Source organism: Haliotis rubra, unplaced genomic scaffold (genome assembly GCF_003918875.1).
Source record: "Haliotis rubra isolate DU_JTF1 unplaced genomic scaffold, ASM391887v1 Scf161, whole genome shotgun sequence".
Lineage (NCBI taxonomy): Eukaryota > Metazoa > Mollusca > Gastropoda > Lepetellida > Haliotidae > Haliotis > Haliotis rubra.
The window spans coordinates 768543-890438 of NW_025765570.1; the positions used below are offsets into that span (position 1 = coordinate 768543).

The 121896-nt window shown below is 41.5% G+C and overlaps 3 protein-coding genes across 3 annotated transcripts; 2 read left to right on the plus strand and 1 right to left on the minus strand.

The window, feature by feature from the left end:
* The first annotated feature begins 21749 nt into the window (after positions 1–21749).
* On the plus strand, positions 21750–42237 carry LOC124271525 (photoreceptor-specific nuclear receptor-like). Its single transcript, XM_046706668.1, has 8 exons — positions 21750–21968; positions 35948–36242; positions 36912–37015; positions 38867–39067; positions 39468–39663; positions 40206–40450; positions 40785–40890; positions 41338–42237. The coding sequence occupies exons 1-8, from the start codon at positions 21935–21937 to the stop codon at positions 41468–41470; spliced, it is 1314 nt and encodes a 437-aa protein (XP_046562624.1). The 5' UTR covers positions 21750–21934; the 3' UTR covers positions 41471–42237.
* Positions 42238–54411: 12174 nt separating this feature from the next.
* Positions 54412–87411, minus strand: LOC124271546 (amiloride-sensitive sodium channel subunit gamma-like). The gene is made up of 13 exons (XM_046706688.1): positions 86885–87411; positions 83766–84380; positions 81422–81621; positions 80959–81062; positions 74188–74351; positions 69742–69825; positions 67432–67546; positions 65817–65889; positions 65060–65117; positions 62420–62493; positions 60695–60770; positions 58943–59141; positions 54412–54912 (listed from the first exon to the last, which is right to left on the minus strand). The coding sequence occupies exons 1-12, from the start codon at positions 87086–87088 to the stop codon at positions 58959–58961; spliced, it is 1950 nt and encodes a 649-aa protein (XP_046562644.1). The 5' UTR covers positions 87089–87411; the 3' UTR covers positions 54412–54912; positions 58943–58958.
* A 12485-nt stretch (positions 87412–99896) lies between these two features.
* On the plus strand, positions 99897–121120 carry LOC124271526 (hydroxylysine kinase-like). The gene is made up of 7 exons (XM_046706669.1): positions 99897–100049; positions 105294–105374; positions 115779–116142; positions 116399–116538; positions 117757–117849; positions 119175–119259; positions 120280–121120. Exons 3-7 carry the CDS (start codon positions 115827–115829, stop codon positions 120798–120800), a joined length of 1155 nt encoding a protein of 384 aa, XP_046562625.1. The 5' UTR covers positions 99897–100049; positions 105294–105374; positions 115779–115826; the 3' UTR covers positions 120801–121120.
* Positions 121121–121896: the final 776 nt, after the last annotated feature.

The following is a 121896-nucleotide window of genomic DNA, read 5'->3' on the forward strand; positions in this document are numbered from 1 at the left end:
ACGCCAGCACGCTCCAAGCTTAATGCCCTGGGATATTGAACACATACCTTACACGCCTTGGCCGACTGATCTACTCTTTTATCCATGTCACGTTCACATGTAAGACTAGCTACACTCTTTCATCCCACTTCATTAAACAACGCACCTGATCATAGAGTTCCTCCTGGGAGCAAAAATCTGCTCCAGGAATTGAATCTTCTCACGTTGTTTTGTTGGAATTAGAATACAATGCCATGATTCAATATACTGCATGTTCTATTATTGAACATCGCCTGTAAAAGAAAGTAGAAACAGCACTTGTCGGAAGCAAAATATATACTCATGCTATATATTTTCTTCACCTCGGCATCTGATTAAAGTGGATACCCTTATGATGATTTGAAAAATAAATATTTATTTGTTTCAATAGTGCAATATTGCTCACTGAACTCAGGGGCTGAGCATTTCATGTTGGGGAGGAGGAGTGGAGTTGTTTTGAGTTTACTTTAAGACAGAAAGTACATTTGTAGAGACATTTCCTGACCTGGTGTCATTACTAGTTTTACGCGATCCATTCATATATTGTTCCTATTTTGCCTGGATTTTTGGGGGATGAATTTTCTTCTCAGGAACAAATAGCTGAACACATGAGGATATCCAGCATGTCCAGAGAACTGGTCCTGTTGAAACAGTGAAGCAAAACTATAACGTGTCCAGTATTAACAGAATGACTAACAATGACGATATCCTTTGACGTCACTCATTTTCAATTTCAGTATAAATCAAAAGCGCTGAGTAAGTGTATTTAAAGGTTGGGCACATTAGTTGGGCACGTGATCCGGAACGAAGGCCTATAGCTCGGGGCTTATAAATACATTATCAAATACATATAACAGGTCATTTCTCATATCAGACTGATTAAGTTATATTTATATAAACGTTTAAATAGATCATGGAGCTATATGAAGACATAAAAATGTATCTTAGCAACTTTATCAAACAACGCACCTGATAGAGAGACCCCCGGGATAGTTGATGCCTCTCCTACAGGAACCTCACAGTGAGGACAACATACTGAGTCATTAAAAGAATTAAACGGCAATAGCAACTTTTACTGATGGAAGAATCTATAGGTAATAACACCCAAAGTATCCACGAGAGAGTAGACAGTTCTTGATTTTGCTTCGAAAGGTTTCGTTAAACCAGCAACAGACAGACACCGCATGTGCCTGAGCTTGAAATTTCCAAACAAAACAATTGATGTCTACATTTAAATAACATTCTGGGACAAACGGTTTCCCATAATATATCAGATTTCAGGAATGCAAACAATGTCCTGTTCCTAAAGGAACACAATTTCATCCAGCTTCATTTGGCTGCCAAGACTCATACTGTTACAAATCTGTCGGTAATGTTATCCTTGGTGTCTTCTCCACTCTTGATGATAACCTTCGTCAGCTATTCAAATATATACCAACATGTCATGAAAACCCTATCTTAAATCCATGTACATGTCTTAAAGATTAACCAAAATTCTCGATGCGAAGGACTTTCTCTATATTCACAGAAATTATTTGAGACAAGCGGAAAAAATACAATGTGAATACTCATAACCTCAAACGGACCGTTTTGTTCTGTCAAAACACTTGATTGTTTCAAGGCTGTACATCATTCCTTGATCCACGGTGTACAAAGATAAACTTACGTCTGACAAGAAGCAGGCATTCCAGTGGGCACCAATAGTTATTCAAAAAGACATGCTTTGTCATCGTATCACTGGATTGTCAGATTATTCAGAGATGGTATCACTGGATTGTCAGATTATTTACAGATCGTATCGCTGGATTGTCAGATTATTCACAGATCGTATCACTGGATTGTCAGATTATTTACAGATCGTATCACTGGATTGTCAGATTATTTACAGATGGTACCATTGAATTATCCGATTATTTACAGATTGTATCACTGGATTGTCTGATTATTTACAGATCGTATCATTTGATTGTCAGATTATTTACAGATCGTATCACTGGCTTGTCAGATTATTTACAGATCGTATCACTGGATTGTCAGATTATTTACAGATCGTATCACTGGATTGTTAGACTATTTACAGATCGTATCACTGGATTGTCAGATTATTTACAGACCGATATCATTCAGATGTAATATTCCTGAGTGCAGCGTTAAACAGTGAAACAAACAAACACATGCTCTTAATATAGTCATCATTGCACAATCGACTCTGACAGACTAAATATGCATAGTAGCCTATAAAGTGTCGACGGTCTTAATGCAATATGAAGAAACTAAAACGTTTTTATTAACTTCAGCTTTCCAAAAGTCAACGTTCCGTTTATGTCAAACACTGATCCAACAATTCCGGTCTTTGTATTTTCATCTGGAAACTTTAAAGTGCATTCGAGTCTATCTTTTACAAAGATTACAAAGATGTCAAACGAGTCTATAACGGCCTCAATAAAGCTTAAATGCATATGTGGCGGACAGTTCCAATCTGACGCATCACTCACGAAAAGTGAAGTCAGATGCAACTGCCTATTTTGACATGAACAATATGGTTCTGCCTGTTTTCTCATGGACAAACGTGTTGCCTTTGCATATTTGTGTCGATTGTCAATGTGTGGAAAGAATAGACTCACTATATGTTTTACGAACACCAGGTGTTAAGGCTATTTGATTGGGATTAAGAAACATATGCTTAAGATAAATGCCTATCATACAAAGGACTCCTAATTTGCACAAATATTGTTGGATTATCTAAAAATGTATTCGCTACCTGAATCATTAATAAGCTGTTCAAAATACCGGCATACAGAAACAGTGAGAGTGGTGGTGGTGTATTTTGTCGAGATCTTAGAAGTGAATGGTGTATGGTGTGCATTACTGCAGTGACTGCCATGTTAATGATAAGGCAATGTGATGTTTCCAGTTCTCAACCGTGTTTTTCTCACGCATGAAGGAGTGAGTGAGTTTAGTTTTACGCCGCACTCAGTAATATTCCACTTATATGGCGGCGGTCTGTACATAATCGAGTCTGGACCAGACATTCCAGTGATCAACAGCATGAGCATCCACCTGCGCAATTGGGAACCGATGACATGTGTCAACCAAGCCAGCGAGCCTGAACACCCGATCCTGTTAGTCGCCTCTTACAACAAGCATGGGTTACTGAAGATCAATATTCTAATCCGGACCTTCGCGGGTACGTCAGAAGGACCCAGAAGCATGCGACAATACTGGCATAAAAACAAGCAGCAATGGTCTCTGTGTCACTGTAAACACTAGACTTCAACACAGTCTTTTAAATGATCACTAGTGAATTGTAGGGTCCAGAACGTGTTTACTTGCAGTTACACAGACACAATATGTGTGACTTTGGCGTAAAACAACACTACCTCACTCACTGTCTCAATCGTGCCAATAAACACAGACAAATTTGCCGTGAACCAACACTACCTCACTCTCTGACTCAATCGTGTTAATAAACTATTTCCAAAGTCACTAGCATACATTATTTTGCAATTGCAACTGAAAATATACAACAAAATATTCGTCGCTGGTAGTTTCTGTTTTTTGCATTTCCACCCGGGTACCATATGCTATTGAATGAATAGAGGTAGTTGCGAACGTCCTCCATCTCCCTACTTCTCGCCGACAGCGTCATCACTGCACTATGGATGGAAGCGCATGAATTTCAAAACTCATAGGTCGTACGCGCATGGATGACAAACAAAGAATCTCAATTGTTACTGTATGTTTCAATATGGTCATGCGACTGTCTGGAAGCAGAATACCTTTCACTTGGGGCACGTGGATCACTGGCACCACACCACAAACCTCATATTCGAACCCACGTTAAGCGGATCCTGGCATTGTTGCTAATGGACGCCATATCTTGCTGCATATTTTGATGCCTTACACCATTAATAGGGATCAAATAAACCCTTTTCACGGTACAGTTCTGCAACATCCAAAATGTTTTACCACAAACGTGAATGAGATTTTAAAATCATAAGTAACCGAACGATATTTGAATTTCGAAGTCTACGCAATTTTTCGAAAATGTTTTTTCTCGTGATGAATTGTAACATAACAGTGTTGCAGTAAATAATGACTTCGTGAGCGTTAATTTTCCAAACTCACCAAATGTTCAGCTATGAAAGCAAGTTTCACCTTTCGAAGTGAAATGCTTGTACACGAGGTTTTCGCTTTTTCTATCGTACACATGGTAAGCTGGATTTCGCATGAATCACGGACCGACAAGGTACATTCTCCCAAACTCCTGGGATTGCTTCCACGAAGCAATCTTAACGCTACATTTATCGCTAAGTTAACGTCAGAGCGTTAAAGATTCATACAACAAGGGCCTTGTTGAATGAGGTCTAGCTGGGGTCAACGATTCGATCTGTCACACTGAATGTTCAGTAATTTTCTAAAACAATACTGGAGGTATAATTTATGATATTCGAATCATAATCGTTTATGATGCTCTCGATAATAACCCAAGTGCCTATATCAGCATACGACTTAATCCAATGCAAGATTCGCTCACTTACTTGAGCTAATGGCCGGCAGGCTGAAATGTTGAAATGTTCAGCAGAAACAATTACAAGAAGGTATGTCATTACCGCATCAGGATAATGATTATCTCTAGCTATACAGGGGGGCGGTGGGTAGCCTAGTGGTTAAAGCGTTGGCTCGTCACGCCGAAGACCCGGGTTCGAATCCCCACATGGGTACATTGTGTGAAGCCCTTTTCTGGTGTCCCCCGCCGTGATGTTGCTGGAATATTGCTAAAAGCGGCGTAAAACCAAACTCAGTCAGTCAGTCAGTCTAGCTATACAGGTATTGCATAATCTATTTATTATGCATCTTACACTCCAATCAGATGACGGTGTTGCTTGGATTCCCCCAGCCAAGGAGGTTATTTGCATCAATGTTTGTCAGATGTTAATTGTTTGTTTCAACAGTCGGCAGATGTCAAGTTTTCCAATCACGGTGTATCGGTAGGGGGCTTTTGTTTGGTGTGAGGATCCTCAGTTGACATAGTCGTCAGTCAATAAAACGTTAAACATAGCATGTTGACAACACACACACACGTTATATGAGAATCATCACAAGTGTGTGGACAGGTCTGAAATCGACACGACTCTTGCAACTGTTGAAATCGATTGTTGGTGAAATAGACATCGTATTGTCGATTTCAAGTAACGCGACAGCGAGGAACGTGTTCGATTAACAGGTGTTATCCAGGTGGGCTGCAAAACGGGCAATTATTTACACCGGCTGAAAGCTTTTGTTTGATAATGCCATAGGTAAATTATATCATATGTAGGGATCAATGCTACCCATTTTGCAGACATGTAAGCAATGGTAGACATTCATATCCTCAAGGTTTTAACTGGTTTGCGCTCACAAGGACATGCGCACTGGTATTCATACGACCACAACTGGGAATACAAGCACTCATCAATGTTGAAGGAAAATATAGAGAAGAAGATACACATTGACGGTACACCTCAACAGGGGTGAGTGAGTGAGTGAGTGAGTGAGTGAGGGGAGTGAGTGAGTGAGTGAGTGAGTGAGTGAGTGATGGTGGCCTGTTAATGATCAAGGCCAGACAAATCAGTGTTTAGTAGAATGAACAACGATAGAACACTGAACACTGAACACTGTCGACATAAATGCTATTGATAAGACAGGTAATGACATATTGACAAACAGTGGTGACACCACGTTCAGTCTCCTGGTGTCTCCTCTGCCTACTGACAGTTTAATGCGTTCAGTTAACACATTTTTGAAACAGCAAGGTTGATTTAACAGTGGTATCGATAGCAAACACTCCACGGGGTCGCCCGACTTAATGTCATGTAAAAAGGTATGATTGAAAAGAGTGAGTGAGTGAGTGAGTTGAGTTTTACGCCGAATTCAGCAATATTTCAGCTATATATCGGCGGTCTGTAAAATATCGAGTCTGGACCAGACAATCCAGTGATCAACAGCATGAGCATGGATCTGCGCAATTGGGAACCGATGACATTTGTCAACCAAGTCAGCGAGCCTGACCACCCGTCAGTCGCCTCTTACGACAAGCATGGGTTACTGAAGATCAATATTCTAACCCGGACCTTCACGGGTGTGATTGGAAAGAAATGATGTGATGTCGCTTAAGGTTAATATCGCGGATGTGCAAAAGAATGAGTTGAATGTAGCATAACAAACAAAAATTGAGAAAAAAACTTTAAAATACTTAAATGTTCGTGATCAAATTTGAGATATTCATTGAAGTAATCGTAGCGCCAATATCCAGCTCAGCTGCTCAAAGGCGCTTGTGATTTTACCTCTATCATTGGATGTCAATATCAACGGCACATCGTATCATCAATCTCAATTCCCTGGGGATCATACAACTCTTGCAGCCACTAGGCGCACCGAGTTAATGTGGCTTTCCCATCCTTGCGCACAGTTGGGTGGACTAGAATGAGGACTCAAATGCTCATTATACATTCCGATAGTTAACTCCAAGTCGGTGAAGTAGCTTTTTCTTCGACTTCTTGGTGGGGGTTCCCGTTTTGCCGGACGCTTTTCTTCTAGAAAAAAACCCGATGCCCGATAATCCCTTAAACAATAGGGGATTAACTTACAGTCTGTTTCGGCCTAACAAAGTACACACTATAACTTCATCTCGACATTTTATTTCAGCAATTCAACATTTTGGGTATATTTTTCCTTCATGATAAAATTCATAGATACACATTTTGTTCATTTTCCGAAAATGAGAAAATGGTAACTGAAGACATAAATACTATTAGATATACATAAAAATCATTTTCATAAATATAAATAATTATTCCAAATCAAGGACACCAATCAGGTCTGAGACAAGATCCCCATATGCGTCTGGTGTGTAAGCCCAATTCAAGAGACGCACCTTCAGCACTGCAAGACGATCATTCAGATCAACACTCTCTCTAGTGCATGAAACCAAAAGTTGTCGACATCACACAGACTAACCAAAGGAAGTGCTAATGCACGTCTGACAAATGTATGCACGTTCTCATCATTCTTGTAAGCACCCTTCAGTCAATAGTTTCTTGCATGTTTCAACAGGGATTGTCGTCTGTAGTGGAACATACAGCCCTTAGCCTGAACTGGACTGGAATCACCAAGGACTTTGATCTTCAACGTGGTAAGAAAGGTGTCAAACGATCGTTCCTACAGCCGGAGAACTGGAGGACCGTTACTCTTTATCCGTTAGTATAACATCGACTGTCCGGCAAAGTGGGGTATGACCTTCTTGGTGCATCATGCATTTGGCATGTTTAATGCCCAAAAGATGGGGACATGTACTTTGCGATAGGTTCTGTATGACCTATGAGAGACAATGGAGGATCCATTATTCTCAGTTGTTTGGTTCTTGCAATTAACAAACTTGAAGTATTGTGAACACCCTCTGCAAGTGTTTGTATGAAGGATGTTTCAACTACCCTGAACACTAATTTGTGCGTCAGTGTCCATGTCTCGGCCCTTACCCAACTGTACCCGACCAATACCATAGATGATGTTACCCCATCCCTCACCATTTCATATCTATATGTCACTATTGGGGCTATGGATCGACCCGTTAGAAAGTCTGCCATTGTGGTCTAGCTGTAGGATTTACAGCTCACTTGCTCATTTCCGACTGGCTACAAATCATATGTCTACTGAAAATCTATATACCAGTATATCTTTCTCTGTATACTTTTATCGTCGTATTTAGTTTTGAACAAGGATTCCAGATCGGAAACGAACGCCGGTAACGGTGTAAATGGGAAGTCGTTTCTATTAAATACAAGATACGAGTTGTGGTATTTGATTTGGACTCACACTTAACATTAAAACTTATATTAATATTAAAAATATTACAAAACAGCATATATTTAAGGTTGAATGGTTGTATCTGGCCTGTATCTGTTTAACATTCACACAGGTTTATATCGCAAAATTTACAAGGCTTGATGTTCTATTATCGGACATTTAACAATAGTTTTGCTGTGTGTTTATTTGCTATAATTGTCTTTTTTAATTTATACATAACCTGGAATATCTGCTGTACATGGGGAACATAGTGTGTATACTTGAAAACTGGACTTGACAAAATAATCAAACGTTATCAACAGGCTATTAGGAGGCTGAAACACGACACACTCAACGTCCGAAATACAGATAAGACGTCGGCATTAAATATTAACCATTTCTTATTTGCTGTATGTTAGCCCCAATCAAACCTCGGTGTTTATTTCCATTTACAGTTTGTAAGGCGACTGATTGATTGGCATGTAAATGTGGAACAAGAAAATGGAAAGTTTAGGGGCGTCAATAAACGCCAGCGATTTCCAAATGGTGTCAAGAACACTCCAGAGCACTGTAAAATATAGATCGACGTCTTTACTTGTTGGTTAAGAAGTAGTGTAATAAAACCAGATAGACTTTTCTTCTGATCAAGACATCAAACTGATGACAGAATGAATACAATACACACGTTGTTATGTCTTAACCACACGTTTGCAGTTCGAACTGAACCAAAATCAATTATTTTGCAATAAAATATGTCCACCATGATAAATATGACTTCCGGCTTGCGAAAACCATGTTCGAAAAGTTCAACGAGCCTCATACGACTCTTGCACAAAGGTTGTATGATAGCAGTTACAACATTTCAATATTCAAGGCCTCAGTACTGCTGTTACAATGCACTATGGTGGCGGTGTGGAGGACATCTCCACGTTAGACTCATCAGTGCCCACAGTGATGTTCTATGTCGATCTCTGTTTGGCGTGTACAATATGTCTCCGTGTCTTTTTGGATGAACAATTGATTTGCCTTTGCACGTGTTTGTAACGAGTGAATCAGGTAAACTGAATTATACGCTCTTTGAAATTTTCGAAGAAACACATAGCTCGGTTGTGAAAATCAGACACCAAAGGCCGCAGCTACTTGGGTACTACCTGTAAATAAGGCACAGCTGATGTTGGAAAGTTGAAGTCTTACCCCTTTCATACAGTATTTCGGGTAGTGTGGAGATTTATTTCTTGGTGTTTTTTAAATTTTGTTTGGCTTTTCGGTATGTATCTTTTTGCTATTGTTGTTCTGTCTTTTGTTCGGTTGTTACTTTTGATTTTATGTCCATTTTCATGATTTTTAAAATATTTTGTTAGGGGTGGGTGGAGATATCGATGGGGCTCTGAATGTTCATGCATGAAATCTAATATGAAAAGGTCATCGTGGTTTTCTATTTCCAGTAGGCTGAATCAGCTGATGGCATTCGGCTCCATGTCCATTATTGAACACTGACATATGATTTGTGGTTTTGCCAAAATAAAGCAGAAATTCGTACATCTGTTTGTATGCCCCGGTGCCCATGGGGATACCTACGTCCTGCCAAAATATTATATTCCCAAATTTCATATAGATTTTTGTTGAACATTTTCTATACTGTTCTCTCAGTAGACTCCAAAAGTCATTTGCATTTATTTCTGACAAATTGTCTCGTAAAACTTTGAAGATAGATTTAGACAGATTTAGACAAGTTGGTCATTAGGTTTGTTGTGTGGGATTGTTCGATACAATAAACATCACAGGTGTTGATTTAATTGGGTTTTGTACTTTTCTGAGATTATTAGCTTCAAGGAAATCCTTCGGGTTTTATCTGAGAATAACATAGTGCAGGGGCTTGTGCAATTCCGTGGGAATTACATGTTAATTTTTGGAACCAATACTAATTGTAATCACTGTTGTGTGTGGATTCAGGAAAATCATGGTTCCATTTTTCTGTTCGCTATAAGTGTCATTGTGGGGTGATTGAATATGAGTTCCCAAAATTGCTAGCGATACCATTTTCAGAAAAATATGTTTTCATAAACCTATCACAACATAGTCATGTAGCATATCAAAAGGCAGCTTATGATGTATGACATAGAGATAACCACATAATATGCTTTAATTTCAATTTGGTGACATAAAATACGGCATAATCATATAAATTAATCAAATATTGTCTTTCCTTCATCGGACACCAACATTGTAAGTTTTGGCCTATATCAATGGAAACCATTAATTCAATTAATGTATTCTCCCATTTCATAATATATACTACCATGACACACTTATGTACGTAGTAATAATAGTACCCAGATAAGGTAAATGTGACTATCATATAGTCATGCACAAGTGACACTCGTGTCTGGGTAATTAGATGACAAATGACATAAAGCCAAATCTGCAGTCAATACAAACTGAATATATTAATACAGAAGTGACAAATTATATCACAGTAAACAGATAACTACATGTTACAAGTGGGGTATGCAAGTGCAGTATATAATGTGCACTAGTATATTTATTGTAACTTTCACATTGTTCAGTAACTTACTTAGTCAATGAATCCGTCATTAACCCTGCAAGAACAAAATATGCTATCGAAATACAAGCTTCGACATTATTTGTCATACAAACACAAGCATGAATTATTTTTTTCCTTATTTGGAAACTAGAAGGGCCCTCGTTAGAGAACATGCCTCCGCCTTGCACAGAAAATTCTTTTCACTATTGCATTTTTAAAGCACTACTGTGTAGTTGTACTTTAATGTACTTTCACCAAACCGTCAGCAGATAACCCCTGTGTCATACCTAACATAACCACCAAGATTCATTCAATCCATCCATAACTTTTTGAGTTATTTTTCATATTCTCCATTTATTTAAGATTGCGATTATTTTAACATGCACTCTTCAAAAAAGGAAGAAAAGTAAAGAAACGCAATAAAAAAATTTGAACAAGCATTGTCACTAAGGTGACATAATCCCCGCCGCAAATTATCAAATCAAACTTAAAAAGTAATGAAAGTTTAAGATGAAGTTAAATGTCAACAAAAACATGACCAGTCAACCTCTCTTGATATCTTGTCTTTACCTGTTCAAACACACAAAAGGGGCGGTGGGGTAGCCTAGTGGTTAAAGCGTTGGCTCGTCACGCCGAAGACCCGGGTTCGATTCCCCACATGGGCACAATGTGTTAAGCCCATTTCTGGTGTCCCCCGCCGTGATATTGCTGAAATATTGCTAAAAGCGGCGTAAAACTAAACTCAGTCAGTCAGTCAAACACACAAATATTTTCAAGACTGACTTTGACCTTGACATGAATGTCATAGTGTATGAAATATGTAAAAATGGTACTTAAGAAATTGCTTATTGAAACCATTCAAGGGAAGTCTTGAAAGTCTATGAAGAAAATCCAGTGAATTCAGGTTAACATTCTGAAATCTTCAACGTGTCGCAGTGACCTTGAAAATTATGTGAAGGTCACCAAAATCGACTGTACCTTGCACTTTCTCTAGATGAAGCTTGGTGTTAAATATGAAGAAAGTCCAGTGAATGGTTCTTGAGATATCTCGCTGGCCATCTTAACATGCAGGTTAACACACTGAAATCTTCAAAGTGTCACTGTGACCTTGAAAATTAAGTGAAGGTCGCCAAAATCAACTGGACCCTGCGCCTGCCCTAGATAAAGCTTGGTGTTGAATGTGAACGGTTCTTGAGATATCTCGCTGACAAGGGTAAAACGTAAAAGTCCCCTTGTGACCTTGAAATTAAGGTCAAGGTCACCAAACCTGACTGTGACCTTTTTCATACGGTGATAAACCTAGGCACCAAATATGAAAAGAATCTAGTCAATGGTTCTTAAGATATTCCAATTCGTACGTACGGACGGACGGACTGACGAAGCCTAATACTATATCCCCCGCTTCGTGCTAAACGTGCGGCGGGGGATAGAAAATGAAGGTTGGTACGCAAATGTCAAATTAAGCGTGTTTTGAGGGTTGAATATTGTTGTTGGTATGGTTTAGAAGAACATACGTGAGCGAATGCAACCATAAACGATTTTGAATGGTTTCATCGATCACGAAAAAACATGGTTCCATTTTTTCTGATGATTATAAGTGATGAGCTTGACTGGTATGGAACACAACCAAAAGCCGCAATTATTGCTTTTCGCGTGCCACCTATGACTATAAAAGACCCAAATGCATCTCTCAAATTCATCCAAGACCCTTGCAAATATTGAATGAGATATTGGGACGTCTCAACGGTGCCCACCGAAATATTGCCATTGGACGATTACAAGCTGGCAAATCCAAGAGTGTCGTGGTGAGGAACTTCAGCATTCATCCCAGCACAATAACTCGTTTGTGGGATCGTTTTGTGCATTCCATTTCGACAAATGACCATCCAAGACCAGGAAGACCCTGAGTCACCACAAATCCCAAGATCGCTACATCCGGGTAACCCACCTACGTGACTGCCATCATTCCGCCTCGGGCACAGCACAAGAACGGTTTGGAGCCCGGAGAATGTCTGACCAGACAATCAGGAACCGTCTCCGAGAGGTAGGTATGCGTGCCAGACGTCCACAAGTTGCCCTCTCTCTGACACGATTACATCAACGTCCGTGAGTCAGGTGGTGTAAGGCGGTGCAGCCATGGAGCCATGGAAACTGGAGGCACATATGGTTCAATGATGAATCGCGGTATCCCCTCAAGCGACGTGATGGAAGACAACGTGTCGACAGACCACGCAATGAACGTTTTGCATCCAACTGCATCAGACAAGTGGACAGATTTGGTGGAGTAGGTGTGATGATGTGGGGAGCCATCTCAAACACCTGCAGATCGGAATTGGTCCAAGGCAATCTTATGGCCACGAGATATACCGACCAGATTCTCTGTCCTCACGTTCATCGTCTTGTCGACCGCCAAAGGGAGCTGTACCACCAGGACAACAGCAGACCTCACACAGCACATGCTACAGTGGACTACCTGGACAATAACAACATCAATGTCCTCCCCTGGCCCTCCAGATCCCCAGATCTGAAACCAATTGATTACATGTGGGATCAGATAGATAAACATGTACGTCAACGTCGTAATCCGCCATTGAGGCTTTAACAGTAACTGTTGTTCAACATGCTGCAGGAGGAATGGAGAAGGATTCCACAACGAAACATCCAACAACTGATTCAATCTGTGTCAAGGAGGTGTCGTGCAGTTCTAGCAGTAAGAGGTGGCCATACAAGGAAGTAATGTCAACGTCACCTCGTGGACAGCAGTAATGACTATGATAACTGTCATTCTTGTGAAATGTGCACGAGATACCAATGTATTGCTCTACATAATTTCAATGCTGTACCGTTTATTTTCGTTGATTTACATAATTGCATAAGACCAAATTTTTCAATGATATTTTGCTTTTGCGTTTCTTTTTTTGAAGAGTGTACTTTTTCAACATCTAATTGATTTGTCCTGGGGACATACCCAAGAGATCCAGAAAGTTTAATTGAAATCCATCTAGTTGTATTTGAGTAAAGATGCTAACACATAAATACACACACACACAAACATGGTTGAATGAAAACCCTCTGCAACAAACCTTCGGTTTTGGGAGAAGCAATTATGATAATAGTGATTATTATGCATACATATATTATTGAGATTCATGATAATTAATGGTAGTTGTAAAACACCCATCACAAGGTACATTTTGACATACTACATGCCTATGTTGTGATAGGTTTATAAAAATATGTTTTTCTCACATTGGTGTTGCAGCTCGATTATGGGTGTGTTCAGTTACCCCAAATGACACTTATAATCATCAGAAAAAATGGAACCATGTTTTTTCTGAATCCATATGCAATACTGATCACAATTATCAGTGGTTCCAAAAATTAACATGCACTTCCCACGAGAAGCATTTTTGCTACATAAGCCCCTGCACTAATATGGTACTTATCCCACTTGTCCACCATAGAGTCCACGTATGGTAACATTCCAGTTGAATATCGTTTGAATGATCATGACGCTACGTTACCATTGGTCTTTGGACCAGTGTGCACTAAAATGTACTCTCAGCTTCCTGAAGAATATACAGACCACATTATAAGGCGCCAGATGGTTTACAGGTGTAAATGTGCGCAGTGATATCACACGATGTCAAATAAGCATTCTTTGCGTCTTTCTCTGAAAACCTACTGACATAAAGACTCTTTTAACCACGTTCCAAAGAGGGTCATGCGACTCCTCCTCAGAAGTCGTTTGATCAACATTCAAGAACTTTCAAAACGAAATTTCGAAGACCGTGGAAGGCAATTTCTAAATTTGACGAATCAGTAACAAAAATTGTGCCCAATGCAATTCCCTGTTTTGTACCATGTGTTCATATGTTGTTGTTTTTTTCAGGTGAACATTTGACGATCCCTCACATAAGTTTTGCAGGGTGACTCCGGTGGTGCAGGATACCTTTCAGCCACCACATGAACACATTCATGATACAGTCGGAATCCTACAGTCGACTCTATAGGAGACATCTTGTGGATTGATTTTGTCGTTTTTATCTGACAAATGACTGACGAAAAAATCGAAAATAACGTTTCCTAATATGGTTGATGCATCATCTATCTTCAGAAGCCAGAAGCCTGTAGTTCATTTGACAGAGGTGATACATACAAGTGTGACTATTATTTACTAATGTGGTTCTTGATTACAGTGAGCTGTGTATATATACATACATGGGTATGTTTTGTGTTTCTAATTATCTGTACTGTTTAACAGATGAACATGGACATGTTTTGTGTTTCTATTTATCTATACTGTTTAACAGATGTACATGGACATGTTTTGTGTTTCTATTTATCTGTACGGTTTAACAGATGTGTATCTATATACATGTTTAACAGACATGTACATTTGTGTTTCTATTTATCTGCACGGTTTAACAGATGTACATAAACATGCATGTTTTGTGTTTCTATTTATCTGTACTGTTTAACAGATGTACATGGACATGTTTCTGTACTGTTTTCTACATGGACATGTTTGTGTTTCTGTTTAACAGTACTGTACATGTACATGCATAGGCATGTTTTGTGTTTCTATTTATCTGTACTGTTTAACAGATGTACATACATGGACATGTTTTGTGTTTCTATTTATCTGTACGGTTTAACAGATGTACATGGACATGTTTTGTGTTTCTATTTATCTGTACGGTTTAACAGATGTAAATGGACATGTTTTGTGTTTCTATTTATCTGTACTGTTTAACAGATGTATATACATGGACATGTTTTGTGTTTCTATTTATCTGTACTGTTTAACAGACGTACATGGACATGTTTTGTGTTTCTATTTATCTACATACTGTTTAACAGATGTACATGGACATGTTTTGTGTTTCTATTTATCTGTACTGTTTAACAGATGTACATGGACATGTTTTGTGTTTCTATTTATCTGTACTGTTTAACAGATGTACATGGACATGTTTTGTGTTTCTATTTATCTGTACTGTTTAACAGATGTACATGGACATGTTTTGTGTTTCTATTTATCTGTACTGTTTAACAGATGTACATGGACATGTTTTGTGTTTCTATTTATCTGTACTGTTTAACAGATGTGTACATACATGGACATGTTTTGTGTTTCTATTTATCTGTACTGTTTAACAGATGTACATGGACATGTTTTGTGTTTCTATTTATCTGTACTGTTTAACAGATGTACATGGACATGTTTTGTGTTTCTATTTATGTTTACTATTTATCTGTACTGTTTAACAGATGTACATACATGGACATGTTTTGTGTTTCTATTTATCTGTACTGTTTAACAGATGTACATGGACATGTTTTGTGTTTCTATTTATCTGTACTGTTTAACAGATGTACATACATGGACATGTTTTGTGTTTCTATTTATCTGTACTGTTTAACAGATGTACATGGACATGTTTTGTGTTTCTATTTATCTGTACTGTTTAACATGATGTACATGGACATGTTTTGTGTTTCTATTTATCTGTACTGTTTAACAGATGTGTACATGGACATGTTTTGTGTTTCTATTTATCTGTACTGTTTAACAGATGTACATGGACATGTTTTGTGTTTCTATTTATCTGTACTGTTTAACAGATGTACATGGACATGTTTTGTGTTTCTATTTATCTGTACTGTTTAACAGATGTACATGGACATGTTTTGTGTTTCTATTTATCTGTACTGTTTAACAGATGTACATGGACATGTTTTGTGTTTCTATTTATCTGTACTGTTTAACAGATGTACATGGACATGTTTTGTGTTTCTATTTATCTGTACTGTTTAACAGATGTACATGGACATGTTTTGTGTTTCTATTTATCTGTACTGTTTAACAGATGTACATGGACATGTTTTGTGTTTCTATTTATCTGTACTGTTTAACAGATGTATGTACATGGACATGTTTTGTGTTTCTATTTATCTGTACTGTTTAACAGACGTACATGGACATGTTTTGTGTTTCTATTTATCTGTACTGTTTAACAGATGTACATGGACATGTTTTGTGTTTCTATTTATCTGTACTGTTTAACAGATGTACATGGACATGTTTTGTGTTTCTATTTGTCTGTTGTTTATTGTACATGGACATGTTTGTGTTTCTATTTATCTGTACTGTTTAACAGATGTGTACATGGACATGTTTTGTGTTTCTATTTATCTGTACTGTTTAACAGATGTACATGGACATGTTTTGTGTTTCTATTTATCTGTACTGTTTAACAGATGTATATACATGGACATGTTTTGTGTTTCTATTTATCTGTACTGTTTAACAGATGTACATGGACATGTTTTGTGTTTCTATTTATCTGTACTGTTTAACAGATGTATATACATGGACATGTTTTGTGTTTCTATTTATCTGTACTGTTTAACAGATGTGTACATACATGGACATGTTTTGTGTTTCTATTTATCTGTACTGTTTAACAGATGTACATGGACATGTTTTGTGTTTCTATTTATCTGTACTGTTTAACAGATGTACATGGACATGTTTTGTGTTTCTATTTATCTGCATACTGTTTAACAGATGTACATACATGGACATGTTTTGTTTATCTCTATTTAACAGATGTACATGGACATGTTTTGTGTTTCTATTTATCTGGACTGTTTAACAGATGAACATGGACATGTTTTGTGTTTCTATTTATCTATACTGTTTAACAGATGTACATGGACATGTTTTGTGTTTCTATGTATCTGTACGGTTTAACAGATGTACATGAACATGTTTTGTGTTTCTATTTATCTGTACTGTTTAACAGATGTATATACATGGACATGTTTTGTGTTTCTATTTATCTGCACGGTTTAACAGATGTGTACATACATGGGTATGTTTTGTGTTTCTATTTATCTGTACGGTTTAACAGATGAACATGGACATTTTTTGTGTTTCTATTTATCTGTACGGTTTAACAGATGTAAATGGACATGTTTTGTGTTTCTATATATCTGTATACTGTTTAACAGATGTGTATACATGGACATGTTTTGTGTTTCTATATATCTGTATACTGTTTAACAGATGTGTACATACATGGACATGTTTTGTGTTTCTATTTATCTACATACTGTTTAACAGATGTACATGAACATGTTTTGTGTTTCTATATATCTGTATACTGTTTAACAGATGTGTACATACATGGACATGTTTTGTGTTTCTATTTATCTGCATACTGTTTAACAGATGTACATGGAAATGTTTTGTGTTTCTATTTATCTGTACTGTTTAACAGATGTGTACATACATGGACATGTTTTGTGTTTCTATTTATCTGCATACTGTTTAACAGATGTGTACATACACGGACATGTTTTGTGTTTCTATTTATCTATACTGTTTAATAGATGTGGGAATTTCATAATTTATGGATCATTATAGTGGTATACAGTGGTATGCAAGTGAATATCCATGTTCATCCTCGATAGGATAGAAATATGTTATATAACCTTGACACCAGGTAGGTTCGCATCTCGCCTACTCCAGTGGAAATCTTGCCAACGAATTTCAACATTTTGTCATATTTACAACAAACTGTTCAGTGTATGCATGTTTTCCCAAAATTCGATAATATGAAATGTTGGGGAAATAGATGAATTGTTTCTTGAACGCCAACTTTGGAAACGAACACGCTGATCAGTTAAATCTTCCATATACACAGATGGAAATCTAGAAACATCAAAGTTTTATGAAAAAATATGAAAGAGATCAAAATGAAAACTTCGCACATACGAACTGACAGACGGACGGATACACGGACAAGCTAGTGACATCCATGTTGCCGAGAGAGAGTATCAGATTACAACTTTAATATTGATATGCAGATTAGCTATAAAGGTCCATGCTAATTGTAATACGTTACGAATTTGAAGACAATGGATGAACTTCTCCCCACGTGTTTAATGTCCGTCCAAATAATTCCACGACGTCAAGATTCAGTGAACATGGCTAATTAGAGGAGTTAAAAGTCACATGAAATATGCATGGCTAAGTTGAGGAGAGAAAGAAACTGATGGGGATTTCACATGACAGACAGGTGCGTATTCTCACATTGATATTTCACATTACCGTACTTCACATACAATACGACCCACCTCGCAACTGGTGCTCCACTCACTGTCTCTACTATTAATGTACTTATATACTGTGCGTGCACTGGGAGATTTAATTTCGTAAAACTTACCTGAATTTATCAAGTAACTTGAATGATAAATAATTTTTTTTCATACTGTCATCGGTTTAAAGACTGATTTCAAAAAGTATCTTAAATATTCGCTAATCACATTTATCATTATTCTTTTCTGCATCAAGTGATAAATAGACAGGTCACACCTTTAATCTCCTTTTCAACTACAGACTACAGTTTGGAGAAACGTAAAAAAGGATTACAAAGAATGAAATATTTAAACAGGGCAATTTGCATTGTTGAAATATGCATAGGTTGAATGTAAAGCAGTCTCCCCTTTGTTTGGACTGTAGTGTTGTCACGCGACTGTTGTTGACAAAGTTGCAAAGCTCAGAAAGAACTGTTTGTTTAATATTTCAACACGCATTTAAATGTATTGCTACGACCAGGGCGAAGGGAAATGTACAATAATAATTCATGTTAATTGTCGTATTGAAAGAGGTCGGATGTAAAGACATGTTTGGGTCACAACGTGCATCGTCGTAAGATTGAAAGGAACATACACATGGGTTAATGAGATATCTGGGGTAATTGTGACGTAAACAAATAAGAAATTCAAATTATGTTCAATATCCAAAGAAACACGAATATCCGATTTGACATATACATTTTCCAGCAAAATCATCACCGCTGGATACTAAAGTCACAATTTAATAGGGTTAGTTGCGTTGATTTTCATTACTTGAAAGATTATCATAAAGTTATGATATGCATCGAGCCTTGAGCTCTGACATCCGGAACACAAGAACAGGTTAGGCGTAATTATAAATGACAACACTTAACGTCACCAAAAAACTAATATCAAACACTTGAACAAACTCTCCACGCCACTTCTTCCAATCGACATGAAACACACATATTGACCACAGAGGGTTGTGTTTCAATCAGCCCTGCAAACACATAACCCGCCGAGATATTTGTCTACACCCTCCACCCTCCTCTCTCTATCATAATACCGGCCCACTCATACGAGGTGTGGCGGCACCCGCTCGGCCAGTCTCAGGTGAAAGTCGGAAGGATTCGTGTGTTGAGATTCGCAGCCCCCGTCTATAACAAAGCTTTGCGATGTTGTTCATTTCCTAAAGTTGGCAATTGCCACGGGCCCCAATCAGCTCGTCCACAATTCACGCGCACACGTGCTGTTGTATTAATTGACTTTGTCTTCCCTCGCGGCTGGCGCTTCTTCAATTCTATCGTTTTGTCTGTGACATTTTAATTTGTTTGGGTACCATGATGATTTTTGGGTTCACCTACTACGAGATTTGGTGGTGAGTTCATTAGACCAGCCAACTCATTAACAATAGCCGACCAACTAAACCAGAATATGTGACAAGTTATATTGCAGAGGGCAGATTATTTAAGGGTTTTGTTTTAATCCCTTAAATAGATTTGTGCATTTTAGTTTTGATCTAATAACTACTTGGTGAAATATTTGTATATTAGTTTTGCTGTAGTAGTAGTAATAATAATAATAATAACATAAATCCCATAATATACAGTTGAGTTAGTTTTCTACAGTTATACCACTCTTTGACGATAAGTCAAAGTTAACTGTTCTTTGATTTTGATCAGAAATATTATTCTGCATATATCTCGTGTTTCATCTAACTAACATCTAACTAAAAATACGGTTGTTACAAAAGAGTTATTTTTCTTAACAAAATTATGTTTCGAGACAAAGCAACGTCTCTGGAGGGATTTTTGTGCAAATAATCTAAATATGACATATCTATTTGCACTGCCATGTATATAAAATGTAATAAATTTGATTCATGAAATTAATGTTCAAAGAAACAAACCAGAACGTTAAGACCTTTGTTTAATCTTCAAGGTAAACTATTTCAAATCATCAAAGCTTCAATCGGTTTTAACATAGTGTTATTCCTCCCCTTTAAGAGATGGTTTGACAGATATTTCGACAAGAAGAAAACTTACTAATTACAATTATAACCCTTCCAACACTGCACTATGAGTGGGCCTAACGTTTAAAATAGGACGCTATTACATTGGTCTATGGGGAAAAAGTCTTCAAAGCATTGACCTAAGCTACGCTATTGACATCGAGGACGCCATTAGCAGTCATTACTTTGATTCCAGCATTAAAATACTAATTCACATTTGACAATATGCCTTTGATCTTATATTTCGCGGAGACGGAAAATACACTGTTCGCTTTCTGGAGGAATTTTCTGCACTGTCGTCACAGCCTTTGTTTAACAAAAAGTGAGTTTGTTTATCGAAGAGTGATTCACTCGGACTAAATCCCCCAAAGGTGGGCGCTAAGCTGATACACGCTCGGTCCTTTGAGAATCGCTACCCAAATTCATAAAAAAGTAAAATCAATTAAGAATTTTCCTACAATTGTAACTCAATTAATACGACCAAACATCTTCCTCGCGGGTACAGATAATACAAGACTTAACCTCGCCAAAACGACGTCAAAATTGAATAAAAAATCAAACCGAGTATCTTGCCCTGGATTTACCTAGTATTTGATCGGATTTAGTATCTTGAATGTGTTTGGAACTCGGAACAAAACGCCGTGTCTCACAAAATGAAGGCTGATTAAGAGGGACTTTTGCTCGCCCCTAGTTATTTCTATGTTAATGAGCAGATGAGTTACCGGGTTCGCCAACCCGCCTTCTTGTCGAGAGAGGCTGCGAGGAGAGAGGCCAGTACCACACGGCGGAAATCATCCAATAGGATCTACACCTCACAGGTGAATAACAAATGACACGTGCCCATTAAACGTCGGGCGAGTCCATTTCGGATAAAGGGAATTTGCGGCATCTTCTTTTCGTTCAAACTTGCGAGTTTTCGCGTTTGCTTTATCTAAAAATCTTTTCAGTTTCGTTAGTAATTTATAATTAATAAGCTGATTTTTTAAATAACTAAAACACAGAATATGTCAATTTAAAAATTGTCAAACTTATTTGTTTATATTAGTTAATGAAAATATTTCAAGAAATCAAATTTATGTTCAACTGGGTCGAAATATAGTAATAACAGCAGCCATAGAAAACATTACAGCCGCCCAGTCGAGCATGAATCAGGCAGGTGAAGTTACCCTACAACCCTCCATGGTTAACAATAGACTCGCTCATCAAATAGCATCCTTTGTAGCAGATTCTGATTCAAGTAGCGGGGCTATAACAAGCCACGACTAATTTGATGTCAGCTGATCTCACGGTAGCTCTCACAACAGCTTGTTCATTTCGTCCTCAGACACAGTCGAGACACCCGAGGCACAATTGAAAACGCCCCGTAAAATTGAGAACACCCGTTTTCGACAAGTGTACCGGATAACATGGACCTGAGCGATCCCAGTCGACACCATGGAAGTAAGTTTTTGTAAATGTTCATTAGTATTATTGTCTCTTATTCCAAATTTTGACAATGCCATTTAAAAAAAATATCTCAGGCAAACATTTAGTTTGTCATGTTGATAACAGTTTGAAACGAAAATCTATATCTGGTGCATTTGACTCGTATATCTAATTTTTATTCATTGAAATCTTTGCCTAAATAACTTCCGATTTCGTGGTAGTTATTTGACATGCATTCACTTAATTTTTAAACGATATAAAAGTCGTAATTAATATATATGAAACTAAACAGAACCGGTATTTATAATTATTCAGTGACATTTGTAACATATTGCATCAGTAGTTTTCTAAAATGTCTAGAACTACAGCTTTAGCTTCTATTCTTTGCGGCGTAAAATATGTAATTTAATTTTCATCCGTTCATTTCGCAGAGTTTTGTCATCTCCATTTTGTTCCGACACTGATCTATATTTCGTTAAGCACATTTGAGTTAGCTTCACAAATCTAGAGGTACCGACTTGAAATACGGAAGTCACACAGAGTAGAATATAAGCACAAATATTTTCCTGTATGTAGTTAGACATATATGTGAAATCTTGTCACAAGTATTTCTTCATGTTTGACAACTCCAACATTATTTCAAAATATTGAAATATTAATTTTTTTAATAACAAACACGCGGTAAATCGTCACTCAACACAACTTCGTAATAGGACTGCTTAAGAACTACGATATTTTGATAGTACACATATTCAAACATGACGGCAAACAATTCAGAATGATTTATACTTATCTCCAGCTTGAGAATTGTTGGTTGTCATTCCAAACGTACATGAACATACGAGAAAACATTTTGCATTCTCGTATATTATTAGTAAAATGTATTCAAACAAATATATCACTCCTGTTCAGATTCTGAAAATTTTCAATGTTGATGTACCAGGAATTGTAAGCAACAGTAACATGAATTGTTAAAGTGTATATCAGAATGTCACATTAATCACTTATTTACGAATATATTTGAATACGCAATTAAACTAATGCTGCTGATATAATACACCTTAAGTGTGATGAGAAACAAGGCAGTGTTAGTATCACGTCACTTGTATCCTGAACCAAGGAGTGTTACAGCGTAGAAATAGGAGCTAACCCACTATGATATGTAATTTACAATATTCCGGACTTTAAAATATGTTATTTTCCTCAACACTTGATTAAGGTAACCGGATCTTAACTGAAACACCTTTTTATCATATCAGCAACGGAAAACATAATACGGCAATCGAAGTCGACTTGACCTTTTAAGTTGATCAAATTACGGAAAATATGTTGTTTCACCATGCATACAATGTCATAGATACAGATATGTTGAAGAAAGAGAGACAACAATTATTGTTGGATGAAGACAGGACGTTCATGTGCATCTGATGGTTGATGAGATAACGTATGCAGGAGACTATACACGCCTGTGGTGCCCGGTAGTTGTAGTCATACGCGGTTTTCAAACAGTAAAACTTCGTTGATTGTTTAATGACTTTTCATGGCAAAAGTATAGATTCCTTGAATATTTAAATATGGATCCAGTTGTGATGTTAACATCAGGGTTGGTGAACTTTATGTATTTTCTTTTGTTTATGGTGTTTATGATGTTGACTCAATTAATGTTTGGTATGGAAGTGTGATTGTATGTATGTCTGAGTTGAGTGAGGCCTAAAAAGCACAGACTGTTATTCCAACAATAACCAAATATTCTTAGAACAAATAGAGTTTACAAATCGATAGCGTTTACATATATTAAGAGATGGTTGTTATAACATGTTATAATATACAGATATATCGAACTGGTTTATTGACACATCGTTGATAGAAATAAATACTTTCCGCTTTTATTATTAATTACTATCGATTTATTCAGATTCACTGCAATTACACCAAATTGACGTTTTCCCACTACTAATCAAAGGAAACTTTGTCAGACGGTTCTGTACATGGTTTGCCGGGGCTCTGATGTTGAACCAGGAAGAATAAAGTAATAGATATATACATCTATGTATATAATCGGTTGTTTTAGGCATGGATTGTGTGAAAACACAAGCATCAAACAACGTTAAACCCACTATTCTGGAAGGTTTCGTCAACTGAACCGTAATATAAATATGATGAAATTGTATTTATATATTAGCTTAGTGTTTCGTAATATATAACTAATCTAAATGTTTTAGATATATGTCCTTTGTAAGTATTATTGTTTAGGCACTATCATGACCGACAACAATTTATGAAATGTCTTTTTGGTGTGACGAATTAATAAGTGATTTATTGTGACAATTAAAAAGAGCTAAATCTTCCAAACCTGACCAATACCACGGGACTAACCGCACGATCTCGAGGTTCCTACAACTAACCGCTGTGTCTCTCTATAATTGCCCATTAAGACAAGATACCACATTGTCAGGTTATCTAGCCATCTGCATATCGCAGATTAACAGTTTCCTCGCATATGTGGCGACAGGTCATTCTACTGAATGGGCAGCAAACTGCTAACAGCCCCTAACAAAGAGAAATGATATAAAGGTTGATTATCATTGATAGGAATATGGTTTGGGGATATGGTAGTATTGTTTGGCGACGTGACGCCAACCTGCTTTATATCAGTTGAAACTTGGCTTGAAGATGGAATCTGTCACTAATTGAGTCCCATATTGAAGGATTTCGTCGCACCGCCGGTTGGTAAAATGCCTAGAGTTAGAACGACAATGATAAGGATTTTAATCAAAAGTCGAAATCGAGGCAATATGAAACCGTACAGTATTATCAGATAAGTATTGGGATATATTAATGTGAAGAGATGGGATTGCTGACATCATGCCGCCCGGTTTAGCATCATCATTAGAGATAGGACCGTTAAATAGGTGATAACACAGAATGCTAATTTATAATACGTAAAACAGCTGTTAACAAAATCCTGATTAAAACCTTTTAGTGATCTCTCATGAACAGAATAGCTTCATATATCTTTATTATATTTCTCAGTAAAAAATAAGTGTGTGCCCAAACAACAAAGGCACGTGTTTAGAGCTGGGGGAATAACGATCAAACAAAATTGCATAATAGAAACTTGTGTTGACTGTTAATCTTTAATCGCTATCGATTTTTAACATATTGTATGTCAAATTAACAATAGTTTTATTGCAGCAAAATATGTTGTCATAGATATTGTGTTTCGTATAAATAACGCATTGTTACAAGTTGACATTCGGCTTCTAAAGGGAACTGTAACATAATACCGTGGTATAGATATTCTAACATTTTAGTGATCCTCTTTCAATGACGTGACGGATTATAATTATCGGAATAAGTTCTCCTAGTTCTATTCAGTTCTCTTGTAACCTTCTCAGTTCTCCATTGTCAGGAGCAGGAGGGTGATTCGACAGTGATTGTTGGGTTTGTCGATTTATTTATGACCCTTTCCACCCGTGGTGATACCAGCCAGGTTATTTAAGGGGTGGGTAGAATCTGAGATTCAGATGATTGTTTGTCATGGTACCCAGCTTGGGTACTTGCTCATGCGATCAGTCATTAGTTTGTCGGATTACTTACTGACGGCCTTCATGTTACTAGAATATTTCTGACATTTGCTCAAACACTTTCTTCTTGTTCACTTTTTGTGTGCAAAAATAATAACAACTGCTCATTAGATAAATCGCAGGCATACTGAAGTTTCATTTAAACTTAAATTTCATTCTCAACGTAAATGTATCGAAATTTGTCTATCTACATACTGTATACTGGTTACCGTATTATGCACTACAATTTGTCACCTACAGAGTGTCATGTATTAAAGTGTGTCGCCTTCAAAATCATGCACTACAGTGTGTCGCCAACAAAATCATGCACTACAATGAGTCACCTTCAGAATCATGCACTACAGTGTCACCTACTAAATCACGCACTCCAGTGTGCCACCTACAAAATCATGCACTACAGTATGCCACCTACAAAATCATGCACTGCAGTGCGTCACCTTCAAAATCATGCACTACAGGGTGTCACCTTCAGATTCATGCACTACAGTGTCACCTACTAAATCACGCACTCCAGTGTGCCACCTACAAAATCATGCACTGCAGTGCGTCACCTTCAAAATCATGCACTACAGGGTGTCACCTTCATAATCATGCACTACAGTGTTTCACCTACAAAATCATGCACTACAGGATGTCACCTTCAAAATCATGCACTACAGTGTGTCACCTACAAAATCATGCACAACAGGGTGTCACCTTCAGAATCATGCACTACAGTGTCACTTACTAAGTCATACACTACAGTTTGTCGCCTACAAAATCACGCACTACAATGTGTCACCCTCAAAATCATGCACTACATTGTCACTAAATCATGAACTACAGTGTGTCGCCAACAAAATCATGCACTACAGTGTTTCAACCTCAAAACCATGCACTACAGTGTCACCTTCAAATCATGCACTGCGGTGTGTCACCTACAAAATCATGCACTACAGGGTGTCACCTTCAAAATCATGCACTATAGTGTAACCTACAAAATCATGCACTGCAGTGCGTCACCTTCAAAATCATGCACTACAGGGTGTCACCTTTCAAAATCATGCACTACAGTGTGTCACCCTCAAAATCATGCACAACATTGTCACTTACTAAGTCATATGCACTACAGTGTGTCACCTACAAAATCATGCACAACAGGGTGTCACCCTCAAAATCATGCACAACATTGTCACTTACTAAGTTAAATCATGCACTACAGTGTGTCAACCTACAAAATCATGCACTACAGTGTGTCACCTTCAAAATCATGCACTGCTAGTTTGTCGCCTACAAAATCACGCACTACAATGTGTCACCCTCAAAATCATGCACTACATTGTCACTAAATCATGAACTACAGTGTGTCGCCAACAAAATCATGCACTACAGTGTTTCAACCTCAAAACCATGCACTACAGTGTCACCTTCAAATCATGCACTGCGGTGTGTCACCTACAAAATCATGCACTACAGGGTGTCACCTTCAAAATCATGCACTATAGTGTAACCTACAAAGTCATTCACTTCAATGTCACCTACAGAATGCACTACCAAGTTTCAACTCTTGGGGTACGAAGACCCATGTGTTTGTAATGATCCAATTCTCAGAGGTTGGTCCTTGCGACATGAGGTGTTTGCCGTTTAACGCCGCACATAGCAATATTCAAAGAAATTTTGTTTGTTTATATTTGAACAATATAGGTCAATAATGGCGTCTTACCCAGACAATCCGGTGATTGATATAGTGACCAACGTGTCAGCCGTTCAGGCAGAGTTACATGGTCTACCTGGTTGTGTTACCACCGCGCTAGTGTCGGTGTTTTACTGAACTAGACAGTGTACGTGACGGTGGGTCCTCAGTCCCTACGTGCACCTCAAGTTTGAGTTGGGTCGGTTCATTATATAGATTAACACCTTATCGAATGTAGGAAGGTCGTTCGGTGTGAAGGCTGCAGACACTCTACCACATAGCCTGAGTGCAGGTGTACCGCTATCAAATCTATAGAAAGAGCTAGGATTTCAGAAATCAACAGCTGGTTGCATATTTGGGAATCAATACAAAACATACAGCTGCTGACATATCATCATAAACGTTTACCCGACAGACATAGGTTCACACTGAATTTCCACTTGAAGCATAAAATGACGCCATCCTGCAGACAGAAAAAAACGGTTAAAAACGTTTATAACAGGAACAGGCTAGCTATTCTCGAAACGTTCGTAGCCCTACGAACTTCTTAAGCCTATTCTTAACACGTTGGCTACGATCAAAGTTAAGTATTGTTTGGGCTACGAACGTTTCAAGAATAAAGCCCCTGAAACATTATCATTTGTACATTGTTATTTAGAAACCGAATAATCTATAAAATTGCCCTGTGATTATATTGTTATAAGCGCATACAAGATACGAACGAATGATTAAAACACGTGCCCGTTATAAGTACAACTGAAGTGTGAGAAGGATGGCTAAACAAACGTGATGTTGTAAACATGGGATGAGTTCAGGATGATGAGATCATGGAATGTTCCGTGATTGGAAACAATATAACCTCGCATCACCCAGGTGAAGTAGATATCTACATCCAGCATCAAGGTACCCGGGTAACCCTAGAAGTACCAGATCAACTGATGTTCCCGCCATCTTGATGATACCGCCTCTGACTCTTCGCGCAATGGTTATTAATTAGTAATTTAATAACACGAACATCTGTGTGGTCAAGGGAAAAAATCGTCTTCAGTCCGAAACACCAATTATTTTAGCATTGCATATGCGGTTATGACAATCACTTCAAAATGAAAAAAGCACAAGGTAACATTAGAGTCAATGTGTTACGTTACGGTGTTATGAATTGGTCTGTTAATTAACCTAATTGGGGGAAATTAGTTTATTTTTCTTCCCCTGCCGCCGTCTGATGCCTCACCCCTCGAAGTGTGTGCTCAGAGAATTCCAATGATTTTGTCGTCAATTGCGCCTCAAGTACACCCGGGAGTGCGACAGCGCAGCGATTCCCGACTTCGCCCGTTTCGCGACTGTTAACGTATTTGACAGCAGGGCTAGTCGCTGCCCAAGGGAGCACCAATCACTCCGGTTGAGAAGCATTTCGCTGTGCTTTGAGGCAATGAATAATGATATCAGTTAACTTTATTAAAGCATCATCGAGCAGAACACATTTAAGTCGTTAGTCGAGGAATAGGGAAAGGCAATTAGCGAGCAGTGAGAGAAAGGCTTAAAATAGCAGCGGCGCGCGTTGTACGTCTTGTGCGATAGGGACAAGAAATAGACCTCTCTTGCTACCGCAGCTGCTACAAGCTTGGAAATGACACTTGAAGTCCTTTTGAGTCCTCCTCAGTCAAGCCCTACGACAAGGCTTCCCCTATTGCCATAAATTAAATATAAAAAGCCAGAAGGGACGGGGGTGAATAGTGCTCGGACCAAATGCAATAAAGGTCATGGAAACGAGATGATTCAATTTACTGTCCCTCATCATTTGATTTAGCCCCTTCTCAAGTCCCTATCATACCCTAATCACAGAGTGTCGGACGGGACCTGAAAAACCTCGGCCGTTTTTGATAAGATAGAAATATATTTGACTGCGGTGTGGGAAAATGGGTGGAAATCTTGTTTTTGTGGCTGGTCGAGAGATTTCATAACAATCTTATCAGCGCCTGTGAGGAAAAATTACATCAAGCTCCTATCGCTGGACCATAATTCTGATCTAATGTCATTGCGAGCTGATTTATCTGCAAATACGGCGATGCGCAATTGACGCGAAATTCGACAACTCAATATCACTTCAGACGGACACGTTAATCCCGCGGGATTACGTTTTATCTCGCGAGAACGATGTCGGTGAAAAATGAGCGCTCTTTCAAACTTGTGACAATTTGCTCATGCCATTTTCCTGCTAGTTTGTCTCTCCGCCGCTAATGCATCTCCAGCAAATCGCTCCTAGGAAATTAAAAGCCACCTTTCTCTATTGCTTTTGTAAGAAATTCAATCCGGAATTATTTTAGAAACAGCTTACATAACGCAAAGTTTTAAGAAGAACTTTTCCCAGTCGAATTAGTATAGAGCGATATTGATATACCAGCTGTCTCTTACATATCCACTTAGAAACTCTGATTTGACTTAAAGTGTTCCAGTAAGCCTGTTGATACATCGATTTTTCTGTTGTTTCTTAGAGGGAATCTTTCCACAACACATACATAATGTATGAATCGGCTAAGAGTTTGCATCACAAAGTGTAACACAAGTTACTTGGACCATTACCACAGCTTATGTCCTGTTGTGGTGGTCCTTTTATCTTTGTCCCTAGATTGTGACTTTAGACGTGTATGTGTACATGTAACCTAGTTCTAGTTTAGGTAGACTGTATGATGAGCGCGTGGTGAGTTGAACCATGTATATGGACAAACAATGTAAATTAGTTATATTTTGGTTAGACTGTATAATGAGCGGATGATTACTTAAATAAGTTTATATGTTTCAGTAACAATTGTACTTTAAAGCTATGTGATGTATTCATTAATATTTAAGTTATTCTAATGTATAATTCGTCGGTAAAAGGACTTTGTAAGTGGATAAGTTTGCTCAATACTTTCAATACAAAATGATAGCATTTGTTGTAGTATAATATATCGACATATGTCATCTTGCTCTTAAACGTCCTTATGACTCACAACTATACCAGGAATCTCAATTTTTGATAGATTGTTTATTACAAATCGCTATAATAAACCTCAAATCTATCTCGATCTTCTAATAATTACACAATTAGGAAATATTAGATCCATGAAGGGTTTTAATACGTTTTGTATTATGCCTTGCTGCGTCCAACCACATACCACAGTTTAGATAGATGCGAGAGATGGTATGAGTCACGGCATAAAATCCTCCTCTTTATCCTCTCACCCCTCCCTTATCTCATCAACTTCGTCGACTGTGGAGACAGTGTACTTCATGACTGCCAGCCACATACCAAGGTAGTCTCTGCATTAGCATTCATAGTAAGGATGCGCTATATTCAACACTGCCCGCTTTGATGCTTTGTTAAAACGCTCTACCCTCAGTCGTACGGAGGAGATCAAACGGTTATATCGTTATTCAGTGTCGCGTATTTGTGTAAAATTCTGTAAAAGGGGGCAAGTGAGGTATTACTATCCTGTATACGACGTACGTTTCATCAAGGGGCAAAAGGCAACGGCAGAGTGTATCTCTTAGGCTCAGACCTCGCTCTGTAAACAGGCCCGGCTTGAACAGCCGTCGTTATATGTCCGGCGCGTTCTTGATTTCAATTACATTAAAGGGGGAATCATCGGCTGATTGTGTGACAATAGGATCGGGGGAGATTAGTGCCCAATCTTACTTTTACTGCCATGTCTAATTCCATTATCCTTGCATGGGGAGCGCGATGAATAAAACTGCTCGACGGGACAGTTAATTCAATCAACACACAAGATCGTTCTTGTATACGGGTTTGTTATGAGCTCTATAGCAAATAAGACGAAATCGAGTTGCGAAGGGAAGAAAAGGATAATAAATGATAGGGGTGTGTTCTAAACTTTTCAACCCTTTCATGTGGTGAACTGGGATACCTTGTCAATTTCCAGGTACAAGTTCGAGCCTAGGTACTGTGCTTTTCATCGGATCCGTGACTTGACATTTGACAGCCGAGTGCGACTAGACACTATTTCACAAGGACGAGAATAAACAGCCATGCTCATCTCTTGAATTAGAAATGAACAGGGGACAAGGGATGAAACTCATGCTAATTTTAGTTTTCAATTTGGCTTCAGAGATCACTCTCGTTTGATGTGTCCCCACGGTCGTGCCTGATACGTTCCGAGCTAGATAAACCCTACTGAAGCGTTTGAAAATTACAACCCAAAGACCACACGGCTTATCCCCTCATATGAATATACACACACAAACATGTTTGGAAAATCTATTTGACTTTAATCAAGACATTTCAAAGAGGATATCTCACCTCTGATTTGAACAAGTTACATTACACAAACAAATATTCGCCGCAGAAGCAAATACACCCTGACAATGACGCTTATTGTTCGCAATTGCCGATGTTATTAGCAATCTTGCAGGTCACATTTTACACCTCCCTCCCAGCTCCCTTCAAAAGAGAAACATGACAATAGTGGCTTATCAGAAAGGCAAACATTTTCTTTAGCGAAATAAATTAAATTTTCAAGTGACCACTGGTCGATGCTATACAAAGTGACCGCAGAAAGACGAAAACAGTAATTTCAAAACGAAAATACAGGTGTGTTCGATATGTTCTTGATCCTAACATTTGCCAAACAATAACGTCAATTTCATGCCGATTGCATGTCAATATCGGAGTAAAAAGCCCACCATGGGACTAGTGTGAGACTGGAACACCTGCGGCAAACCGGACTACCATCATATCAGTTGCAGTCTGTTGCCAACACCAGCTATGTGGTTCATACCAAGAAACATTTTTTAACCTGTTCCATTAGACTTTTTAAAAAAATATGGAAGTACTAGAAACTTTTTGGTTGCAGTTGTCACAGCACGTACTTAATCAAATCAGTCAAGTTCAAAACATGTCAGTTTTCTGGTGTAAAAAAGTCACATGAAATATGATTATTTTCCCATTTCAAAGATTTAAAAACTCCTTGATTCAAACTGAAATGAATTTCCTTAGGATATATAAATGGCCATGTATATTAGTTCACCGATAGATGTACGGCCGTTTTTCGATAATTTACAATTTCAAACAATATCTGTATTATGATCAATAACTTTTTCACACCTACTTTACAAAAATCACGCTTTGTTCCTACATTTTCTGGCCGTTAGGTTACTGTAAAACATACGTAATTGGTGCATCGCTGGACGCAGGAAGCTCAACATCATTTCAAGCAGGCAACAATAAACATGTCATCTCATGGCATGACGTTTTTATCAAACATATCCTGTAACCGTCGGAGGTCATAGGCTCTCCCTAGTCGCTGTTGAGCGAGCTGAATTTTATTTCAAAGCCACTTTGATAATGTCATCGTTATAAAAACCATCCCTAAAATGTTAAGATCATTCTGATATTGAAAATATTGTAACTATATATGAGAGAAAGTACTTTCTTAAAACTTTCCTAAGTTTGTTTTCAAGAATGCAGATCTAAAATATGACTAAACAGTGTGCAGTAACTTCTTGTTGGAAGTAGAACATGACGTTATTTTATGAATTCACTTTCTCAAAAATTAAGACGTTTATGGTCCATCATTTTTACAATACTATAACACAATATGACAAGGTTAAAACATTCAAGGTCTCATTAAAGCTTTCAGAAATCAGACTTGCACAACGTTCCTGTTGTTGTTGTTTTTGTTTGTTTTTTAATGGGTTTTGGGTTGATGTTTTGTTTGTTTTCAAGGTGATTAATTGACTTGCCTATACAGGTGGGTTGGGGTTCGTTTGCGAACACCTGGTATCATCACTATTTGTTAATGATTCACAAACACACATTCATGATCAAATCTGAATCGTACTATGGACTTTTAGCAGATATTTCTTTTGAATATGGACAGTGTTTTGCCCCTCAGTGACATTACTTTCTTCCTTACCGTGTCTTCAGAAGCGTGCTGGTGATTGTTTTACCTCTTTTCTAGAGATGAAGCATTCACAAGACACATGAATATAATCACTGAGCTCATCTAAAAAAACATCTTCATCGCAATCATTACATAGAGTTATTAGCTGTGCACATGCACATATTATTTTGAGACAGATGTGTAAAGCGGTGAGCATACTTCACCGCCGTAAGCCTGTAAAGCGATCACTAAACACGTGTGGCCTGGGTAACCGCCATCTTGTTTCGAAGTAATCATGCTGAAAAACAAAATTGCGACAACATTTGTTTCAAATATTGATGAGTGCGATTAGTTGATCCGCAAACTGCTCTGAATAGCAATTCCCTATCTTGCCCTCAGCCAGTTATCGCTCGAATCAAACGATTTCAAAGATTAATTGCTGGCCCAATCTTCACCGACGGGCCTATTAAGAAACAAGGTGATCCCAAACACCGGAAATGATAGGTTCTTTTCATCAAGTCCCCCTAACGACAAGTTCCAATGAACAAATGGCGATGTTTCTAGTAACGCGTGCGTGGAGCACGCGCTCTTTTACCGTGACCTTTCGTTGAGAGCTCGTGGCATTTGTCCTCGCGTTTTGCTCTTGGTTGTACCCGTTTGTTGCAAGAACACAGGTCTCTTTTCATGAAAATTTAATTTTTCGATCAAGAAACGCCAAATTGCAGGTGAACTGATGAAAGGTGTGTGTATCTAGGCTCGCTAAACGAGCATTTTCGATCCCATTTTACTAATTACTTTAGGTCACCTGGTTTGATCTCCAGCGGAGAACGCAATAGAAGAATGGAGGTAATGAAATCTTGAAAGCAGACGGAAATTATATATTGTAACGAGCCAATCCGAAAAGCATAAGCCGATTCATTCCTTATCTGTTAGTAATCTCTTATCTGGTTTGTGCAATCACTGTTAGTGACAAGTGATTGGAGTTTGAATCGCGTGACGTCATTCAATCACGTTTCCTTCAAACAGCACGGAGCAAACGCGTAATAACAAAGATTAATATCAAGACATTTTCTGTTACTGTAAATTTTGTAACATGGTAAAACTAGTTATTTTTAATCTCGAAATGCTCTGATTTCATCGTCTTGGTCTATTCCTGCTTTAACTTGTTTGGTTGTTTTTACATCGCCGGATGTATTGTCATAAAACATGATTATATATCGCTCCCTGACTAGATTACTTTGGATGTTCGTAAAGCTAAAAAACACACAGAAACTGACACAAGTACGCTTATCTCAAGATGTTCAAAATTGAAATTGAAGCCGTGAAAATAGCTTTTCGTCTACACACTTCAACAGTGCTTTCAAATTTAGCGTATTTGGATTGAAATGTTAGACAGAATGTTTTAGCTGTATTTCAACAAGTGCAACACAAACAACACAAGACACGGAACCATCACTTTCCGGAATTGGATCCAAGTAAATTGATCTCTTTCAACCATTTTCAAAACCTAGTCCATCACAAGGGTAATTTATTGAACGCTGTCAGGGAGGTTTTCACTGTTATAATGGTGTTTGATAAATACGCTATATATCTCAAGAAATTGAAAATTATTTTCGCGTAAAAAGGAAAGTTTGAAGCCAATTGTTAAGGAAAAGAAGAGAAGTGATACAGATATATTGCTATCACAAGAAATCTGACAACTTTTTGGGGCGATGCCAACAAAGAATTTGATATGAACGTAATATACGAGCCAATGCTGAACGGCCATTTCTCGCCTTTTGCTTCTTATTCGAATTTGAGCACTTTCTGAGGTCGCGATTTCACACGTCACTTTGGCACTTTCCACAAGCGAACATAAAATCGATTTTGCGTGAAATTGACAATTCGAAGTTGGTGAAAAAGTTTCCGAAAGTGATCTAACAACTAGCCCCTTTGACAGAATTAATGACTCCGAGTTGGAGGGCCGTATGAGTCGAGGAACCTACTACTTGACAACGTAGAGCTGGACTGTGCCGTTTTTTTATTTCCAAAAACAGTACAGAACTTCAGAAGTACTTGTCATTTATACGGAATCAAGATCTGATTTTTTACTGCAAAGTGGCTTTATCAAAATCTGGCTTTTCTTGCAATTATAGAGAAAATATCACTTTTGCTGAAATTTACTGCCCTTTCCAAAAGCGGGGGCTTCAGATATGGTAAATTTGATTTCAGTTGGAGTTGGCTCGGATGTTAACTAATTATGTCGATCAATTTTAAACTGCATCAATCGTTATTTAGAAAGTCATTTTCCCGGATGTCAGTTTCATTCTGGTCAAATCTAAGCCGTTGTCAGTTAACACAAACCACGTCTAGATTGTAGTAAATTAACATGCTGTAGTATTTGTGCACGGACCTTTATATTTACAACACGCCGCATGATATACATTATGTAAATTACTCCAAAACCTACTGAAATATCTATGCTGACCTATGTAATGTCGGACATTCAGGCATAAAAATAACAGTATTTTACCTCGCAATCATTTTCCCCACGCTTTTGTATTTTACAATAATTAATAAGATTATTAAACAAACATACACGGAGTGCCTCCTCATTGTTGGTGTATGAGATTTACATTCAGCAAGTATGTCCTGGTTTCCCAGTTACCTAATTATATGGTTAAAATTAAATGATTAAAAAATAAAGTGTTGTCCTGAAACAATACAATGTTTTTAGCATCACACTTAAACATTCTATAATTACTAGTATATAGCCATAGATGAATTCCAGACCAAATGACCGAAGCGTTATATGTTATGCATGGTTTTGATGCAGGGCTATATATATGCTATATATATGTTGATCTCTATTTCCAGCCCTGAGTCCAGATCTGTCCCCTCGCATCTCCCCCCAAGGGTCTCCTGTGACGGTTTGCGCTACAAAGTCCCCATCCCCCATGCTGAGCCAAGCTATCGACATTTCGGTGGCTTCCCCAGGGTCGGGCAGAAGCTGTTCTCCAAGTCCCGGGGGTGGCCCGGCCAAAAAGCCCTGTCCTGGGCTATTGTGTGTCGTGTGTGGGGACACCTCTAGCGGCAAACACTATGGCATTCTGGCCTGCAATGGCTGCAGTGGCTTCTTCAAGAGAAGTGTTCGAAGAAAACTAATATACAGGTATGCCTGCAACGATGTTAAAATAATATAGATTACACTGCAAGTCGTTTCAAAGCACTTCCGAAAATTAAAAATAATGTCGTTTATAATTTCAATTCAGTATATTATTTTACTTTAAAATATATAAATTATTTCAGTGTTCAGATCAGTATTCGGTACTTTCAAAAACAGTTCGATTTATTAATGTGGATTTGGAGATTGCGATGGGGGCTGGGCAGACAAAAATAACTTCTTAGCTCTAGAAATAGAAAAATCAGAGGGAGGGACTGATATCCCGTCGGCCTTACATCGATAGTTTGACAAAATTATAGCTAATTCTTTAAGCCTGCAAACATGAAGCGCAGGAATGCCGACCAATCACTTAAATATATATACGAGAGTGAAGCAAACTAAGAGCAAGAAAGACTTAGTAATATTCCTTTTGACCATGTTAACCGAAAGGAATAATTAGTTGCAAATCTTGTGACACTTAGATAAACAATTATAGTAACCTTTGTCACAGGAACTATTTTACGATAACCAGACAAACTTGTCGTTATTTTTGTCACACACGATTCAATGTTAAAATGGGGGCATATAAAGTCCGACGCTTCACTGAAATACATCTTTCACGTTTTCCGCATATTTAAATGGGCGTTATTCATGGTTTTGTGGTGCCTCCTGCTGCAGGTGCCAGGCAGGGACGGGTCTGTGTAACGTGGACAAGGCACACCGGAACCAGTGCCAGGCGTGTCGTCTCAAGAAGTGTCTCACCATGGGCATGAACAAGGATGGTACGTATCTGTCATATAGTATATCGTTGTCCCTCACACGGGGAGTTGCTACACTGGATGTCAAGGATGACAACAGGCTGGATCTCAAATCTTACAAATTAATCCTGTGAACAGGACTCAACACTTCTAGCTGAAGACAGTTTATCATGACTGACGCGAGAGCCAATTAAATCACTGCGGCGAATATACTCCATATCTGCAGGCATTGTCTACCATGTAGTATCACCAGGAAAACTTTACTTTAGTTTTAAGTGTATCTAAGTTTAGCTAGCTGTTACTACATTAATTGTTCAGAAATAACAAAAAAAATAAAATAATGTTTACCAAGGTCAATTTGTTAAAGATATGGTTGTCCAACATATGACATGTGTTGATAGTAATTATACGACAAAGAATGGGCACTCCCTATAGTCTCTCCCTGAATCTTCCGGCCAGCGCAAACATTTATGGCGTATTGATCTGATCACGTGACACCGATTAAACTTACAGCAACTTCAACTATCGTCTTTCTACTGGCGAACATCGTTCCTACGCCCGAAGGTAAACGCAATCAAGGGGAAATCACATTAGGAATTAATTTTATTTGCTACAAAACATTAAATCCCTCTTGAAGGAGATCTAATTTGTGACCTGGAGCGGCACGCGTGCAAGTCACGTGACGCGGGAAATTAAAAAGCAGAATCAAAATGATGGAATTACGGACTCATCGTAATGGAAAAATACAAAATAGTTCTATCAGAGCGTTTCCCGATTGTTGTCAATTATGATAATATTGCTAAATGTCAAGTGCTGTTATCGGTTTAATTCCTCGGAAGCGTTTTGTAGTCAGGAAATTTGTTCTTCAGTAAAATAATCCTCCAGAATCAATGGCATATGATAATTGGACTTGGTATTTACATGGCGGCATCGGTGTAAGTGCTCTTGCGATTTGCCACGATGACATCAAGTTCGTTACCTGATAACTTAGCATTGATAACGTTTATTGTTCAGGTTTATGACCAATGCTTGTGACGTTAAGGTTTGTCATCTTCATAAACACACCAGAGAACGCTGTATCTCCGAAATGCTGAAAGTGTCATTTCTTTGCGAGAGTAATTACGTTAATTCTGAAAACACATTAAAGAAGGCTGGACTCTTTATCCCTTTATAATATATAAAAGTGTTGATGGAAAAATGAAAGACATAATTTTTTTCCGTCTGTGCGTTTTACAATTAATTTAATTTACAAACTATTACACATAGCAATACTACGCGATAATTTTTTAACCAATCCCTTTTCGAAACTGCAAAAAATGAAAAATAATTCGGAATAAAGGTTTGAACTTTTTAATTTGAGATTTAGATTTAAAAACAACAGATTTAATCAGAGGAACACACTTGTTAAACATTGTTTTGGTTAATACATGCAAAATATAGGTTAATTATATTGTTTGTTTTTAAAATATTGTAAGTCTTCGCTGTTTAGACTGATGCTGCTTCCGGTTCGAATTTATATATATTATATTTGTAAACGTGTTCGATGTTACCCATATTCACGTGACGCTAACACCTTACTATAACACAACTGCGTATAACAGCTGAAAACATTGTCGTGTTTTTAAAGGGCCACTGGGTTTCCTCACAAATTATTCCTGGTTGACGGTTATGGCATTGGTGTCGTGTGAACAACAGGAATTCCATCGTGACGTAAATAGGTCCCCTGTTACGTTAGGGCTTCAAGCCTTTGGGTATCCCTCGCTGGCTCCCTGTAAAGTACTGTGCTCGTTAAAGAGACTTCCATTTTTGTACTGGCACCGTCGACGATGTTGTTGCCCATCACTTCTCCTCAATCTGAGTTCGTCTGTGTTGCAGCTGTACAGAATGAACGGCAGCCCCGCAATACTGCGCAGGTGCGCGAGGACCAGATAGATCGAGAACTGGAGCACCCCCTCGGGGCCAACAACGCCACGGTGTCCGCCACCCACCCCGCCTTTAGTCCCGGGGCCAACCATCGCTTTATGGCCAGTCTCATGACCGCGGAGACTTGCGCTAAACTCGAGCCAGAAGATTCAGGTAGAGACTATTTTCCAAGAATAAGCACTTTACTGTATACGCAGATCCTGACACGAAACACATTTTATGAAGGTATTTGTCTCGTGAAACGAGGGTAGAGACTGTAACGATGTGACAAGTTGTAGTTGTAGCTTCTGGGCCTCCGCAGTGACACGCCAATTAAGGGCAGACTTATCTCCCCAGTCCGACTGAATCCTTTCTGTTAGCAGTCTGCAAAAGCGAGATTATCGGCTGTTCTGTACTATTGCTTAATACGCTGTCACATTCTATATGTGTTAACATGGTTCCACTTTTCCTTTTCAATCCCAGAATTTGCATGTCCATAAGCTATGTATGAGTAACTAGTCCAATGCAGTTACCCCAACATGCTTGTGTATCACACATCCCATCTCTTCCACAGCCATTCAAGAAGAAAATATCGATGTCACAAGCGTGGAGCAGGAACGAGCGCCCCCTCAACAAACCCACATTTACCCGGAAATCACTCTATATCCGGCCGGGCAGGAAACGATCTACGAGTGTTCTGCAAGACTTCTGTTTATGGCCGTCAAGTGGTCAAAGAATCTGCCTTCCTTTGCCAACCTTCCTTTCAGGAGACCAGGTGAGGATTGTGACTCCATTACCGTAAATCATTCGCAAATATGGATGAAATAAAAATTCTAATATATTGTCTTATCCTAAATGTTATTTTCATGGAATGGACACCACCCTGTCTTTTACTGTCTCTTATATTCAGTACCCGATTGTGATTAGGGGTCAGAGAAGGTCTGATAAAACCAAGTCTCGTCCCTCACAACCTTATTTGTAATATCATTCAGGAAGTGTGTGTTTTGGTTTGTTACTCTTTTTCCGACCACTTACTCCTAAGTGTTGCAAATAAACCACTAAATGTTGTTTAAAGAGGAATAGTAAGCACGTTAAAATATCCAACAGAAATCATAACTGAAAATATGTCTCACTTCTTTCTATACGTCGCTGTTTGGACGAAATATTACCGACGATGACTCACGACAGTTCACCTTCTTACTCATTACTAACATGTATAAACGTAGTCCTAACTTTGGTTACTGATGCAGTTTAGTAGTGTCTGGGTCTCTGTTCCTCGCTTCCTGCAACTACAGAATCCCATTGGTCTGTTCCAGGTCATCCTTCTCGAAGAAGCATGGAGTGAGTTGTTCCTTCTCTGTGCGATCCAGTGGTCAATGCCGATGGAAGCGTGTCCCCTCTTTGTCCTCCCTGACCACGCTCCAAACTCCCAAAACGGAAAAATATCCCCATTCTCTGATATGCGCGTGCTTCAAGAGGTCATGGTCAGATTCAAGGCCATCCAGGTTGACCCCGCAGAGTTCGCCTGTCTCAAGGCCATTGTGCTCTTCAAACCAGGTAAGAATAACCGAACTCCATACCAATTCTCTGTTCCTATTTTTGCGTGGATTCCTACCCAATAGCTAAATACCCTGACATTGGTGCTTTAGTTTAATTACGATTTGCCTTCAGTTGTTCCGGAACACGAACCATTCTATTGAACAAGTTATGAACAATTTTACGTATATATCAATCTGTGTGTACCTTTTGTGAAATAACTTTGCATAAGAATATGCGCAATTGCGTATACATGCATAGTCTTTGTAATAGGTTAGCGTGTACATTTTACTGGAATCAAGGGTATTCCATAACACGAAAATACCGTTACTTATATGGAGTTGTATCCCTTCAGACACGCGCAGCTTGAAGGACCCGCCCCAAGTTGAGAACCTTCAAGACCAGGCTCAGGTCATGCTTGGTCAGCACATCCGGGCACAGCATCCCACTCAGCCCTGCAGGTACGGTCAGGTCATCTGGCAGGTCACTCGGGTGTCTTGCCGTTACCAAATTTATAACTTCCAACCAATATCGACTTTTCGCCGTAATAACGTCATGCATAATAAAACAGCGGCTTGTCGTGGTCGTAATTCCTGTAGTTTAACACAGACTTGACATAGTCGTGATTTCCTTAATATGAAGTAGACTTAACGCTGTCATAAATCCCATAATCTGATATAGACGTACGGCAGTCTTACACTTTAACTGAAACTCACCACAGATATTACTCACCCGGAATTCAACATAAACATGTCACAGGGAACAAGTCAGTTCGGTGGGGCTGAAGTACACATCGATTTATGAGGATAATTCCAGTTCAGATCACCAGTTTGTTACACAGGAAAACTCTTTATTCAAAGATTTGTAACATTCTGTCAGTGAATTTAATTTGGAATATTTTCTTTCAGATTTGGCCGCCTGTTGCTCTTGCTCCCCACGCTGAGATACATCCCGTCAGACCGGATCGAGAGACTGTTTTTTGGCAGAACTATCGGCAACACACCAATGGAGAAGCTGCTTTGTGATATGTTTAAGAGTTGAAGTGTTCATTAAACTTTCAAGGACATTCGCTGGCGCACGTGATTAGTCAGTTAAATCACGTGATCTCGAACATTTTGAAGTACATGAACTTCTTGCAGCAGTAGTTACCTCCCTTTGGTAACACTTTGCGGACTCAGTCACAATCTCATTAATATATCAATTTTCAGAATACTTTGAATTTGTGCACAGTATTTTTGTATGAACGACGTCTTATCGCTAACCTCTTTGACTACGCATTCCCGCATCCATATATATAATACATCCCACCCTACATTTCTCAATTAAAAAAATGCATCACTTCACATGGAACATCAAAATCTATTCATAAACATCATTGTATATTAAGAATATATATTATGGGCACTTGTGCAATATTTCACATTTTGTGACTGTGGAACTTAGAATTTTCCTATACAAAACAAATTCTCTGGTACACACAAAACATAGTCGCGGTCGCCCACCGCAGGGACCCTGTATATAGTGTGTTGTATATAACAGGCATATATATCATAGTGATGTTATTAACGCATTTACCCCCTTTCTATAGTGCTCAATAGTCTTCAACACGAATCGTCTTCCTGCAATGTACATACGTCACTTTATTTATTATCCACTGAAGTTCATGTGATTGTCTTGTGATGCTTAATTGTGTTTATTGTGTACATATACAAATAGTCATATATTGCATTGAAATAGGTCTATGTATATAAGTCCAATACCTGTTCATTGTGTATCTTGTGAGACACAAATAAACCATTCATTCGTCATTAAGCATGTTATTGTCAGTCGTGGATGTTTATAGTGTTTACTAGAAACATTCATTCCATCGCGCCAATGCTTCCATCTCTTCTTTCGTTATTCAGGGGCGGTGGGGTAGCCTAATGGTTAAAGCGTTGGCTCGTCACGCCGAAGACCCGGGTTCGAATCCCCACATGGGCACAATGTGTGAAGCCCATTTCTGGTGTCCCCGCCGTGATGTTGCTGGAATATTGCTAAAAGCGGCGTAAAACCAAACTCAGTCAGGCAGTCAGTCTTTCGTTATTCGAGCGCAACATTTCTGTCGTTCAAGAGAGCAATGTAATTCGACGACTATATGTAACGCGATGACAGTGGGGATCATCATGCCCCGGACAACAGGGGATGGGAGTAGGTATACGCCTGTGTAGTCAGGCGGTGAGCCAGAATGTTGTTGGCAGCAATGTTTCACCTGCATCGCTGTAAAGAATCGTCTCTGAAAAAGGCAAACAGAGGATGAAAGTGTAGGCGATGTCCCACGTCATCGGGATTGATAACATGCAGGCGCTGTCAAAATCACTCGGTTACGTGGGACTTGGATCCGGACGTCCAGCGTACGCTCTCACATGGAGAATGTCATATGTACAGTTCATTTAAGCTGTCAAAGCGGTAGGGTGTCGTCGTCGTACGGTGTCCAAGCGGAAATGTGTCCTGGTGGTAGAGTATTCTCGTCGTAGTGTGTCCTAACGGTAGGGTGTCCTTGTGGTAGGGTGTCTTCGTTGTAGGGTATCCTCGTCGTAGTGTGTCCTAGCGGTAGTGTGTCCTCGTGGTAAGGTATCTTTGTGATAGGGTGTCCTCGTGGTAGTGTGTCCTCGTAGTAAGGTATCTTTGTGGCAGGGTGTCCTCGTGGTAGTGTGTGCTAGCGGCAGTGTGTCCTCGTGGTAAGGTATCTTCGTGGTAGGGTGTCCTCGTTGTAGGGTATCCTCGTGGTAGTATGTCCTCGTTGTAGGGTGTCCTAGCGGTAGGGTGTCCACGTGGTAAGCTGTCCTAGCGGTAGGGTGTCATCGTCGTACGGTGTCCAAGCGGTAATGTGTCCTGGTGTTAGGGTATCCTCGTCGTAGTGTGTCCTTACGGTAGGGTATCCTCGTGGTAGGGTGTCCTTGTGGTAGGGTGTCCTAGCGGTAGTGTGTCCTCGTGGTAGGGTGTCCTAGCGGTAGTGTGTCCTCGTGGTTGGGTGTCCTAGCGGTAGTGTGTCCTCATGGTTGGGTGTCCTGGTGGTAGTGTGTCCTCGTGGTAAGCTGTCCCAGCGGCAGGATGTGCTCGTGGTAGGGTGTCCTAGCGGTAGTATGTCAGCGTGGTAGGGTGTCCCAGCGGTAGTGTGTCCTTATGGTTGGGTGTCCTGGTGGTAGTGTGTCCTCGTGGTAAGGGTGTCCCAGCGGCAGGATGCTCGTGGTAGAGGTGTCCTCGTTAAAGGTCGTCCTAGCGGCGAGTCCCATTGGTAGGGTGTCCTAGCGGTAGTGTGTCCTCGTGGTAGGGTGTCCCTAGCGGTAGTGTGTCCTTATGGTTGCGTCCTGGTGGTAGTGTGTCCTCGTGGTAAGCTGTCCCAGCGGCAGGATGTGCTCGTGGTAGGGGTGTCCTAGCGGTAGTGTGTCAGCGTGGTAGGGTGTCCTAGCGGTAGTGTGTCCCTTATGGTTGGGTGTCCTGGTGGTAGTGTGTCCTCGTGGTAAGCTGTCCCAGCGGCAGGATGTGCTCTCGTGGTAGGGTGTCCTCGTTAAAGGTCGTCCTAGCGGCAGGGGAGTCCTATTGGTAGGGTGTCCTAGCGGTAGTGTGTCCTCGTGGTAGGGTGTCCTAGCGGTAGTGTGTCCTCGTGGTTGGGTGTCCTAGCGGTAGTGTGTCCTCATGGTTGGGTGTCCTGGTGGTAGTGTGTCCTCGTGGTAAGGTGTCCTAGCGGTAGTGTGTCCTCGTGGTAGGGTGTCCTAGCGGTAGTGTGTCCTCGTGGTTGGGTGTCCTAGCGGTAGTGTGTCCTTATGGTTGGGTGTCCTGGTGGTAGTGTGTCCTCGTGGTAAGCTGTCCCAGCGGCAGGATGTGCTCGTGGTAGGGTGTCCTCGTTATAGGACGTCCTAGCGGCAGGGAGTCCTATTGGTAGGGTGTCCTAGAGGTAGGGTGTTCTCGTGGCAGGATGTCCTCGTAGTATCATAGTGATGGAGTATCATAGTGATCCTGGAGGATGGGTATCCTAATGACCGGTGGGGTATCCTCGTGATTGGTGGTCTCCGTGATGGGGTATACTTGTGATTGGTGGTCCCCGCGGTGAGTGTATACTAGTGACTGCGGTCTCTGTGGTAGGAGAATCGTAGTGATTGTGGGTCATCGAGGTGGGGGAATCGTAGTGATTGGTTGTACTCCAGGTGGGGTAATCCTAGTGATTGCTGGTATTCGATGTGGGGTAATCCTAGTGATTGGTGGTACTCGAGATGGCGTATCCTAGTGATTGGTGGTACTCGAGTTGGTGTAATCCTACTGATTGGTGGTACTCGAGGTGGGGTAATGCTACTGATTGGTGGTACTCGAGGTTGGGTAATCCTAGTGATTGGTGGTATTCGATGTGGGGGAATCCTAGTGATTGCTGGTATTTGATGTCGGGTAATCCTAGTGATTGGGGGTACTCGAGGTGGCGTAACCTAGTGATTGGTGGTACTCGAGGTGGGGTAATCCTACTGATTGGTGGTACTCGAGATGGCGTATCCTAGTGATTGGTGGTACTCGAGGTGGGGTAATCCTAGTGATTGGTTGGTGGTACTAGAGATGGTGGTACTCGAGGGTAATCCTAGTGATTGGTGGTACTCGAGGTGGGGTAATCCTAGTGATTGGTGGTACTATTCGAGGTGGCGTAATCCTAGTGATTGGTGGTACTCGAGGTGGGTAATCCTAGTGATTGGTGGTACTCGATGATGGGTAATCCTAGTGATTGGTGGTACTCGAGGTGGGGTAATCCTAGTGATTGGTGGTACTCGAGGTGGGGTAATCCTAGTGATTGGTGGTACTCGAGATGGCGTATCCTAGTGATTGGTGGTACTCGAGGTGGGGTAATCCTAGTGATTGGTGGTACTCGAGGTGGGGTAATCCTAGTGATTGGTGGTACTCGAGGTGGGGTAATCCTAGTGATTGGTGGTATTCGATGTGGGGGAATCCTAGCGTGATTGGCACTCGAGAATCCCTGAGTGATTGGTGGTACTCGAGGTGGGGTAATCCTAGTGATTGGTGGTACTCGAGGTGGGGTAATCCTAGTGATTGGTGGTACTCGAGATGGGGTATCCTAGTGATTGGTGGTACTCGAGGTGGGGTAATCCTAGTGATTGGTGGTACTCGAGGTGGGGTAATCCTACTGATTGGTGGTACTCGAGGTGGGGTAATCCTAGTGATTGGTGGTATTCGATGTGGGGAATCCTAGTGATTGCTGGTAATTGATGTCGGGTAATCCTAGTGATTGGGGGTACTCGAGGTGGCGTAACCTAGTGATTGGTGGTACTCGAGGTGGGGTAATCCTAGTGATTGGTGGTACTCGAGATGGCGTATCCTAGTGATTGGTGGTACTCGATGTGGGGTAATCCTACTGATTGGTGGTACTCGAGATGGCGTAACCTAGTGATTGGTGGTACTCGAGGTGGGGGAATCCTAGTGATTGGTGGTCCCCGTGATATCGTATCCTTGTGATTGGTTGTACTCGAGGTGGGGTGATCCTAGTGATTGGTGGTACTCGAGGTGGGGTAATCCTAGTGATTGGTGGTACTCGAGGTGGGGTAATCCTAGTGATTGGTGGTACACCAGGTGGGGTAATCCTAGTGATTGGTGGTACTCGAGATGGCGAATCCTAGTGATTGGTGGTACTCGAGCTGGGGTAATCCTAGTGATTGGTGGTACTCGAGCTGGGGTAATCCTAGTGATTGGTGGTACTCGAGATGGCGTATCCTAGTGATTGGTGGTACTCGAGGTGGGGTAATCCTAGTGATCGGTGGTACTCGAAGTGGGATAATTCTACTGATTGGTGGTACTCGAGGTGGGGTAATCCTACTGAATGGTGGTATTCGATGTGGGGTAATCCTACTGATTGGTGGTACTCGAGGTGGGGTAATCCTAGTGATTGGTGGTATTCGATGAGTGTGAATCCTAGTGATTGGTGGTCCCCGTGATATCGTATTTTAGTGATTGGTGGTACTCGAGGTGGGGGAATCCTAGTGATTGGTGGTACTCGAGGTGGGGGAATCCTAGTGATTGGTGGTCCCCGTGATATCGTATTTTAGTGATTGGTGGTACTCGAGGTGAGGGAATCCTAGTGATTGGTGGTACTCGAGGTGGGGTAATCCTACTGAATGGTGGTATTCGATGTGGGGTAATCCTAGTGATTGGTGGTACTCGAGGTGGGGTAATCCTAGTGATTGGTGGTATTCGATGAGTGTGAATCCTAGTGATTGGTGGTCCCCGTGATATCGTATTTTAGTGATTGGTGGTACTCGAGGTGGGGAATCCTAGTGATTGGTGGTACTCCAGGTGGGGTAATCCTAGTGATTGGTGGTACTCGAGATGGCGAATCCTAGTGATTGGTGGTACTCGAGGTGGGGTAATCCTAGTGATTGGTGGTACTCGAGGTGGGGTAATCTAGTGATTGGTGGTAGTGATTGGTGGAGATGGGGTAATCCTAGTGATTGGTGGTACTCGAGGTGGGGTAATCCTAGTGATTGGTGGTACTCGAGGTGGGTAATCCTAGTGATTGGTGGTACTCGAGGTGGGGTAATCCTAGTGAATGGTGGTATTCGATGTGGGGTAATCCTACTGATTGGTGGTACTCGAGGGGGGGTAATCCTAGTGATTGGTGGTATTCGATGAGTGTGAATCCTAGTTATTGGTGGTCCCCGTGATATCGTATTTTAGTGATTGGTGGTCCTCTAAGTGGGGGAATCCTTGTGATTGGTGGTACTCGAGGTGGGGTAATCCTAGTGATTGGTGGTACTTGATGTGGGGTAATCCTAGTGATTGGTGGTACTCGATGTAGGGTAATCTTAGTGATTGGTGGTACTCGAGGTGGGGTAATCCTAGTGATTGGTAGTTCTTGAGATGGCGTATCCTAGTGATTGGTAGTACTCGAGGTGGGGTAATCCTAGTGATTGGTGGTACTCGAGCTGGGGTAATCCTAGTGATTGGTGGTACTCGAGATGGCGTATCCTAGTGATTGGTGGTACTCGAGGTGGGGTAATCCTAGTGATTGGTTGTACTCGATGTCGGGTAATCCTAGTGATTGGTGGTACTCGAGGTGGGTGAATCCAAGTGATTGGTGGTATTTTGATGTTGGGTTATCCTAGTGATTGGTGGTCCCCATGATGGCGTATCCTAGTAATTGGTGGTACTCGAGGTGGGGAATCCCAGTGATTGGTGGTTTTCGATGTGGGGGAATCCTACTGATTGGTGGCACTCGAGGTGGGGTAATCCTAGTGATTGGTGGTACTCGAGGTTGGGTAATCCTAGTGATTGGTTGTACTCGAGGTGGGGTAACTCTACTGATTGGTGCTATTCGATGTGGGGTAATCCTAGTGATTGGTGGTACTCCGGGTGGGGTAATCCTATTGATTGGTGGTACACCAGGTGTGGTATCCTAGTGATTGGTGGTACTCCAGGTGGGGTAATCCTAGTGATTGGTGGTATTCGAGGTGGGGTAATCCTGGTGATTGGTGGTACTCGATGTGGGGGAATCCTAGTGATAGATGGTCCCCGTGATTGGGTTTCTAGTGATTGGTGGTCCCCGTGGTGATGTTTTTTAGTGATTGGTGGTAGTGATGCGGTATTCTAGTGATTGGTGGTCCCCGTGGTGGGGTATTCTAGTGATTGGTGGTCCCCGTAATTGAGTATTCTAGTGATAGGTGTCCCCGTAGTGGGGTATTTAGTGATTGGTTGTCCCCGTGGTGAGGTATTCTAGTGATTGGTGGTCCCCGTGATTGGGTACCCTAGTGATAGGTGTCCCCGTGATGGGGTATCTTAGTTATAGGTGGTCCCCGTGGTGAGGTTTCCTAGTGATCGGTGCTAATCGACTTAGGGGTAGGCTACTTATTTGTGGTCCCAATGGTGGGGTATCCTTGTGATTGGTGGTCCCCGTGCCGTGGTAGTGTCTCCTCGTGGTTGTATATTCCCACTACCACCACCAGTGGTACGGAGTGTTACAGAGCTGGTGTCAGTGACGCTACTGTACGTGCTCGCCCACACTGAACGACGGACACAAAAAGTTGAAAATTTATCATGAGAATGCATTCCATCGTGTTGACATCTCTAAACCACAGGTACAAATTTGGGGTAAAACAGATCTGACAGAAACGGAAAGAAATATGATCGGTTAGGTTCGGATTGTTAATGGGGATTTTATGTGCGCGTCTAACAGAAAGAGCACGCGAACGAAAAGAACATGCGAGTTGAGGTTGAATTAGTGAGAGTGTGGTGGGGATTGTAGGGGGTGTGTGTGTGTGTGTGTGTGTGTGTGTGTGTTGTTGTTGTTGTTTAAGACTGTTTCCCTTGCTAATCCACTGACATACCATACGGCAGTTGGTTATATACTTATCGGCAAATAAAACCATGATGGTGTCGGTGGGTATATGTCCATCTGAGTTAAATAGTATGCCAGCAATATCAGGTGAGACGGGACATCGGGTCAAACATTCAAATCATATGAGGAAACGAACAGTGCTACATGTGAACACTTTAACCACCAGAATACCCCACCGCGCCTGTAACATTACAGTAGGACCTGTAACATTACTAGTAGGGCCTGTGACATTACTAGTAGAGCCTGTGACATTACTAGTGACATTACTAGTAGAGCCTGTAACATTACTAGTGGGGGTCACATTACTGTAACATTACTAGTAGGGCCTGTAGTAGGGCATGTAACATTACTAGTAGGTCATGTAACATTACTAGGTCATGTAACATTACTAGTGGGGCCTGTAACATTACTGGTAGCGCATGTAACATTACTAGTAGGTCATGTAACATTACTAGTAGCTCATGTAACATTACTAGTAGGTCATGTAACATTACTAGTAGGTCATGTAACATTACTAGTGGGGCCTCTAACATTACTAGTAGGACATGTACCATTACTAGTAGGGCCTGTAACATTACTAGTAGCGCATGTAACATTACTAGTAGGTCATGTAACATTACTAGTAGGTCATGTAACATTACTAGTAGGGCCTGTAACATTACTAGTAGGGCATGTAACATTACTAGTAGGTCATGTAACATTACTAGTAGGTCATGTAACATTACTAGTAGGGCCTGTAACATTACTAGTAGGTCATGTAACATTACTAGTGGGGCCTGTAACATTACTAGTAGGGCATGTAACATTACTAGTAGGTCATGTAACATTACTAGTAGGTCATGTAACATTACTAGTAGGGCATGTAACATTACTAGTGAGCCCATGTAACATGTAACAAACATTACTAGTGTAGATGTAACATTACTAGTAGGGCCTGTAACATTACTAGTAGGTCATGTAACATTACTAGTAGGGCCTGTAACATTACTAGTAGGGGCCTGTAACATTACTAGTAGGTCATGTAACATTACTAGTAGGTCATGTAACATTACTAGTAGGGCATGTAACATTACTAGTGGGGCATGTAACATTACTAGTAGGGCAATGTAATTACTTTACTAGTAGGGCATGTAACATTACTAGTAGGGCATGTAACAACTACTTGTAGGGCATGTAACATTACTAGTAGGGCATGTAACATTACTAGTATAACATTACTAGTAGGTAAATGTAACATTACTAGTAGGGCATGTAACATTACTAGTAGGGCATGTAACATTACTAGTGGGGCCTGTAACATTACTAGTAGGGCATGTAACATTACTAGTAGGGCATGTAACATTACTAGTAGGGCCTGTAACATTACTAGTAGGGCCTGTAACATTACTAGTGGGGCCTGTAACATTACTAGTAGGGCATGTAACATTACTAGTAGGGCATGTAACATTACTAGTAGGGCCTGTAACATTACTAGTGGGGCATGTAACATTACTAGTAGGGCATGTAACATTACTAGTAGGGCCTGTAACATTACTAGTAGGGCCTGTAACATTACCAGTAGGGCCTGTAACATTGCTAGTAAGGCATGTAACATTACTAGTAGGGCCTGTAACATTACTAGTAGGTCATGTAACATTACTAGTAGGGCCTGTAACATTACTAGTAGGTCATGTAACATTACTAGTGGGGCATGTAACATTACTAGTAGGGCCTGTAACATTACTAGTAGGGCATGTGACATTACTAGTAGGTCATGTAACATTACTAGTGGGGCATGTAACATTACTAGTAGGGTCTGTAACATTACTAGTAGGGCCTGTAACATTACTAGTGGGGCATGTAACATTACTAGTAGGGCCTGTAACATTACTAGTAGGGCCTGTAACATTACTAGTAGGTCATGTTACATTACTAGTAGTTCATGTAACATTTCTAGTGGGGCATGTAACATTACTAGTAGGGCATGTAACATTACTAGTAGGGCCTGTAACATTACTAGTAGGAAACCCGTGATTGGGCTGCGAATTATAGTGCCCCACAGGAGTGTAAATCACGAGTATCTACCATGTGAGTTGCACTCAGATTTGCCTCAATTCAGAAGGCTTCTAGATTAAATGCTGATTTAATTACTTTATCATGTCACCAGTAGCGTCCTGACGTCACGCCCCCAGGGTACTACTATACCAACACGTGTTTCAAATACACAAGCCAAAATATGCAGATTGGTTAAGTGGCGAAACATGGTTATTTTACTGGCGCTTCTGTAAATCTCTTTTGTGATGACTTTAGTACAAAAGTAGTATACTGGTGCTCTCGGACTTGTCTGCCGTCTCCAACACAATCGATTATAATCATAAGTGCATCAGTTGATGACGCATCGGGAAGACTGATGACCCATGGGAACGATTAATGATGATTAGGGACGATTGGTTATGTTTAGGGATGCATGGAAGAAGATTGGTGACTAATGATGATAAGTGACGAGTGACGATGCATGGCGACGTATGGTGACTCATATGGTGTGATGACTCGCATGGAGACCATTGATGATGATAGGTGACGGTTGGTGACGCATGGAGACAAATGATGATGATTAGGAACGATTGATTATGTTTAGGGACGCACTGAGGAAGTTTGATGAAGCATGGAGATCGGAGATGTTTAGGGACGATTGATGGCGCATGGAGACGATTGATGTTGATAAGTGACGATTGACGATGCATGGTGACCGGTGATGACGCATAAGGACGATTGATGAAGATTAGGAATGATTTATGACGCATGGAGACCATTGATAAAGATGAGGGACAAGTGATGGCGCAAGGAGACCATTGATTGATGAAGATAAGGAATGATTTATGACGCATGGAGAGGATTGATGAAGATGGGGGACAAGTGATGGCTCATGGAGACGATTGATGAAGATGAGGGACAAGTGATGACTTATGGAGACGATTGATGAAGATGAGGGACAAGTGATGGCGCATGGAGACGATTGATGAAGCTGAGGGACAAGTGATGGCGCATGGGGACGATTGATGAAGATGAGGGACAAGTGATGGCGCATGGAGACGATTGATGAAGATGAGGGACAAGTGATGGCGCATGGAGACGATTGATGAAGATGAGGGACAAGTGATGACTTATGGGGACGATTGATGAAGATGAGGGACAAGATGAAGATGAGGGATGATGCATGGAGACGATTGATGAAGATGAGGGACAAGTGATGACTTATGGAGACGATTGATGAAGATGAGGGACAAGTGATGGCGCATGGAGACGATTGATGAAGATGAGGGACAAGTGATGACTTATGGAGACGATTGATGAAGATGAGGGACAAGTGATGACTTATGGGGACGATTGATGAAGATGAGGGACAAGTGATGACTTATGATGACGATTGATGAAGATGAGGGACAAGTGATGGCTCATGGAGACGATTGATGAAGATGAGGGACAAGTGATGGCTTATAGAGACGATTGATGAAGATGAGGGACAAGTGATGGCGCATGGAGACGATTGATGAAGATGAGGGACAAGTGATGGCGCATGGAGACGATTGATGAAGATGAGGGACAAGTGATGACTTATGGAGACGATTGATGAAGATGAGGGACAAGTGATGACTTATGGGGACGATTGATGAAGATGAGGGACAAGTGATGACTTATGATGACGATTGATGAAGATGAGGGACAAGTGATGGCGCATGGAGACGATTGATGAAGATGAGGGACAAGTGATGGCTTATGGAGACGATTGATGAAGATGAGGGACAAGTGATGGCGCATGGAGACGATTGATGAAGATGAGGGACAAGTGATGGCGCATGGAGACGATTGATGAAGATGAGGGACAAGTGATGACTTATGGAGACGATTGATGAAGATGAGGGACAAGTGATGACGCATGGAGACGATTGATGAAGATGAGGGACAAATGATGACGCATGGAGACGATTGATGAAGATGAGGGACAAGTGATGACTTATGGAGACGATTGATGAAGATGAGGGACAAGTGATGACTTATGGAGACGATTGATGAAGATGAGGGACAAGTGATGGCGCATGGAGACGATTGATGAAGATGAGGGACAAGTGATGGCGCATGGAGACGATTGATGAAGATGAGGGACAAGTGATGACTTATGGAGACGATTGATGAAGATGAGGGACAAGTGATGACTTATGGAGACGATTGATGAAGATGAGGGACAAGTGATGACTTATGGAGACGATTGATGAAGATGAGGGACAAGTGATGGCGCATGGAGACGATTGATGAATAGAGATGAGGGACAAGTGATGACTTATGGAGACGATTGATGAAGATGAGGGACAAGTGATGACGCATGGAGACGATTGATGAAGATGAGGGACAAGTGATGACTTATGGAGACGATTGATGAAGATGAGGGACAAGTGATGACTTATGGAGACGATTGATGAAGATGAGGGACAAGTGATGGCGCATGGAGACGATTGATGAAGATGAGGGACAAGTGATGACTTATGGAGACGATTGATGAAGATGAGGCACAAATGAAGGACAAGTGATGACGCATGGAGACGATTGATGAAGATCAGGGACAAGTGATGACGCATGGAGACGATTGATGAAGATCAGGGACAAGTGATGACGCATGGAGACCATTGATGAAGATCAGGATAAGTGATAACGCATGGAGACGACTGATGAAGATGAGGGACAAGTGATAACGCATGGAGACCATTGGTGAACATGAGGGACAAGTGATGGCACATGGGGACGAGTGATAAGGGCGGTTGATGATGATTCGGAACAATTGAGGACGCATGAGGGTACCAGACAGAGAAGTTTATTTCTCAACCAACCAACGGTGGTACATGAGAATACATAAATACATAGGTAAACAAATATATACATGGCAAGTGGCTGGACATGATCATTTGAATATTACTTATTAAGCGATTTAAACAATACATTCAGAAATGACTTTAAGTTCTTTAAATGTTTAGTAGTTTTATTACATAATAATTTCTTTAACATTGAATGTTTTTGGAGATCACATATATGTGTCGCGAGATAGGTATTTCGCTGTTGGAGAAGGGTTTCACATCTAAAGAGATAGTGAAACTCATCTCCAACAACGTTAGCGTTACACAGTTTACATATTCTTTCCTCTTTTGGAATAGAATGCCATCGGCCTTTTTCAATTGGTAGGTTATTGTTGCAAGTTCTTAGTTTTAATATAGGAAAATATATATCCCTGGGTAAGTATAAGTAGTTTTCAAAATATAGTTTATATTTAAAACATTTATAAAATTGACCTTTAGAACTAGTTTCTATGGAGCTACGCCAATGTTGTAAAAACTGATCTTTTAGAGTAGCTTCAACTTTTAGGACCAGCCATGACGTGGTGACATTGTAGGGGTTTGAGAAAACCTCTGATAAATCGCAGGTATTAAGTATTCTTGTAACAAAAGATATCCATCGGAGTTGACAACCAAAGTTATTAACAGAGATAAAGTTATACATCAGTGAAGAGAGTTTACAGTGTTGGTTATGTGTTGCTACTTTATGCCAAAAAGAAATAACACGTTTGTATAATTTGATGTATATAGAGCGGTTCTCGGCCAAAGTCGCCATACACCATAAAGTTTGGAGTGGAGCTTCGAAGACCAACAGCAAATTTGACAAATCTGAGATGTACTTTTCTATAATGTTCAGGTTTTCAAATCCCCATACTTCACAACCATGAAGGAGAGTCGGACTTATCATAGTATCAAATGCTTTTAGGGTACAATCAATAGGTAGGTTTATATTTCGGGGTTTTTTTCAAAAGGGCAAACATAGCTTTAGTTGCATTTTCTACTAACGCTTTAATACCTGTCAAGAACCTACCATTTCTATGATGATGATGCGTGGGGACAATTGATGACGCATTGGAACAATTGATGACGTTTTTAACTCCCTTGGTGATGCTTAGAGGCGATTGATGATGCGTGGAAAAGATTCATGACACACTGTGCCTCATTGTCTAAAGAACTCTGCTGGGATGTATGGTCGCTATTTTGTTCAACGAATCGAAAGTTAATGTTTCTGTGCAAATTCTTTGTTCCGTGGTTTAAAGCTGTAAAGATAGAAAGCTACATTTATCATTGATGAACTGTATCAAAAGAAGATCGATCTTAAATAAATCTTATAAATTTTTACATGTTGTTTCTTACCACATCGGAAGAGACATGTCCGAGGGGCGCCCAAGAAACCCCGTGGGACTAAGTGAGGTCTAGCACTATGTTTCCACGCATTACTTATTGAAATCTCTTAACGTAGCTCTGGGATTCAAGGACAATACATAGAAATGTAACAAAGGCCACGCCTTTGTTGTATTATAGTACAGTGATATACCGGTATCTGTAAATACAATGGCGCGGTTATCTTATTTAGCCAATGAGATGGAGCGGCAATAGTTTGAAAGAATCAGAGTTTTGTGCCACATAAAGAATTGTCCTATCATTTACAGCAATGTTATTTACCTTGTATATATGAAATCCGGACTTACTAAATACACGCACAGTTTGAAGGTATATGTGCAAAATGTCGATTGATAGATCAGTAAAAAATGGCACACAACATAAGAATGAGTCTACACATTGTCAAAAGTAAGGTTGTACACAAATATATAAGTGTGTGTGTGTGTGTGTGTGTGTGTGTGTGTGATTACTAGCATAATCATGTGGCACATCCATCATGCGTTTTATTTTATATGTAAAAAAGCAACAAGAGAGAGAGAAATGGGGGTAAAAAGTTAAAGAGAAGACAAACAGATGAATACATGTTTAAACTGTCAAACAACCAACCCATTTTCTCAAAACATTCATTATCTTTACCAAATATATACTTTCCAACATTATAATGAAGCGTTATAATTTTAGGAGATGGTTAAAATTTAAGCATGCATTTACATTTGTAATTTATTTAATGTATTTTTTTTTATGATCATGAATTGGTTATTGACAAGTATGCTTTCATTTGGGTCACCCATACGAAATGAAGAATTGTTAGATCTAACATGATGCGTTTAATCGCGACTATCGAAAAACATATGGTCAGAGGTTTCAAAGTTAGATAACGCATATCTGATTGAAAACAGATGATTCGCATTACAGAGTATGAATGTTACGTCTGCCACAGCTTTAATATCAAATGTTCAAATGGTCGTTTCTCGCACATTTTGTTAGAGCTCAGTGGAGTGAAGTGGGGTTCTTGAGAGAAGAATCCGAATCTTCACGGGAGATTCGTCAAAAGATAAAAATAAAAATCATTTTATTGTATATAATCATACGTATGTATATGAAGATAGTTCTTTTATTCGGTTTCTCAGCAAATACACTGTAAGTCTGTAGATGTTGGCACATGGTGGAGATTATGAGCAAAAGTCTCTTTGTTGAAGTTCTTTCAAATATATGGAAAACTAATGTATTTAGGAAATGTTTGCGGGCTGTGTTTTCAATGCAGAACTGTCTTACATGTAGTCTTAACGCTATATTTAATACCTGTAATCTCCCACAACGAAGGGTTCGACATACATTATGGATACAGTCGAATCTATCTCGTGTCATTTTTATGCAGTTCACCGCCAACGCATATATAGTGTTGTATGAAAAACACATCTAACTACGTAAACACTGACATTCCACTTCAATTCTTTATTTTACTGTTCCATGAATATATACACTTTTAAGAATAATATGCAGGATAATGAAATATACATGTTAATGCCAGGTTAATGCCAAGTAATATAAATCTTAGCGAAACACATCCTGAACAATAACGTTAACACGAGAATATATAATGTGGTCTGGATGTGCGAGAGGTCTACCTGTCATTGTTGGGAATTGGCAGACAACCGATACCTTCAGTGTTTCACAGTTTGTACATTAACAATGAAACAAGTACCAGCAAACGAAAAACTGTTGGCGATCCCTGATCATAGATCACACATCGAAACTTTCAGTGAGGCTACTGGAGTAAGAGTAACAGGTAAGACGGTTAGATGTCGTCTACAAGCAGCTCATTTCCATGTTCAACATCCAAGTGTCGTGCCGCCCTTTACAGATGGCTATGTTGCACGGTGTGCAGATGAGTGGTGGCACGAGGCCCTGTGTATAGACTTCAGGTCACAAATCAGGTTACGTTGAGTGAGTGAGTGAGTATGGTTTTACGCCGCTTTTAGCAATATTCCAGCAATATCACGGCGGGGAACACCAGAAATGGGCTTCACACATTGCACCCATGTGGGGAATAGAACCCGGGTCTTCAGCATGTCGAGCGGACGCTTTAACCATTAGGCTACCCCACCGCCCGTTTACGTTAAGCAACGTTGGGCGCGGAGAGGTGACCGTGTTTGGCAGGTTGACTCCTGAGAGTTTCCAGGACTTCAGTCCTGCCCCTCAAAGAAACACATGTAATACATGTGGTCTCACCTTCATCAAGTGAGTTTGTTCAAAATTACCTCTGTTCACCCAGCAGAAAATGGCTACCCAGTGGGATAACATCATGTGACTATAACCCGCTTTACTGGTAGTTTGGCTATCCGGGGTAATAATAATAAGATCGTTTGGGTGCTTCGAGCATGCATTGTGCATGGAGCATGGAGCATGGAGCATGGAGCATGGAGCATGGAGCAATAAATGGACATGATGCACATGATAAATTTATTCTTATTATTATTCATTATTCCCATACACTTTACACTTTCTTGATAGGCGTGGCCGTGTCTGATGACGCGAAAATGAACGTCAAACCAACCTGAGATCTAACGTACATGCTCACGGTGCACAATTTATTAATGTTCCCCTCCCGCAGCACAACACCTTAAAATGCCACGATCAGCAATGAGACCTGGGCCATTATTCTCGAAACTTTCGTAGCCCTAAGAATTCTTAACTTTGATCGGAGCCAATGTGTTAAGAATGGGCGTAAGAAGTTCGCAATGCAACGAACGTTTCGAGAATAGCTAGCCAGATCTTACTCCAGCTGAACACACCCTGGACATGATAGTTGGACGTGTGCCTCAACGTCAGAGGCCGCTGACGACGTTGGTTGAACTTGGCAGGCGTTGCAAGAGGCGCGTGACAGTCTCCCTCAAATGCCATTCACATACATATCATGCCTCCTCGAGTGATTGAATATTTGACCAATCGTGGCGGTATCACGCACTACAGATCTAAACACGCCAGTTTTGAAGCTTCCTATCTTACCCCTATCACCCCTTGTCCGTCTATTGTCGAACTTCAATACCTATTATGTTCCCTAATTCATTAATGTCGTACAAGTATTTCTGGAAACTAATATCTGACAGTTTGGGAAACCCTAAGTTATTTCCGAGCATACTTTTGTAACAGTACTTATCACATACACGTATGCAGCTGACATGAACGTGTCATATTCATTGGAAGGGAAAACAGTTGACAACTATATTGTTTTTTTTGCAGAAAACTGGATGAAAACAAAAAGAAGTGCAAAAAAAGCATGATAAATATAAAGAGATGATGTGAGCACTTATGTATGATGATGCAAAAAATTTGAAAATTTCAAAATTGGAAACTGAAAATCTTTTAATATTATGAACCTTGATGTGCGAATAGCCTTGGGAATGGTCCGGCAATATCACAGCTGGGGTTCCCAGCATTAGTTCAACGCATGAGCGTGCAATGAACTGGATTATCCATCCGATCCCCATCGGTCGATTCTATTAGCGAGCATACAGGTAGGTGGGCCCCGTGTCTAGTCGTGTTTAATCGTGTCGTGTTTAGTCGTGCCGTGCCGTGCCGTGCCGTAATACCGAAGTTGACGTCCATGACGTTGCCATCTATACATGTTTCACTTCTTAATGCCAATCAGGATTTTATGATTGATGTGCCAAGTTAGTGATGAGAGATATAGCTGGTGGCATTAATTCAGAAGCTAGGATGGCCAATGAGGCCCCTACGTATATGACAATAGATGGGCGATATAATACACTTGATATTGACAGCGATGGTAGTCTGTTCTACAATGCATTAGGACGAAAGGACAAAACAAAAATTAATAATTCTATTTACACTAACTGGCCTGTGTCCAATCTAAAGAAGCGCAAACAGTATCTGATATCACACCGTTGTTCTGAGAAGCTTACTCAGCCGGTGCGACTTTGATGACATTCCCCGATGAATGTGGTCGCTCTCTGGAGACAACCTTGACGATAAGGAGCAGCATCATGTTGCCCAGGAACTCCACAACTTCCACAAGAGTAATCACAGAGCAGCCGACAAACAATCCGGCCTGGCCTCCGATGTCCGCCAACAGGTTCTCAAACTGGAAATACAAAACACAAGTTGAGGACCAGGGAATGGCTTCTTATAAAAACACAGAATATGACATGAAAGTGCGTGTCACTCGATCTCAACGGCTGTGTTTCGGAGCCACAGCGCCACAAGGAACTCGAGCTTGCCATATATTCACTAAGGCTATATCGCCCCTATTATGTTTGGTACTACCCTACCCGTGTCTGTGGTAAACGCTGCCACAGCGCACAAGGAACTCGAGCTTGCCATATATTCCCTAAGGCTATATCGCCCCTATTATGTTTGGTACCACCCTACCTGTGTCTGTGGTAAACGCTGCCACAGCGCACAAGGAAGTCGAGCTTGTCATATATTCCCTAAGGCTATATCGCCCCTATTATGTTTGGTACCACCCTACCGGTGTCTGTGGTAAACGCTGCCACAGCGCACAAGGAAGTCGAGCTTGCCATATATTCCCTAAGGCTATATCGCCCTATTATGTTTGGTACCACCCTACCTGTGTCTGTGGTAAACGCTGCTACAGCGCACAAGGAAGTCGAGCTTGCCATATATTCCCTAAGGCTATATCGCCCCTATTATGTTTGGTACCACCCTACCGGTGTCTGTGGTAAACGCTGCCACAGCGCACAAGGAAGTCGAGCTTGCCATATATTCCCTAAGACTATATCGCCCCTATTATGTTTGGTACCACCCTACCGGTGTCTGTGGTAAACGCTGCCACAGCGCACAAGGAACTCGAGCTTGCCATATATTCCCTAAGGCTATATCGCCCCTATTATGTTTGGTACCACCCTACCGTGTCTGTGGTAAACGCTGCCACAGCGCACAAGGAAGTCGAGCTTGCCATATATTCACTAAGGCTATATCGCCCTATTATGTTTGGTACCACCCTACCGGTGTCTGTGGTAAACGCTGCCACAGCGCACAAGGAAGTCGAGCTTGCCATATATTCCCTAAGACTATATCGCCCCTATTATGTTTGGTACCACCCTACCGGTGTCTGTGGTAAACGCTGCCACAGCGCACAAGGAAGTCGAGCTTGCCATATATTCCCTAAGACTATATCGCCCCTATTATGTTTGGTACCACCCTACCGGTGTCTGTGGTAAACGCTGCCACAGCGCACAAGGAAGTCGAGCTTGCCATATATTCACTAAGGCTATATCGCCCTATTATGTTTGGTACCACCCTACCTGTGTCTGTGGTAAACGCTACCATAGCGCACAAGGAAGTCGAGCTTGCCATGTATTCCCTAAGGCTATATCGCCCTATTATGTTTGGTACTACCCTACCCGTGTCTGTGGTAAACGCTGCCACCTGCATCACTTCGGGCTGTGTTATAACAGCAGTATTGTTCAAGGTGGCGTTAAACACAACTCACTCACCAAATCATCTTGATACGATGACAGGTATGATTCAGTTCACCCCCAACCACCCGGATATTCTCATTGGTAGTCAGGGCTCACGACAATCAGGAAATAGCAGGGAATTGTATTCCCTGGAATCCCCACAAACGAAATTATCTTTGAAACATCGTGATGATCCGCATTTTATGTCACTCACAGCGTAAGCCTGGGTCTCTGTGATCTTCTCATACTGGAGGGTCTCGTAGAACACCTGCACCTGCAGGAGGTTCCTGCTGTAAGTCGAACACAGTGGGATACATTAAGCAGGGTATGGATACACCTACAGAAGGATCATGTTGTAAGTCGAACACAGTGGGATACATTAAGCAGGGTATGGATACACCTACAGAAGGATCATGTTGTAAGTCGAACACAGTGGGATACATTAAGCAGGGTATGGATACACCTACAGAAGGAGGTAAGTCGAACACAGTGGGATACATTAAGCAGGGTATGGATACACCTACAGAAGGATCATGTTGTAAGTCGAACACAGTGGGATACATTAAGCAGGGTATGGATACAACTACAGAAGGATCATGTTGTAAGTCGAACACAGTGGGATACATTAAGCAGGGTATGGATACAACTACAGAAGGATCATGTTGTAAGTCGAACACAGTGGGATACATTAAGCAGGGTATGGATACAACTACAGAAGGATCATGTTGTAAGTCGAACACAGTGGGATACATTAAGCAGGGTATGGATACTACAGAAGGATCATGATCATGTTTGTAAGTCGAACACAGTGGATACATTAAGCAGGGTATGGATCCTACAGAAGGATCATGTTGTAAGTCGAACACGAACACAGTATGGATACATTAAGCAGGGTATGGATACACCTACAGAAGGATCATGTTGTAAGTCGAACACAGTGGGATACATTAAGCAGGGTATGGATACACCTACAGAAGGATCATGTTGTAAGTCGAACACAGTGGGATGCTGTAAGTCGAACACAGTGGGATACATTAACAGGGTATGGATACACCTACAGATACACCTACAGAAGGATCCTGTTGTAAGTCGAACACAGTGGGATACATTAAGCAGGGTATGGATACACCTACAGAAGGATCATGTTGTAAGTCGAACACAGTGGGATACATTAAGCAGGGTATGGATACACCTACAGAAGGATCCTGTTGTAAGTCGAACACAGTGGGATACATTAAGCAGGGTATGGATACACCTACAGAAGGATCATGTTGTAAGTCGAACACAGTGGGTTACATTAAGCAGGGTATGGATACACCTACAGAAGGATCATCATGTTGTAAGTCGAACACAGTGGGTTACATTAAGCAGGGTATGGATACACCTACAGAAGGATCATGTCATGTAAGTCGAACACAGTGGGATACATTAAGCAGGGTATGGATACACCTACAGAAGGATCATGTTGTAGGTCGAACACAGTGGGTTACATTAAGCAGGGTATGGATACACCTACAGAAGGATCCTGTTGTAAGTCGAACACAGTGGGATACACACATGTCGCCTCGGTTAAACAAAAGGTCCCTGTTCTATTCTTTCATACATCGTCGTTTATAATGCCACCATTCTGACAGTATTTCAGACTACGGGTGTAGGAGCCAGTTGTTGACTGAGGTAGTACCTGCTACAGGTGTAGAAGCCAGGTGTTAACTGAGGTAGTGCCTGCTACAGGTGTAGAAGCCAGGTGTTAACTGAGGTAGTACCTGCTACAGGTGTAGAAGCCAGGTGTTAACTGAGGTAGTACCTGCTACAGGTGTAGAAGCCAGGTGTTAACTGAGGTAGTACCTGCTACAGGTGTAGAAGCCAGGTGTTAACTGAAGTAGTACCTGCTACAGGTGTAACAACGCTGCCCAGAGTGATGGTATCTGGTATTACAAACCTGATGTTCTCTTTTGTGTTAAGTATCTCCGACAACCGATCGGTCCTATTGGATATCAGCCTCTGAAGTTCATCCTACAAACAGAAAGTAATTAGAAATTTTCATGAAATGAACACGAAAATTGTAGGTTTCATTCTTATCAAGCCACACGGTAATATGGGCAGAGGGAAACGCACATGCAGAATGTCACAGGGATCACCATGGCAACTGTAGGTCTGGGCAATAGACACCGCAATATGTTTATCTCCTTTACTCAGTCAAAGATGATGACACCTATTGCCCCTATTCCACACAGACCACGAATCGCACGAATCGCCATGAATTGACAAATACGAGGATTCGTAGTTGAATCGTAATCAGTTCGTGAAGTTCTTAACTAATTCGTAATATAGTCGTAGTCAGTTCTTGCAATTCTTGAGCAATCGGGAATTCGTGGCAAAAGTTTTGAACTGTTCAAAATTTTGGACAAGAACTCCCGATAAAATAATCGTAGTTAATTCGTAACAAATTCGTTGTGCATTCTTATTCATCGTAATCGAATCGTAGGTATCCTTAACTCATTCGTAGATTTCGTCAATTCGTGGCTTGACCACGAATCGGCTACGAATCTGTCACGAATCCCACAAGTACAGGCCGAAACAGGTACGAAGCAAGTAAGAACTATCTTAGAATCAGCTACGATTGCCGTCGAATTGGGTATATAAGGAGTTTAATATTGACTTCAGGTCATTAGCTGCTGACGATTGTGCCACGTATCCATAATCAGCAAGAATGTACTTAGCTAAGTATTTCTGTCTTTCAGTTTTATACAATACCAATAAAACGGCAGGATAAAAAAAAAGAAAAAAGTCCAAAGTTTGTTTTGGTTTTCGTTTCCTTTACCACTGCTCGGTCCGAGCAGAAATTTTGACAAATGGATTTGGGCAATGTGAAGATTGAAAAAAAGCAGAAATTGTAACATGTTGTTCTAGGGAGATGTTGTGCCAGGAGTCAGTAAAGCGGTACAAGCCCTCTTGGGCCTCTTGTTTTAATAAACGGAACATTTTATTAGCGCTAACGAACATTAATAAACACTATGAACATAAATAGTAAAACATTTGAACATGAAATATCAACAGTTATCATTCAGTTAACATTCCCTCCTGCTAGTATTTCTTGCCCTCCAGAAATGTTGTTGTGGTCTTCATCCTCCCGGTCCGCTTCTGCATTTCCAGTGACAGGGAACCTGATCCTCAATAAGTTGTGGAGGATGACTCCTGCCTCCACCAGTAACCGCACCACATCAGGTCCTTGTTCCAGGGTGCCCAGGAAGCATTTCCATCTGTTGGCCACAATTCCGAAAGCATTCTCCACCACACGTCTGCCCCTGGATAATCTGTTGTCAAGGCCCCTCCTGCCATATGGTTTTATGAGGAAAGTCCTCAGTGGAAAAGCATCATCCCCCAAATTGTAGTAGGGTGTGTCTCCGTCATCATTGGGTAGGGGATTGCTGTCAGGGAAGTTTATGGTGTTGTCATCAATGCACTCTTTCAGTTCTGAAGCACCAAACAACTGTGCGTCGGATTGGTGACCTTCTCACCTTCACCAGTGTCTATCCAGATAAACTTATAGTCCGCATCCACCAGGGCCAACAGTTGTGTGGTTTCCTGATGACCATGTACTTGCCATCCAAGACCCCAAGGGCACGAGGAGCTGGGACTGCTGGGCAATGGCCTTCCAGTCCTCCTTGGTCCTTGGCAGTGGCATGACGTCATCATTCAGCTCCTGTATGATGGCCTGACAGACTTCCTACACAGTCCATACCACTGCGCTGTAGCCACATCGGAAGTCATACTGGATGATGTGATACCAGTCTCCTGTAGCCAGGTGTCTGAGGGTCATGGCTAGCTTCATTCCGGCATCAAGGGCTGGTTTCATGTGGGTGTCCCTCCTCCTCCTCTGGATGACATGAGCAATCCTGTTGAGTAGCTCATCAAACATGTGGGATGGCATTCTCACATAATTGGCATTTTCATCTTCCATCTTCAGCTCCTGCATCAGTCTGTTGTAGTGACCATACTCTTGCATTCTACCTGGTGTCAGCCACGGTCTAACCCATCACCTGGGTGCTCTATTCTCCTCCTTCGAAGCAGTCTGCTTCTAGCAATCTGCAGCTGGTGTTGATACTCCAGCTCAAGGGCAAATACTACAGGTGCTCTACGTTGAACATCCGTTTTGGAACTGTTACCCAAACAGGGTCTACGACCATTTTATACCTATGTCCCACGAATTGTCAAGAATAGTCACGAATTCATTTTTTCGTACCTGATTCGTACGTGCATTCGGCATATTCTTAACTGATTCGTAAGTGATTCCTAACCTTCGGGAAGTATTCGTAATAGATTCTTGTAAATCGTAGTGACTTCTTGACAATATTCGTGCGATTCCAGCCGAATCCACGAATGTTCGTACCTCTATCGTACCTGTATCGTAACTGAATCACAGTGCGTCCCGAATTGAACCAGAAAATTTGCACAATTCTTCGAATCCGCTTGAATCCTCAAATTTATCAATACGTGACGATTCCTGGGATTCGTGGTCTGTGTGGAATAGGGGCATAAGTCATAATAAGGAATTTAAAAATGATCATGAATATGTTACCCGACTGGCAAATGACGGAAAGTCAGCAGTAGATATAGTTTGCTGGTATATATTCAATCTGAAAAACAAGAGAACAATCTTTAATTAAACCATTATGACATAGTTTTCCTGTCGACAAACCGAAGAAATCACCCTACAGACTGAAAATTATTCCACAGAACATGAAAGAGACAAACCTTTTCCATAGCAAAAAGTCGATTGTATAATTTCGATTGTATCATGAGGATGTGTATACAATACCAGAAAGAGTTCGCGGAAACATGATCATCCTGCTGACGATGGCATCCGTCAGAAACACAAGAGAAGTCATGTATTTTCTTGAAAACAACCCACTGAATGTGTAACAAGGGTCAAACTAGAGACACAAAATTCGGGACAGAATTTTAGTCACAAATTTGACGAAGTCCTTCACAACGTTTGAGGTACAATCGAGCGCGCTCTTTCTACAAGATTTCAAAGCGTTTCATACAACTACACCTTATACGTTGTTTAATGAAGGGTACAGCATTCCAAGTATCAGGAATCAAACATACACCTGGACCGTGTTTCTGAAGCTCCGTCAGCTCCATACATGGGATCGTGTATTTCACAGAAGGGGTACATATCTACCACCTGCATCACTTAAGACTCCCTTGAAGCTGAACCATCGTGATTTAACTGAAATATATTTCGAAGTGGCATTAAACTAATCTCACTTTCTCCTGGTCTGTTGTATAATGTCTTACAACTGTTTGGCTGTGCGACGACTAGTACTTACTCGCATGGCGGTGGGCAGTCACATTTGTCGCCATCCCTGGCATAGTTGTGGTACACGTCGTTGATGCACTTATCTGATAAGGAAAACATTAGTCACATTTCTCATAAAGACACATGGTATAAGCATTTCTCACAAACACACAATGTATTCGCATTTATCATAAAAACACATATTATTCGCATTTCTCATAAAGACACATTGTATTCGCATTTCTCATAAAGACACTGTATTCGCATTTTTCATAAGATTCATTGTATTCGCATTTTTCATAGACATGTTATTCGCATTCTCAGAAAGACATATTGTATTCGCATTCTCATAAAGACACATAGTATTCGCATTCTCATGAAGACACATTGTATTCGCATTTTTTCATAAAGACACATGTTATTCGCATTCTCATAATGACACATTGTATTCGCATTCTCATAAAGACATTGTATTCGCATTTTTCATAAGACACATGTTATTCGCATTTGTCAGAAGACACATTGTATTCGCATTTCTTCTAAGACATGCTATTCGCATTTCTCATAAGACACATTGTATTCGCATTTCTCACAAAGACACATTGTATTCGCATTTCTCATAAAGACACATTGTATTCGCACATCCGAAATCGTCACATGTTCTCAGATATATGATAAAGACACATGTTCATACTCCTTTAACTTCATTGCCTCAATATATCATGTATGACAAGATATTATTCTCAAATAATAGTCCTAATAATACTTAGATGAAGTTTTTATCATGTAAACAAATAACATTTACCCGAGACTGATTTTTTTAAACTGATAACACATGTGTTATTAAAAACATAATTATAGGAAGAGTGAGAGTATGAATGAAATTGGGAACATAAACATGGAAAATTGGAAAATTGGATTTTAACCAAAACTTATAACGATAGAAAAATATATAACAAGAATGCCGGGTACACAACGGAGGAGAAGCGATTGTACTGACTACTGCTATGAGGCAGGGTTATACGTTGGGAAACAATGTCTCAACTGTTATACATTGTATCTGTAGAGAAAGTAGAGGGTAGTGGTGCACTATATATGGAATTCTACAACTTGGGAATCAGCACGTAACGCTACTCTGATGCCTCTTGACGAAATCAAGGTTAATGCCAGAGGAACACAATGCAGACACTGAGTGAACTGAGGTGAAATGGGGTTTCACGTCGTACTTATGATCATTTCACTCATATGACGACGTGCGTGCGTGTGTATGTGTGGCTGCTTGTACTATCCCAGACTTAAGCTGGTTTTATAGGAGATACCATGCCGCAGTTAAGCATGGATACCCCACTCAAACACATTATACCGACTCCGAGCCGACCGGTCCTTGATTTACCCATTAATGTTGAGCGCCAGGCAGGGAACAAAAAGTACCATATTTTAACATATTTTAGTATGATGCGGCCGGGGATCGAACCCGCGACCTTCCGCTCTCGCGGCGGACGCTCTAACCCCTGCACGGTTGCAATGCAGACACTGGAATAGACTGACATCGTATACAGATGGCCAGCCACAGTCGGAATAGGTGAAGCTGGCAAGGATCGCAATGTAATCAGAGTAATCGGAAAAGTTTCATCGGTACAACTCACAGTCCTGGTCGTTGTCACATGGCCGACCGTCGTAAGCATCTGCGTTTGAAAACCGGGTGTCGGTACAGTTGCAGCCTTTCACAATAGAAGTCTGGAGACACGTCTTCCGACATCCCTGTAGAACAATAACCATAGCACAGGAACTTTACCAAACCATCCGTTATTATCTTGATACCTTGAGTGAGTGAGTGAGTTTAGTTTTACACCGCACTCAGCAATATTCCAGCTGTATGGCGGCGGTCTGTAAATAATCGAGTCTGGAGCAGACAATCCAGTGATCAACAACATGAGCATCGATCTGCGCAATTGGGAACCGATGACATGTGTCAACCAAGTCAGCGAGCCTGACCACCCGATCCCGTTAGTCGCCTTTTACGACAAGCACAGTCGCCTTTTGTGGCAAGCATGGGTTGCTGAAGACCTATTCTACCCCGGATCTTCACGGGTCTGGATACATTGACCCTCATAGAAAAATCATGTGGTAAAACAACGACAAATGTAGTTTATTCATAGAAACAAAACATGGCCAAAAAAAATCATTTTGTAATGCCGATAGCTATGGTCGTATGAAATGCAGTTATTTTCAAGATTTTGGTATACAATCCTCACATATCACATAGTTATCTGGTGTAACATCTCCCAACTACAACAACATCTCCGAGCCTCCTCCTCGCTGACTGTATCAAATGCCGAATTTTACGTTGAAGTATTGCGTTCCCTTCTTGAGGAGCGGCTTTTACAATACATCACGGTTTTGTACTGGAAGATCTATCTGGCCTATTTTGCGACCAATAAAGTCCCAAACATGCTATGTGGGATTGAGATCTGGGGCTTCTTTCACGAAGCAACCTTTACTAAGGTTAACCTTAACACCCATTCTTTAATGGTTGCTTCGTGAAAGGAGCCCCTGGTGGGCCAAGGTAGAGTTGCTCATTACGTAAGAAATCTCCACCGGCACGAGCACTATGTGGCCAAGCATTGTCGTCCATAAACACTGGCCTTGTGTTCAAAGAATGTGATACAAGAACCCAATCTAGGAAGTCAATAATATACCCTTAAAAATTGTCCATTCAGATTTGGTTTAATCGCCACAAGGTTACGTTTACAGTCATGTGAGAGATGTCCCCGCAAAATCAATTGACCCCAGCCAAACGGTTATTGCTCCGAGGCATTCCGTTGTGGGCATGCAGTGCTTCTGTCAGTTGCGCCAGACACAATAAATGAACAAAAGAAATTGACTTTGGGCCGATTTGGTGCCTTCTCCATGACATGCAACTTCAGTGACGTCGAGCTTGACACCAAACTAGTCCCGGATGGGACTGAACACAACAAAAGTACCAGAATCAGTACTTTACTAAGACAGTGTACTCCCAAATATAACATATGTTACATTTGGCCACTTTCTAAACGACATTGTGAATTCGTGCTGCTATGTTCTCTCGGGAAAACAACGGGCGTTAGATAGGTCTATACCCGGCCGAGTTTAGGCCATCTGTTGGACAAACGGTGTGAACGCTACTGTCACCAACGTTAATAGGATGCTGGTCTTTCCTTACCAGTCGGCTGATAGTCGACAGATGACAATCAACATCTCTTGCAATAGAACTGAATGACATGACAGCATTCCGCACACCAATAACTTTGAGCAGTTGTCAGTTGTTGAGGCCCCCAGATTTGCTTATCAACAATCAATTAATTTTAGGTTCCAAATATATTGGCTCTGGTGTATAAAAGCCATACTAGTTGAAGAGCTTTCGGAACATGCCACACCATACTTAACAGAACAAAACATTATCAAGAACAAAATGCCGAAACATCCTTTCTGGACAGCTCTTCCCCAAGGAAGTAATAGAGAGGCCAGTATATCCACACATCTTGCAAACCATTCCACCCTCGAAATGAGGCTAGGAAGGTTCAGCCTTCGTCAGGTCCTCCCTTCTCTTCCTTATATTCAAATATGTATTTAATGGGGAAAGGTTTTCGAGGCCATTCTGTCAGGAAAATGTCTTCGGGAAAACCATGTTTCATATTTTTCTTATATCTTTTAAAAATTTGCATTTACCTTATTCATCTAATATACTATTTCTATATGGATATATTTCTATTTGTATAGTACGGAATATAATCGACATATGGGAAATTCTTTTTAGATGAGATCAAAATGTCAAAATATCATTTAAATTCTCTATGACTGCAAACTCCTCATGGCTAGTCAGACATGGTGGAAATGTAAACAGACATAAGTGTCCCTGAAAGTGCTCCACCACAGTTTCTAATCCCCTTTTGTTAGTGGATAGCACAAGTACTTACCTCAACAGAGTACTTCCCCTTGTAAGCGATCTTCCCTCCACGGACACAGTTACTGTATGGCTCACCTTTCTTCTTCACCACTTTCTAAATACGAAACAGAGCATGATATTAACAATAACCCTTAACATCATGAACTAGGTGCTTTCTTTACATTCACAGAGTTTCTGAAACAAATGGGATAAATACTATGTAAATTCTCAAAAACGGCTTTTTTTAATCAGATTCCGAAAGCGCGTTTCAGTTGGGGTTTTTTGGGGGGGTGGGGCGTGTGCTGGTTTGTAAGGTACGGATGCAGTACAGGGGCGGAAACAGCTTTTGAGAAGGGTGGTGCACACTCTTGAGAAAGTGGGGTCGGGGGGCTTCGTTCAGTTGGTTTCGTTCTGAATTTGGTTTACAGGACAACAGGACAACGTCATTGCATATGTCTTCTCACTTATCTGTAGTTTCTTTGTTGTGTTCAGGACGTACTGTTCCACGTTGTTCAATAAACATAGAAAACTAGACATAAAGACACATGAGAAGAGACCCGGGTTAGAATTGATCTTGGACTCCATTATTGACAGACCGCGGCCAGTAGCTGGAATATTGATGTCTGCGGCGTTAAACAACATACAAACGAAACCAAATACGTGAGAGGAACAATTCTGTCAAATCTACAGCGTTACATATTAAAGCAGTTCATTTGAATACCTAGGTTGTAGGATAGTTATCTGATTTGAAAGAGTATTCTGCATAGGCTTTCGCATTTCGAGTACTATTCCCACGTATGCAATGTCTTCTATACTTCTTCTAGATACTATAAAGGGTCTACTTTATTCGTTGTATGTATGTGCCCCTTGGGTGTATCTGCAAGAAACGGGGTTTTTTTTCCAGAAGACCCATGTGAACATCTAAGTGATTTCACGCAGGAACAGGTTGGGCTCAGGACTGACTGACAATCACGCTCATGAAAGTTTCAAGCAGCCCCAGTGTACATCTCTCAGTCAAACGTCTTTACAGAAAGACAGAAATGTATGTTAGGCAAGCGTCATCCTCCAGGTTGTGTCGAGGGATCTGCATCCAAACAAAATTACCTCATGATCTGTAGCGCCTGAATGGGCTGCTACTAAAGACACGTTATTGTTTCTATTAAACATTAATAAGTTCAGTCAAAGGCGATATATCCTTTAGATTGCTTAACAAAAAGAAGCCAAAATGTTTGCAATGCATACAAAATCGCAGACCGTCCATGTGAAACGGATTATCGTTCCTTCTATTTAGGCTCTGCATTCATGCAACGAATACAATTACTTTAAACAAGCAATCTTTGTAGTCGAAATCAGCGATGAATATAAATAGTGAGACAGTATGTAAATATACATGAATGAGTTTGAAAACATACCAGTTCCAAATTACGAATGGGATATATATTCTAGTGAGTTTTTAAGACACCGAGGGACTGAGTATCTGCTAATGTGTCTGGCGAGGAAGGCGGGAGGGGGTAGTTCCAGGGGTAGGAAACTGATATTTGTCACAGAACGGATTGATATTTTGGTCGGTGCTTGAAAGCTGCTGGAAGAACCCCCTTCCTTCCTCCAACCCCCTACACCAGTTCTCAAAATTTCTAAATAATAAAAACTTTGATCCTTGCAGACAAGTGCGTGTTTTAGGGCTCTTAGTTATTACTATTTATGTTAGCTTGCTTCTACCCGATGTAAACAGGCCAGCTTGATGTGGGGAAATGTGGTATGTCATCAAAACACTTTGTCCAAATCTCACACCTGGACATACCCGCATAAGCATAATGACAAAAGTTATAAAAGTATGGGCCAAACAGGCAATGCTAACCTTGCATATTGGAATAAACAAGTAAAGCACATGCTGGACACAATAGCTCAAAAGTTCCGGGTCACATGTTCTCGTGGTGCGAGGACGCCAAGCACATTGGGTTATCATAGATTTATAACAGTATACTGTATTAAATATGTGTGACCGGATTTAAAGGACAACAGTACAAAAACCTTTCATGCAATGGTACCGCGTAGATTTCCAGTAAATACAAGTTATGGACATGTATGACGCAAGGATGTCCTGTCGCAACAGCGGTGCTAACTTGAACATTACCCGCATGGATATTAGATGACCAGTGATGACCCAGTCCTAATTCGTCAGGCACAATACAGTCCAATGACCCATGCCAAAGAACTGCGCCAGCAATGGAGAGCGAAAGCCCGACTCTCTACCGATACCAGCAGAAGATAGCTGTAGGCCGGTCTGAGGCCGTGTCGTCGGATAACACGTCCCTGGGTCAACTGCAACTTGAGGCCATTGGTCTGATAAAAGTCGCCGTTTTCTTCACGTTAACGACAGACGTCGTCGTGTATGGTGATGCCGTAACGAAGCATAACACCAGGGGATGGGCCATGCAGCTGAGCCCTTTGTTGGTGGCTCAAGATGATATGCGGTGGCGTTTTGCATGACTGCAAGCTGGATCTTATTCAGTGCCTGGCACACTCAGTGGTCAACGTTCTCAACAGGAAGTACTCGATACCGCCGCCGTGTCATATAATGATAACCATTCCTTTGCCAGCCGTCCTATATTAAAGGATGACAACGCCAGACCTCACCGTTCTCGAGCCGTCATCGCCCATTTGGAAAACAACGCCACCGAAACATGCGATCGTTCAAAAAATTAAACCGCTATTGAAACGCATAGCATGCCAAGGCTCACGTCTGCACAACGTCATGAGGCCATTGGGATGGTCCGTGGGGGGAATGTCTCAACGACAAGTGGCTGCACATTTCTACTGCCACCGGAACACCATTTCTGCACTGGTGAGACGCTACCAGAACACAAATGACGTCATCGATCGGCCACGTTCTGGACGCCCACGTGTAACAACGCCAAGACAGGACAGATGGATAAGGGTGACCTATCTTCGCCACAGGTTTCAGACTGCAGTGATGACTGCCCGAACCATCCCAGGACTTCGCCGTTTCCACCCCAACACAGTTCGACAACGTTTACGTCATCACGGGATCAGACCACGACGTCCCGCCATACGGCCAATCCTGACACAACGTCATCGACAAGCTCGCCGAATGTGGGGCCGAAATCATGTCCGCAGACCCTTGTTTTGGTGGAGAAATGTTGTTTTTACAGATGAGTCTAGGTTTAACATTTCCCATAGTGATGGACGTCAACGTGCCTATAGACGCGCGGGAGAACGTTATGCACAGGCCTGTGTCTTGGAGAGGAATGGCTTTGGTGGTGGTTCCGTGATGATTTGGGATGGAATAACAGCACGCCAAAGAACTCCTTTGGTGATTGTTCAGGGCAACTTAACTGGTGTGGGCTACAGGGATCAGATTCTTCGACCTGTGGCAATTCCTTTTCTGCAACGTCATGGCCCTGGGTTAACATTCCAACAGGACAATGCCTGCCCTCATACGGCAAGGGTTGCTATGGATTTCTTGCAACACCACGTCACAACGTTGACTTACTGCCTTGGCCTGCAAATTCACCGGATTTCTCCCCGATAGAGCATGTTTGGGACGAGATGGATCGACGTCTAAGCCGTCTTCCTCATCCGCCAGATAACGTCCTTGACCTTGCAACAGAACTTGAGAGAATCTGGCGTAACATCCCACAAGCCTTCCTTGCTCATTTGATAGGCTCTATGCGTCGTCGATGCACTGCTGTTCTCAATGCCGATGGTGGACATACCCGTTATTGAGCTTGTGACATGGTCGTTTGACCCCTGTCCCGCTTGTGGACTCGTGACGTCATTGTGATTGACTTTTCAATTGAAATTCTCCCGACTTGTTATGGTCTCATGATCCCTCCATTAAAGTTTATATGGACCTTTGACATTGTTATCGTACTTATCAACTGGGATAATATTTTGACAATGCACAGTTTCTTTATGTGGCTAGTATATATACTAGTAAACTCATAATGATATGGACAGCATGTTACAGTTGAAACTACTTTCATTGAAACAAGAGAGTTTGGGCTAGACCGCCATAAATACATCTATTTCTGGTTTGTTTGTTTGTGTAACGCCGCAGCCAGCAATATTCCACCAACTATAAATAATAGAGTCTGGACCAGACAATCCATCATGAGCATTGATTTGCGTTTGACATATGTCAAATCAAGTCAGCGAGCCTGATCACCCGCCTCTTTCGGCAATAAATAATCTGGACATAGCATGGCGTTCAGAGTTTCATTACATTCGGACCTTCTTTCCACATATCTCTTAACACAGTGATGAAACAGAATAAAAAATAAAAGATTGCGGTTTTAATTATTAGGGAGCAAACCGAAAGTTGAAGCTTTGAACGTAAGTGAACCCATGAGCACCCGCTGACATACCCAAGGCCGATAAGAATGAATTGTGTTATTGATGGAATAACAGCTTACAACGAGATGCAATGAAATGAATTCCAAAACTTTCAGCTCACCAATCGCAGCCCTACGGATGTGACCTTTCCCGGGGCAAGGTCAATCCCGTTGTCTTCCGGAAATGGAAACTGGAACGGGTCATGGATTGTCAGCCTTGCTCCAGCTGTTCTGGACAGAGACCCTATGTATTCGTCCTGCTCAATCACCAGCTCCAAACTCAACCCTACAAACAAAACAAACGGCTCTGATTTGTGCTAAACATAGGAAGTGAAGCAATTCGTAACGTAGAAGTTGGATGATTCCGCATGACTGGACACATCCGATTGTGATAGATCAGAGGTTTGAAACTGAAAGATGCCTCCTTTTGTGTTATTGAGAATGGGCATATTGTGATTAAAAATTACCACAACTATCAATTAAACATTGAAATACCACTGCTTGTAATTTTACAGTGACACGCTTTGCTTTAATGGCAGTTTGTTTGATGGTAATTCATTCGTCCATGTCGAGCACTCATTATCTTCAGAAACATGTCATGGTAGAATGCATACAGGTCCTTTGTTAGGCAGAGCCACATATGTATCACATGCATAAATGACGAGATGGATATATGTGTCAGATATCGGGCGAATGGAGGTGGAGGTAGATTTAACGAGAGAGATATGGCGCATGATAGGACTGTGATATACAGCAGTCACAACGGGTATTAACATATTTGGTGGGGACAAAGTTCTATAACACTGAGTTGGGACAAAGTTCTGTAACTCGGTTGGGACAAAGCTCTATAACATTGGGCTTGAGAAAGGGCTGTAACATGGGGTTGAGACAAGGTTCTGTAACACTGGGTTGGGACAAAGTTCTGTAACACATGGTTAGGACAAAGGGCTGTAACACTGAGTTGGAACAGTTCTGTAACACAGGGCTGGACAAAGTGCTGTAACTATGGGTTCGACAAAGATCTGTAACACTGGGTTTGGACAAGGTTCTGCAACACTGGGTTGGGACAAAGTTCTGCAACACTGGGTTGGGACAAAGTTCTGCAACACGCGGTCGGGACAAAGTTCTGCAACACGGGGTTGGGACAAAGTTCTGCAACACGGGGTTGGGACAAAGTTCTGCAAAATACGGGGTTGGGACAAAGGGCTGTAACACGGGGTTGGGACAAAGATTTTTGACACGGGTTTTGGACAAAGGACTGTAACACGGGGGTTGTGACAAGGTTCTGTAACATGGGGTTGGGACGAAGTTCTGTAACACGGGGTTGGGACAAAGGGCTGTAACACGGGGTTGGGACAAAGTTTTTTGACACGGGTTTTGGACAAAGGACTGTAACACGGGGGTTGTGACAAGGTTCTGTAACATGGGGTTGGGACAAGATTCTGTAACACGAGGTTTGGACAAAGGACTGTAACACGGGGTTTGGACAAGGTTCTGTAACATGGGGTTGGGACGAAGTTCTGTAACACGGGGTTGGGACAAAGGGCTGTAACACGAGGTTGGGACAAAGGACTGTAACACTGGGTTGGGACATAAGGGCTGTAACCCGGGGTTGGGACAAGGTTCTGTAACAATGAGCTGGACAAAGTTCTGTAACACGGGGTTGGACAAAGTTCTGTAACATGGGGTTGGGACAAGGTTCTGTAACACGGGGTTGGGACAAAGGGTTGAAACACAGGGTTGGGACAAAGTTCTGTAACACGGGGTTGGGACAAGGTTCTGTAACATGGGGTTGGGACGAAGTTCTGTAACACGTGGTTGGGACATAGTTTATGTGACACGTAGTTGGGACGAAGTTCTGTAACACAGGTTTGGGACAAAGTTCTGTAACACGGGGTTGGGACAAAGGGTTGAAACACGGGGTTGGGACAAAGGGTTGTACCATGGGGTTGGGACAAAGGGCTGTAACTTGGGGTTCGGACAAAGATCTGTAACACTTGGTTGGGACAAAGTTCTGTAACACTGGGTTGTGACAAGGTTCTGCAACACGGGGTTGGGACAAAGGGCTGTAACACGGGGTTGGGACAAAGTTCTGTAACATTGGTTTGGGACAAAGTTCTGCAACACGGGGTTGGGACAAAGGGCTGTAACACGGGGTTGGGACAAAGTTCTGTAACATTGGTTTGGGACAAAGTTCTGCAACACGGGGTTGGGACAAAGGGCTGTAACACGGGGTTGGGACAAAGGGCTGTGACAAAGGGCTGTAACACTGGGTTGGGACAAAGTACTGTAACATTGGTTTGGGATAAAGTTCTGCAACACGGGGTTGGGACAAAGGGTTAAAACACGGGGTTGGGACAAAGTTCTGTGACACGGGGTTGGGACAAATTTGTGTGACATGGGGTTGGGACAAATGAATGTAACACGGGGTTGGACAAAGTTCTGTGACACGGGGTTGGGACAAAGGACTGTAACACGGGGTTGGGACAAGGTTCTGTAACATGGGGTTGGGACGAAGTTCTGCAACACGGGGTTGGGACATAGTTCTGTGACACGTAGTTGGGACGAAGTTCTGTAACACGGGGTTGGGACAAGGTTCTATGACACAGGGTTGGGACAAAGGACAGTAACATGGGGTTGGGACAAAGCTCTGTAACACGGGGTTGGGACAAAGGAGTGTAACACGGGGTTAGGGACAAGGTTCTGTAACACGGGGTTGGGACAAAGGGTTGAAACACGGGGTTGGGACAAAGGGTTGTACCATGGGGTTGGGACAAAGGGCTGTAACTTTGGGTTCGGACAAAGATCTGTAACACTCGGTTGGGACAAAGTTCTGTAACACTGGGTTGTGACAAGGTTCTGCAACACGGGGTTGGGACAAAGGGCTGTAACACGGGGTTGGGACAAAGGGCTTTCACACTGGGTTGGGACAAGGTTCTGTAACACGGGGTTGGGACAAAGGGTTAAAACACGGGGTTGGGACAAAGTTCTGTGACACGGGGTTGGGACAAAGTTGTGTGACATGGGGTTGGGACAAATGAATGTAACACGGGGTTGGACAAAGTTCTGTGACACGTAGTTGGGACGAAGTTCTGTAACACGGGGTTGGGACAAGGTTCTATGACACAGGGTTGGGACAAAGGACAGTAACATGGGGTTGGGACAAAGCTCTGTGACACGGGGTTGGGACAAAGGAGTGTAACACGGGGTTAGGGACAAGGTTCTGTAACATGGGGTTGGGACGAAGTTCTGTAACACGTGGTTGGGACATAGTTCTGTGACACGTAGTTTGGACAAAGTTCTGTAACACAGGGTTGGACAAAGTACTGTAACACGGGTTTGGGACAAGGTTCTGTAACACGGGGTTGGGACAAAGGGTTGAAACACGGGGTTGGGACAAAGGACTGTAATATGGGGTTGGGACAAAGGACTGTAACATGGGGTTTGGACACAGATCTGTAACACTCGGTTGGGACAAAGTTCTGTAACACGGGGTTGTGACAAGGTTCTGTAACACTGTACTGGGACAAAGTTCTGCAACACGGGGTTGTGACAAGGTTCTGCAACATTGGTTTGGGACAAAGTTCTGCAACACGGGGTTGGGACAAAGGGCTGTAACACGGGGTTGGGACAAAGGGCTGTAACACGGGGTTTGGACAAGGTTCTGTAACAATGGGTTCGACAAAGTTTTGTAACATTGGGTTGGACAAAGGGCTGTAACACTGGGTTTGGACAAAGTTCTGTAACACGGGGCAGGGACAAAGGGTTAAAACACGGGCTTGGGACAAAGTTCTCTGACACGGGGTTGGGACAAAGGAGTGTAACACGGGGTTAGGGACAAGGTTCTGTAACATGGGGTTGGGACGAAGTTCTGTAACACGTGGTTGGGACATAGTTCTGTGACACGTAGTTTGGTACAAAGTTCTGTAACACAGGGTTGGACAAAGTACTGTAACACGGGGTTGGGACAAGGTTCTGTAACACGGGGTTGGGACAAAGGGTTGAAACACGGGGTTGGGACAAAGGACTGTAATATGGGGTTGGGACAAAGGACTGTAACATGGGGTTTGGACAAAGATCTGTAACACTCGGTTGGGACAAAGTTCTGTAACACGGGGTTGTGACAAGGTTCTGTAACACTGTACTGGGACAAAGTTCTGCAACACGGGGTTGTGACAAGGTTCTGCAACATTGGTTTGGGACAAAGTTCTGCAACACGGGGTTGGGACAAAGGGCTGTAACACGGGGTTGGGACAAAGGGCTGTAACACGGGGTTTGGACAAGGTTCTGTAACAATGGGTTCGACAAAGTTTTGTAACATTGGGTTGGACAAAGGGCTGTAACACTGGGTTTGGACAAAGTTCTGTAACACGGGGCAGGGACAAAGGGTTAAAACACGGGGTTGGGACAAAGTTCTCTGACACGGGGTTGGGACAAACTGGTGACATGGGGTTGGGACAAATGAATGTAACACAGGGTTGGACAAAGTTCTGTGACACGGGGTTGGGACAAAGGACTGTAACACGGGGTTGAGACAAGGTTCTATGACACAGGGTTGGGACAAAGGACAGTAACATGGGGTTGGGACAAAGCTCTGTGACACGGGGTTGGGACAAAGGAGTGTAACACGGGGTTGGGACAAGGTTCTGTAACATGGGGTTGGGACGAAGTTCTGTAACACGTGGTTGGGACATAGTTCTATGACACGTAGTTGGGACGAAGTTCTGTAAGACGGGGTTGGGACGAAGTTCTGTAACACGGGGTTGGGACAAGGTCTGTAACACAGGGTTGGGACAAAGGACAACAGGGGTTGGGACAAAGGGTTGAAACACGGGGTTGGGACAAAGGACTGTAACATGGGGTTGGGACAAAGGGCTGTAACTTGGGGTTTGGACAAAGATCTGTAACACTCGGTTTCGACAAATTTCTGTAACACTGGGTTGTGACAAGGTTCTATATCACTGTACTGGGACAAAGTTCTGCAACACGGGGTTGTGACAAGGTTCTGTAACACGGGGTTGGGACAAAGGGTTGAAACACGGGGTTGGGACAAAGGACTGTAACATGGGGTTTGGACAAAGGGCTGTAACTTGGGGTTTGGACAAAGATCTGTAACACTCGGTTTCGACAAATTTCTGTGGGTTGTGACAAGGTTCTGTGACAAGGTTGGGACAAAGTATGCAACACCGGGTTGGGACAAAGTTCTGCAACACGGGGTTGGGACAAGGTTCTGTAACATTGGTTTGGGACAAAGTTCTGCAACACTGGGTTGGGCAAAGGGCTGTAACACGGGGTTGGGACGAAGGGCTGTAACACGGGGTTGGGACGAAGGGCTGTAACACGGGGTTGGGACAAGGTTCTGTAACTATGGGTTGGACATAGTTCTGTAACACAGGGTTGGACAAAGGTCCATGACACCGGGTTGGGACAAAGGACTGTAACACGGGGTTGGGACAAGGTTCTGTAACATGGGGTTGGGACGAAGTTCTGTAACACGGGGTTGGGACAAAGGGTTGAAACACGGGGTTGGGACAAAGGACTGTAACACAGGGGTTGGGACAAAGGGCTGTAATTTGGGGTTCGGACAAAGATCTGTAGCACTCGGTTGGGACAAAGTTCTGTGACACGGGGTTGGGACAAGGTTCTGCAACATTGGTTTGGGACAAGGTTCTGCAACACGGGGTTGGGACAAAGGGCTGTAACACAGGTTTGGGACAAAGGGCTGTAACACGGGTTGGGACAAGGTTCTGTAACAATGGGTTGGACAAAGTTCTGTAACATTGGGTTGGACAAAGGGCTGTAACACTGGGTTGGGACAAGGTTCTGTAACACGGGGTTGGGACAAAGGGTTAAAACACGGGGTTGGGACAAAGTTCTGTGACACGGGGTTGGGACAAAGGACTGTAACACGGGGTTGGGACAAGGTTCTGTAACACGGGGTTGGGACAAAGGTTTGAAACGCGGGGTTGGGACAAAGGGCTGTAACATGCGGTTGGGACATAAGGGCTGTAACACGTAGTTGGGACGAAGTTCTGTAACACGGGGTTGGGACAAGGTTTCTCTTAACACTGGGTTGGGACAAGGTTCTGTAACACGGGATTGGGACAAAGGGTTAAAACACGGGGTTGGGACAAAGTTCTGTGACACGGGGTTGGGACAAATGAATGTAACACGAGGTCGGACAAAGTTCTTTGACGCGGGGTTGGGACAAAGGACTGTAACACGGGGTTGGGACAAGGTTCCGTAACATGGGTTGGGACGAAGTTCTGTGACACGTAGTTGGGACGAAGTTCTGTAACACGGGGTTGGGACAAGGTTCTGTAACACGGGGTTGGGACAAAGGTTTGAAACGCGGGGTTGGGACAAAGGGCTGTAACATGCGGTTGGGACATAAGGGCTGTAACATGGGGTTCGGACAAAGATCTGTATCACTCGGTTGGGACAAAGTTCTGTAACACTGGGTTGTGACAAGGTTCTGTAAGACTGGATTGGGACAAAGTTCTGCAACACGGGGTTGGGACAAGGTTTTGCATAATTGGTTTGGGACAAAGTTCTGCAACACGGGGTTGGGACAAAGGGCTGTAACACAGGGTTGGGACAAAGGGCTGTAACACTCGGTTGGGACAAGGTTCTGTAACAATGGGTTGGACAAAATTCTGTAACACGGGGTTGGACAAAGTTCTGTAACACGGGGTTGGGACAAAGAGCTTTAATATGGAGTGGGAGTAAAGTTCTGCAATATGGGGTTGAGAAAATGGGCTGGGACAAAGATGTGTGACAGTGGACTGTGATCGGCCGCTGACAAACGGCTGCTTCAAGTGTCTCGGGACTGTGACATAGGGGCTTCTGTTTAGTTTCTCTTTGCTATAATACCCCGTCATATAGTCGCTTACCATACAAAGGTCCTGACTTGTACGAGCGTATTCCCTTGGCCGTCTTGAAACCATTGAATGTGTAACAGTTCCCGTATAAATTATTGTAGAACATCGTGAAGTTCCTGGCAAACACAAAACAACATGTTGCTACTTGCTGTTGTCCCAGCATTGTTGTTATTCACGATAGCTGAAAGACGTTTTATACTTCATTCAATTTAAGGTGAGCATCTTTCAACATGTATCGTCAGTGTTACGAACAATAACTATGGTAATGTGTACAACCACATGTAAACATGGAACCGTTCCATATGTAAACGTTCAAGCATTGAACCAAGCTGGATTTGGGTTTGTATGGATATTGAGTTCTTGTTTCCTGGACTTTTTTTTCTATCGCAGGAACAATGAAGCCAAACCTTTGCAAAAAGCAAATCATCTCAGCAACAGGGGCTCTTGAAATTTAGATCAATTGTATTCTACTCACTTGGCGCCGCAGGTTTCTCCGTTGATGGAGCACGACTGCAGCATCTCACGGAGTTGGTGGCCCATGGTGAGTCTGGTGCTGATGTTCATCTTGACGAGGGCCATGCTGATCTGATGAGCGGCCACGGACTGCCCCGTCTCCTTCCCTTCCTCCAGCCATGGCAGTTCTGGTGAGTCATAGAAGGACCCCACGTTCCTCCTCTGCACAAACATACACACATGGAGTAAAAACACTGCAAGAAGGAGCAAGAGTGTGACTCACTTGGAGGGGGTCTGCGGGGAGGGATCACGATGGAGGGTTGTGTGGGGGTTAAAGGGGAGGAGTCACGATGGAGGGTTGTGTGGGGGTTAACGGAGAGCAGGCACGATGGGGGATGTATGTGGGGATGAAACGGCTTGAGTCACGATGGAGGGTTGTGTGTGGGTTAACGGGAGGAGTCACGATGGAGGGTGTCTGTCCGGATGAAACGGGGTGAGTCACGATGGAGGATGTCTGTGGGGATGAAACGGGGTGAGTCACGATGGACGGTGTCTGTCGGGATGAAACGGGGTGAGTCACGATGGAGGATGTCTGTGGGGATGAAACGGGGAGGAGTCACGATGGAGGGGGTCTATGGGGTTAACGGAGAGCAGGCACGATGTAGGGGGTCTGTGGGGATGAAAGAGGTGGATTTCACTCTACGGCTACCCTTACATCCGTCTCCCAGGACCCGGTGAACTACGCTTGCCGGTTATAAAGTGCCAGCTTACCGAGAAGCTATATAGCCTGTTCACATAGTGCGTACTGACACCGGTTCCATTACATGGCGCCTGGCAATTTGTAACAGAAAAAACATATTTCAAAGAATTTTGGGTTTGACGAGACAGGGGACACGTTCTACCAACTGGGTCTATGTGAATTGTATCAGTGGGCAGAGGCAATAAAGTGTGGGACAGTAACAACACGTCAATCCTGACAACCTGATCCACTGGGACACACACTGATCCGCACGAACCATGTGAGGGTGTGTGTGAGTAAACTAAATGTATACAGCCCAAACAATTACATGATATTGACCAGAGTATATATACAGCGTTGATTACATTGATGTGGCTGAGTGTTCAGCGGAGTGATACCATGAAAGAGAGATCCCTCTAGAGTATATATGTGATGCAGTGCACTTGTTGCAGAGTTGAGGTGATTTTGTAATAATATGTTGTGTAGGTAATACATACAAAATGGTGAAGCGTGTTCCGGGTACTTCGATGTTGTGGTTGCTTTAATGGAAAGTGTAACTGAATTTGGAAACTTCAAAACAGAAAGTCGCCCATTTACGACATATCAATGTCAGTCATTCGCTCTCAGTTGTTTTAACTGGGGTTTTTTTTAGCGATGGTTGATTTGTGCAGTCAGAGAAGGACTTCAGTTCAAGAAACTTTGTGCTTGCTTGGGCTGCAGTACATGCTGACTAATCCCCAGAAGCTACATAGGGATCCCTAGAAGCTACAGAGGAATTCCTAGAAGCTACAGAAGGGATCCCTAGAAGCTACAGAGGAATTCCTAGAAACTACAGAGGAATCCCTAGAAGCTACAGAGGAATTCCTAGAAACTACAGAAGGAATCCCTAGAAGCTACAGAGGAATTCCTAAAAACTACAGAGGAATCCCTAGAATCTACAGAGGGATTCCTGGAAGCTACAGAGGAATTCCTAGAAGCAACAGAGGAATTCCTAGAAGCAACAGAGGGATTCCTAGCAGCTGCTGAAGGATCCCTAGAAGTTCAAGAGGGATTCCATGTAGCTGCTGAATAATCATTACAAACTACAGAGGGATCCCTAGCAGCTGCAGAAGGCTTCCAAGTAGCTGCTGAAGGATCCCTAGAAGTTCCAGAGGGATTCCATGTTGCTGCTGAATAATCATTACAAACTACAGAGGGATCCCTAGTAGCTGCTGAATAATCCCTAGAAGCTACAGAGGAATTCATAGAAGTTGCAGAGGGATTCCTAGAAGCTACAGAGGAATTCATAGAAGTTGCAGAGGGATTCCAAGTAGCTCCTTAGGGATTCCTAATAGCTGCTGAAGGATCCCTAGTAGCTGCTGTCATATCCCTAGTCCCTGCTGCTTAAGGGTCCCATGGAAACCAAAAATTAAAACACAACTCCAACAGGCCAAGCTGCAATGTTTACTAAGCCTGACACGTTGATAATCGTTGGCGAGTCTGGTCTACACAAGTATATATGTGCTGATTTGTACTTAGTGTTTATTTCATATTTGAGTATTTTAGATCACTTAAGTAATACGTTACATAGGAAGCAACGTAAAATAATTGATCGTACTGCTTGTATTACAATCCGAATGATACTCACGTCATAGGGGTCGTTAGTTTGTTGGTCGCCGCTGTAGTCGCCGCTGTAGTCACCGCTGTAGTCGTAATAATTCCCACTGCCGCTCCCACTATAGTCATTGTAACCACTTCCACTACCGGATCCACTGCCGCTTCCACTTCCGGAACCACTGCCACTGTCACTGCCACTTCCGCTACCGGAACCACTGCCGCTGCCATCACCACTGCCACTTCCACTTCCGGAACCACTACCACTTCCACTTCCGGAACCACTGCCGCTGCCATCGCCACTTCCACTTCCGGAACCACTGCCGCTACCATCGCCACTTCCACTTCCGGAACCACTGCCGCTGCCATCGCCACTTCCACTTCCGGAACCACTGCCACTTCCACTTCCGGAACCACTGCCGCTGCTATCACCACTCCCATATCCGGAACCACTGCCGCTGCCATAACCACTTCCATATCCGGAACCACTGCCGCTTTCGTCTGCATAAATCACGCCATTGTGTAACGCTTCCTCCGTTTTATTCACTATGTTCGCCAGGACCGATCCTCCCTCAGAAAGTTTTGATTGTTTTACAATATTCTTGTTGCATATGGTGACAGCAGGAAACTCTAAAGGAGCGTGCAGCACCTAAAATTTGGGAAGTACTGTTACTTGTTTTTGAAACCGTGCAATTATTGCTGGTGAGAATCAATCATGGTTGAATTGATAAATCAAGATATATATGACACATAGTTTGCCTAATCGAATGTCTGCGAAACTCAAGTTTAAACGTTTTTGTTTGTTTGCTGGGTTTCGACCGCTAGAATCAAGGATATTACTAGTTAGATAAACTCCAGCAACCATAGTGTGTTGGGTGGTTGTCAGGTTCAGTAACTTGGATTATTGTGTGTGAGAATACCCCGAAGGAGGGGATCGTTGTTAACAAATATCAATCATTAGATTTTCTGGTCGAGACTCAGTTTACATATACAGGCTGCTGTCAAAAAACGGAAGCGTTTAACAAACGAACACACCAAATGAAGCAAAAGCATACATATATGTTTGTAAGAATGATAACTTGATTCAAACGCATCAGTTTGTGATCGTTATATATAGACTGCTGTCGAGGAAAACGTCTACCGAAATACATTTTGTCTAATTACTCCACACGGTTAAACAAAGAAATAAATTCGTGATGAATGACAAATGAATTCCATTAAGGTGCAAAGCTGTAACCCAAAAAATGTTGAGACAATGCGTTTGGCATAAAAAAAGTAAGGCCTCATTAAAACAGCTACCGAGAGGGAGAGCTGTTAGTATGATCATCGCGGGCGTCACATATGCCCACATGCTGAGAACATTCGGTTTCACCCATGTTTCCATTACGAGGTAGACGCGGCGTTTAAAGCAGAGTGGTCGGTGATGCCCATTGATTACCAACACGTCCGTGGGTCGCGGCAGCAACGCGAGAACATGGTGCTCAAGCATATGTCAACCAAAGCGTGGAATGACATAAACCCCACTTTAGAGTGAGTGAGATCAGTAGTCCCTTCAGCAATATTTCAGCCATATCGTGACCAATATAAACCCCACAATACAACAGGGTGGACACGGTCGGCAGGTGGGAGACTTGGGGCGAGTGCTGTTCTCTGATGTGAGCAGGTTTTGATTGTTTATGAGCTGGTCGTCGGGTGCGTGTGCACAGACGTCAACGCGAACGGGGGCGTTGTCTGGTTATCATTCAAGTTCATCACTTCAAAGATGTGTGTGATGTTTCGTTCTGCTGCCATTTGTCAGTCAATATCCACCTGGAGATACTACTCAGATTGCATAAATGTTTAAACATCCAACATGCTTTTGAATCGTCTCTCCTCGTGTACTTCTGATTCGACGTCAGCTGACGTTACCGTAATGCATTCAGGCCATACAGCATGTTCAACGTATTCGTCTTGGTAACGATCTACAGTTTACTAGAAACGACCAAATCCTTTCACCATCCATAGTGATCTACCTTCAGTTGTTGGCGATCTATATCACGTTTTTTAAATTGTATTGTCTTTCATAGTTAAGATATTTTAGATTTTCATGCTAGTTTTACAATTATATCTGTGATATTCTAGTTATTTTTACTGTCCTTTGCCGACAGGTTTTTATAATTTACCAAGATTTATTATGACAATATAACTTGTTTTAGTCACGATATGGCTGAAATAGTGCCGATGTGACTTAAAATCCTAACTCACTCACTCACTCCACATCCATAAGAAATCTCTGCTAAAAACAGTCAATTGTGAGTGTATCATGAGTATATATACTATCCCAAAAAAGAAACGCATAGGCGTTTTGTATTTTTTAAAAACTATTAATTACCTTTTGTGTTCAAACAATCGTCAAAATATGTAACAAAAGTGTTCATAACATGATTTTACACAATTGCACAAGTAAAAAACCGACTTTACCTGAACATGTTGTATTTGATAACATTTCTTACAAGGATTAAAAAGGCATCGCCACAAGGCAACCGAAATCACCTTCCAATTGAAATTGTGCAGCAAAGAGCATGCACTGTCTGGCTATAAAAATCCAGATTACTTTCGGAAATCGGCATCGCGCTCAGCGTATCCGTTATCTAAAATTATCCACTTGGTTGTATAGACATTTCCTTCTTCTAAACCGATGTAGAATTCATGTACTGAAGTCTATTTGTGGACGAGCTATACATGTTTGAAAATACAACATTTTCGCAACAGATTTCTGGCCTATGCGTTTCTTTTTTGGGATAGTATATTTGTTTCAGCAGTATTACAGCTGTACGACGTTGTTTGTAAACAAAAGGAAATCTCTGGTAAAGGCAGAGTGTACAGTCTGACTATATCATGAGTATGGATATGTTTCAGCAGTATTACAGCTGTACGATGATGTTTGTAAACAAGTCGAAATCTCCGGTAAAGGCAGAGTGTACAGTCTGACTATATCATGAGTATGGATTTGTTTGACGCCACATTCATCAGTATCACAGCCATCGGACGGGGTCTGTAAACAATTGAATCGGAAAAGTCATAAAACAGTTTGAAAGATTTACTGAATCCTTGAATGTTGTAAAGCTTGTTCTAGGAAATCTATACTGCTGGAAAAGTGGAAACTGCACTTACCTCTATCATTGTGTTGACGGGGTAGGAGTAGTATTTGGTGAACAACGCTCGTATCTGATAGCCACATAGCACAGCACACGTGAGAAAAACAGCTGTATAGAACACTTTCTTAATGATGTTATTGGATATAGCGATGCGATTGACGCCATGCCCTGACCAGTTGTTCGAAAAGTGCTTAGCTTCTTCCTTGAAGCTGTCCTTCATGATGATCAGTCCCAAGTTCTTCCTGATTTGATGTTCTGGAGATGATCACCCAAATATAACACCCAATTTCCACCCACACACACTGGATTCAAGGTACATGGGGACTGATCAATAATAATCACAACACTTCATAAAAGCAAATTCGTGATACACAAAGTCCGGGTGGGTCACCAATTCATCCACTTCTGGATGAAAGCAAGGTTGTTGAAGACGTTCAACAGCGATGTCGGTGTTCTGTTGTTGGAGATCAGAATGTCCCGACCAGAGATCCACGTGATAGCACACTGTCGATTGTCCTGTCATCAATGTGATCTGTGACTCGACTTTCTCGTGTGTTCAAGTTATCGATTACTGTGATCACTGGTCGGTGTCAGTGCCACCAGAATATTGACGTTCATTAGAGATATTTATTTATTTATTCATCCCATGCTAGTCCCATAGGTTCATTGTAGATCTCCTGACGACTCGATAACTACACAAGTGCAACCTTAACTGCATTTGAATATCAGCTCAATAAGCTACTTTCCATTTGCAAGAGAGTATATCATCATCATAAATTGTGTATAAGCACTGTTTGGATGGTTGAAAACAACCTTACACACGGTACATGGTTATAGCAAGAATATTTGAGTATCCCTTACACAACATGCGGGTTGTGCTCTGTTATTCTGGGTGGAATAGTACTACACGATGTCATGGAGTATTGACGACTGCAGGCATTGTAATATATACAGTACAACCAGAAATTATTGAGAATTTAAAGATTGTATTTATATTTTTTTTTCATTCATTACTCACGTATTAAATGTGAATATTAGCAGAACATAACTCTAGATTCAAAGACAGGTGAACAGTTAGTATTTTGTCTAGTCACCATGGGCAGCAATGCAGGAAGCAATGCGGCGGGGCATACTACTGATCAAAGAAGTTAGAAAGTCGTGGCCCATGCTGTCCGAATATCGGACCACCTCTTCTTTCATTTCAGCAATATTTGTCAGATTTTTCGTATTGACACTTTCCTACATAAGTCCCCAAACATTTTCTGTTGCATTTAGGTCAGGGCTATAGCTTGGCCAATCTAAGAATGTCATATTTTGGGTCCGAAACCAGGCCTGTGAATGCTTTGAACGATGTTTGGGGTCGCTGTCCTGCTGGAAAATCCAAACATTTCCATAGAACAAGTGAGCAGATGGAAGTAAATGTCCCTCGAGAATATCTGTGTACCGCTCACTGTTCATATTCCCTTCAAATACACAGAGGGGCGTTGCCCCTAACACAGATATGCCACCCCACAAGTTAAATTTCGGACTGTACTCTGGGCGCTGATACAAAGGTTTTTCAGTTTGTTTGGTCCAGAATTTCAGTGTATTAGGAAACAGCCACACAGAACTTTCATCTGAGAAAATCACATTGTCCCAGTTACAATTTCTATGCTGTAAGGACCAGTTCAACCTTCGCTCCTTTTGTTCAGGTTTCATGATCGGTGATGGAATTCCTCGACTTTTCTGCCAACCCATTGCATGCAGCTCAGTTCCAATTGTCTCCTTACAGACAGCCACAGTTCCTCTATCAATCATATCCAGCCTTAAGTTTTCTAAACTCCTTCGTTTGTTTTTTAGAAACATGAATACCAAGCCGCCTCCTGTCACCGACAGTCAATTTTCTGGGCCTACCTGCGCCTCCCTGGTGCTCAATGCCATATCCATTTGCACTAGTTTTCAAAACACGATAAACAGTGGACATAGGGATGCCTGTTCTACTTGAAATCACTTTAGCTGATCTGATGTCCTTGTTATAATACTCTAAAATCAACTTCCTCTTCTCTAAATCATCCATACTGAGGATCAGTGAAAATGTCGTCTGCTAGCAAGTAAACAAAGGGGGGTAACTCTTCACAAACTAATGAAAAAGGATTAACGGAGTTGTCTCTCTTGAATGAAACCAAGTACTTGATAGCTGGTCAAGGTTGTTTATACTAGAAATCCAATGAAACATATTCCTAAAATTATCAATAATTTCTGGTCATACTATATATCATGCATTTAATTACACATACAGAAACAACATCATTATCATGTCCTTGGTAACGACAGCTTCTGTTTCATCAGAGGACTCGATTCCAATACAGTACATCGTGGATGAACGTGAACACTTGCTTGGTAATGACACAACTGAGTAGTGAAACCATAATGCATACACAACCACACTGACTGCTCTTCTACAAGTCAACGTTCCTGTGTCCCAGGGACTTATAATCAGGTATCTAAATAACACGGTTTCAGTTTCAAAGCTTCTACTTACCAGAAACAACATAAAGATAATCAGTGGGCGTGTCGGGTCCACTTTGTTACACTTTCTACTTTGCCTATATTTCATTTGCCAAGGTGAGGTGTAAAAAAGTCATGATAGTCACTGAAAGTTGCCTAAAACCACGTCACACTTTCAATTCGGAAGCGAAAGTACGCAGCAGCTATTCACTGTGGACCTGTAAGACCAACTTGTATCTGTCTCAGGATCAATATCCTTTGTTTCAGTTTCATTTCATGTAGAGTGAAGTACCGATCATAAATGTTGTTTCAGTTCAGATATATGGAGATTACAAAACGAGTGGGTGTGGAATATGGAAAATATTCCAACGAGATCGTGAATAAATCACAAACGTTTAGAAATATTGAGTGTGTGCAATTATGGGGGAAATATGAAAATTACTTGGAAATTTACCAATGAGTGCCGTTTCCTGTTCACCTAAGACTGGCAAATGTTTGTTAAAGGCAGGGGGTAGTGCTAATTCGATGGTCAGTGGTCAAATATGAAATACAGTTAGACAAATTGAATACGATGAGCAGAAAGGTAAAAGAATGACCAACAGGCTCAACACATTTTTTGTGAAAAACGCAAGGTTTCATCGAAAGAAACGTTATAATAGTCAGGTTACACGGTTTTCGATCAGGTTTGTGTCACCAATTGTGTATTCTGTTATAATGATGTAGCGGTATAATTTTCTAAAATCTCCATTTCTTTACCGATTTCGATAAAATTTGAAACATATGTTAATCATAACATATAAAAACAATATATGCTTGCAAAAGTCTAGATTTTATTTATAAAAATTATTGTCCAAACAGTGATTCGAACCCCTGTGATTTCAACAATCTAAGGAGGTTGTTATTGTTAATCTTAGATTCGAACCTACGGTCATCGAATCATGACGCTGCGAAGGGACGCTAACGGCACCCTGGCATATTAGCGTGTCTCGATACCAGACATGATATTTAAGATAATATCTTTGAACAGACAAGCATGTGACAGTAACTTCGGTATGCTCTACGCAGGTAACAGCTCTCCCTGTATAGTTTAGCAATGTGAATACATCGTAAAATATTCATGTCTGTTATGATTTCAAATAAAGGGACAGAGCTTTTTTGTCTCATGTTCCATTCGAGTAATACTTGACTGAAATATATTCACGGTATAGCAGTATGGTTAAAATCCTTTGGTTACTAAATAAGTCATTTGACACTATGGACTCTAGCAGCTAGCAGCTAGCGGAGCGTGAACGCAGGTGATACAAGCGGAACGGGCAATCTCAGGCTAGTAGGATGCAATACTGACAAACTTTAGGGATAACACCTTCTTTTATTTCGTGAGTTCGTCGCCTCAATACAGATTCTTGAACCGTTGTCAAACAGTATGTAACACAAAGTGGAGGGGATGTATAAATGAATGAATGTATGTATGGTATTTATTTCCTCCACTGATTACAGAGAGTACAATTATTACAAATCGTCTCTGTATTGTGTCCCGTACCCCCTCAAACCTACAGGTCTGTATACAGAAAACCTACCCATGCGAATCAGTACTCCAACCATCCTTCCAACGTTAAGACCGGCGTCATCTCTTCGTTAACAGAAGAGCGAAGAACATCTGCCCGACAAATCTAAAAGAAGAATTGTACACCTGAAGAAAGTGTTTGGAGAACTAACCCACCATCCATCCCAAATAGTTAACAGAACCATACGCATTGCTGCCACATTCCTCCAAAAGACATAAACCAGATTCAGCACTCATGAAAATACCCACTCCCTACATTGGTAAACCATCACATCAAATTAACTCCTAAAACAGCAAGCAGACATAGATACTACCTTGCCCGCATTCACGCCAAAAGCCCCAAATCAACCGAGAACAAGGATATTTCATTCCGTCTGCTTATGATGCACTCCTCCACCATGCCCAAACTATTGCATAAACATCTCCTCCTTTTTAAACTACCTATTTGTGCATCTCTGGCTCTCACTCCGTTCCCTTTGTCAACTCACTGGTTTATCAGCTTCCTGCTTAGCCAATTATGTTAGCCATGTTGTTTTATTTGTTACACTCAGTATATACACATCTCCTCCACATCATGTTACATTACTGCTTAACAACGGTACAAGAATCTGTAATCAAAATTTCGCACTCACGAAATAAAAGAAGTCAATGTTGTACTTCCAAGCTTCTAAATGTCACTTAAAGAAGTTACATGGTATGTATGCATGTTTACAGACAGATCCATTAGACCCAGAGCAGGATTGATCATCCGGAACTCATGATTGTAACTGTACTACCAGGATCGGTGGTCAGGCTTCCTCACGTGGTTGCTGCATGTCACATATTCCAGCTGCAAATATGGATACTCACGATGTCAATCACAGGATTGCTTCTCAAGACACCAGACCACCATTCCTGACAAATATGTTCGATAAACAAGGGAAATATTATTGGTGTAAATTTGTAGTCCTCCCTTCTATCATACAGTCAGTTATGTAGTTTGTGTCTCTTTGCAATATGACATGGATCTGAGTGTGGAACAGGTTGTGTCACTGGTTTCTTATGGTTCATTTCCTGTGGATACATCAATGGCATGTAATTAGCTGTTTGACGTGTATTGAACAATTGCAGGTCATCGATATGAAACGTAAGTTAAACGTCTTTCCCGGATGGGATGCATGACGCTGCTTTTTGAACTCTGTGTCGGTGGTTGTTTTCAGCCTCGCAACCTTGGATAACTTTTGTTGGTAGAATCAAATTTTCAAGTGTATACTTTCTTTTGCCGGTCAGTTTATATGTATGATCACCACGTTCAGTAAAAATGCCCCATGAAATAAGGATTGAATCCTATCGTGTTGGGAGGTGGTTTACAATGTTGAAAAATACTGAAAAAGCCTTCTTTAAGTTTTCTGTCAGAGGCAATGATGTATAAATTCCACTTACTTCTACAATTGTCTGTAAATATGAATAAAGTTCCTCTTTTTATTGTAACACGTGACGATCCGGGTAAGACTTGGTCTTCAGTAACCCATCCTTATTGTAAGAGGTGACTAACGGGATCGGGTGGTCAGGCTCGCTGAGTTGGTTGACACATGTCATCGTATCCCAGTTGCGTAGATCGATGTTCATGATGTTGATCACTGGATTGTCTATTCCACATTCGATTATTTACAGACCACCTCCATATAGTTTGAATATTGCTGAGTGTGGCGTTAAACAACAAACCAACCAACCAAATCGTTGATTGTATGAAGGATTAATATTCCAGAGACTTGTGGTCATAAATATAGCTTCCAATACAGTTCCAGTAATAGGTTGATAGTATTGATGCATGATTTGCCAGATGTCTTCCACTGCTAACTCACTAACCTTACATGTGGCAGTATTTCATATGTCACTTTAGCTAAGTTCTTTAATTCAATCATCAGTGTAGTGTTGATAAGTGTATATCAGTGTAAGTTCTGGTCAAATTACGTAAAAAGACTATTTCAAACTCTTGAGATTCACTAGAAGTTCATGACATTGTGTTTTGATGGTAATTGTTTGTATGGAATCTGTGGAAGTAAGTATTTCATTGTACCATCACGATTTGATTGCAATTCATAAGGTCATGATATAGTTTCATCAGAATACAATTGACTCTGCTTTTAGCAGAGATTATTTGAGGATGTCGAAAGGAATTTGTCGTTTTATTGTTTGAGGCTGTTGGAGTCAAATGTAACCAGGGCTTTTATTGAAGGCATCTAGACTGCATGAGACGACAAGCTGTTAGGTAAATATTATTGTTGCTGACTTGATTGACATTGTTACTGTTATTGTATAATCTACGGCCACTGTAATTATATTGCCATTTTGTACTTCCACTTTATTGTGTACTGCATTGTAATTACTCTGTTGTAATTTATATTGAACCGTAGCTAACTACGGTATATTAATGGTTATGTTACCTGGGGTCTTGTCTGTGGGACAACTACAAGCTTTCATGTTGAGCAGCCAGACTTTGGTAAGGGCGGACTGGGACAGAAAAAGTTTAATCCAAAACTATTTCCTCCTTTTCAGTTTGTGCATTCCAACAATGACAACATCATGCACTGACAAACACGGAACATTATTTAACACGTCTATTCAGTCGTGACTTCATTCAACGGTTCACTAATTATCTGTGGATACCGGGTACAAACTACTGTCAACAAAGGGCGGCTTTTATAAAGCCTTTCAATCAGCATATATTTGTACGTGCGCTGGGTGCGTTATCCTGATTCCCTAGGGATGTAGAAGAGGAACAAGGCTGACTGAGCGGACGTACATTCATGGTGGACGAAATAAACCCTTCACCAACAAGAGTGCAAAGCCCCTCTACCGGAAGACTTTGTCGGGTAGTTATAAATATAAATATGAACAATCCAAGTTTTCTGTCAGCTAGATAGTCTCCAACACATGATTTTATTTAATCGCGATTGTCAAAACCTGTCGTGAAGGGAAACCACGTTGCAATAAGCTTTCCCTGACCAGATCTGTGTTGGTGAGTATCCTCTATATGGAAATACGTCATTAGTGATTATCACTTATCATTGCTTTCATAGTCATGTTCGTGATAGTTCCCTCACTCATTGTACAACAGTACAACCAAGACCCAGTTCCCACACCAGACCAGCGCGCACAGCTTTCAGTCTTTATGCGATTTCCAGGGAAATCTTTCAACACAGGGTGCCCGTTTTAGACTTTCCACGTTACGCTGGGGAATCTTGCATACTTGGCATCTCAGTTTCAGTCTTTCTATGCTACCCAAAGCTCGGCAACCATAGGGTCAGAAGCACGTGTTCCACATACAACACACGCACATGCTATAAAAACAACATCAGTGTTCTGTTTTAACTTCACATCATACAACTATTTAGGTCTGTCATTCACAAGATGCCTCTCTTGGCAAGCACGATTTAGCCAAAAACTACTATTGTCTGTCCAAAGACGTTTTAAGCTGTGAATCTCTGTCGTATGATATGAACTTTAAAGTATTTGATACTAAATATTACCTATATTGATGTAACGAGCGAACGCTTTAACCACTAGGTTACCCCACCGCCCCTCACTCACTGTAACCTTTGTAAAAATTGTACATTGGGCCAACGGCCTGCAGTTCAGAGAAATAAAGCACATTGTATTTTCAAAATTGTCATTGCTTGTAATTTAGCCTGTCGTTATAAACAACTTTCATATTATCGTCACCAATGGATGATGCTTCTGATGCTTTCCAAATTAGATCGGATTTCACGAATTAAGGAAGCTAGTGGGATTAGACACTATTTTCTTCATTTCAGAATGATATAGAATACAGAACACGTTTGGTTTGGATTCGAAAACACAGTCATTACGCGTAATTCTGTTTGGACAGCACATCAGAGCTGCATATCATGTAGTTAACCATCACACACCTTTTCGACGGTTTCTAAATTTAGATTATGATTTCGAAAAGAGGTATGAATGTGATCAGTTGTACGTGCACTCGTTTGTTTATTAACTGGCAGAAACCTGTGGACACTACATGGTGTAGACAGACCAAGAATCGGGAGGTTAAGTCTTGGAATCAAACCAAAGATGTTCAACAGCCCGCCTGAAGCATGTTAAGGACACAGCGTAACTTCCGTAAAGTTACGTGCACGTAAATATGACAACCTTGCATCCTTTCAGTACCAGAGCGTCCTTCAACCTCAGAAACCTGTGGACACTACATGGTGTAGACAGACCAAGAATCGCGAGGTTAAGTCTTGGAATCAAACCAAAGATGTTCAACAGCCCGCCTGAAGCATGTTAAGGACACAGCGTAACTTCCGTAAAGTTACGTGCACGTAAATATGACAACCTTGCATCCTTTCAGTACCAGAGCGTCCTTCAACCTCAGAAACAACAGCGTCGGTGATCCTTGCACCACTGACGTGAAAGTAGTCATAACCATTTGCCAATTTTCCGGTAAACAAAAACTGCGATTTGCACGCCTGGTCGCACTTAAATGGTGGAAGTAATGTGTACAGTGCTGGAGGCATGGCATGATAGTATTGTATTCTCCTTAATTGAGGTGGGGTTCTAACCAGGGTGCATTCATGTTCGATACAAATAGACATTACTGTCCGCGGCCTGGTCCAACAATGATAAGTCTGTGTAAGTGTATGTTGCACTGACAATGTTGGGTTGACGTTTATGCCAGTTGTATTTGCCTACTATACTTTTATGTATCAGACAACGTTTAGTTTGACGGACAGCAATCAAGTTGCCGGATTGTCAGTTTGCCTGAGCGTGTTACTGCGCTTTAGGTCGTGCTATCTCCATGTAGGATCTAAATGCTGGTGACGCCTGAAAGACGTCCCACAAGGGTTCCACGCTGTCTGCGGTGCGTGAAATGGATCGCAACTAATCAAATAATTGAGAGGTACTTGAGTACAAAAATACATGAACAAATCCAAACCGAAATGAATACCACCACTGTATACTAATGATCCGGTATTTCTTTGCTGGTCATTATTTAATGGTCGAGCTAAGTCATCACATTCTTGAAAGTCACCGTAGTGAATAATGCACAAAAATGTTATGTGTCATGCATTATAATGTGACGTTTGGTGAGTGAGTGAGTATGGTTTTACGCCGCTGTTAGCAATGTTCCACACATGTACCAATGTTGGGAGTCGAACCCGGATTTTCGGCGTGACGAGCGAATGATTTAACCACTAGACTACAGCTACCCGTGGTTAAGGCCTTTCATCTCAATTCTCCCACAGACCCCCCCAAACAGGTTCAATTTGGTGGAACTTTGGTGTCATGTCCATAGATTTGTGCCGAGATACCCATCGGAAGAAAAATAGGCGGCTCCTACTAAATAGATCATTTATGTCATCCACATTAATTTATACACTCTTCAAAAAACAATAAAAAATAAGGAAATGTATTAAACGTATAGATGAAGGGAATTCTCCAGCGTCTGCGTAGACAGTTGCTGGTTCTCTATACAAAACAACCCCAGAAGTATAGCCAAATTTCAGTGTTTGTGTGGAAATGTTGCTAAAACTGCTGTTGCCCTGATCAAACATATTCTCCCCATTATAAAAAAATGCATATTAGGTAATCGAAACTGCCCGATACGATATTGCACATAGACATTCTAAGCGCGAAAGAAAGCAAATTGTGTATGTGACCACTGCGATGCTACATAAAGCCAACCGACTCTCCAGCCATTCTCTGCAGCAGCAAGAAACCGTATGAGATTCGCCACACACACCAGAAACAGATGGATATCTTCCACCGACAGACCAAGTTGTGTGGGAGTTGAGAACGGAGAAAAGCCAACCTTTTGGTATCGCTCTACCAGGATACGATTTGCTAGAAGTTCCAAAGTTTGTCGAAGATTGAAAGTTGCCCGCTTTGGTTTTCCGAGATAAAACAAAACATGTTACAAAGCTGGAAGGTGCACTGGTCAGTGAGCAGTGGGAGAGGGAAGTGTTTGAACCACTGGAAAAAGCGAGGAAGTACTACACGGGTAGGTACAAAAAGTGAAAACAGGAGCTAAAAGCTGTATAGACTCGTGGACAAAACCTTGGTGTGGTGCGGACTACACTGAACAAGTGCTATTACGAACAAGGATGTACTACACTGGTATTTCGCTGCATTTGCCAAGCATTTGCTATTTTCTTATTAGAAATATGACAAAAACGTGTTTATATGCTCTGCTGGTACAATGTCGGAACGAAAAACTCTCACACCGCAGGACATCCAAGAAATCCTAGAATTTCGGGGAATCCTAGAAAAGCCAGCTGTCGAAATACGAAAACAGTTTGGTATAGGCACACATAGATTGTACAATATATGGAGGACGGACAAAGTGGAAACAACCTATAGAACTCAAAATGGAAGTTCCTGAAACTATAGCCATAAAACTACAACGAATAGGGGCCTTGCGAGTGGAACAACAGAAAATACTACAATATGCAAACTTCCCAGGGATCAACGGAGAAGTGGAAATCAAGAAGAGGAAGTGAAAGAAGTAGAGGAAGAGGCGGAAATATCCAGATGTCTCCGATTCTTCCGACACAGGTTTCAGGCATCTCGTGTGCATAGAGCCCATGGCTGCGTACCTATGTCCGTTCACCATGAATTCCTACTGTTGGTCAAAGGTACTGTAAGTCCCCATGGACCCTAGAATGGTGATCTACTTTCAGTTGTTGGCGATCTATAGCATGTTTTTATATTGTATTGTCCAAAATAAATGCTATTTGTTTTAACTTAACATACCAGTTTTAAATCTAACTGTGATAATCTAGTTGTTTTACTGTCCTTTTATTATATGCACATATTCTTTATCAAAGTCAAAATTGTTCTCGTCACGATATGGCTGAAACATTGCCGATATGACGTTAAATATAACTCACTCACTCACTCCTACCTCCATTAATTTCCTTTCATAATCTCTCTTATATATAGCGGTGCAAAGTATTATTACAATGATATGAACGATTAATCCCACTAGATAATTTCTGTTTACTTTTCTCATCATCAACACACGGGCGTAGCTACCATTATAAAAAAAGCCCGGACTTACACATGATTGTTGCTAAAAATGTTCGGCAAGCCCTCAATACTACCTAAATATATGCTCTTCAAAGAAGAAAAAGAAACTTGACAGAGGAACAATTTGAATTTTTAGGAAAATATTTGACACAAACCAATCCATGCTGAATCCCAACATGTAGAGGAATGGTTTCCGACGACAAAACGTTTAAAAAGAGAAACGTTGAAAAAATACGTAACGTCACACTCACGTTTGTAGTGAATCGCTAAAACGCACCCTACAGGAAATGCACGTACATTATGAAATTGTGTATCATCCCAAGCTGAAGCCTATGACCGTAGGCTTCAACGGCCACATCAACGGCACTCCACATGCATTGCTTTAGGCCACGATAGACGACAAAAGAATGCCAAAACTGACAGAAGTTCAACGACACAACGCCATCGGCCGTTTATAAGAGGGGGCATCGCAGCATGAGGTGGCAAGGCACTTCGGCGTGTCCATAAAGGCCATCTCAAACCTATGGACCCGATACAACAAATACTGGGAGTGTTAATGACAGACACAAGTCAGGTCGACCTAGAGTTACCCCCGCCGCCCTGGATCGGAACATCCGGTTGAGACACGCACCACGTCCGCAACATCCACAGCAACCCAAATCCCTGGACTTCGCCGAATCTCCGACCAGACAGTGCGCAGTCGGCTACGAGAATCCGGACATTTTGCCAGAAGACCAGTTCGACGTAACGACTTGACATAACGTCACCAGGCTGAACGTCGACAATGGTGCAGACAACGAGTGAGATGGAGGACAAATTTGTCTCCAAATGAGTCTCGGTTTCTTCTCAGACGTGCTGATGGACGTTCACACCGGACGTCGGAACGAACGTTACGCCGATAAATGTGTACAGCAGATGGATAGATTTGGTGGTGGGAGTGTCATGGTGTGGGCAAGTATCCATCATAATGGCCGGCCAACTCTTGTGCTCGTGGTAGGTGCATTGAATGGCGTTCGATATAGAGACGAGATTTTGCAACGTCACGTCGTTCCCTTCATCAACGTCAACGGTGGATCTTTCGTCAACGTCAACGTTCAGGTGTTACCATTGCGTTCTCGATCACCGGATTTGTCTCCCATTGAACATCTATGGGATACTCGTGATCGACGCTTGCGCTAGCGTAATCCGCCACCTCAGACACTACAAGAACTGCACGCAGTATCAAAACATTCCTTAAGACAGCATTGGCCATCTCCTTTCTTCTATGGGCCGCCGCTGCCAAGCTGTTATCGATGCTCATGGTGGTCACACCAGATACTGACATTTTACTCTGGCCAAGTAGCTTTTATAGCCCTCTGTGGTTTTACCGAACACTTTCTGGATAATCATGTTTTGGAAATTTGTAAAGTGATGATTTTACTCTAATTGAGCAATGATGTCATGTTTGAATCAGTTATATGAACTCAGTAAATACACTCCAAAACAGCATGTCAAGTTTCTTTTTTTGAAGAGTATATAAAGCTTTGCAACCTATCTGGCAATATTCTGGCAATAATCATATTCATAGTCTCCAGCTAGTTCAGAACCGTGCAGCCAGAATCATCACCCGAACTAAATCAAAAGACCACATAACGCCCGTACTTCAGCAACTGCACTGATTACCAATCCAACAACGGATAAGATTCAAGATTCTCTTACTAACACACAGATCTTTATATGAGGATGACTTTCCCATCTACATGTAAAGTGTCGTCAGTCACACGTCTTTACTCACATTATCTTCGACAAACTCCGTCAGGGCTCGGAAAACTTTGTAAACATTACTGATTAACAGGTTATTTCTTATGTCACCTTTCCTATATTTTCACATCTGTACTTGAGGTCTTTGCTTAAGATCCCTTTTAATTTCTACACATTCACAAAAGAATAATAACAGGCCGTAAGTAATTACTTTGAGGTTACCCGAAATGCTCCTCTTATCGCTTCATCTCGCGCCCAAGGCAGGCCCTTTGTTTTAGCCAGCCAGCCGAGCAGCACGTTGTTTGACCACAGAGCGCATTGTTTTTTGTCCAGCTCTAATTAGCCAACTTATGTACGAGTAAGTACACTCCCTTCGCTTATCAATTGTGTTGTTATGCTATAACAGTATATTTGTCTGTGATACCGCTACTGGCAAAGTTTAATTGATCGGAAATTTGATTGTTTGAGTAATTGTGATTATCTCGTAGCCATCCATGTATTACTCGTTATGGGGAAAATGTTTCATTTTTTAAATGTACTGTCATCAATGTTTATAGAGTAGAATTGTAACTTGAAAGCATGTTTTTGCTCAATGGTTGTGTGAGAACGAATAGTGTATAAAATGTTGTTTGTATTATGTGATCCACTAATTAGTGACAATTTTAGGTTGTACTGTTATTTTATTTGTCACTCCCCGTAAGCAGTTATCTCCCTTGCTCGCTGCCATTCTACAGTTTCCGTGAACCGTAATTATTCACTCCAACTCCATTGTTTTGATTTGTTCCAACTTGTTAGTTTCAAAACCGCGTGTTAGCGGGAGCACTTAGATTAGCCTCAAGTGTGATAATGTTTGTAGAAAAGTATGCAATTCAGCATTATTATCGCCACGATGTGTTTGCATGAAATTGTCAGTTTACTCATTGTATTGTAGTAGCATCCTACTAGGTAAGGAAGCCCCGTCCGGTTGTGGACAGATGTATCCAAGGTAGTTGGGGGTGAGTTTTATATACCTCAACTGGAAAACGGTGTAAAGTTTCATTTATTTTTCATGTGAGTTATTGTATGTTATTAGTTAGATTAACTTGTGTAAAACTATTAAATAAGAAGTGACATACCCACTGGGTCTGGTATCTTTGCTGGAAGTTATGCAAGTGCTATTGGTACAGTTGACTTTGTATGTAAAAGATGCTTTCTTCCATGTGAATGTTTATATTGTACTTTTATGCACTGTGCTAATCTAAAATGATAACTGATACTTTCAGACATACGCGATTCTTATACCAATGTGTAATATGGGATTACGATGTACATGTTTCATCTGTGACAGGCCATCCATGATGTTACCATGTATATTGAATGTTTTTGTTTTATTGTTTAGGTCTACCGTCTTCAGTATAAATAAATTACATGGACCCAGAGAACGGCTCTGTTCTGCTTTTTACATACATGAAAGAACTTGTCAACGAGTATCAACCTTCAAGATCTCTCAGATCTGAGAGAAGTCGTTTGTTGCGTATTCCTGTGACCAAAACCAGAATTGGCAGCGACGCCTTCTCAGTGACAGCGCCAGTTCTTTGGATCTCTATTCCCCTTAAACTCCGTTGCATCAACAACGTCTCATCCTTCCGAACTCACTTAAAAAACCTTCCTTTTCTCTGGAGTCTCTCTACCCTAGATTTGTTTAGCGCCGTTGAACAGCTGTAAGGTGGAAAGCAGGCGCGTTAGAAATGCATTATTATTATTGTTATGTTTTACAGATTAAAGATAGTATGCAGCAGAGATGGTACGGGTGATCCTGGCATAGTCAGGCTGGTAAGGCTCATCATCAGCTCAGGGCCCTCGCCCCCTCTACACGCAGCCCAGACAGCGAATGGGACTTCTCCCAGGAAACAATGCCTAGTCGAACCCACCAAGAACTTTCCGGAAAATATGAAGGCTCCCCAACACTGCAGCCTTCTGCATTACCCAGAGTGTCAGAAGGGCTGTGCTCCTGGTGGAGAACCCGGGCACTCTCCTGATCTGCGCCAAGAGATCAGGAGGTACCAAACCAAGGGCACCGAGAACAATGGGGAGCCTGGCGACAGTGTACTTGGGATGCAAGCGAGACATTTCAAAGGCGAGGTCCGCATATTTATCATGCTTTTCCTGAATCTTGCCAATCACATTGGTGTCAAAAGGGACAGAGAATTCGATGATATAAATAAATTCATTGGCTTTATCAATAAAGACAAGATCAGGTTTGTTGGCAGGAATTCTTCTGAGGCTGTATATGGGCCTATTCCACAGAAGTTTGAAAGCATCATTTTCCATGATGCCCTGGACATGTTCAGGGTCGTACCATGGATGGACCTCGGAGTCAAAGCCACAGACATGGCGGAGACGGTAGTAAAAGCAACGAGCCATGCCATTTAAGATATGCTGTTTGTGCCAAGGACGGGCATCCTCTGACAAGGTGTTGGACAGTCTCTGTGAATCCATTGCAAAGTCGACATTTCATGTTAATATTCTCTTTAAGAATCACATTTAGGCGATTGCGAGTGGGAAGTGACTGGTCCTGAGCAGCAAAAAGAAAGCCCTCAGTTTCACTGTTAAGACCAGCCGACTTCATCCAGGCGAAGGAGTCGGTGGGATTGCTATTCTGTTCCACACACTGCATGTACACACGATGCAATGGTTTCTCAGAATGCTTCTCCACAAATGACCGACTATTATTATTATTATTATGTGGCTTACACGAAAAATTTGGCTTGCTACGCGCCTGCAGCGTTTGTAACATGTGTCTAATTTCTTCAATTACTAATTCAGTTTGTAAATATACGTGTTTAGTTGACTATTCTAATCTCGAGATTCGCTTATCCACTTATTTTGTAACGTTAGAAATGGTTCCTACAATTAAACCCAGGTTGTTAAATACTTCATTAACGGCATGGCTGTTTGCTGAAAATTATACTCCGGGTGTGTTTAGAATCGATAATTCTTCGATAATCCAGTCTGATTGTCTGATAATTTCTCAATATTAAGTGTGATCGTATTGAGATCTGCATCAACAGGAAACTCAATGACTTCCCGACAAACAGTAATAATGATCGCTTCTGTCTGTTGTCCGGTCGGCAAAGTTTACACTGACCTTTTTAAGTGTCGAATTTAATGTCATTGCTTCATTATTTAGTTTAGAAAACATGTTTATCATACCTGTCAACCTGTCGGAATGATCTAGTAACACTCCATATAACTTGTTTATTTTGAAACCTGATTATAAACTACGTGTAAGGGGCAACTGCTTTGACGAAATTTACTAAATACTTTGACCCTGTTGCAGTGACATAATTAAGTTTTTGAAACAAAAATCATTTTCAAACGACATAGCCACCCTGTGTCTCGGGTTCCCTACAATGCCTGATTTTAAGGGCAGATGATCGACCTACACTTTGTTTAGGTTGGCAATTCCCATGGACATTTCAGTTCCAGAACCCCGCGATACTGAAGTTGGTCACGGGCATGGAGTTTATAATATATATGGGAGGTAAAATGAAATGGTAACCATATCAACCCACACACCGTGTGGCCAATTGACCTGCAAGGTTTCTCCTTTGTTGAGAACTCATCTGTATGTCATCATCACTCACAATTCATACTTGCTATATGATATATCATTACACAAACGATTTAAAACTTTGTTGTCGGTGATTGTCCCTGGTGACGGATGGGAACTGGGGCATAACGTTAATCATATACAACCACTACCACCGCGTCCTCATCGACAGCTGTCTGGTGTATGCCAACAAAATATAGGCAAGTGCTTAGTGGATGAATTCACCAAGCGATGAGCATACGCTATTCCTCATATTGAAGTTATTTCGGCTAGCTTCACGCACACAGATTGGATATAACTCAACTTTAAAATCACATTGCAATTGATGAATGCATTTCATACGTGTCACGTGTTCCCGTTTACATGACCAGTAACGTTATGAGGACAGCCTTCTCTACTGCTAACAAAATAACACCACCCACGTGTGAAACTGCACAAAAGCGAATCAAGGATCTTGAACAGGTAGAAACTGAAAGAGTTTATCAAGAAAACTATCACAAATTTCACTGCCGCGCCAGTGATTCAACCAGAACTCAGGTTCATCTAACATTAGAACCAGGTCATCTGTTTCCAGAACGCATTGGACCTACCTCTTGTGGGTTGGAGGTCATCAAAACCTGTCACTCACAGGGCAATGTCATCCAGAAACTGGGGTGTTATTATTCTATACACATTCTATATATAGATAATACATTCGGGAAGCATTTCGCACGATAATATTTAATTTGCTGCCGTTTATACTACTCAAAGTTTGTTAAGGATCTCCACTTGAAAATGTAAAACGTCACATTGTGCGACATACGTAAAGATTTGACCCGTGAAGATCCGGGGTAGAATAGGTCTTCAGCAACCCATGCTTGCCACAAAAGGCGACTATGCTTGTCGTAAGAGGCGACTAACGGGATCGGGTGGTTAGGCTCGCTGACTTGGTTGACACATGTCATCGGTTCCCAATTGCGCAGATCGATGCTCACGCTGTTGATCACAGGATTGTCTGGTCCAGACTCGACTATTTACAGACCGCCGTCATATAGCTGAAATATTGCTGAATACGGCGTAAAACTAAACTCACTCACTCACGTAAAGGTTTGTTTACAACATAATACGACTAATACTTAAAATTTAAAAGACATGAAAATAAGTCGCTTGTCAAAATTAATCCTGTCAGCTGCGCGTGTGTGATCAAGTTGATGTGCTCAGCCTGGTGCTGTAATAGTGCATATCTATAAGCCACACATATCCACGCTCGTAAGCATGCTCTTGGTGCTAACACATTATTACCCCGGATAACCCAGGCTGCCTGTTAGGCGCTAGAAGGTTATAGTCACATGACTTATCCCACCGGGTATCCATTTTCTGATGAGTGAACAGAGGCCGTTTTAAACAAAGTCACTTGCCTAAGGTGAGATCGATGCTCATGCTGTTGATCACTGGACCTCTTGTTGCAATCATTAGAAACCTGTCTTCCCGCTCAGTGTAACGCTGTCGACCACCTGCATATGGCTTGGTCTGACTGACTGACTGACTGAGTTTAGTTTTACGCCGCTTTTAGCAATATTCCAGCAATATCACGGCGGGGGACACCAGAAATGGGCTTAACACATTATGCCCATGTGGGGAATCGAACCCGGGTCTTCGGCGTGACGAGCCAACGCTTTAACCACTAGGCTACCCCACCGCCCCTATATGGCTTTGTAGCTGATCCAAACGTCTGATATCGATTTTTATACTTATTCACACTTTAGATAACTCCAAAGATGTTTGCAAAATGGCATTGACTGACCAAGTTTCAAGCTGCCAGTGCATGTGACTTCGTTCGTCACGAGGAGGCACTAAGAGGAAGACAATGCTCTCTAATGATGATGTGCTCTGACGCCGTCTGGATGCACATCGCACCAATGACGTCATGCCTCTGTCCGTCCATCTGTATTTGTTGGATGATATTTTGACATCATCAAAAATTGATCCTTAGCAAATGTTGAGTATTATATTTCCTTCTTCTTTCTGCAGTCTAGAGCTACCGTATCAGAGGACGTACACGGTCTCTCTAGCGACGCCACGCATTACCGACCTGGTGCATCGAAGTTCAGGGTAAGTCCATTCATCGATGTCATTGTTTGTAGTGTAGGTTTTCTATGTTGCCGTATTGTACAGGACACGTTGTCCTGCTGCTGTAAGACAGCTTACTGTCCTAGCCATGAACAGTATAAGTATGAAGTTATGTGGGATTTTGCAATTCCGCCTCAACCGAATAGCCGACATTGTGTGTATTAATCAGTGCAGATCATCATCTTCCCTTCACTGTCCCCCGACACAGGCTGTATATATTATACTGAACAGCAAAGTTTTTAAATAGAAGACATAACATGAACGCTTACTTTTATGAGATTTCATGTTTTCGAAACTTGCGTTTATTTTGGTGTTCAGTATAGGGTTTTTTGTATGTTTGTTCTTTGTGCTACATGGTTACAAAAAAGGATTGACGTTTGCAAACTTAGAATACCCACATCACGGTACCTTTAGTAAACTTCTAAATAGTGAACTGGCGCACACATATATGGTGTTAATTTTTGAAAATATACAACCATGTCAGATCAAATAAAGTTGATGTTCTACATATGTTTAGTAGACATTCACAAACGTCAGCATTAATATGCATGAAATAAAGGAAAGGGAGAGCTTATTGTATTACTATATAGTTAGAGTGATACCTCATAAAATTATTCAAAAATGTTTGGAATATTTTGAAAATGACAATGTATGACATGATGGGAGAAACACTTAACCTATTTCCATAGATTGTGTTAATAATGCTGTCGAAGCATGTTTCAAACATTAGACCAAAAAGAGACGAGTACCAGTTGAATGATTTTTAAGTGAAGTGAAGTGAACTTAGACTACACAAAATAGAACCAGCAAATGTCATACATCGTGCTGCTATCGTAGATAAGAAGCAAGTTTTATGATGTAAAAATGTATTTAAACTTCATACTATATATATTCATTCCTTATCCTTATCCTTTGTTACAAAACATGGAGACTATAGATATATACTACCCATCAAAAGTTTAGACTCATTAGTGTAAATGTAGCCACTTACTTCAGTCAACTGTTCTGAACTAGATTTTGCTAAATATTCCATATTGCTTAAAGGTACTGTTTACGCATGAACTGGTGTATTGTAAAACATATTCGTAACGTTGAAAAAAAATAAATCATGAAACTCTGTGAAAATTGGCGAATTCTTAATAAAACTTTACACCAAAACGCAGCTGTTCACATGCACGATATTTGCACCTGCTTTTCAGAAAATTGATCCATGTTCCTCGTGCAGTTCATCTGCATAAGGTTTGCAGATGGTTCCCCTAAGTTACTGGAGAAATTCATTTTCGATGTAACCGTATATATATATACATAACATATAGTGAGTGTTTTCAGTGAGTCTAGGGTGGTATAGTTACATGCCGATCTTAAGACATTCAACTGAGTTGGTCAAAACTGAAAGCAAATGTCATCTGAAAATTTGTGAGAAAACAATGCTTGACTTCCTCACTGAAATTCATAGTCAAGACATTTGGCATAAGCACCAATTATGCTCAGATGCCATTTCAAAGCATGGGGAATTTAAACTCCGGTCTCAGGACATTCCATATCAGCGTGTAACAACCGAGGCTTCTAGAACCTCGTTACGAGGGAGTCGGGACTACTGACAAATCTCTGAGTTTAGCTAAGCATTCGTCCTATTCAAATTACACCGAAAGTTTAGAATTTTAAGACCACGTAGAAAAAAGATAACGACTTTTAATTCAAATAATGGTGAAAAAGTATTTTCCATCGATGACCTGCATACCCCTTAGGGCAACCTCACTATATTACTACAGGTTATTGTTAATATTCAGTGTCGGTTATTTAAGCGATTACCTGATGACTATTAGGGACCCGACCATGCTTATCTTTCTAATCACAAGTCGATATCACTTACCAGCTGTCTTCAGTAATACCACCGAAAGAATGTCTATTGTCCTCCGGAGAGGTACGTAACACCGCACCATTCAATGTGTCATTTTAATGTATAGCTAATTTGCTTAAAACAACTGAGGGGGTGATTTAAATCCAGCTAGGGTCCATGCAGGTAAGTCCCCATGGTCCCTAGTATGGTTATCTTCCTTCAGTTGGTGGCGATCTACCTTCAGTTGCTGGCAATCCATAGCCGGGTTTTATAAAGTATAATGTAATTCTGTGATAATGCAGCTATTTTATTGTTCTTTGTGACAGACATATGTGGTTTAAGTTCGTTTTTATCAATGTAAAGCTTCCATAGTCGCAATATGGCTGAAATACCGTCGAAGTTACTTTAAATCATAACTGACTAACTCGCTGAAAGAATGTCAACAATAGATCAATATGGTATTCAGAAACAAGACATTTGTAATGAATAGTCTTTAGGAAACAAAGGTGTACCACTGACCATAGGTCGTATTGGAAACGTTTGTTAAAAATGCCTTGATGAATAAAGAACATGGTGTACTTTACATTATTTTACTTAGAACAAGCATCCGTTACAATCTGGAAAAATAGAATTTTAAAAGATCTTCAATGGATGGGAGTGAAATGCCTGTTGCCTAAGTTTATATCTCAGTATATACAAGTAGACATTTCCAGATTCGTGTTGGATCCATCTTGACTGTGTATATGATGAAGATCAGTGTGTCCCACAAGGTAGCATATTACCGGTAACGTTGTTTAGTGGAAAATGCTATCGTCTTTTTTTTTTAAATGTTTTTACTTTCCCCATTGAATTGTCCGTTGTTTGTTGATTATTTTGTCTTGGGAATCATGTTTGACTGACATCTTACCCTTTTTGCCTCATAAAGTTCAAGGATGGGAGGTGATCAGATAACCCTACTTCATCGCATCACTTGTTCGTTCAAAATTTGACTATGGTTTCATCATATATGGTTGACCCTGCAATGAAAACCAACCTCAAACAACTTGATTACATCCTTCATGAAGTTCTAAGACAAAGTCTTTGATCTTTCCGCACCTCTCGTCTTTACCTTGAGATGAGCCATCTCTTAAACAAGGCTGCGTTAAGCTTTCTTTACTTACTGTAACTGTGTATTTAACCCCCTTTATAAGGATCTGTATCATAATCCAACTCTTGGGAAAAGATTCAACTTTTCGTTTCTGCTGCCAATTTTGAAGTGGATTGTCTCTTTTTCGAAGTCTTTCTTTCCACTTATGTCGTAGGCACTTTGATCGGGTATGGGTTTTATCGGGAAATATAGACATGTTTGTATATTTTCTGAGTTGAGTTAAAGTTGTGTTATCTAAATCTAAATCCCAGTGCTGACAATATACATGAAATAATAGCAGCTTATTATCATGACCATCAGCACAGCCATGTACAGGTCAGCTGCCTACGTGTAATTAACCCCAATGAACCTTAGAGTATGGCCGGCTGGCCACGGAAGTTTAACATTGTGGATGAGGTGCATGCTGGATACTGCAGGTTGACCATACATGTATCGTAATACGATACAGGGCAGCCTGGCAGTCAGTATAGTATATAGACAATGGATTCTTAACGTAGCGGGACTTGACCCTTGGACAGCGCCTAGGCAGGTGGGCTGACGATCGCCTCTGTGATGCTGCCTGGCCGTTGCTGCACTACCATGTAATTGCAAACTTAGCTGACATATAAAGAGTTGTAGACCCACTGATGGACTTCTGTATTTGAAGAGACAGATATCCCCCCAAAAACGCTTTAAACAGCCCGGGATACTTGCTAATGCCACGGGTAGCCATAATCTCGACCAAACTAAATGCACCAGAAACAAATCGATCACAGTACAAATAAGAATGTAATCAGAAGTACCTGTAATACAAACAAGTCTATATTTCTAGATTGATCCATACATAGTGACTACCAGCGCAGCTATCACCGGAGCAGTTCTTGAATCAGCCAGGTTGCCAGACTCTCCCGTTTCTTTAACAGCTCTAATTAGATCTTACACCCGTGATCTACTGCAAAAGTAGAATACTATATTATATGAACTATCGGTTACATGTGGGTTCTCAGTCTAGATTGGAATAAGTCTTTGTATGATGATGCCCTTCACGACCTACTCGTGAATATGTCTTAAAAGATGAGGACACTCCACTGTGTAGTCTCTGTGATGAAACAATCATCGTCAGGCATGTCAACTGTGTACATTTTTCCACTTTAACAAATGATACATTTTGATGTACAGAGTTGTTTCGTATACATTGGCAGTGTATAATATTGATCTGAGATTATTTGTGGCTGTGCCTTCACTGGGGATAGGAGTGCTATAGTTTCTTTATTATCCTAAGACCATGTCTTTCAAAGGATGTTAATTCCCACCATAATTCCAGTATATCTGTTAATCCTAATTGGTGGAGTACTGTAAGTCCCCATGGTCCCTAGAGTGGTGATCTACCTTTAGTTGTTGGCGATCCTCGGCCCTGTTTTATATTGTATTGTCCTAACTTGAAATCCTATTTTAGATATATATGCTAGTTTTATTTCTTATGTATTTGATATACTAGTTGGTTTTACTGTCCTTCGTCGACAGTTTTTTAAAATTTGCGCATTTCTTATGAATTTATAACTATTTTAAGTCACGATATTGCTGCAATACTGCCGCTGTGACTATAAACGTAAACTCACTCACTCACTTAATTGGTGGATACAGTTGTGTACAATCGCTCGCTTGTTATCATTCAAGTTGTGTTTGGGTCGATATTCTCTACCAGTCTATTGGCTGCTACATTAGACGAATGAAAGTAATAATACTTCTATACTGTTATAAGATTCAACTTCTGTTTAGCATGAGTTCAAGTATTAGAAAACATCTTACATGTCTACGTTATCATAATAAAATTGTTATATACAAATGTAGTTAGAGCATGTGCGTTCTTTAAGCATATTTAGAAGGCTGGGAAAATATCAATGCATAAGAATCTTGAGGAGATACCTCTCCTTCTTCACCTGCTTCCACTTCCCCCACTGAATATTGGATAATATAATGCCCAATACATTACACAAGCGCACTGCACATATAATGACCTATATACGCACATATATAGTTAACCATTATTGTAGTATTTACACATTCCATGAAATAAAGTACTTCAAAATACATGTTTACAGTGCAAACATCACAGTGCAGTTAATAGTGCCAACACTATAGAAATGCATCTAGAATTGATGAAGGGATTATCATAGGCGTATCATGTGTCACCAGTAAACAGAATATTGTGATTTGCGAGATAAAGGGACGCCTACCTTCACTGTACTCAGGTAAATATGGAAAGTTATTTATGGTCAACAATAGCCAGAATACCCACACGACTATTGATGCCGCTCTGAACAACAGTCCCGCAGTTACTCCTTACAAACAGTTCTGTTGAATTTAATAAAACATGTGTTTATGTAGCGCAGCACTTGATTTACACATCAGTGTGCATTAAATATTGCTATAAAATCTATAAAATCATCATATGTTATCTCAACTAATAGATTTGTCTATTTACGATTTCGATTACATACGAATTACAGAGCCATTTCCATGGTAACGAGTGTTTGCATTGAGGGCATTTTGCCCCACCATTGGTAACCGTGACAAACAAACAACAACATCTCGCCATGACATAGCGCAACATATGGGACAACTAAACACAGGTCCCCAGGACATAGCGCAACATATGGGACAACTAAACACAGGTCCCCAGGACATAGCGCAACATATGGGACAACTAAACACAGGTCACCAGGACATAGCGCAACATATGGGACAACTAAACACAGGTCCCCAGGACATAGCGCAACATATGGGACAACTAAACACAGGTCACCAGGACATAGCTCAACATATGGGGCAACTAAACACAGGTCACCAGGACATAGCGCAACATATGGGACAACTAAACACAGGTCACCAGGACATAGCGCAACATATGGGACAACTAAACACAGGTCACCAGGACATAGCGCAACATATGGGACAACTAAACACAGGTCACCAGGACATAGCGCAACATATGGGACAACTAAACACAGGTCACCAGGACATAGCGCAACATATGGGACAACTAAACACAGGTCACCAGGACATAGCGCAACATATGGGACAACTAAACACAGGTCACCAGGACATAGCGCAACATATGGGACAACTAAACACAGGTCACCAGGACATAGCGCAACATATGGGACAGCTAAACACAGGTCACCAGGACATAGCGCAACATATGGGACAACTAAACACAAGGTCACCAGGACATAGCGCAACATATGGGACAACTAAACACAGGTCACCAGGACATAGCGCAACATATGGGACAACTAAACACAGGTCACCAGGACATAGCGCAACACATGGGACAACTAAACACAGGTCACCAGGACATAGCGCAACATATGGGACAACTAAACACAGGTCACCAGGACATAGCGCAACATATGGGAAAACTAAACACAGGTCACCAGGACATAGCGCAACATATGGGACAACTAAACACAGGTCACCAGGACATAGCGCAACATATGGGACAACTAAACACAGGTCACCAGGACATAGCGCAACATATGGGACAACTAAACACAGGTCACTAGGACATAGCGAACATATGGGACAACTAAACACAGGTCACCAGGACATAGCGCAACATATGGGACAACTAAACACAGGTCACCAAGACATAGCGCAACATATGGGACAACTAAACACAGGTCACCAAGACATAGCGCAACATATGGGACAACTAAACACAGGTCACCAGGACATAGCGCAACATATGGGACAACTAAACACAGGTCACCAGGACATAGAGCAACATATGGGACAACTAAACACAGGTCACCAGGACATAGCGCAACATATGGGACAACTAAACACCTGTCGGACATAGCGCAACATATGGGACAACTAAACACCAGGTCGCCAGGACATAGCGCAACATATGGGACAACTAAACACTGGTCACCAAGGACACATAGCGCGCAACATATGGGACAACTAAACACCTGTCGCCATGACATAGCGCAACATATGGGACAACTAAACACCTGTCGCCAAGACATAGCGCAACATATGGGACAACTAAACACAGGTCACCAAGACATAGCGCAACATATGGGACAACTAAACACCTGTCGCCAAGACATAGCGCAACATATGGGACAACTAAACACAGGTCACCAGGACATAGCGCAACATATGGGACAGCTAAACACACAGGTCACCAGGATAGAGAGCAACATATAGCGCAACATATATGGACAACTAAACACAGGTCACCAGGACATAGCGCAACATATGGGACAATACACAGGTCACCAGGACAACATATGGGACAACTAAACACAGGTCACCAGGACATAGCGCAACATATGGGACAACTAAACACAGGTCACCAGGACATAGCGCAACATATGGGACAACTAAACACAGGTCACCAGGACATAGCGCAACATATGGGACAACTAAACACAGGTCACCAGGACATAGCGCAACATATGGGACAACTAAACACAGGTCACCAGGACATAGCGCAACATATGGACAACTAAACACAGATCACCAGGACATAGCGCAACATATGGGACAACTAAACACAGGTCACCAGGACATAGCGCAACATATGAACAACTAAACACAGGTCACCAGGACATAGCGCAACATATGGGACAACTTACACAGGTCACCAAGACATAGCGCAACATATGGGACAACTAACATAGGTCACCAAGACATAGCGCAACATATGGGACAACTAACGCAGGTCACCAGGACATAGCGCAACATAAGGGACAACTAAACACCTGTCGCCAGGACATAGCGCAACATATGGGACAACTAAACACCTGTCGCCAGGACATAGCGCAACATATGGGACAACTAAACACAGGTCACCAGGAGATAGCGCAACATATGGGACAACTTACACAGGTCACCAAGACATAGCGCAACATATGGGACAACTAAACACAGGTCACCAAGACATAGCGCAACATATGGGACAACTAAACACAGGTCACCAGGACATAGCGCAACATATGGGACAACTAAACACAGGTCACCAGGACATAGCGCAACATATGGGACAACTTAACACCTGTCGCCAGGACATAGAGCAACATATGGGACAACTAAACACAGGTCACCAGGACATAGCGCAACATATGGGACAACTAAACACAGGTCACCAGGACATAGCGCAACATATGGGACAACTAACACAGGTCACCAGGACATAGCGCAACATATGGGACAACTAAACACAGGTCACCAGGACATAGCGCGCAACATATGGGACAACTGGGACAACACAGGTCACCAGGACATAGCGCAACATATGGGACAACACAAGGTCACCAACATAGGTCACTAAACACAGGACAGCGCAACATATGGGACAATCTAAACACAGGTCACCAGGACATAGCGCAACATATGGGACAAGCGCAACTAACAAACACAGGTCACCAGGACATAGCGCAACATATGGGACAACTAAACACCAGGTCACCAGGACCAGGACAGCGCAACATATGGGACAACTAAACACAGGTCACCAGGACATAGCGCAACATATGGGACAACTGTCACCAGGACATAGCGCAAACACAGGTCACCAGGACATAGCGCAACATATGGGACAACTAAACACAGGTCACCAGGACAACTAACACAGCGCAGGACATAGCGCAACATATGGGACAACTAAACACAGGTCACCAGGACATAGCGCAACATATGGGACAACTAAACACAGGTCACCAGGACATAGCGCAACATATGGGACAACCAAAACACAGGTCACCAAGACATAGCGCAACATATGGGACAACTAACATAGGTCACCAGGACATAGCGCAACATATGGGACAACTAAAACACCAGGGTCGCCAGGACATAGCGCAACATGTGGGACAACTAAACACTGGTCACCAGGACATAGCGCAACATAAGGGACAACTAAACACCTGTCGCCAGGGCATAGCGCAACATGTGGGACAACTAAACACAGGTCACCAGGACATAGCGCAACATTTGGGACAACTAAACACCTGTCGCCAGGACATAGCGCAACATGTGGGACAACTAAACACCTGTCGCCAGGACATAGCGCATGGGACAACTAAACACAGGTCACCAGGACATAGCGCAACATGTGGGACAACTAAACACCTGTCGCCAGGACATAGCGCAACATGTGGGACAACTAAACACAAGTCACCAGGACATAGCGCAACATGTGGGACAACTAAACACCTGTCGCCAGGACATAGCGCAACATGTGGGACAACTAAACACCAGGTCACCAGGACATAGCGCAACATGTGGGACAACTAAACACAGGTCACCAAGACATAGTGCAACATATAGGACAACTAAACACAGGTCACTCCAGTCGCTACGTCCACGTAGAGCATGTTAAGACAAATAAGTAATTAGTATAAGTATTATGAAGAATAGGGAAACACATTTAAACTCCTGGGAATGCTCTCATTTTAGATATAAACGCGAGTCTGATGTGAACCAAACAAGCCTGCCACTGGTCTCTAAGAAGACATCCCTTCCTCTTTCCCACAATAGAGTCCTTCATTGTGGTAACTGTCACGTGCAGATTTTGTATTGTTGAATGAGTCTTTGTTTTCCTGGTTCTAAATTGAAACGTTTCTATTATAGACAATACCCTTCTTAGTGTACATGTGTGTATATACTTAGTTGATAATATGATGGAAAGGTACACTGAATAGCACTGCCACGTGTCCCTATGGGGAGATACTTCCACCCCATCCTCCAAATTTAACACATATCATTTCAAAAGTTATGTATCAATCCTACTTTTAAAGAAAAACGAGAAATAAATGTGCATTTACGTTGCTAAAAGGGTTCCTTAAATTTGATACGCGATGTATCTTCTAAAAGAATAACTTCCACAGTGCCTTGCTTTACTGGGACTCTGTCATCACAAAGAACACCAGGATCCTCACCTTTCAATACGTTAGCCCTTGCGACATCGTCATGTCTCGACAGGCAACCCAGGGAGATATAGCGTCATGCATGGGTTTTATCCTAAGACGTCTGTACATATACATGTACCATACTAGGTGTTCAACATTCTTTGGAAGTAATGTCAAGGGCTGCCTCACCTGCGGCGTCAGCTTTTTATTGACTACTAGTCCTTTGCGGCTGAGTAACCAAGAAAACATAACGTTATGGCCCCAGTAGTTACATATCCAGACAGTATACATGGGTGACTCAGAGTTAACAGCTTTAAGGCATGAATGAGAATCCGAAAAGTTTACTTTCTGTTATACTTGTTTTTCCCCCGCACTAGAGATTGGTCTATTATCTGAGATTTGGTCCAGTGACCCTATAGTGAAGGGATACACCCCTACGAAAAACTATTGCCGCTAGCTACTGCTGAAGGCATTTCCTCACTGCTTCTATATTACAGGCTGTGTGAGGCTGATACCAGATTGAGTTTACCTGGATAAAGAACACCATGTCCGATTCCCGACGTCCGTTTGTGACCACAGAGCAGGTGAAGGACATCCTGGTGTCTGTGTATCACCACCATCCGACAACAATCACCGAACTGCCTTCGTTTATGGACAGAAACTTCCTGGTGGAATCAGCAACGCTTGACCGGTGCGTGTTGAAAGTGACCAACCCGGATGAATCCACTAACGACGGCAAGCTGAAGGCTCTGGTAGATGTTGCCCTGGTACTGAAGAACAACGGATTCCTATGTCCAGTTCACTTGCCCAATATACATGGCAATATGTTTACCAAAAGAGGATTCCCTGTACCATTACAAGGTAACTATGACGGATTAGAACAGTCTTTGATTGAACCAACATATTGGATGAACTACCTTTCACAATATAGAGTCAAGGGATCATGTAGGATTTACATTGCTAATGTTTCAGCATTTTCTGTAACAGATTATTTGTTAAGTTGTTTCTGGTAGAAAAGACCCAAAATACTAAATGGTTGAGCAAATGTGTTTTGATATAGTGAGAGGGACGAGAGGGCGCAATATATGAAATATGTGTTTCCGATTTATGTCTTTAGACAGCCCCCAAGAAGACTGTTGTGTCCGTCTCCTCACCTATCTGCCTGGAGAGCCCTTAGACAGTTGTCTTCCCCTGCATCGCAAGGAGACCTACTTCATGCTGGGAGTGCTGCTGGCCGAACTGCATGACGTACTGAAGGTAGTGTGCTAGATAACCCCAGTACGTCATAGGGTGCTGTTGGGGATGTGCATGACATGATGCTGATGACGCATGCATGGTAGTGGAGTTTTGTCACATAGCGTGTATGTTTATTACTTGGCATGATGTTGTATGTTTATTACTTGGCATGGTGTTGTATGTTTATTACTTGGCATGGTGGTGTATGTTTGTTACTTGGCATGGTGGTGTATGTTTGTTATTTGGCATGGTGTTGTATGTTTATTACTTGGCATGGTGTTGTATGTTTATTACTTGGCATGGTGGTGTATGTTTATTACTTGGCATGGTGGTGTATGTTTATTACTTGGCATGGTGGTGTATGTTTGTTATTTGGCATGGTGGTGTATGTTTGTTATTTGGCATGGTGGTGTATGTTTGTTATTTGTTATTTGGCATGGTGGTGTATGTTTGTTACTTGGCATGGTGGTGTATGTTTGTTATTTGGCATGGTGGTGTATGTTTGTTATTTGGCATGGTGGTGTATGTTTGTTATTTGGCATGGTGGTGTATGTTTGTTACTTGGCATGGTGTTGTATGATTTGTTATTTGGCATGGTGGTGTATGTTTGTTATTTGGCATGGTGGTGTATGTTTGTTATTTGGCATGGTGGTGTATGTTTGTTATTTGGCATGGTGGTGTATGTTTGTTACTTGGCATGGTGGTGTATGTTTGTTATTTGGCATGGTGGTGTATGTTTGTTATTTGGCATGGTGGTGTATGTTTGTTATTTGGCATGGTGGTGTATGTTTGTTACTTGGCATGGTGGTGTATGTTTGTTACTTGGCATGGTGGTGTATGTTTGTTATTTGGCATGGTGGTGTATGTTTGTTATTTGGCATGGTGGTGTATGTTTGTTACTTGGCATGGTGGTGTGTGTTTGTTACTTGGCATGGTGTTGTATGATTTGTTACTTGGCATGGTGGTGTATGTTTGTTATTTGGCCTTATAGATGTTACGTAATTATGTTATAATTATGGAGACAGTGATGTTCTTAGAGAAGGTGCATATCGTACTAGAGTATTTAAACAATAACATCTATATCAATGTATTTTAAACAAATTTAACTTAACTTCGACAGATGCCGACTGATGTCCCTATATTATTGCACGTAGAATACAGATGATGGCCCTGTTGTTTGTTCGTGTTAATAGTTAATGATATACTAGTATGTGTAAGTTATTTTCTTCTTATATACAGGATTTCCCAACGTATTGCCTGCAGGTAGAAAAGGATAATAGATGGATCGCAGAAAATGCCGGAATATTGGAGAACTACCTGCTTACAACTCAGGTAGGAACATTTCATTACTCCCCCGAGGTCCACGTGGCAAGAGCGTGCATATCGGCAACATTCATGTTAACTTTGCTCAAACTCATAACCCGACATAATGATGACATGTATGTGCTGCTACAGTCGCATTTAATGAAACGTGGTTCATCAGTTTTAGATTTATAATGCTGGTGTGCAAGGATGAAAAGTCCCTTACTTACGATAGATACTCAAGCTGCACATTCCCGAGCTGTGAATGGAATTTGAGTGTATCTCTTCCAAAGACTGGTTCAGTAGTAATATACACCCATGAGAGCAGATTTGAGGAATGAGATCTGGCGCTTCATCTGTATATATACACCTGGAAATAAGTTACGCACCACAGCTAATATTTACAACGTTGTATGTTTTGGCTGTCATCAGCTGTTTGTTTTCTTCAGGATCATGTCTTCACTACAAAATCCCACACAATAAGAAAACAGTTTCCATCCATAAATAATGGATATGGCACATTACATAAATCATCTGATTTGGCTCAAAATGATACTTGTTACAAATATGAACCTAGCGAGATGATCGGGCAACATGGCGTGTGTGTGATGAGAAAAAACACACGTTTATTTGTAACTTGGGAACGTTGTACAATGATCAATATCTAGTGTATCCTCCACGTCCTTGGATAGCCTCCACCAAAGGCAACAGTTGGTTAGATGCCTTTTAGCTCAAATGCTGCATTCGCCTCCAAACTATCAAGCGTCCTTGAATACCAATAATATGCCATCTCTGGCCACCTCATAATCTTCTTCGTACTAGAGAGGCAGGAATATGATGGAACATTGTAACCCATGCAGATTAAATACCGACACGTGGCACGTTCACAAACACAACTCGTGGGTGTGCTTCTGGCCATGCTCCACAGGATGTGTGTAGGAGACTCTTTCCACCAAGTACAAATGCAATCATATAACTTCTTAAATGAACATTATCATCATACATATGATCATACACAAGCTGAACATAAACATATTTCTGTTAGCGGTGAACATATCTTGGGGTGCTTGCCTTTTTCAAATTATTTTTCAATGATTTCTTTAGCTAAATGACCTGGGGCTCCTTTCACGAAGCAACCTTTACTAAGGTTAACCTTAACTCCCATTCCTTAACATTGCACTAAGGTTACCTTAGTGACTTACGATCACCTTAGTGCATTGTGAAAGGAGGCCCTGTTCAACTATTCTTTTGTGACATTTACGGTAACAGACTCTGTACCACACGAAGGCCATCACACGCCCTCATACCTCACCACCAAATGGTCTACCGCTAAAGTACTGTCATGTTTCTTGTAGGAAGACGATATAAGGGACATCGCGAGGAGCGTTCTTGAGGATTTTCAGAGCAATTTGTCGGCAAAACATGGCTCCTTGCAAAAAGGTAATACATTTCAGCAACTTGTTTCGTCATCACACTACATTCATTGAATAAATTGTTATGTCAGTGATGTATGACATGGAGACGAGATGCACAAACTGCTGACAATCATTATAATGTATGATTTAATAATAGTAAAGAAGTCACGTAAAGAGGGCACGTACATACATTCATATTAATATGATGAAAACATTGTACTCAAGAACATTTGTGTCAGTTGTACTATAGATTGCACTGTGGCGACACTTGTTGCATACACTGACTTGTATTCTGACCACTGTGGTCATATACATGCCACTTTGCATCACATCAGCTGTCAACCCGTGAAGGTCCGGGTTAGAATATTGGCGTTCAGTAACCCATGCTTGTCGTAAGAGGCGACTAAGGGGATCGGGTGGTCAGGCTCGCTGACTTAGTTGACACATGTCATCGGTTCCCAGTTGCGCAGGTCGATGCTCATGCTGTTGATCACTGGATTGTCTGGACTGTCAAAACGTTGACCGTGTAAGTGATTCGGCTGTCAATCATTTGAGAATGTGAACCAATCAAAACGTGAAACCATTTGTCCCACGCTGGATGGCAATATGATCGTCTCTACTCGTCTAGATAAGGATCCAACCATGATGATCATTTGCAGATCATATAATACACAAACAATTGTAAACCCCCAAAATTAATTCATGTCATAACTGTACCTTAACACTTTCACGTGACCAGGTCACCTGAAGGCATAAACGGTGCTCTGGTGGCAGGTAGGCCACGAATGCAATGAATCTGAAACTGAAATGTATGCAAGTAGGTACAACTGTGATGTTGGCAATGGTTCCTGTGAGTGAGGGATGTTGGTGTTTTACAGGATTGACACTTACTAGTAAATCAAGACTTGTCAATGTGATATTGGCGGAAGGATGAAAGTATTGCATCCTTAGTCTAGACGTTTACCTGTTTGGTGAAATCCACAAGTCCATCGTCTAAAGCTATCATAAACCCAGAAACATAACCACTGGCATCTTCACTTTTCAGGAGTGATTCATGGCGATCTCAACCTGGCCAACATCATCGTCAAGCCTCAGCTGCCTGGATCCCAACTGGTTGATTACAGGGAAGATGGAAAACAGTTATTTGGAATAATAGATTTCAACGAAGTCTGCTACACATACCGAGTGGCAGATATCGCACAGCTAATATTCGGTGCCATGCAGAAATCTAAAGCTGGCCAACAGGAAGTACTTCGGATTGGTGGTCACGTGATTTCCGGTTATCTATCCATTCGGGCACTCGGTGCAAGTGACCTTGAGATGTTGTATGACTTTATGCTAATATACAGCTGCCAGATTGTTGTATTTGGAGAACATTCCATTCGTCAACAGAAGAATGGGAACACGTACATCCAAGGTCTGGTGGATGGAAGTAAGCGATGGCTGAGGTTTCTCAAGTCTGTATCACGGAAGTCTGTGTGTGGAGTATGGAATGATATCCTGGTGGATTACGGAATACATTCCACACATGCCATTCAGAATCGATCTTCGGCCAATGACGCATAATGGTTATTTCCCGTTCTCTTTTCTTTTGTTGTGTGACACATCGCTCAAGACCAGGAGATACGATGTAAAACAGCCTTTCCCTCTGCGTTTGCTCGACATTTTGGGTTACAAGTTTTTAAGAAGAATTTTGAAGATAATCAGTTGATGGATTTTATTTCCGGACAACTTACGAACACGAGGTATATAAGTTGACCAAATTTGATGGTTAAAAGTCTGTATTGTTGGCTTAAGAGGTGAGGTGAAATTGGGTTTAACGTCGTGCTTGAGAATATTTCGCTCATATGACGACGTGCATGCGTGTGTATGTGTATATGCGGCTGCTTGTACTAGCCCAAACTTAAGCTAGCTCACTGAGATACCATGCCGCAGTGAAGCATGAATACCCCACTCAGACACATTATACTGACTCCGAGCCGACCAGTCCTTGTTGTACCCAGTAATGCCGAGCGCCAGGCAGGAACCAACAAGTACCATATTTTAACGTCTTTTGGTATGACGTGGTCGGGGCTCGAACCCGCGACCTTCCGCTCTCCGGGCGGACGCTCTAACCACTACACCACGGAGGCGGTGTCGGCTTAACAAGGTGAACCTGTTTCTGCAACTTCCTCTCCGATATCGACCTTGGAATAGTTTTTTCCTACCTGTCCAATGCATTGCATCTATTAGCATTGTTTCTGTATTCACATTTATTATTATATAACACTATCTCTGTAACCACAACTTTGTTAAAGCGAAAGTGTTTGCATGGGATATTGTATTAAAGAAGGATGTAATGTCAATTGAGACATATCAGATTTTATTGTTATCAGATGATGGGGCTTTGTGTACTTATAAAATTATATAAATAAAAAGTATAAAATGGTAAACTCCAAAAATATTTAAAGCTGTTAGTGGTTACGGGTTATTCAATAAACACTGTGGTTGTCTACAAAGAACGTAAAAGGTTTTGTTGGGGGTTTGTTGGTAAACTTCTATGTGGTTAAGGTGCATCTGAATTATGTCATCACTGAGGAAGTAATCGTTCATGAGGTGGTTCAGTCTGGCCTCAGTTTCAAGTTGTGAGTGAGTGAGTTAAAGTTTAGCGTCACATCGGCAA

Excerpts from the sequence above, each read along its gene's own strand:
- LOC124271546 (XM_046706688.1), bottom strand. The coding sequence starts at position 87,088 with ATGAAGGACAGCTTCAAGGAAGAAGCTAAGCACTTTTCGAACAACTGG. Across the intron at positions 67,547-69,741 it reads AGGGGAAGTACTCTGTTGAG|GGATGTCGGAAGACGTGTCT; the intron begins GTAAGTACTTGT and ends ATTGTTCTACAG. Across the intron at positions 65,118-65,816 it reads GACTGCCCACCGCCATGCGA|ATTGAATATATACCAGCAAA; the intron begins GTAAGTACTAGT and ends CTTGTTTTTCAG.
- LOC124271526 (XM_046706669.1), top strand. The coding sequence starts at position 115,827 with ATGTCCGATTCCCGACGTCCGTTTGTGACCACAGAGCAGGTGAAGGAC. Across the intron at positions 116,143-116,398 it reads ATTCCCTGTACCATTACAAG|ACAGCCCCCAAGAAGACTGT; the intron begins GTAACTATGACG and ends TTATGTCTTTAG. Across the intron at positions 117,850-119,174 it reads ACTACCTGCTTACAACTCAG|GAAGACGATATAAGGGACAT; the intron begins GTAGGAACATTT and ends TGTTTCTTGTAG.
- LOC124271525 (XM_046706668.1), top strand. The coding sequence starts at position 21,935 with ATGGACCTGAGCGATCCCAGTCGACACCATGGAA. Across the intron at positions 37,016-38,866 it reads CATGGGCATGAACAAGGATG|CTGTACAGAATGAACGGCAG; the intron begins GTACGTATCTGT and ends TCTGTGTTGCAG. Across the intron at positions 39,068-39,467 it reads ACTCGAGCCAGAAGATTCAG|CCATTCAAGAAGAAAATATC; the intron begins GTAGAGACTATT and ends TCTCTTCCACAG.